This window comes from Lycium ferocissimum, chromosome 10, assembly GCF_029784015.1.
Source record: "Lycium ferocissimum isolate CSIRO_LF1 chromosome 10, AGI_CSIRO_Lferr_CH_V1, whole genome shotgun sequence".
Lineage (NCBI taxonomy): Eukaryota > Viridiplantae > Streptophyta > Magnoliopsida > Solanales > Solanaceae > Lycium > Lycium ferocissimum.
This window is the reverse complement of record NC_081351.1, coordinates 29,898,757-30,042,935: the sequence shown is the minus strand read 5'-3', so window position 1 is coordinate 30,042,935 and position 144,179 is coordinate 29,898,757. Positions and strand designations below refer to the sequence as shown.

The following is a 144,179-nucleotide window of genomic DNA, read 5'->3' as shown; positions in this document are numbered from 1 at the left end:
AATAGAAGCATCTTATCATTAACTGAACTGTGCATCACCTGAATTTTCTGGCCAATAATGGAAGGTGCTTTAGGCCCTGAATATTATGATCAAGTGCTGCATTTGATGACTGTCTCCATGCTTCGAATTGATTCTATTCAATCGTATGAACTCGACTACCTAATTTGGAGCAAATCACATATACTACCCAATATATTCCTATCTGTGTGATATGATGATATTGTCTCTGAAATGCCTTTGGTTTCACAACAGGAAAAATATAAATTTGTGATAAAATATTTTTGATCGAAGTGTCTCATAAAATTGTGACGAATTAATTTGTGATGACAAATTTATGATGAACCTGATACGATGGAGACTAAGTCACTTCTTTGACAATTACAAGTAAATGTCTTATTGGTGATATGCTAAATATTGTAACTAACCTGGCATGACATGTTAAAATTTAATTAATAGTGGGTAAAACTCTCTACATTAATTGTCCGTGTATATATGTAAATTAATAGTTGAATTAACTTCTAAACAAATCCCATTTTATTTAGTTAGAGGCTTATCTGTCCTACAAGATAATTCCTCCCAGGCCTAGCTACTCAACATGAATAACACCTTTTAAGAGGTTAGTAATTTGAGTTATGATCTTGGTAGAATACTTGTGTGCTAACTTCACAGTGTATAACCACAAACTAATAAAATATGAAAAGGACAAATTAATTTGTCCTTTAAGCAGTGCTTTTAATGTACAAGGTATATGCCAAAAGGGAATAAATAAATGATGGATATAAATCTATAAACCTTCTAAATATATAAAATGAAAGGACGAAATTAGATCCAAATACATTGATGGTTTTTATTGGCCGGCTGCTAAAATACAAACTGGAAAGTTCCACAAATTTTACATTTGCAAGTGGTTGATGGGAGGAGTTTGCTTGATATGTACCTTACATTTTGAAACTCATAGCTTCTTCCCCCATGCATAGGGAAAGAGCTCACACCTTACAGTTATATATCTTAAGAAATATCCAAGTATATCCTATGATGAGATATGCCTGAATACAACAAAAATGAAATTGTGTCATCTCTAAAACGTAATCTCATTTGATATCACTGAATCGTGTTATCTTAAAACGTAATCTCATTTGATATCTCTAAATCGTGTTATCTCTGAATGAAACATATATTATCCCAGTGCTTATCCCCCTTAAAATCAAAAGTTGATGGTTTTGCCACCTATTCTCTCATTTGATATCACACTTCTCCATATACGTCCAAATTCAGAAACCGTAATCACTTTTCTGAAAGCTAAATTTAGTACTATGTTTTTAGTTCCTAACATTAATTCTCATTTAACCCATGATAACATTCATTTACAAGAATGACATGACATGTTCACAAAATTAAAATAGTATTTTTGGTATTTTATGGTAAGGGTTTATCTAAAACAACCTTTCTATCCTATAAAGGTAGAGGTATGATTATCACAGACATCTTACCCTCTCCGCATCTTCACTCGCGATCATCTTGATGTTGTTGTTGTTGAATTTAGATCTCTTCTTGACATTTTTAAATTTCATGTCTAATCAAATTGGGGTAATTTACACAATTAAGATCTTTCAGTGCCATTATTTAATTTTTGACCTCATTCGAAAAAGTTTTGCAAAAATAGATGCACGATCAAATTAGGTAGCAAAATCTTGACGAATGACTAGGATTTCAAATTGATGAACAAACTTGCGGATCGTCTAAATTTGGCCTTAAATCTTGATGATTTCAAATTCATTGCGAGAACTTGCCTTATCAATTTTCTATCACAAGAGAGGGAGGAGAAATTCTGGGGAATATCTATATTTTACACAACTTCTAACACTATCAAAAATTGAACACATTACTTAAGAATGTCATTCCGTGAAGTTTTCTTGATCAAACTAAGTAGCATAATATGAAACGACGACACTAATAGGAGCTCCATCCCAATTTATGTGATATACACCTGACACGTTTTAAGTTAATTAAAGAAAATTTTAATCTTGTGAATGCCTAAAATAAATCAAAGATATTGTGGTTATAGATCATCTCGTTAAGTAAAATGAAAGTTTAAAGTTAAATCATTGTCAAATAGCGAATGATCATTCTTTTTTTATCGACTAAAAAGAAAATGTTTAATCAACGTAAATTTGACAGAGTGAAAGATATAAAATTACACAAATTTATGTAATGGTACACATCGTCATGCTATACATATTGTTTCACTACATAAAGATATCACGACAAATTGACACTAGAATGAATGAAACACGGAAATACACAAAGGACACAAACCGTTTGCCACAATAGGAAAACGAACGGGCTTTACAACCAAAACATGAACTCTCACAAGCTAATCAATGAATTATTTTAGGTTTTTCGTTGTCCTAAAAGTTTGAGCCGTCAATTTCAACGGCCTAGTTAACTGCCTTTGGACAACTGGACACGTACACCAAAAACACATTCTGACACCAAATTCTAGGAATCCGCTAATCATCTGCCACGTTTTAAAGAATCATATTTTTCCTTGTCACTTTCGGTAGAGAGCAATATATAGGTCACTGTAATTTCTCCACATATAGAGTACACTGGGTCCTATTTTGAATATAATACCCATAATATACTGCCACGTAGTGATTTAATGAACCGTACGATAGAAAAAACTACAAAGTTAGTGAAGGTGGTGATAGGTCATAGACCAACATAGGCCTATATGAAGAAATTTTGATAGGAGCAAACATTACTGCTCAGGTAGTTTTGGGTAAAATAATGAATAAAGGGTGCATGTGCAAGGGCCTCTTTTAACTGTTGTCGTCCTTCACAATCTTGGAAAGTAAATAATGGAGGGGTCATTTCATCATTCAACACTTCCTGCAAAATAAACCTAATGGAGTAGTACATTTCCAATCTTTTTACCTATGATGTTTATATCTACCTAATACCTATGAAAGCACATGAGTTCCATGCACTTTTCTTCTTCCTTTTTTTTTTTTTTTTTTTTTTTTTTTTTTAAGGAAAAGAAAAAAGCTCTGATTTATTGGGGCGAGATGTGCGGTGAATGTAGTGCGATGGCAGGCAGGTTCGATTGTGCAGTTCGGGGTACACAAATTCGATATTACCCCATAGCTTTGATTCATACCAGGTATTTGTTCTAAGAATTTATTTAATACGTAAAGATTATTATTTTATATTCTATTAATTAACTTAAAAAGATTAAAATTTTAAACTCATAAACTTATTATCCTGAATCCCACCTTTTACGACAAGAGGACGCCTAACATTAAAATCAAGCGATATAAGGTATTGCTTTTTCGGTACAAACTCTCCATACCACATGTGAGTACATTGTTTTTACCTTTCACTTGAATATGAGACCAATGATATATAGTGTTGTCAGAAATTAAACACAGCTTCCTTCTACTATTTGGTGGTGGAAGTAGAAAAAAGAACCATGGAAAATAAGAAATACAATCTCGATCAACAATGTGTAGTAATATATATTTAGATCTTTAAGTAATTATAATACCTAAAATTACTACACTGAATAACAATAAGAAGATATGAACGCGCACAATGGTTGAGTCACCTTTGTCGATAGCTGAAATTTTATATTGTGTAGGTAGGTAAGAAAAATTTAATGTGTATGTACTACACGTTGAATTCGCTTGATTTATTTGCATGTTCACTTTTTTTATGTTGACTCCTACGTGAAATTGTCGTTCCACCACTAACGAGCATATATAGAAATATAATGCAAGACAAAGACTAGTGTTATTCTTAATTTTATTCTTTTGTGATGCTTTAATTCCTTAGTAAGTTAGTATGCTAAACATTATCACTCAAACCCCAACTTTGAACACAAACGAATTGCTAATATAGTTAAGTTCTTAGTAGCACAGGGTCTTCAAATGAACTTCAATTAAAAGAAAAATCACGAGAAAAATATTGCTTAAATAATAAAAGTTGTATAATTTGGGTATGCCTAGTGCCCTAGTATAATATCTTGGCAGTTAAGATTTTATAAAATAATTGTTTTGCGTGATTGACTCAGTAGAAATCTTCTTTAAGATTGGGTTGTTTTTTACTATAAAAAGAACAGTATGGAGCTAGCACGAGTTTCTAGATGTAGAATTCAAGAGAACAAAGACAAAACCCTTAAATTGTTCTAAAACAATCCAAACAATTCAAGTAGAGACTCAATGTTTTTCGTTTGTGATATTCCAAAGATATCTCTCAAGACCATGCTCATTTTTTGTTGTTCGTCGAAATTTTATCTACCTTTTTTATTTGCTTACCTAAAGGCGTTATCATTTTGGAATATGTACGAAAAAAATATCTAACCATGACATAAGGGACATCATGTTCAAAGTGGTAACTAAAAAAAAAAAAAGGTATGCAACCAAAGTTTTTCTCTTCATAGAAAAGTTGATGAAAAATAAAAATTATACACATAAAGTGTAATGATACTCCTAAATTGTGTATAATGTCTTTTAAGTAACAACGAACATAATCTGCCCAAAGCTGAGAGTATTAATTATGTTAACAATTATCATTTAGGTTAGTTTAACTTAGCACGCAGTACGTAATCAACAAAATAACGTAAATTTTTTTTGGATTTTTCTTAAATCCAGGTGTGTAACAATTTTTATTTGTTTCTATACTATGAGAAGTTTATTAATAACTTTCAATTTTCTATGGACTTATAGTGGAAGGTAACAAAGAGGCCTAAAATGAATTTTCTAGACGTAATCTTCCTTTCCTGTCGTAATAAGATTGTTTTGCTCTCTATTATTGGTTTGGTAGTTTGGTTCATTAATTTCTCCAGGTCACCTAATCAGTTGATTGCTAATCAAGAAAATTACCGTTATCATTGACATAAAGGTGTTCAGATTTTCACATCAAGGCGAGCAATTAACATCTTTGTTTTAGGCACACTGCCCAGTGACATATTATCTTTAAGAACATATTTTTCTTGGGTAAAGGACATAAATGACTATCCGGCCCAAACTAATTCTACCGGATGGCCCAAGTTACTCCGAACCCAATTTGTAGCCACTAAACTAATTCTAGGGGCGCTAAAGAGAACGTTCAGACATTCTCTTCCTTTTAATTTTAGAATGTTCAGACATTTCTCCTTTTTATTATGTTAAAAAAAGTACTGCATGATACATTTCTAACTTTTTGAAGATAATCTTTCCTTAAACTTTTCAGTCTTCTTGTTGATCAAACACTGAGACTGTGTATAGAAAATGTATCGAAAATGTATCATAAGTATAGAAAATGTATCATACGCATAGAAAATGTATCAAAAATGTATCATACGTAAAACAAATGTATTATTGTTGTATAGAATATGTATCCCTACCATACATGTATAGAAAATGTATCATAGGTTTGTATTATTGTTGTTTAATTTGTGTATAATAAATGTATCATCAACGTATACTCACTAATCATATATATATTATACATTAGTATGTACATTATACATTGATTATACACTAATGATTCACGTATTATACATATTCCATATATAAGTATAGGAAATGTATCATTGTTGTATAGTTTATGTATAAACTGTATCAGTACTCTTGTATAAAAAGTGTATCATACGTCTAGACAATGTATCATATACAGTATATAAACTGTATCATTATTGCATAGAAAGTGTACATAAATTGTATCATTCTTGTATAGAAAGTGTATCATACGTATAGAAAATATATTCTTTTTTTTTTTATTTGCAGCGAACGTTTAGTGACTACTTTTAGAAAAAGTAGCGACTAAGTCACCACAAAAGGTCAATTTTTCTTTTCTTTTTTTTTTTTTTGGTAGTTCGTATTAATTTTTAGGCCCAAAATAGGGCCTTTTTCAGCGATTTGTTTTGGCTGGGGGCCTCTCAATGTCCTTTCTCATTTTTCTTTGCATTGTAATATGTGAAGCTTATTATGAACAACTTTAGATTCTATATGGACCCATCCTTGTAAGTTAGAGGATTACCAGGTTTGAACCCCAACTTCAGTTCTCACAAGGCCAAAGCCCAACGCATTCTATGCTTCTGCAAACATGATATAAATCCATTTTTTTGCGCGGAGTGCCCTTCGTCTTTAAATTTTGTATTTGAAATCTTTAAAATTTGGGGTTCGAACCCAAAAAATTTTAAAAAAAATTCGCAAGGCAAGTTTAAATTTCGCTATGCGGGACCCTTTCTCATTTTTCTTTGCATTGTAATAAAATAAAAGTATGCCCCCTTATTATTAGCGGACCAACTTTAGATTCTATATGGATCCATCCTTGATAAGTTACGGTCCGGCAGATAAAGACCAGGTTTGCATAACTTTGTGAAGGAATTATCAAAGTTCACCGATCTCACAAGGCCATAAATCTTGCCGGGGTCCCCAACCCATTCTAAATTCTAAACATGATAATTTTTTTTTAAAATTTTTCATTCTGCGAATTGCCCATATAAATCTGTGCACAAATTAACAATAATATTTGGACCTGCAGAAGGCCCAAAATCAACATTTGGACTTACACGACAGCAAGTCCATGAACCGTGAAAGTTCATAGGCAGGTCTCCAAAATAAACTTTCAAAGAATTACTCAACATCTGCATCGAAATCACCACCATAAAAGGAATCTAACAACCGACTTACACAGTCTTCAAATAAATATAATAACACTAATCTGTATTTAGTCACTACTACTGTTCTAAATCCTTTCCCTATAAAACCCATACATGGTCCATTCTAATAATCTCTAAACCAAACATCATCAAATCTATAGCACTCAGTCACTCATTCACAGGTTTAACATCTTTCCTTCTACTACTACAAGTTCTTTTCTTGCATCCCACATTTATAATGGCTAGTAACTCCATGGTCCCAAAAAGCCATCTTTCACAAACAGACAAGCAGGTTTCTACTATTTCTAGTAATGGACATGATGAAGATGATTTTCAAGTAGATATCCAAGAGGAAGAGGAAGAAGATAATCAAATTTCAAGAGGTGTAACCAGCCATATTTACTTGAAGCCACCTCATTCTACAGGGCCAATGAACAAAGATGTAGTCTTGAGGCGAATACGTCATAGGAAGCAAGTGAACAAATTCAAAGCTGCTACTCAATCATTGCTTGGATTTCCTTTTAAATTTTCCAAGAATGATAATACTAATAAGGTCACTGATCCTCAGATGATTAGATGGGTTGACGATGCTTTTGCAGCACCTTAGATTAGATTAGGTGATGTATTTACTAATTATGCTCTTCAAGCCAATCCCTTGTTCACTCTTTTTTCCCTTTTTAGCGATTTTATATCTGAAGCTTACTAGTTCGATTAATACCAAATATCGTTGTAAATATGCTTTGTAGTGCCTCTGATCAGTTGCATAATTTGTACTATTATTTTTCTTTTTCTTGATCTATGAACAGTTCTTTCTTCTTCTCTGTTGTATCTCCTTTAGTTAAATGATAATTAGTCTTGGCTTCTTGTTACTCATGAAACTTTATCAAACACCAATAATGAGCTGGATAGTAGGTGTGACTGGCAGAAACTTGGCTATACTAATTTGGCTTTTCGCCATCTCGAGGTAGTAACAAGTATTTGTCCTTAAGGAAAAAAGGGAGAAAAAAAAAACAGATTACTATATTTGGTTCACGAATCAATAACGACCCAACATCATTTTTTTTTTTTTATAACAGGACCCCAACTCAATTAATGAAGTAATTGAGCTCCAATAACATTTATTTACATAAGGTTGACGACTGCTTCTAATTTAGGTCTAAGCGCAATATCAAACACTTTTTTCCTAACTTCAACTTTCGATACTCATTGTTTTCTAATTACAACTAAATATTGTCCATCAGGCACTAGCTAGGTATGTTCGATATTGTAGTAACTGGAAGACAAAAATAAAGAATCTCATACCACCATACTGACTATGGTCAAAAACTGATCTAGCGTAAGTAGAATATCGTACATATGGAAGACCAAGTTTCACTTGTGGCTAAATATTGATGTCATAGAGAAAGAATCTAATAAGAAGCTTCGAGTTGTTAGTTACTTGCAGCTATAATTTTATAAGTTATAAATTGATAACTTGAATTTTGCACAATTGGCCATAAGCATTAGATTAAAGTCGTTTCCAAAAATAATGCATATATTCATCTGGACGAAAAAAGTCAAAAAGATTCTTGCTTCTGTGGAATATCTTTCAAGGTTACTTTAGCAAGACTTATCCGTTTAAAGAGGCAAGAAATTCAAAATATTCAGGTTTATTTGCAACGTTTTCTTCTTTTATTAGGTCATTTCTAAACAACTTATCATCTTTGATACTCCATAATTGTGCAGGAATCTATGAGCTCTATTAGGAAATAGATTAAAATAAAGTATTAGCTCCACTAGCATCTTTTCTGTTATTCGTTTTTAACTTTGATTAATTTCTAAACTATCTTTTACTTATATTCTGGATGAGGGAATCTAGATCTCAGCTCGTATATTTCAATATTTGTACTGTGCATGTGTTCTAATGTTCTAATAAAGAAATTGAGTTATCATGAAATGTGCATGAGAAACCAATTTTGAAAAATAAATGGAAAGATAATATGATGTATCTCATAGAGGAACCAATCCTCTGTTTACAGAAAAGTAAAAATATCTGAAAAATTATATAACGGGCCGGCCTAACATACATGGGCCCTATAAAACTAACGGTGGATTTGGGCTTTGGTATTTTGGAGTTGCTAATATGGGCTGCTAATCTAGTTAATTGTTGGGCAAAAATACATAGCAAGAGGGTATATATTTACAGAATATAACGATACTCTTTAGTTTACAAAATATATCAATAGATTTCTTACAAAATCCATACTAATCAGGTAAATTAAAAAGAACAATAAAACACAGTAAATAACGTAAGGAAAATTCCCTTATTTTATCCACTTTTTTCTCCCATTCAAAATTAAGAGATATTGTTCCTGATTTTCTCCAACTTTTGCTTTCTTGTTTTATCCACTTTTCTCTCCCCATTCAAAATAAAGAGAAATTATTCCCCAATTTTCTCCAACTTTTGCTAGAAAAGTCCATTCTAACCGGTTATTCTCTCATTCAAAATTCATACACAATCAATTTCTCGGTATGAATCAGATTCCATACAAAGTATGTTATAATTTTTGTAATTGATACAAATCATATTTCATACAAAGTTCATACACCAGAAAACACATATGTATAAATTTTCTATGCAATATGTATTACCGTATAAATTCGTTATAATTTTTATGTATGAAATATGTATAAAAGTTGTATGTATATCTTGATTATGATAAAGTACATATAAATTGTATAAAATCTGATCAAAGTGTGTATAAATTATGAGAAAATATGTATAATAAATCTGTAATTGACACAGACCAAATTCCATACAAAGTTCATACACCAGAAAATAAATATGTACAAAAATTTTTAACGATGGAAGATCGAGTGAAATAAAACTGTGACATGCCTCCATCTTCATCAATCGGGACCATTAGAATATTAGAATAATCTCTCTTGTATGACCTGCCCCATTTTTTATTGGATAATTCCAAAAAGAAGGGATATTTAAGTTTCTGAGAGGAGATCCTTGCAATCTAAACTTAATGTTCGCCACCGATTGATGAAGTCTTCTACTGGTTGCGATATTAGTGAACTGATCTCTAGACTTTCCAAGCCTGACCTTAGGATCAAGTGCATGTATTTACTGGGGCTAATCAGCCTTTTTTGGCTAGTTCCCCATATTATATAACTGCAAAGGGGATATATGAGTATTAATAAGGGTAAAAAACGCATATGTAAATGTTAAAATTGGTGGAGAATTGTTCATTGATGAAGCTGAAATCGTATCATACTAGGAGAGAAGATGAATTTTGAAAATGGTGTCTATCAACAGTTGTAGAGGGGGAGAGAGAGAGAGAGAGAGAGAGAAATCTTTTTGAAAAGAAGAAGAAGCTGATTGGTAACTATCCTAAAATTAAGCTCACATTTAAAAATCAGATTCTCTTCCTTAAAAAGGAACCACATGGTATCCCATTAAGTCCAAATCTGGTATACTTTGTAATTTTGTTGGTATGTTTTGTAAATAAGGAAAAATATCCTTATGTTTTGTAATATAGAGTTTTAAGTTGTATTATTAGGTTATTTTCCCTCAATGGTTCCCTTTATTTTGTATGTTCCCCTCAATCTCTCTCTAAATTTTGGAGAAAAATAAAGAAGTTAAACCAATTTATTTTTCTCACATATACCCAAAGTTGGGAGGTATGTAATAATATGTTAAATAATTTACAAAAAAAAAAAAAAGAAAAAAAAGAAGGAGATTTAGTGTATAACAATGTGTTGGAATGAAAAACAAGGTGGTTGATAGCAGATTAAGGCCCAGTGGACTCCAAAAAGTAATTACCATAATTGTGAGGGTCAAGTTCGTAGGCTGGGGAAGACTGTCAAAATCCAGAATTTGTGGAATTTCTACCAAATCTATAGACTGATTAGTGGTACTTTGTCTTTGCTAAAAGGTCAGTTCTTTTTTTTTTTTTTGTGTGGAAGTTGTATCTGATAGTTTTTGTACATCAAAGGGGTATAAAAACTCTTAACTTATAAAGTAGGTCATATTTGGTACAAGAAATTAACTTTTCATCCTTCATGTAACACAAGGAGGCTCAGACAAAATTTTCCTCTACTTGGCGTTGTTTATGATACTTTTAGTTAAATTTAGAGAAAAGACATAAAATCACCCCTAAACTTGCATCGAAAACTCACTTTAGCAATTTAATTTTAATGGTGTTAATATACTCTCCTATTCTTGTTTGAAGTGAAACAAATACCACCCCAAATGCTGATGTGGCCAAAAAAAAAGAAGGGAAATTCAGGCGTGTCATAAAAATAAGGCGGGTCCACTGATGTGTATATTATTGTACAATCTATATATATATATATAAAGCCGGCATATAGGTCCGGTGATGTGGCGCTCTCTAGGATCAAGAAATGTATTTATCTAATTTCTCAATTTTTGCCTTTTTCTTTCCATTTAATTTAAATACAATACTACTTAACTATTAAATGCAAGCAATTATGGTTGAATTGAATCTATAAGACCAAAAGCACCGTTTCACATTTCTTTTAAACCAACTGCTTCAAATCTTAACCATTTCGCAAACTGGCATCCAAACTTCGTGGAAAACCAACTGTTTCAAAGCAAAGTTTTAAGGTTTTCAAGTCATCCAAAAAATTACTAAAGATACTTTAGTAAATATAGAAAGAGAGAAAAATACTATTTCAACATAATTCTCCATAAACACGTCGCTTCGAACAAAATCTTCCAATTCTCAATTACAGTGGCAGAGAAAAAAAATATTGTATCAACATATTTCTCCAAAAACTCGCCCCTTAATTCAAACAAATATCTTTGAGCTCTTGATTCACTCGACACAAAGGCAGTGAAGAAACTAATAGATGAGAGGAAATCTTCATTGTCACTGGTAAATCTTAACTTGATTTTAGATCTGCCAGATTTTAATTTAAACTATTATAGCGTGCCGTGTTATTCTTTCTTTGTTTTAAATTTTTGGTTCTTTAATTTTATCATTTGTTTTTGTTTTCCTACAGTATGAGAGTTAATCAAGAGTTATGTACTTTATTATGTTAAAGTACTAGCGCGCAATGCCATTGTTTGATAACGTTAAAAAAACTTCAAAGACGGTAATAACACGTACGTGTAATTACTATCACCATCTACGGTATATTATCTTCGAACGTTTAATCTGCATACGCTCTCTGTTGCTATTTTTATAGTTATGCGGCTTTGTTTAGAATACGTGAAAGAAGTAATGCAAAGAGAGAATATATAATTTCAATACAAAGTTCCGCTACTCAAGTGATGAAGAGTAATTAGGATATTGTCTCCCACTTACTATCGGGAGACAAAAAATAAGTAATGCAAAAGAGATTAGTTTCAGAAGCTCCAATACGTGGGTTTTAGTTGCATTTAATTGATTTTTTTACATCTTTTTTTAATTCCCTTTTTTACATATTTAAATTATTATTTGAAAGAAATGAGAAAATGTTTGATTTAATGGAACATATGTCATAGGTGCCAACAATTTATATTCATAAACAAAATACAAATGAAAAGGTATTAGCAGGAGAAGAAAAAAATGGGGAACATTGTTAATTTCTTATTTTCTATTTTTTTCTTTTCCTTCTTCAATTAACTTCATTTTATAATGATTTAAATGAGATTTTTTCATAATTAATGAGGAATAGTTAGAAGTTTCTTCCGGCAGAGAATTTTATATAGGATGTTACAAAGTCATGAAAAATCTTTTATTAGCATGAATATATATTTCACAAGTGTGGTCTATAGTATAATGATGTGACATAGTTCTTTGGCCAAGAATTCTGCATTTTGGCTTAATTTTTCTCTCATTTCTTCTTTTCATCATTCAACTCAATTGAATTTTCAGTTTCTTTACTTTTCCATCCTTCCTTCCATTTCTTTTCATTCAATCCAATTGAAAATGATATTATTTCGACGGATTTACCTTAAGCGATCAAATTAAATGTTGGCTCTTCATTATTTCTGTAACTTCCACGCATAATACTTATTATTTCTTGTAATTAGCTATAAATAATTTCTTCTTTCTTTCTTGAGCTATCACGTTACATATAAAATTTTCCTTCTTTTAAGAGCTATTAAGTTTTACTTCGTTTGAATAGAGAGAATTGTCTGCTTCATCACATAATGTAAATTGATTTGCATTGGATTGTGTATTATTTTTAAGACAAAATAATAATTTTCTTCTTTATTTTGTTGATAGATACAAATAATAATCTCAGTGAGCATTTTTGAGCAAATTAAGTAAAATTCTGTAAGTACCATTATAACTTTTGATTTTTCTTTAACTATTATGATTGTTCTAATTTTTTTTTTTTTTTTTCGTTCTTGTATCATTTATTAGTAAGGAATAGATGTTTCGGCTCTAAACAAATAAATTTCCACTTCTTGATCCAAAAATGTAACAATAATCTTTTCCTTATGATCAATTTCTACAGTGTCAATTTATTGTGAGGTTTCTATTTCTTTTTCTTTTTTAATGTAGCATTTGTTAGTGTGCAATATTAGTCTCGGATCTATGTAAGGAAAATAAAAATACTCTCTCTTTCTTAACTTAATTTACAAAATAATTATTTTTAATTAACTAATATACCGCGCAAATCTAGGATAAATTTTCTAGTAAAAAACCTATCCCTTTCAGCCATTCTCCTTCTTCTAAACCACCCTCCCATGCACCCCTTCACCACCCATCATCTCCCTCTCCTTCTTCCCCATCGTTTCCATTAATAACAGAAATGTGAGCATCAATTCTCATTGTAAGTTAAGAAAGGCCCAATTTTGATTCTCACTTAACTCTCATACATTAATAGTACAAATAGCAAGATTAGAAAAATGACGACAGGGACATTGCCGGTGACAACATCGGAAAATTAGCAATATGGGCATCAAATTTCGATTTTCCGTGAAGGGTAGTTTCCAAATGGGTGACAAATTTTTGCGGCGAGTATCATCAATAAACTCACCAAAATCAATTGAGAGAATTCTAACTTTTCTGATGCCGAAATTGTTGTTTCCGGCGGAGATGATAAATTGATCTATTTTCCATTAGCAAAAATTTTCAGGTCATCATAGCCGAAGAGGATTTGTTTTCAAGACTTGAGAAAATTATTTCTTTAGTATATAAAACAATGAAAACCTGCGGTATATAAAAATGGGAAAGAAAGGGAAGCGTGGGGATGAAGAAGAAAGGGATGCAGGTGGAAATATGATTGATTGGTGTATAAAAAATATTTGTAAGAAAATGGAAAAATAAAAGTTTAGATAATTTTTGACATGACTTTGATGTGGCAATGACGTAACTTGTGTGTAATACGCCTTACATTGTGAGATTGGTATTATAATCTCAGGGTGGTATTCATTTCACTTCATACAAGAATAAGGGGGTATATAAACACCCGTAAAATTAAATTGCTAAAGTGAGTTTCAGTGCAAGTTTAGGGGTGATTTTATGTCTTTTCTCTTAAATTTATTTGAAATGAGCAGTATGTTTGAAATGATGATATATAAAGAATGAGTTGAGCTACTGTATACTTTATTAGTTCGGCCGAACTCAGTAACCTTGGTTCAGATTATGTACTTATTTTAAGAAATTCATTGATTGTGTACAAATTATCAATTTAGAACCCAGTAAGTTAACTTATTGCACCAAATGTGGACGTAGCAACCTCTCAACTCTCATGTTCAATAGTAGAATTTAAGTTCAGCATTCGATTTTAGGCTAATTTTCAATAATAAGGACAAAAACATGAATTATTCCATTAAGCACTGTTTTTCTTGTGGTCAAAATTTCCAAATTAATAACGTCTTAATCACAAAATGTCACGGTGGTGGAGTGCAATATTACGACAAATTTTATTGAAATTTAATATGTTTTTGCTGATTATTTGATATAATTTTCAAGTAATTAGTTTCTATAATATGGGTAATAACTAGTACTTCCTCTATTCCAAATTATCTTGTCGTTTTTCGCTTCTTGAAATTCAATCCATGTGAACTTAATTTGACCAATATTTTAAAGTGTGTTTTTCCATTATATTGATGAGGAAAATTGCAACATAAAGTACTTCTCGTGTAATTTTTGAATATCCAAATTTTAATTTGAAAATATTAATTTGATCTAATCTAATTTCTTAGCTTCAAAAATTAGTCAAATTAACTTTAGAAAAGAGAAACAATACTTATTTTGGAATGAAAGGAGTAGTTTTTAATGAAACATAGATAGTGTCCATGTAAATACTTAGTGGACCTAAGTGTCAACTTCTATGATATGTGAGGACTAGTTAGATAGTTAATAATTAGGAATCAGTTAGTCGGTTATACGTAATGTTAGTGTACACATTTGGTGTGACCGTTACTTTGACTACTCAGTCAACAGTGAACCAATCTCTTTCTTCTTCTAATGAAAGGATGATTAGTGTACAGTGATTCCACATTATTCTGGTATGAATTTCAATATGGTATCAGAGCATTAACCACAATTGTGAGTTATTTGCGTATCGATTCAGCTGGGAATCATCTCCATTTGAGAGACCAGTTTTTGTGTTAACAAAAGTGGTGGATTTTCTTCAATTGAACGACAATGGCGGCAATGAAAATCGATCCTAACCACGTGCTATTTCTACACCCATCGGATACTGCCGGAGGTCCGTTAATTCCCACCGTGTTGACCAGATCGGAAAATTACTCCGTTTGGAGCAGAGCTATGAGGATTCAATTGCTTGGTAAAAACAAGCTGGGTTTCGTCGATGGCAGCATGAAGAAGGAGGATTATAATAGAGATCTGGCACATCAATAGGAACGGTGCAATGCAATTGTTTTAGGATGGATAATGGGGACCGTAACACCAGAATTGCGTACAGGAGTTGTGTATGCAGAAGATGCAAGGGAAATTTGGGATGACCTAAAGGAACGGTTCAATAAGGTGAATCTATCACGAGTCTTTCAATTGCATAGGTCAATCGCAACACAGGTTCAAGGTATTGATACAATCTCAGTATCTTTTTCAAAACTTAAGCATTTTTAGGTTGAATTTGATAACATGATTCCAGCTCCATGTAATTGCCCTAGATCGAAGGAATTTACACAGTTTATGCATAAGTAAAAGATGTTGCAGTTCTTAATGGGACTAAATGAGAATTATGATCAGGCTAGGAGTCAAATTTTGATGACTAATCCTACACCTAGCCTTAACAAAGCCTACTCCATGTTAGTAGAAAGAGAGAGTTAGAGATCTCTAACTACTACTCCCACACTAGGAGATGGAGTAGAGTTGACAGCTTTACTAGCTGGAAGAGGCACTAGTTTTCAAAAGAATAGGAAAAATTGGCATCTGCTGTGTGAGATTTGCAAAATGAGGGGGCATGAAACTAAAAAATGCTATCGTTTGGTTGGTTATCCACCTGACTACAGAGGAAAGAAGAAGGAACTTGTTAATTCTGCAAATTATATTCGAGCAGAAAATGTGAATCCAAACACATGTGAGGGAAACAATGCTTACCATCATGGCACAGGACTAGGAAATTTACCTAGAGCACCTCAGCTTACAGATGAGCAGCATGGAAGGATCATGATGATCTTTGGATAAGGAAGAAGCTGCAGGAAGCATGGCTAACATGGCAGGTATTGATGCTCATCTCATATCTGATACAGAACAGGCACAATGGATAGTAGATAGTGGGGCAACCAATCACATGACTGCTAGATTAAATATGTTATCTGAGATTGAACAAGTTATTAGAGACAAGGATAAAAGAGTTCATCTTCCAAATGGTGTGTGTTACACAAGTCACACATACAGGGAAATGTAAGATAGCAGACACAGGAGTAATAGAAAATGTCTTATATGTACCAGACTTTAAATACAACCTACTGTCAATATCCAAGATAACTAAGGAACTGCATTGTGTAGTATCCTTTTATCCAGGTTTCTTCTTATTCCAGGACCTTACAACTGGGAAGTTGAAGGGGATTGGTAAAGAAGCAAAGGGTTTGTATCTGTTGACATCACCTGTACATAGCACCACCACTTCAGCAAATAAAACAACTTCACAAGAGGGAATTAAAGCTTGTGCTGCACACAGACAAAAGGATGACATTCTATTATGGCATAGAAGATTGGCTCATGCTTCCAGTAGTCCTATAAAGGTCCTTTTTGGTTATTCAATAGATGCTTATAAGAATGTGTTGTCTAACTGTGAAGTGTGTCCTTTAGCCAAGCATTGCAGACTTCCCTTCCTTACAAATGATAGTAAGTCTAGCAAAATATTTCAACTGTTGCATTTGGATGTGTGGGGTCCTTACTCTACAACTACTTTTGATGGGAATAGATTTTTCCTAACCATTGTAGAAGATTTTTCTCATGTTACTTGGATTTTTCTACTTAAACACAAAAATGATGTGTTGCTTGTTTTGAAACCTTTCATGAGAATGGCTCAGACTCAATACAATGCAACTGTTCAAACAATAAGAACAGACAATGGTGGTGAGTTTATGAATAAGGCTATGCAAGTCTTCTTAGATGAGTTAGGAATTGTGCACCAAAAGACATGTCCTCATACACCCCAGCAGAATGGCACTGTTGAGAGAAAACACAGACATTTGTTAGAAGTGGCCAGAGCCCTTAGGTTCCAAAGTCATGTTCCTTTACATTTCTGGGGTCATTGTGTCCTTACTGCAGCTTACATTATTAATCGATTACCCTCTGTCATACTGGGTGGTAAATCCCCATACACTGTCTTTTTTAGAAAACAGCCTTCTCTATCTCAACTTAGAACTTTTGGATGCCTTTGCTATGCCAGTGCATTACCTAGACTGGATAAATTTGCTCCTAGAGCAATCCCATCTGTCTTTATGGGTTATTCTAGTGTTACCAAAGGCTACATCCTATTTGATCTTCACAAACACAAATTTTTTGTCAATAGGGATGTCACTTTTAGGGAATCCATTTTTCCTTTCAAGGCAGCTTTTCCTACTATGTCTTCAACTGCAGATCATTCTCATCATCCATTCAATGATATTTCCATTTCCTCATTAGTTGATGAGCCTATTGAGATTCCTCCTGGTCATCTTGATGCTTCCACATCCTCTCCAGTAACTAGTTCTTCTCAGGCTCCTTCTCATACACCAGTTCAGTCTCCTTCATCAGAGGCTGTAGATGTTACTCTTGGCTCAGACACTCCCACACCTGCCCCATCTTCCTTGGCACATCCACCCTCTTCTACTACATTGCCTTCAGCTCAGCCAATCATACCTCTGAGAAGATCCCAGAGACATATCAAAGAACCCCTTTGGTATTCAGACTACATCACCACTAAGTCAAGTAATGTATTACATCCTTTGGGGAACTCTCTATTGTATATAGGTGTATATATCCCACATATGGCTTATCTAAGTGTGTTGTCATCTGTTACTGAGCCACAATCTTATAATGAAAGATGGATGAGAGGTGGGTTGCGGTATGGATTACGAACTCGAAGCTTTGCGATAGAGAATAAAACACGGGAATTAGTCCATTTACCCACAGTAAAAACCTATAGGTTCTAAATGGGTATACGAGGTGAAATTAAAGGCTAATGGTGACATTGAGAGGTATAAGGCCGACTAGTTGCTAAAGTGGTACAACTTGACGAAAGGGTTGGACTACATGACACCTTTTCCCCGGTGGTGAAGATTCTTCTTAATCGGATACGTCAGATTCTTTCTTTAGCTTCTCGGCATGCCAGTACGTTCATCAACTTGATGTGCATAATGCATTCTTGCAAGGGGATCTTCATGATGAAGTCTACATGCACATTCCTCAGGGATTTCCAAGCCAGGGGGAGCCTAATCTTATTTGCAGACTTGTCAAATCCCTTTATGGGCTCAAACAAGCAAGTAGACAATGGAATTTAAAGTTATCTAAAGCACTAGTGCAATCTGGATTCATACAAAGTGGTCTGGATCACTCATTATTTACTAGAAGGAGTGGCACTGATATTGTGATCATACTCATCTATGTGGATGACATGCTTGTGACTGGAAGTAATGAGCAGCTCATAGAGGACACTAAAGCTGCTTTGCACAAAGCTTTCAGAATGAAGGACCTTGGGCATCTAAAGTTCTTTCTAGGTATGGAGTTTAGCAGAACAGCCAGAGGGATTGTGGTGAACCAAAGGAAGTATGCTTTGGAAATACTTTTAGACCTTGGGCTTGGTGCTGTGAAACCAGCATGGACTCCATTGGATCCAAATATCAGGTTAACAACAACAGAGTTGGATGAATTAATAGAAGAAACTGAAGATGATGTTGCATTAGAGGATAAGGCACAGTATCAAAGGTTGATAGGAAGAATGTTATATCTGACCCTTACAAGACCAGACATAGCATATTCAGTACAAACCTTGAGTCAATTCCTACAACAGCTAAAGAAATCCCATTAGGATGCAGCAATAAGGGTAATAGGATATGTGAAAAGGGAACCAGCATTGGGGATTGTCACGACCCAGCTCCGTGGGCGTGGCGGGGTGCCTACTCGGAGCACCGTAAACGGTACTTACAAATCAAATCATCAAAATACCACACGATCGGATTTAACGAGACATTATTCGGACCGATAATCGAAAACCGACATCATACAAATCTTTGTCTGGCGGTCGCCGTGTCAAACATCACGTCGGAATCAAAGTTGGCGGAATGTGCCATCGCCTGACACGCTCATGCAAACGAGATGGGCCATATCGGCCATAGTAGCATACGGGCCGCTTTAAGGACGAATCGAAATCATATACGTACAAATCGAAACCACACGCATCCGGACCGGACCCACGACCCACAAACATGACTACGTGCCTCTACGAACAAGATGTACTGCATACGAACATATGACGGGACGGTGGCCCCGCCGTATCCAACGAGCAAATATACGTAATATCAGAGCATATATATACCAAATGTGGGCTCGGATCGGGGAGCACTCCAAAGTAAAGAATAGGTAGCCTAAACCGGAATCACCCAACCGAGCGTTCGTACCGCGCGCATGAAACGACGGCCCGCAGAAAGGGGGGTCGGTGCGGAAAAAATCGAGTATGTAAGCGTAAGGTACGAGAATCCAAATCATAAATGGAGTCGTAAGATACTGTAACAATACAAGTAACGGACCCAAATGTGCGAATGCAAATGTGCGTAATGCAAATAAAAATCGTGCATAAGGCTCGCCAGAACGTGGTCACCTCCGACGCCGGTGCCACAACACATCATACTCCGAAGGCTTTCAAATCTCCGTATGACTCGAACAAATCATAATATCACACACATCACATCATCAAACATAACGAGCCATATCACATCATAACACCATAGACGGTAATCGGCCCTATGGCGAGGCCTCGGAAACCGTAGCACATCATGCGCCGAATATGTCATAGAGCGCGCGATCACAAAACCGGCAGAGCCGGGTGCGCGAACGAAATCATAATAATCGGCACGAACAGTAGTGCAGAAATCATGTGCATATTAAAAGTAAATCTCAAGACCCAACACATAATGTCATATACTTATACATTGGCCTCAGGAGGCTCAAAATAGGTATCGAGTTAATCAGAACCAATATATCAAAATTACGGATTTTTAGTTATCAATTTTTTTTTTCAAAAACGTATCGTAAGTTATTTTCGAAAAATATAGTAGCGCTCATAAGGATGGGCGCTCAAATAACATAATAAGACATTTCAAACGGACCTTAGAGTCATAAGCAGACGCTTCCTTTTCATATCGTACGAAAGTGAGTCAGACAAACCAAATAAGGAAGTCTCGGGACTTGCGGGCCCACCTCGGGTCAAGCCGAGGCGGCGAACATAATTTACAAACATTTGGCTCCATAAAGTTGTCTATAGAAGTTTCGGAGCGATTCGGATTCGTTTGCAAAAAGTTACGAAGATTAGGCATTCTTTTAATCAAACATGAGGTTTATAGTTCAATCCTTGTTGAATGAGTAGTGACCAAAATCAACCTCGGATTTCTAGGAGCAGAATTAGTCCCGAGGTTCCGTTTTCGGCCTAGTAGGTCTAGGACATGCCATATGAAGAATAGGTAAGCTTTACATACCTTGCGGACGTCTTATGCTCGCCCAATCTCAATTCCCGTTTCGTCAAAAATGCTAAATGGTCATCTTTACCAATTACTATTCATGCAAGTTGACATTTCAATCTTTGGTTTCTATTTGGCTACGAAATTTCGGCAAGACTTCCCCTATAAATACGACACCCCCGAGATTCAACTCGGCTCAAAACAACCAACAACAACCCAACAACAACATCAATAGCATTAACAATTGTCATGAAACGCTTTATAATATAAGTAGTCCTTCTTTTCACATACGATGACACTTTTCATTCCAACTTCACAATATCAAATTAATATCATTATTCTCACATTCATTTACCAACTCAAGGTTATTCAAACACAATTCGGACACACTTCTCATGATTTCACAAAATATACAAAATTTCCATCAAACCATAATTCATTTCAAAACCTCTAATCTTCAACATACATATTCCTAACATATTTTCATTTTCCAATTCCATCATCCATAATCATAATTCACATCTAAAATCTTACTTCCATAATTATATAAACTATATAAAAATCACATGAATTTCTCATCACAACATACAACCAACTTCAACACCAACTTGGTTCATTAAACCTTTCTTTTCATCACAAACATCACAACAACACAACTAACAACTAAATGAAAATTAATTCATTTCCAATTCACTTTCTTGCACCACACGGCCATATTCCACATTTCCAACTTTCCTCAATTTCATTCAACTTTCATTTCTAATATGAATTCCATCATAACCACAACTAAAACACAATACAAAATTCAACTCATCATAGCCACGCAACATATACACACTTGGCGGCTACAACACAAACACACACCACACGACTTGCACACTACAAATCACAATTCCACAATTCTCATCCAATTCTAATCATCATAACACATATACTTATTCCATAACATAAAATATAGAATTCATACCTTTGCTTCAAATTCCAACTTCCGCAAACGTGGTTCTTTCGCCAAACTAATTATACCACGTTGAAGAGCGTCTTGAGCTTGTCACTAATTCAAGAAAATTATAATTTTTGAATCAAGATTGGAGGCTTGGAATTTTTTTTTCTTTCTCTTCTTTCTCTCTTGTTCTTGGCCGTGCACTCTCCTCTCATTTTTTTCTTGTTCTTTCTTTGTTTTTCTTGAAGATTCTTGAAGACTTATCCCTTTTTATAATTAATCACATGATCAATTCATGAATTGGTTCATGACTTGGGCTTGGCCCTCTTTTCATTTAACTTGGCCGGTTGGGCCAAGTTTGTTTTTTTTTTTTTTTTCTAGCCCAACACTTTTCATTTTCCTAGCCCAACACTTGGCTAACATATGAAATTCATGGAACAAATTTTCAAAATCTCAATTTTGTCCTTAGCCTTCCTCAACATCTCCGCATCCATACTTCCATAACCGGCATACATATATTAAGAAAAATCCAAACATGACCTTATCCTTACAACCCAAGTTTATTTCCAAATTTTCCCAAATACGCAAAAATGCCGGATATAACAGGGATTTTATTGAGCAATGAAGAATCAAATGAATTAATTGTTTTTTGTGATGCAGACTAGGCTTCTTGCCCAAACACAAGAAGATCAGTGTCAGGCTTCATAGTTAAACATGGGAATACACTTGTTTCATGGAAGTCAAAGAAGCAGAATGTAGTGTCAAGATCATCGGCCTCGAATACGAAGCTGGCCAATGCGATGTCGGGAAGTGGTATGGATCGCGACGCGTTCGGGAATTGGGTCGTAAAGTATGTGAACCGATGAGTGGTATACGATGACGGTAAAAGAAAGCTGCACTCCAAATAGCAGCAAATCCTGTTTTTCACGAGAGGACCAAGCATATCGAAATCGACTGTCATTTCATACGAGAAAAGATACAAACAGGATTAATCAAAACAATACATGTGAACTCAAGGAATCAACTGGCTGATATCCTGACCAAGGGACTGCCTAGAGTGCAACATGAACACTTGGTTGGCAAGCTTGGGGTGCTAAATATGTTTGGATCCACAAGCTTGAGGGGGAGTAATGAAACATAGATAGTGTCCATGTAAATACTTAGTGGACCTAAGTGTCAACTTCTATGATATGTGAGAACTAGTTAGATAGTTAATAATTAGGAATCGGTTAGTCGGTTATATGTAATGTTAGTGTACACATTTGGTGTGACCATTACTTTGACTACTCAGTCAACAGTGAACCAATCTCTTTCTTCTTCTAATGAAAGGATGATTAGTGTACAGTGATTCCACATTATTCTGGTATGAATTTCAATAGTTTTTAGATAAGTTAATATAAAAACTCTTTTACGTTGTCAGAACAAGAGTTTAACAAATATATTGGTCATTTTTTTCTTTTCCTTTTTTTTTTTTTTTTTTTTTTTAATCAGTGGTTGACATTATTTACTAAAGTAAAGGTTAGAAATCTATAAAAAGTATGCTCAACCACATCATTGTTTCCATGATTACCCCGAAGAAAAGTCCAACATAAAGCAAACGCCAATGAAAGAACAAAAAGAAATCAATGAGATTACATTTGTTATTAATTTGTTGAGATATTTGTCTCCTTAGTTTGTGGGATCTTTTGTATTAATTGGTCGATGGCTCTCAAGACGTGCCTCCCACGCAATTGTTATGAAAATGTAAGGGTTTGTTAAGATTAATTAGATTTAAAGTACACTATTTAGTAATTATGGGAGTAATTATTAATTATAGAACATTGTTAATTTGTTATAGTCAACGTCATAATTTCTCCTTAATCTTAATGTTGTTAGTAATTTGTATGAAGAAGTGTATGTCGCATAAACAAGGCTTCTATCATTTAACTTGTTAATCCAACTCTTCCATTTAATTAACCATAATGATTAAAACATAGTCAGAGGCGATCGAATAGATAATCATGCACTGGGGATTTAATGCTAACAACAGTTAATTAATTAAACCCCTTGGAGGTACAACTTAATATTCTTTGAATAGATTCTTTTAAATTTTCTTGTTTGTTGTTTGGGAGAAATATTCTATAGGTAGGTATAAATTTTCTATTGTTTTGGGGGTGTTCAAAAAGATTGGAGTAAGTTGGCGTTTCTAAGATTGTTTTATCAAGTATTTAATTTTCAACATCTCTTTATATATATATATATATATATTTTTTTTTTTTGTGATTTTCACTTTAACCAACGATTAAGGAAAACTTCTATTCCTACTTTCTATGTTGCAATTAATCAAAAACAGATCTAAAATTTTAATTTACTAAGTTTTGAATATTTCTCTAAAAGTACCTACTACTTTTTTGTAGTGCGCGCTTGCATGAACATTATTTTTTCAGCATTCAATGATGTGACTTAATGGTATAAAAAGAAGTGAATATTGATCCACAAGAAGTTCAGCAAACTCTTGAAATAACGTAAGCTAATGTGAAAAGGAGACAAAAGCTTGAGGCAAATCTAGCTTTCTTATGAACTAGAATACGGGAGGCTCCAATTGAAACTTGCATCCAAAGTGCTTCGGTTACCGTTTAATTTGGCTAAAATTCTTAGACTGATCATTCATACATTACTAACGCTTTTAGTAAATAATTATAGTATCATTGGAAAGAATGGCACATGAGAGAACATCTCTACTAACTAACAATTTTAATAGTACGGGTGTTGTCATGCCACTAGGCACGTACGAACATGCAAGTAACGAAAAAACAAAGTTGTGTAGTTAATTGGATGAAAACTATGAAAGACCCGTATTCAAATTTCAGTAGAGAAAAAAAAATTATATAGTTTTCTCTCATTTTGATGTGCAAAATAAGTAATATATATGTTAGTGGAGAGTAACATGTACTCAATATCTCGATAGAATGATCAATGTGCAAGCGAACTGATTCGAAGACCAAAAGATAGATTTTTCATTTGATTGTGGACACTATGATGGACGAAATAGGATGGATTGCCGTGTGTGGCATTGCAAGTTTGTCAGCATTCAATCGAAAAATGAAAAAAGTTTCCGTTTCCTACGTATGTTTTTGATGTGTTTGATATATGGTCCAAGTTCTAACCTTTACTAGAAAATTTGGTACACAAAAGGAAGATAAGGACCCACACTTTACACCCACCTTAAAGACTTCCATTTGTTGAACTCAAAATCAGGATCTGCAGCTTGACTTAAATGGTCTCCTTTTAATTTTCTTAATTAAAAAATTACTAGGACATAGTTAGAAGCTATAGCTGGGGTTATCCTTACGTGTAATTAAGACTTAAAGCGTAAATAGTAGAGAAATTAAACTCTCTCTGGATCATTTTTCAACCTTTCACATGGCTACCTAAAGCTATGTCAGAAATCTACCATTGAAAATCATCCTTCTAGTTAAATTTCAAAGGCTACTTTATTTCTGAGATAAAATATTAAAAATTAACTATGCATTTTCTATAGATATTCCATAGTAGTAACAATTTTCTGATGGCTAGACGGTAATTTTCATATGCATTTCATACTTCTGAAGTCAACATTATATATATCCGGTCATTAATTAAAGGGAGGAAAACCGGGAAAATTGGTCATAATAAGATGCTACTATTTTCACATTATTAACTAAGTAGTTATATTTAGAGTTTATTTTATATACACTAACATTGTAAAAAAAAAAAATACATCATCACTGTATATTTACTTATTGTAGCATGCAATTTTTCTTATGTTTCAGGTTACTATAACCCAGTAATTATGAACAGTTATATGTAATCATCTCTTAGATTATGTGATAGCAAATTAGTATAAGACTTCTTTTACAATATTCAGTGTAAAGGAAACTCATATTTAAAGATGTCCAAGGGACCCGATGTCCAAATAGTGAAATCAAAGAGACTTGAAATTTTAATTAATGCATGGTAAACTTCGGTGGTGGGTCAATGACAAATAAATCCTTGATACGTACATATTCTTGTAACGTTATTAAAAAAATTAGAACATTTATAATGACTAATAAATTGTCGTGCTGTTAGGTTTCCAACTTGCAGAAAAGTCAGGTCAATGACTAAATAAGTGTTCGTTAGACATATCAATTATGCTACCCTACATGTCTTGTCTTTCACAAAGAAAAAATAGTAATCAAGAAATATTTCCCATCAAAAAATTAAAGCTAAAAAGTAGTCCCTCCTTAATAAGTAAACTCATCATGTGTGTTCTCATTACTGTTTTTTTGATTTTCTATGTCCGGTAGCTACATTGAAACTCGATTAAATTAAAATTCAGTAGAGAAATTTCATATTGAGAGGTAAATTATTCTCTAATAAAGACGATTTCATGTTTGGAGTTCGCATAGGAGACATTTGATTAAAAATTGAGTACTTACTACTTCACGACAATTTTTATTCGTGTACTCTCGTTATTTTATTTCTTCGCCTTCTCCTTTCATTCACTTCTTATCAATTTTCAAACTATTCTTTCATCTTCTTATTTCTCCTCCTCCGTTGTTCACATGTGCCCAAAAAATGAATTTACCTCTCCATTTTAGAACAATTCTGTGTTTATCCATTTTCTTTCTTTCATCAAACATAGTTCTTGGATCAAATTGTACCCATTCATGTGACAAAAAAATTCTTCCATTTCCTTTTGGTTTCTCCCATGGCTGCCCAATCAAACTAAACTGTACCTCAAATGGAAAAATTGTCCTTAACAAATTCCCAGTTCAATCAGTAACTTCAGATACCATTTTAATCAATCTTGTAGCACAATGTAGACGTCCAGTTTCAGCAATTCACAATCTTTTTACCCATAATTACGCACCTACTTCACGTAACGGAATACTCTTTCAGAACTGCAGTTTTTCTCAATCAAGCTGTTTGATTCCTTCTACAATGATCCAAACACATTTTGAGCTTCTTGATTGTGGGAAAGAAAACATGAGTTGTTATTCTGAACCAAACAGTGACAACAATTTTATTGATTTCAAGAATTTGTCTAGAACAGGGTGTAGTTCTTTTTTTTCTGCAATATCTGTTGAGTCAGCGTTGAATAGTTCGGCAGTTTCTTTGGATGTTCAAATGGTTCAATTGGGATGGTGGGTTCGTGGAAATTGTCGGTGTTCTTCAAATGCAAATTGTACTAAAATAAAGTCGCCTGTTGATGGGAAAAAGGGATATCGATGCCAGTGTTTTGAAGGGTTCATTGGAGATGGTTTCTTAGATGGCTCAGGTTGCCGAAAAGGTACGTTAGAGAGAACACAATTTTAATTACTTAATTATATGCTAAGCATGTGAAAATCTTATTGGTATGAGTAGCCATGAAATTTGAACTCAATATATATGTTTTTTGATAACATGTTAAGCATGTGATAATTTCATCTAAAAACTTAAACTTTCAACGGTGAAGGGCATTGAACATGAGTATTGGGTTCATCTGAAATCGGTATTTCTGGCATTGAAGATGAATATATATAAATACTAATTTTTTTAATAAATAATATATTCTGAATCCATAACTCTTTAGAATAACTCTTACCAACAAAATAAAAATTCAGGTATTCAATCAACTGCACTCTAAAGATTTCCTCTATAAGTTTACTTTTAATTAGTTAGGTATTTCTTCAGCAACTTTCAAAGTAAACTAACATGTTTTACCTTTAACAAAGAAATAATATAAAGTACATAAATTTGACTTTTCAAAATTAGATATTTAGGTTGCATATGCAAAAATGTGATGTTTTATATATTCAACTTTCTCCAAGTTACTTAATTTGGTTATTAATTGGGAGTTTTAACTAATGAAATTAAAGTTGATGAGGGAGTTTTGACCAAATTTGGAGAGAGAATTGAAGAACATCATAATAGACGAGAAAATATGGGTCCAAGTACAAAGATTAAAAGATGACATGTTGGGGCGGCTAAAAAGAAAAGTTCCCCACAGTTGACTGTATAACTCTTGTTGGAATTGAGCTTTAATTAAATCTTTAATTCTTTTTACAAAGATCAGTTTTCTCCAATCCGGGTCATGGAGTGCATGTTAAGGAACTGGTAAAGTCAATAGTTTTTGCTATTAAGAAATAAATATAACAGATGATGATTTTTTTTTTCTCATGTTCATACTGAGTACGGGGACAAGTTTTATATGATCTGAAATCAAGAAGCAAAAAAGAAACAAATTATGACTCTTAGGGCCCGTTTGGCCATGAGAATTTTTTACTTTTTTCCGGCAAATTATTTCATTTTATTTGAAAATCAGCGTTTACTGAAAATTCTAAATACAACTTCAAACAACTAAAACCTTGTTTTCACTTTTTTTTCTTTACTTTTTCACTTTCAATACATTCAAACAACCAAATATTCTTTGCAAAAACTGTAACCAAACACAACTCCATCTTTAATTCCAACTCCAAAATTCCAAATAAAATAAAAAATATTTGGTTTTCATGGCCAAACGCCTACTAAAGTAATAATGGCAACATTAAGAAGACAATCACGTATTTGTTTGCTTCATCAGTGGAGCAACTCGTGACTATCTAGGTAGGACCCAGGAATGGTGATGGTTGTTGCCTTTCATTGTCACTAATCAATGCCAAAATTGAAGGCAAATATAAAATCCAGAGTCCATCTTTTAGAATCATTTATAATCGTTTAGCTTTAGGAATGTATTTTAATTTGTTTTTGCATACGTGTCTGCAGTTAGAGTTGAAAGGGACGTAGAGAGTTAAATCCAGTGGCAAAAATGGTTCAACTTTAGTAGGGAGTTCACGTAAAAATAACTTAACTCAATTATATGAAACTTCAATACTTTGTCTGAAGTTATGCGTTGTCAATTCTAATGTCAGACACTACATCTCTAAGTTATTCTAAAGTGGTTAGACTTGAAAATTTTTATGCACCGCAAGTATGACTCAAATGGTGATCCTGTAGTCGGGTAATATGTGCACTTCGGCCATCTAGAGCACAATCAATATGTTCGTGGGACCCAATAGCTTTGCCCAGACCTGTAAATATATAAAAAAATTCACTAAATAATTGAGTGTGAACAAATTATCATTGTATATTAACTTGAGGTGGTTGTAGAAATCCACAAATTTCAAATCCTAGATTCTTTGGTTGGTATAGTGTCCATTCATGTTATTCCATCAAGATGTCTTGCCAAAATTTGTTTTATCATTTGGTCAAGGAAGAGGCTTTTCTCCTTGGGTTTCTTCATATTCTATCCAACTCCATTTGGTTTTGGGTGAGCAATGGAAACTAAGTCACTATCATATTACGTGAAGATAGTGGTAGTTCAACAATATAATTGGACACCTCCACGTAATAATTCTTCCATTTAAATAATGCTCAAGAAGAAACCAGAAGTCTTTTTCAACTAATTTGAAAAGGGAAACAATGAATTTCCTTTTCTCAGTTGAAGTGAAGAGCACAAGGAAGTTTAGTACCATGATTGTTTCCCATTCTGGATGTGAAATATCAGGCCGTCTATAAAAAATAAAAGGAATTTTTACTTGGCGTAACTTCTTCTAAGAGGTAATTATTGATAATAACTATCTTTTAATTTATTTATATTTAGTAGCTACAATAATTTTGTAAATTACCATTCATAGCTATATCAAAATATATCAAGTTAGAGTGGTGTAACGTGTTCGAACCCAACCAACAACATTACTTTTACTATATATTTTTCCTAGCTTCTTCTCCTTATATTTTGAGTGTACTTAAGTGTATTTCGTCATATGAATCATCAAGTTGGAGTGGATGAAGTGGCTATTGAGCGTGGCTCTGCCCCTTCCCACCTAGGATCGAATCCAGCTGACAACATTATTTTTCTTACATATTTTTCCTAGCTTCTTCTCTCTGTATTTGAGTGTATTTTTCGTCATATGTATTTGGCTCAGATGAGTGTATTTGGCTTGCTCAAATACATATGAGCCAAATACCTTAGCTACGAATTGTAATTTGGCAAATGGTAGCTACGTATAGTAAGAGCCTCATATAAGGTAGTTATATCTGTAAGTTTGCCATCAAAAAATTTATTACACTAAATAAGGTGAAAAGGAATATACGAGTTTGTCGTTTCTTTGTTTTTTGGTTCCCACTGATATTAGGTATCTGTATTAGAGCCTCGACTAGTTTGCATTCACTCCATGTAGGGGTGGCAAAACTTGCCCAAACCCATGTGACCCGCCCAAGCTTTAATGAGTTTAGGCTAGAGTGATTGTGAAGATGGGCTGATTTGGGCTAGTCCAAGTTGACCAATCACAAATTATCAACTCAAACTAGCCCATTAAATGAGCCCAAACTGACCCATCAATTGTCATCCATTCATAAGTATAAAAGATACAATACATGGTTAACTTATTTTTTAATTATTATTTAAATTTATTTTTGTATTTATTTTTATTTTTTAAAATGTTTATTTTTAATTATTTTAGAAAAAAATGTTTTTATTTTATTTTTTATTTATTTTCTTATTTTAAATTTTTTCTTTTGGTAATTTTTTTATTTTTAATTTTTTTCTTGAGGGTCTATGCTTTCCTTTTTTCTTTAACGTATTTTCGACCCACCTATATTCGACACACGTTTGTCACTCCTAGTTATGTACAAGACAACCATAAAAATATATACATAAGGCAAAGGGGTAAAAGAGAGGATTCTGACAAAATCACTATTCATTACATTAATTAACATTTAATTTTCTTTTGATTTACTTTTTGAAATTATTTCGAATATAATTTATGTATTGAAATAACTTATGAGGAAATATTTACAGTGAATATCTTTATTATTTTGAGCAAAAGCATACGTTTGAGTTTTTATATCCAAAAAGTATTTAAAATTAATTTTCAAAACACCGTTTATTTAGAAAAGCATGAGCAAGAGAATATTTGCAATCAAAGAATATCGATATTTTTAGTTTCTCAAAATGTTGAAAAGGTGGGTTAAGTTGGGCGGGTTGGGTTATAGTCCTTTGACCATTTCCATCTTGACTGGAAATTTATTTTAAATAAGCTTTGGGCAGGGTTGGGCTTTGGCTCATCTATAGGTTCAGTCCATCTTGACCCGCCCAACTTTAGCCCAAATAGCCCATTTGTCACCCCTAACTCCATGTGCGCCCATTAAAAAGGGAAGCACTCTCCACGAGGACCCGAGACCTCTGGTCCACCATAACACTTGACAAGGATGTGTCCATAACTAATTCCAGGGTTCTTGTGAATGCAGATTATACAAAATGCAACCCTTCAAAGTACCTTTCAGGCAAATGTGGAGGAACCACAAGAGTTGGCGTACTTGTTGGAGGTAATTCTCAGTTGGATTTAAATTATATACACTAACAGCGCAGTGTAGAGTCTCAGCTTCTAGTACTAGTCAAAGTGAAATTGTTTCCTTTTTTTCTTCTTATTTTAATTTTGCGATACAACCCAGTATAAAGTGAAAAATACAATTTCTGCAGGTATTGTAGCAGGTGCTTCATTAATGGTTACTGTAGGCTTAATGTGCTGCTTTATTCGACGAAGATTGAGTTTCCAAAACAGAACCAGAAGAAACCGCGAGTTATATGAGACTACAGGGATCACAATCCCGGTCTATCTATACAAAGAAATGGAAAAAGCAACCGATTTCTTCTCTGAGAAACAGAGACTGGGAATTGGCGCTTATGGAACGGTTTATTCCGGAAAGCTTCAAAATGACAATTGGGTAGCAATTAAAAGAATCAGGCATAGAGATACTGACAGCATTGAACAATTCATCAATGAGATCAATCTCCTTTCCTCTGTCAATCATCCGAATCTAGTTCGCCTCTTGGGCTGCTCGATCGAAAATGGTGAACAGATTCTTGTTTATGAGTTCATGCCTAATGGAACTTTGTCACAACATTTACAAGGAGAAAAGGGGAACGGGCTTCCCTGGCCCGTTCGCCTCACGATTGCTGCAGAAACTGCACAAGCTATAGCTTATCTGCATAATGCAATGCACCCTCCAATATATCACAGAGATGTCAAGTCTAGTAACATACTCTTGGATTACAATTACAAGTCAAAAGTCGCGGATTTTGGACTTTCAAGGCTCGGTATGGTTGAATCATCCCACATTTCTACTGCACCACAAGGAACTCCCGGATATCTTGATCCTCAGTATCATCAGAACTTCCAATTGTCTGATAAGAGCGACGTTTACAGCTTTGGCGTGGTTCTTGCTGAGATCATAACGGGGCTAAAAGCAGTGGACTTTGCTCGTCCCCAAGACGAAATAAACTTGGCTGCACTTGCAATTGACAGAATAGGAAAGGGTAACTTAGATGAAATTATCGATCCATCTATCGAGCCACATATGGATGCTTGGACGATTTCGTCTGTGCACAAAGTAGCTGAGTTGGCATTCAGGTGTTTAGCGTTTCATCGCGATATGAGGCCATCGATGATGGAAGTGGCGATTGAATTGGAACAACTTAGACTAAGTAAATGGGCAAATTCGGAAGATAACATCACGGGTTCATCAGAGGGATCTTCTATTTCATCAACTTCAGGTGTGAGTGAAAAACCATTGAATCTTTCCATTAAGAAGCAAGAAATGGATATAAAATCCATTTTTTCGATGGAAAAAATGAAGGATTTTTCCCCTGTTTCAGTACAAGATCCATGGAATAGTGAGCAAAGCTCTCCATCTTGTAGTAGTTTGCTTAATCATATAGTCAAGTAATTTTGTAAAGGACTAATTTCTTCTTTGTAATTTACTTACAGGAACATGTAGCGTGTCGAAAATGTCGTATACTAGCAAAAATTTAGTAGCCAGAATACTACATATGCCAAACTTGGTTGGTAGTTCTACAGTTTTTTTTTTTTTTTTTTTTTTTTCTGTATTTTTCTTCTGTTGATACTTATATATTGAATAGTCATGTTCTTTAATTTATTACTAGTATCTGTTCTTGGATGATACTTTTAGGAAATTTAACGTGCGCCTATACTTTGCTTTGACAAATGAATCTTTAGAAGTATTGAAATAACATTCACTGGCCATTGTTTGGTCATATTTTTCGGAAAATAGTCATTCTCATAGGGTGTGTTCGTATGGAGGAAAACATTTTTCAGAAAATGTTTTCCAATTTTCTCATGTTCGTTTGTTCAAAAATTTTGGAAAATATTTTCTTTTAGAAAACATTTTCCTCAAAATTGAGAAAAATGACTTCCCTAATAAAAGTAGGGAAAACAAGTTCACAAGTTCATTCCACCAGGCACCAACCATCCTACCACCACTCAACCCAATCCCAACCACCAAACCCCACCCCCCACCCCCCCTCACCTACCAAACCCCCCCCCCCCCCGCCTAAAAATAATTTTTTTTGAAAAAAAAGTTTTGACATTATTTTTGGTTTTTTACACCCCTCCACCCAAACCCCGCACCCTAGCCCCCCGCCCCCCGCAAAAAAATAATTTTTTTTTTGAAAAAAAAAAGTTTTGACTTTTTTTTTTTTGGCACCCCACCCCACCCCGCACCCTACCCCCTCACCCCTACGCCCCCCCCCCCCCCCCCAAAAAAAAAATATTTTTGAAAAAAAAGTTTTGACGTTTTTTTTTTTTGGTTTTTTACACCACCCCCCCCAAACCCCGCACCCTACCCCTCCACCCTGGGCAAAAAAAATATTTTTTTTGAAAAAAAATTTTTGACTTTTTTTTTTTTGCACCCACACGCCTCGCACCCTACCCCTCCCCCCACGCACCCGACCCCTCACCCCTACCCCCCCCGGCAAAAAAAAAATTAATATTTTTGAAAAAAAAAAAGTTTTGACATTGTTTTTGTTTTTTGCGATAATTCCAACCCCCAAAAAAAAATATTTTTTTTTGAAAAAAAAAAAGTTTTGACATTTGTTTTGGTTTTTTGCAACCCCCCCCCCCGCCCCCAACTCCAAAAAAAATTGAAAAAAAGTTGACAATTATAAAAATTGAATGTTTGCGTGGTTAAAAATTAAAACTTTGGAAGGGGTGATGGGGTATTTTGGGGGAGTGGGGGTGAGGGTATGTGGTGAAAAGATTTTTTTTGGGGTAGGGGATGTCTGGGGGTGTAGAAACCCGCAAAAGACAATAAAAACTTCAAAAAAAAAATGCTGTGGTTGGGGGGGGGGGGGGGAAAAGTGTGTGTATAGGTTCGCGCAAGGGGGGGAGGAGGGTGATGGGGATGTGGTCGTGTAGAAAATTTTGAAAAAAAATTAAAAACTTCAAAAAAAATGTTATGGGGGAGGGTGCGTAGGTAGCGGGGTAGGGTGCGGGGGGAGGAGGTGGTGTATGGGTTACGGGAGTGGTTGGGGGTGGGGTGCAGAAAACAAAAAAAAAAAATGGAGGGGGGTGGGGGCATAGGGGTGGGTGAGTGGGAGTGGGGTAGGGGTGGGGGTGAGGGTATGGGGTTGGGTTGGAGTTGGTGACGGTTGGGGTGGGGGTTCAAAAAACAAAAACAAAAATTAAAAGAATTTTTTTTTGGAGGGGGGTGAGGTGGGAGTGGGGTGTGCGTGGGGTTGGGGGTTGGGGGTATGGGGTTGGGTTGGAGTTGGTGAGGCTTGGATGAGTATTTTCCGAAGAACGTTTTCTATCAACTAAACGAACATGAGAAAATAAGTAAGAAATTCACTTATTTTTCACTACTCAAACGAACATGAGAAAATAAGTGGAAATTCACTTATTTTCTAGAAAAATATTTTCCAGGAAAACATTTTCCTTCATACCGAACACACCCATAATCTCAGGAATTTTAAAGTTCCACGGATGGTTAAATTTGCAACAAATTAGAGGATGTCCATAAATGTAAAACATTTAAACTTTGAATGTTTGCCTATATAGTGTATCAGCGTTTCTTATTCTTTTCTCGTACGTGCATATATGGGATTAACGAACTCTATTTTATTTGGGGAACAAATCTTACTTCTATTCTGGAAGAATTTTATGTGTCTTAATTGTTAGAGTTACACTAATTTGCAAGTTTTCTCAAACAATATCGAACGCCGAAAATATATTTTTAATTTATAAGGTAAGGAAAGCGACTTATCAAAATTTTCAAAATTATAGCAATGGCCAAAACTTTGTGGTTGAAACAACTTTCGATTTTACACAGTACTAACACTTTTATTCTCGTAAAATTCGTGAAAGAAAATATAGTTGGGCTTGCACTTGTGATATTCCTGGGGCCATTGAAGCATTGAGATGTACGAGCCCACATATACATCTTCATTTCATGCTTGTTTGGTGTTGCATTCTGCTGGGAAGAAAGTGCGAAATTATGTTTGACAATCCAAGTCCATGGCACATATTGGTCGCTTTGAGCTTAGGGCACATATAGATTTGTCTTCAAAGTTACGCCTCGAAGAGCCCCAAAAGTAAGATATCACGTGAATTTGAGACATGTCTTATGAAAAAATTTCATTTTCCTCTCTCATTCCGATGTGGGATTCGCTTAAGGTATCATGTGACCTCATTTTCGAAAACTTGCCAGCTTAGAAGCATGTCAATCCTACCTGATTAACTCTCCGTGAGGAGCGTCACGTTTCGTATAATGTCTAAAGGGATCAGTGAACGAAAAAAAGTTTAGTACTAGTAATAAGCAAGGATTTTAATTGTATGGTTTGAGGGAAACTTTTTGGTTATTAAAAAAGGGGACCTCTTATATTAAATTCAGAATTCTGGTGTTTGGAAAAGGTCAACTTCATATTGGATCCGCCGCGATCTACCAAAAGCAACACTTTTTCCGGTGAACCATCAAACGCCATTCACTTTTTATGTGGGCCAATCTCTAGATTTTTTTGGCAAATACGACATGCGAGATGATTCCATTAATGCAGTTTCAAATATACATGTTAAACTAGGCTCCACTTAAGAGATAGCTTTTTTGTCTTAATCAAAATAAGTGAAAAGGCGCGTCGACATTCAGCCGATTGTGAGATGCGAATCTAGTCTTCTTATATCATCTTGGACAAATTTCATTTCATAAGTTAATTTTTGAGATTGAGTTGAATTGAACGTCCATTTTTATCATGACGTCTAAGTTAGAACATTTCAATTCATGGTTACTCGACGTTGAGGCCATTTTATGTTGTTCAGTTCTAAGTGTGCAAAATTTTGATGGACATTTGGTCTTCTTGTATGGTGTTCGACAAATCTCACCGACTCAAAGTTTATTCCTTTATCATATGAGATGCAAATAAAAACTTACTCGTATTTAGTGGTTATACCAAATTAACGAACACAAGCTAAGTATTTTCATGCAAATTTTTTCATTTTTACCATAATCAAGTGTTATGTATTTATCAGTTTAAGTTATAGGTGATAAAATTAAAATAACTAATTTAATATCAACACCTTGAGACATGTGAACATAAATTTCCTTTCTCGCTTCTGATAATCCAATTACGCTCGACATGATAGTGGAAGAACAAGTTACACTGCATATCCCTTCTTTATAGTTGGTTCAAACCAGGTGATGGGTATTGTGGTTGAAATAGAAATCTTAAACCCATAAAAATAAAATTTGGATCCGCCTATACTTACATGTAAATATAAGTTGTTCGATATTATATTCCCTCCTGTTCGAAATAAATATCTATTTAGCATCTTGCACACCTCTTAGGAAAATGCTAACGCTCTAGACAAAAATAGATATTTTGATTAAACTAATTCTTAATAAATACAACCTAATTAGTATAGTTTCTTAATTACATACGAACTCACTTAAATAGAGGTAAATTTGAAAGAGAATAATCAATTCCTTCTTAATTATATAAGTGAACACTTATTTTGAATCAAAATAAAAATGCTGAGTTAACACGTATTATGAATTGGAGGGAGTACATAAGAATAACATGTGAGGTCACGAAATAAATAATGTATTTATTGAGAACAGCATAGAGATTGATCATAGAAAAGAGTAAAATGATTATATAATCTCCAACAAAAAATATTATACTACTAAACTATACACATCTGTAGTAGATGACATTAAATGTAAAAAGCCTCCCCCAACTACCACTCAACTCAAATTGTATTATTGCTAACAACATTATATTTCTTCCATCACCGGCTCCATCCCCAGTTACCAGCATTGTTCTTTTAAACTCTTAATAACAATGAAATATAATACACTTACACAAATATACTAATTAGTTGATCAAAAGCTTGCTCTTTTCAAAGATGTTAAGGTAATTGCAGCACCTAAAGGAGATGCACCAACTTCAATCTCAAAGGAATCATATCGAATGAACAATTCAACCAACAACAATCTTGAAACCAACACCACAAAATCTTTTCCAGCACACTGCTTGTTATTTACCGATGGATTCTCTGTTTCAGATCCATTTGACCATAACACATGTTTCAGTAGCTTTTCCCCTTCCTCACCAACAAACCTATCGGCAACAAACTCTTCCGATCGGTCAAATATTTTGGGGTCTTTAGTTGCAAATGGTTGAAACCCATAAAGAAGCTCACCTTCTTTGATCTCAAATGATGCATCATGGGACTCAATTACCATGTCACGTTTTGCTCTGCCGTATTGTGATGCTACTGGCGGTTCAATGCGTAGGGACTCATAGACTACAGATTTCATTAGCGGCATTTTTTCCATGGCAGCCATTGTGATTTTTCCATTGTTTGATTTAATAACTGAACGTATCTCCTGAGCCAGTTCGCAGTGCAGTTTGGCCCCAGCTCTGCCTATCCACTTCAACATATTGGGAAAAAAGATTTTGATTCCTCCAAATGAATTAAAACATGTCGCGAATAGCAAATTGTGACAAGCCTCCTCTCGTGAAATACCAATTTTTTCCGCTTCATCAAGAACGGAAGTTGAGTTATCATAGAAGAAGTTGTACAATCTCTGGTAGTCTTTTTTCACTAAAGCAGGGGGCAGCCTAAAAGTATGCATGACAAGGTCTTCAAGAACCTTTGGTAGGCCAAGAATTAGCAAAGGATGAAGTTGGAAAAACACCCATTTGCCAATCAACTTGGGTCCATCAGACCCGAGTTCGGTGTCTAGCGGATTAACTCCGTATAAAGATCGAGCCAGGAAGTTAAATGCGGCTTGGTCATTTGCTGCATTAAGCCCAGCCTTCCCTTTCGTGGCGAGTTCATTCTCTAGTGTTTCAAATAGCTCGGAATAGCTATTGTGGAACTCGGGGATGACTTCGTTACGTCGTGATGAAAGGAGATAAAACATGAGTTTCTTCAGTTTAGCGTGGTTTGGTTCGGAAGGATCAAGATAGGAGAGAACACGATAACCGCCTGTGAGCTCAGTTGAAGGCATAAAAGTACCGGTGAAGAGATCTTTTTTGTCAACCTTAGAGACATCAAAAAGGGTGGGGAAACTTTTACCATCGAGCAAAACAACAACGTTTGGATTGAAGGAAATGAAAGGACCCGGTGGCATGTTGGTTCGAAAAACAGTAGATTGATTTTTCTGAATTCGAGATTTGAAAAACTCATTTTTGCCCTGATTGTAAAAGTAATCAAGTCTGTCTTTCCATGGACCAACCAATGGTAGTCCATAATCTCCAGGGACTTTTCTGGTCGGGAGTTTTGTTGGTTTAACGGGTGGCGATGAAATGAAAGGTGGCCTCTCAGACACTGAATCTTTAATGGATCGAACAATGACCCGATGAGACGATGAGCTCGTATAAGAAGATGATGGTTTATGTGAGGGGAATTGTACTTTTAGAGAAGGAAGAGCAAAAGAAGTTGATGCCATTACTAATCACTTCTGCTAGAAATCAAGAATTGAACTTTGACTATTCTTCTTCAACAAATATATGTCTATGAGGAATTTTGAACAAGAGAAGGAGACTTCAAAGGAGTTGAATGAGAATGAGAAATCTCTGTGGGTATTCTTCCCTATAAGTGGCTTTTGAGGTTACAATCATGTGATAGTAGGTAATGTAGTATATTATGGCTGTGGGGTGGGCTTATAGGCACAAAATATAATGCGCATAACAAAGGCGCGGTATAATTTTTGTGAATTTATTCGGAGTACAAGTGTACAACTGTATTGAAAATAAACGCACTTTCCTATTGGTTTCTCTGTTTGCTTTTAGTCTTCCTAGTGTTTCATTCAGTTTTTTTGGGGGATCTAAGTGTACTACTGATTTTTTATTTTATTTCACACCAGCGTCGTAGATTCTTCTTGTTTCCTCGCAAGTAGTAAATTACTAATATTCTGCTGCTTGCATTTATGATGGTTGGCTTGTTTTTCATTTTCCATCCACTTTGAATTGACAGTAAGTTTTGTCTCCCTTTGCATTTTTATTTGGGGCAATTTTGCTAGCTTCTAGTCAAGCATCCCTGTGCGATATTAATTCAAAGAAATCCCAACCCTTCCTCGTTGTGTCTATTTTCTAAATAAATAACTTCGGTATTGAGAAGAAGCTAGTTCGTTTAAAAATTGATTTCACCAGGGGCCAACATTGTAAAAAATATTATAAAATCATTGTAGTTTAATTGGAGTAACATACCGTTTCTTTTTTCAAATTATCAATCTATACTTGTTTCAGCTTTTGTGCCGTTAGGTGTATTTAATTTTGATCTTGATAGTCTAAAATAAAACACGGTGTACTTCCAATTGAAGTAGTTCTCGTTAAACACAAAGATTGTGGTCAAGGGAATAGTCTTTGGAAGAACATTTTATATTAGGTTTTCAAAACTTAGACCAGTTGATGACATTGTTCTTTTATACTAGTCATTATGTTTATTCAACGAAAGAAAAAACCCTCTACTGTTTTGAAGAACATTTTACCCTTTTTTCATTTATTTTCATATTCTGTTTGCTAGTAACTTTACTATATTTACATTTATCCGAGAAACCGTAGTTACCTAATTGGACGCTGGCAACAATCATTCTTGCATAAACATTAAGAAAATTAAATTAAATTAAATAATCAACGAATGGTCTTAGTTCAAGTGTTTTGGATTAATTACCAACTAATAAGAGTCATTAAATTAGATTATTTTGATTTCCCCGAATCAATGTCACTCTCTTCAACACGAAATGGATGAACTCTACGTATCAATGCATTTTTAGAACGAGAAAAAAGTTCAAACTTAACTCACTACTTTTGACTCTAATTCAAAAGAATCCTCAGATTGAATTTTGGTTATGAGTGTCAAGGAACAAAGGTAAAATAGACCCAAAGTGTAACACATTTTTTCCCCAATTTTGGCCCTGATTTTTAGTTTTCCATCAGGACGGCATTGAAATGACCAGTCAACATGTTGTTGGACGGAAGTCAAAGACTGTGCTGGTCAACCATTTCCTTCCCACTACCGTCGTTACTATACTACCATGTATTACGTGTCCTCCTTTCATCTAATCCCTGCAAAAAAATTGTAATTTTTAGTTTTCCTTTTCAGGAGCAATTCCCTACTAATCTATATAAATATATAAAGCAGGGACATGGTGCCAGTGGCGTGGCGGTCTCCTCAACCAGAATTGTTATTTTTATTTTTTATTTTATCACTTTTTGGGCATTTTCCACTTATTTTCGTGTTAGTATTCTTTATTTAAAAGACCCGAACAGATTCTTTCAGTTACAACTTAATCCATGCATTTTCAAAGTCACTCCTCGCTTAATTACACACCCTTTCAGAAAAGACTTCTTGACTACTCGTATTCATGCTGTCATTAAGTGTAAACCCCAAAAGCCAATTCATTCAGATTCCTAATTATTCTTTGTTTCAATTCAAGCACACTAGAGAATCAAGAGAATTGATTTCCTTGCTTCTATCAAAGGAAGCCCTTCTGTGAAACTTTTATACTTCAAGGTTCTCTACTCGTTTTTAAATATCTTCTGCTATTTAATACTAGCAATTCTATTGTTTGAGAACAGTAAAAGTTGACTATTCTGATTCGTTTTTTTTTTTTTTTTTAAATACAGAAGAAGTACAAAATTAATAGACGCTAAGCAATGAGAATGATTGACAATTTTGACGCAAGCCATGAAAAGAGAGAGAATTAACACAAGACTCCTTAACCACTATGAGTACTCATGGAGTGCTTGCTGTTGCGTTTTCTGCCACTTTGAATATAAACGGCCTTACTTAATTTAGCAATCGCTTCTCTCAGAAAAATATTTTAGAAGATCCTTCACTGCCTCTTGGAAAGAGTGGCCATGGACCCTGACATGTTATCTCTTTATCTTTTCTCTTTTTTCTAATTTCCTTCCTTTTGTGATACTTAATTTATGATTTTTCAAGCATTGCGTATGAAAGTTTTTGTGGATCTCCTCTTTCCATGGCCTCAAAGTTGTTTTTCTTAAATTGTGTATTACGAGCCCGTTTGGCTTAGCTTATAAGCTATTTTTAGCTTTTTTGAGTGTTTGTACTAAATTTATAAGTCATTTTGTCTTAAAATAGCGCAAAAAATAAATTGGCCCATTTGACTAAATTTTAAAAAAAAAAAGCGAAATTTATAAACTAAAAAAAAGCTTTAGCTAAAAAAATAAGTTAGGTAGCCCAACCGTTTTTTTTTTTTTTGGGTTATAAGCTATTTCAGCTTATAAACTCCTTTTTTTAAACCCATCCAAACAGGCTCTACAACAGAAAGGCAAGGACACTATAGAAAAGGTTATAATATATCAGTCATGTCCGAAGGGTCAGCCCTCTTGAGGTATTTTTCCGTTTTTCATTTTTTGTGATTGGCTCATTCTATGTGGGTTCAAAGTTTGCTGCTGTCTTTTTTTTTTTTTGTGTTCTAATGAAAAAGAAATATTATTTTCCGAGTTTGATGTTTAGTGCATATTGACACTATAATAAAGCCATTTTGTAATGTTTCTTGGATTTTAGCAAACTATGCAAAGGGGTTAAAACCGACAGAAACCAAACCGATAAATATGTATTATATTTGATTGATTTGATTTTGATAATTTAGAACCGCCATAAATTTTGGTTTTGATTTTAACAAAAAAATCGACCAAACAGACTCACCATCTCTAATGGTGGATATAGAAACTTCTATGGTGATTTAAATATTAATTAGTTTACTGAAGGAATAAGACTTTAATACTTTTCTAACTATAATGGACAACAAAGTTTTATCATATATATATATATATATATATATATATATATTTTCTACTTTCACCAAGAATATATTTGTTAACAAATGGTTGTATATGTAAAGTTATTAAATATATACATATCGATTTAGTTTGAACGACACTGTTTGTTTCATTCAAAGTATATTTCCTGGAATTGGTTATATGAAAATGTGATGGAACTAACGGGAAAATGTTACTATATATTGTAACTCATTTTATTTTTAGAATTAAATTTATAAAGGATTTTCTTTTTTACTACATTATTAATTACTTTTACGCGGCAAATTACCTAGTTTTCATATAAAGGTGCTGGGGCAATGTGGTAACCCATTATTATACTTTAAAATTTGTTTTTACATTACTATGTTCATTAAAATCAATAAGTGCATTATGTGCATTTCCATTTCAATTTTATCATGATTAATTTTTGTATGTCCTCATCTAATTTTTTTCACTTAATTATAATAAGTGAATATAATTTGAGTGAACGATGTAAATGAGTTTTTACCGTATACATTTAAGGCCTTTTGGAAAAATCGGACTGACCCGTTGGACATAGATTCAATTTTTCACCTTTTTGGATTCATTGGAATTTCTTTTTCTTGTTCCTGATGGTATCAAAACTCCGGTTTGTCTGGATATCTTATCTATCTCGCCAGGAAAATGGATATTGCAAATACCATATTAAGATATCTTTGGGTTGGCATTGCCCAACAATTGATATCACAATAACAGTTTAATGAAATGAGTATGGAGATGTCATGGGCTCGGTAGACTGCCTTTACCATGTCAAAGGTAGCTTGGAACGCACACGTACAAGAAGAAGTTAGCTCTAGAGTTCAGTGTCCATAAATTATTGGTCATGTGGGTGACGGGCAGTGAATCTTGAAATTTGACCCGTGAATTTTGGTAATGGGCTATGGAAAACTCAATTAGTTTAAGGGAGAAATTCGCGGATCGTGGTGATGGGCCGCATAAATTTAGTTCGAAGGGAAAATTGTTGTGTGTGTAAAAATAGTCCCACGTTTGTGGTTGAAAATATTTGGAAGCTACATAAAAGGTATAGCAATACTAAGGTCTTTTGAGTAAAATCATGCAGAAACAGATATTATCACACAATGTTAAAAGTAACTCTTGGATGGCTTTTAACCCTACATATATTTGAGAAAAAATTAATCATATCAACGGATTTGAAGTTCTAAGCTGACATGACAGTATCTACTTATGTATACAACATAGTTCCAAATTATAAGGACCTTAGTTCCAAATTATAAAGACCTTAATTTCACCTTATTTTAAAAAATTGCAAAAGTTGTTCTCATTTCAAGATTTGTTTAGTAGAAGTTCAACGTCAAGCCCCCACGCAATTTATAATATGCAATTGAAAGGGGACCAAATTTTGCTGTCTTCTCACGGATGATTGATAGCGACAAAAATATAGCCCATAGTTTGATAGCAAGGGAAACAGATTGATATAAACTAATTCATCAAATTTTCTATATTCGTAAGTAGGACAAACAGACAAAGAGCTTTAAGTTTTCGAGTCTCTTCAATCAGCAATTAGTTAAGAGTATATATCAGTTTGAAACATAACTTAAAAAAGCAAGCTTAATGGTATAATCCATCCGTTACAAGTAGATAGTCACCTTCGCTCAAAAATATTGTTTCAAAATAATTGTCACTTTAGGAAATCAAGATTATAGTTGACTATTGTTTTCAACTATACCTTAATGGTAAAGAAGTAATTCTTAACACTGCTAAAAAAAAAAAAAAAAAAAAACAAAAAAAAAAAACTAATTGGAGTAACTTAGTAAATTATTTCATGTATTTAGTATTTTCTTAATGTGTGTGAAAAAAACAAGAGCGATAGTTAAAAATAGGACGGAGGGAGTGTTTATTAGTAACTATTAAGCATTTGGAGACCACAAACAAAATAAAGCCTCATTAACATAGATAGACAGTCGTGATCATCCATATCATATTGTTAGTTGGTCTGATCTTGCTAAAAACAGGAATAAAATTGGTTATTACAGTACATTTAGCACATTAGAATCCAACTAAATTAAAGGAGACTGCTCCACTTTCAGAGGATATATAATGTAAATATGTAATATTGCACTTGTATATGCTGATAGCCTGATTGTACAAGTAATTTTTATACTACTAATTATTAGTATAATTTAACTTGTTATGACAGAGCTGGAATTACTATATCTTTCAGATTACCAAATCTAACTATAAACCAATAAACCAAATAAACAATATTATGTTTTATGAGCCACTAATTCATAAGAAGAATTGGCCATGTGAAGAAGCCATATTAACTCACAACTGCCCCTCTACTAACATTATTTTGAGAATTTGATATGCCCAAACTTCCAAGTAGAGTTCTTGCAAAACGTTACTTTGAATCTATCTCGTCTTAAAATTTTACATCTAACTTGTAGAAGGGTTTTATTTTGCTATTCAAAATTTGTATACGACTATTTCAGATGAATTTTCTTGGGTCCTTAGCTCTACTCATGCTAGTAATAGTTGGAAAAGTTTTTTTTTCTTTCATAACGAGTATATATAGACTATAGTCTATATATATATATATATTGATAAAAGAAATACAATGTTTCTCGAAGCACATTCATTTACCAGTCTTCTACACCGAAACTATTCAATTGACGCATCGAGTCGAACAAAACATAGGCAATACTCGTGATTTTGGCAAACAGTCAAGTAACAGAAAAACGAATAGTATGAGGTGTCCGTAATATTGCAAACTGCATGAGACCATCTGTCATTAGAATAAACATGCGGGGTGGTTTTGTACATTAACACTTGAAAATTTTCAAAAGAAAAAGAGAACAAAGTTGAACCTGCAATCTGCCTGTTCTTTAATCTCCAAAATTTCTCCCATTTCTCTCTCTCTCCCTATATATATACTAGTTTCGTGAGGCCCGGGCTTTACTCTTAACATTTTAACTTTCATTGTTAATAAAATTATTTCAATTCAGATGCAGAGCCGGGATTTGTAATTTATGAGTTCTGAATTCTAACTTTTTAGATTATTCGATATTAAATTAATAATCTATAGACAAATATAAAGTTTGTGAACCTAAATTACCGGATTCAATTGAAACTGTCGTCGACACCCTAGCTCCGCCCTGCTTCTAACTCATTGTGCACTAAACTTAAACTCATTTAAGAAATTAATAATATATTTTATTTTCACATCTATTAACAAATTAAAACTCGTGTTTTCTTCTTCTAGAATCATCTAACACAACAAAAAAAATTCCAATAACTTCAAATCTATCTTTGCAATAATATGGCCTTAATTTAGAATCTTTACACAAATTAACCTAGTGATCCTACAAGAATATTAGTAAATAATAATTAAAGTACATTAATAAAGTAAAATATTTTAAAACCGCATTGAAAATAATATTAGGATAATAAGTGAGCTCACTAAAGAAGCAAAATATTGGACGTTTTAAGGATAAAAGATATTGTAATACTTAATAAACACCTCAGTTGTAAAATAAAATTTGGCTCCAAATTTGCCCTAATTTTACCACAACGTATAAGGACAAATAATATATTCTCTCCGTCCCAAAATATTAAGGCAATTTGACTAATTTCAAAGGTAAATTGAGTTAGATTAATAAAATATTTTAAAATTAAAATTTAGATATTCGAAAAATATACGAAAAATACTATAAATTGCAATTCTCCTATCAATAGAGTGAAAAGAGTCTTAAAATATTTGTTAAAGTTTATGTAATTTGACTCTTGAAAAGCGAAATGTAACAAATATTTTGAGATAAAGGAGTAAAAAATAATTTAATAAGGTACAAAAAAATTTCACAAAAAGTCATTATAATATTGACCAATTACAAAGGCCCAAGTGGGGTATCAGTAGAAAAAAATGATAATAAAAATGAGAATATGTGGAAAAGCAATAGCAACACCAATTATAAAAGGCTCAGTGGATTGTCTTACAAAATAACTGAGGGCAAAAATGAGAACAAGGAAAAAACCAAAGCCACATGTAAGCTTCATAGGATGAAAGTTATACAAAACTCATTGATTCTTCTTATATATATAGTTATAATATTAAGCATGTTTCCCTATCTGTATATACACTCGTAATTATAATACACTAGACAAGTTTACTAGGAGTACTGCTAATTAGGTGATCAAAAGCTGGCTCTTTTCAAAGATGTTAAGGTAATTGCAGCACCTAAAGGGGATGCACCAACTTCAATCTCAAACGAATCATATCGAAGGAACAATTCCACCAACAACAATCTTGAAACCAACACCACGAAATCTTTTCCTGCACACTGCTTGTTATTAACCGATGGGTTCTCTGTTTCAGATCCATTTGACCATAACACATGTTTCAATAGCTTCTCCCCTTCCTCACCGATAAACCTATCTGCAACAAACTCTTCCGATCGTTCAAATATTTTCGGGTCTTTAGTTGCAAATGGTTGAAACCCATAAAGTAGCTCACCTTCTTTAATCTCAAACGACGCATCGTGGGACTCTATTATCATGTCACGTTTTGCTCTGCCGTACTGTGATGCTACTGGTGGTTCAATACGTAGGGATTCATAGACTACTGATTTCATTAGTGGCATTTTTTCCATGGCAGCCATTGTGACTTTTCCATTGTTTGATTTAATGACTTCGCGTATCTCCTGAGCTAGTTCGCTGTGCAGTTTGGCCCCAGCTCTGCCTATCCATTTCAACATATTAGGGAAAAAGATTTTAATTCCTCCGAATGAATTAAAACATGTCGCGAATAGCAAATTATGACAAGCCTCCTCACGTGAAATACCGAATTTTTCTGCTTCATCAAGAACGGAAGTTGAGTTATCATAGAAGAAGTTGTACAATCTCTGGTAGTCTTTTTTAACTAAAGCAGGGGGCAGCCTAAAAGTATGCATGACAAGGTCTTCAAGAACCTTTGGTAGGCCAAGAATTAGCAAAGGATGAAGCTGAAACAACACCCATTTGCCAATCAACTTGGGTCCATCAGACCCGAGTTTGGTGTCTAGGGGATTAACTCCGTATAAAGATCGAGCCAGGAAGTTAAATGCGGCTTGGTCATTTGCTGCATTAAGCCCAGCCTTCCCTTTCGTGGCGAGTTCATTCTCTAGTGTTTCAAATAGCTCGGAATAGCTATTGTGGAACTCGGGGATGACTTCGTTACGTCGTGATGAAAGGAGGTAAAACATGATTTCTTCAATTTAGCGTGATTTGGTTCGGAAGGATCAAGATAGGAGAGAACACGGTAACCGCCTGTGAGCTCAGTGGAAGGCATGAAAGTACCGGTGAAGAGATCTTTTTTGTCAACCTTAGAGACATCAAAAAGGGTGGGGAAACTTTTACCATCGAGCAAAACAACAACGTTTGGGTTGAAGGAAATGAAAGGACCAGGTGGCATGTTTGTTCGAAAAACAGTAGATTGATGTTTCTGAATTCGAGATTTGAAAAACTCATTTTTGCCCTGATTGTAAAAGTAATCAAATCTGTCTTTCCATGGACCAACCAATGGTAGTCCATAATCTCCAGGGACTTTTCTGGTCGGGAGTTTTGTTGGTTTAACGGGTGGCGATGAAATGAAAGGTGGCCTCTCAGACACTGAATCTTTAATGGATCGAACAATGACCCGATGAGACGATGAGCTCCTATAAGAAGATGATGGTTTATGTGAGGGGAATTGTAGTTTTAGAGAAGGAAGAGCAAAAGAAGTTGATGCCATTACTAATCACTTCTGCTAGAAATCAGGAATTGAACTTTGACTATTCTTCTTCAACAAATATATGTCTATGAGGAATTTTGAACAAGAGAATGAGAATGAGAAATCTCTGTGGGTATTCTTCCCTATAAATAAATGGTGATGGCTTTTGAGGTCACAATCATGTGATAGTAAGTAATAATATAATATGGCTGTGGGGTGGGCTTGAAGGCACACAATATAATACGCATAACAAAGGCGTGCCACAATTTTTGTGAATTTATTTGGAGTACTACTGAATTAAAAAAACCGCACTTTCCCATTGGTTTCTCTGTTTGCTTTTAGTTTTGCTAGTGTTTCATTCAGTTTTTTTGGGGGATCTAAGTAGCACTACTATATTTTTTTTTTCACACTATCGTCTTAGATTCTTCCTGTTTCCTCGCTAGCAGTAAATTACTAATAGTTCTGCTGCTTGCATTTGTGATGGTTGGCTTGTTTTCATTTTCCGTCCACTTTGACACGTGAGTTTTGTCTATCTTTGCATTTTTATTTGGAGCAATTTTGCTAGTTTCTAGTCAAGTATCCATGTGAGATATCAATTCATTGAAATCCCAACCCTTCCTCGTTGGGTCTATTTTCTAAATAAATAACTTCGTTGTTGAGAAGAAGTTCGTTTAAATTATTACAGCAAGGACCAACATGGTAAGGGAAAAAAGTTCATTGTAGTCTAATTGGAATTACATACCATTTCTTTTTTCAAATCAATCCATACTTGTTTTAGCTTTTGGGCCATTAGGTGTAATTACTTTTATATATCTTGATAGACTAAAATAAATCAGGAAGTGTACTTCCAACTGAAACAGTTCTCGTTAAACACAAGGATTATGGTCAAGGGAATAGTCTTTGGAAGAACATATTATTTTAGGTTTTCAAAACTTAGACCAATTGATGACATTGTTCTTTTATAATAGTCATATCTTTATTCAACGAAAGAAAAAGACCTTTACTGATTTGAAGAATATTTTGCCCTCTTTTCATTTATTTTCATATTCAGTTTGCTAGTAACTTTGCTATAGTTACATTGATCCGAGAAACGTAGTTACCTAATTGGAGGCTAGCGACAATCATTCTTGCATAAACATTAAGAAAATTAAATTAAATAATCAACAAATAGTCTTAGTTCAAATGTTTTGGATTAATTACCGACTAATAAGTGCCATTAACTTAGATTATTTTTTATTTCCCCGAGTCAAAGTCACTGAAATTGAAGAACTCTACATATTAATACATTTTTTGAAACAAAAAAAAAAAAGGTTCAAACTTGACTCACTACGTTTGACTTTAATTTAAAATAATCCTCATATTAAATTTTGGTTACGGGTCAAATCAAGGATAATACTATAGTAAAACCTTTTTGTAACATAGATAAAATAGACCCAAAGTGTTGACACATTTTTTTGCCAATTTTGGGACGGCATGGAATTGACCTGTCAACGTGTTGGAGGACGGAAGGCAAAAACTGCGCTGGTTAAACATTTCCTTCCCACTACCGTCCTTACTATAGTACTATACTACGTGTGCTCCTTTCATCAAAAAAATTGTACTGTAATTTTTTGGTGTTTAGTTTTTCTTTTCAGGAGCAATTACCTACTAACTTTCATACAAAGGTGTTGGGGGCAGTGTGGTAACCGATTAATTCTTATACTGTAATATATTTTTCATACTATGTTTATACATCAATAAATCCATGATATACATTTCCTTATAAATTTTATCATGATTAATTTTTATATGTCCTCATCTTATTTTTTTCACTTTCTTTCTATATTTTAGAAGCCAACAAGCAGTGTACCAAGTTATCCTAAAAGTAGTATAGATTTTACTATAGAAAGGTTCCTATAATTGTGAATTCAGATAGGGGTAAAACAGTAACTTGGTCCTCATTAGTGCACACAGAAGACCTAACTAGTAACGTGTACTGTCTGTTTCTTCACACGTGTATTGCCTGCTATAGAATAACTTCAACCTTATTCTCTCTCACGTTGTTTGTTCCATATCCTCCTCCTCAATTTCTTCCCCTGCTCTCTCCAGTTCTGGTCCGTGCTTATAGAGTGCATAACAGTATGATCAATGAACTTAGGAGGAATTTAATGATAGGGAGATTATGGATGTCACATGTTTCTTTCCCGAGATGGTTAGCTCAAACTTCAGGAAATTTTTTACATTTGAATCAAATTCGATATCTGTTACTTTTTCTGCTCTTTTGGGTTGTTCTTTGTTGAAATTTCTACATGCATGACAATAATTTTTTTGACTTACTCATACATGTTTTGCAACAAGTACTCAGTCACAAGCTTGTGAGAAGCAGGGGTGGCTCGGCTATAAGGTCAATAAAACAGTCTTTGTCGCGCCCAATTTTTAGGCGCTCATTTTTTTCTTAAAAATGTATTTTATAAATATAAAATTAAAATTGATAAGATCTTATCTAAGATCAACAATGTCTCAACAAAGATTGAATGAATTAGCTATATTATCAATTGAAAAGGAATGGTTAGAACAAATTGATTATGGGATAGCAGTGTTTTAAAAGGCGAGGGCGTAAGGCGGGGCGTTTTACGGCTATCGTATTGAGCGTAAGCCCGAGGCACGGGGGCATAAGCCCCATGGGGTTTTAATTTTTAGTATTTTATAAAATGATATAATTATAATACATACTTTAAAATATGTGAAATAGCGTAAAAAATTGAAGAAAACTATAAATAAGTGTATATATATATATCCCCACAAAAAAACTAATTAGAACAATCTATTATACGCTACTTACTTACATATCTCGATCGTCATACTTTTTTGGAGATAGTAGAAGACAAGATAAATAATTGGAAAAGAATATATATTAGGCATTCTAGCAATAAAAAAAGGTCTTGACTTTTAAATTTAATGTTTAATTCTCCTTTTTAAAACATTTGAGTAATTACATGTTGACTTTTGAGAATTTGGGCATTATATTAAGGACTTATTTAATAAATTTTGTTTTAGTTTGAAGAAGTTTTCTGGGCTTACGCCTCGACACGCCCCAACAAAAAAAACTCGCCCCAAACGCCCGGGCGTACGCCTGCACTGTCGGGCGTACGACTTTGGAGACTTTCACCCCGACCCATCGCCCGGGGCATTTTTGGTACGTCCCCCCCCCCCCCCCCCCCCTCCCGGGCCCCCCCCAGACTCGCCCCGAAAACGTCTTTTAAAACACTATGGGATAGCAATTAATGACTTCACATCTAAAAAAGCTAGAAAAGTGGACTTTAAATGAAAATATACATGATGATCTTTCCTTTTAAAAAAAATTTAGGCCTCTCTCTAAAGTTTGGCTTTAGGCCCCTAACGTTGTTGAGACGGCCCTGGTGAAAAGTAGTGAAAATTTTGTGTCTTTTCGGGATATATAAATAAATGCTCTTATATTTTTAAGATAAATCTTTCTTTATATTCCGTGCGCATTATATGTATCTTTACTTAGTTGTTATTAGTTTCTTAATTCTTACATGTCTACCAGCTTGAGTAAAGATTTGAAATATGATGCCAAGAAAATATTAATTGATTAGGGTAGCAGCCATATTTTTTTAATTACGGACAAGAAAAGGGGATCAAATAGGAAGTAACGGTCTACATGGTGATGCTTAAGGGTGTGGTATATCCTGATTTGCATTGAGTTTCTTTGCTTATTAATTTCTATTCGAAATGGGGGATTTCGTTTTGGCACAATGTGTTCGATTAAATTACTAAGAGAGATATTGATATGCATTACTTAACGGTTATGTGCAGGTATCAAAATATCATGAAACAGCGAAGCAAGATCAACCACTTTTTCTGATATGGAAAAAGATCAAATTTCAATTTCATTTTGCCAGCACGATCAGGTACTTCAACATCGAAAAGCGAGTTAGAAAATACTTAGTACTCTTATTCTTTACAAAGATATACATATAACATACTAGATATTTTACTCCATTGTGTAGATATGGTTTGTTCCTCACCGGCGCTCGCTGGAGTTCCCAAGATAAGGAGTATTCTTGTGTGTTATAATTTTTAGAGGAATGAATAGCATATGTTGATTGAGAATTGCTCGGGAATTTATTGATAATGACTCTGGCAGATTCTAGGGAGGCTACTCTTTCTTTTTTCTTCTTTCGATTGAGTTGCTTTCCAGTTTATTTCATTACTACAACGGAAATTCAGCACGATTGGAGTAGATCAGTCTTCACGAGTATAAGGATGACTTAGCTGCTTCCCTGTGTACAATACGATTAATTACTGTTATGGAATTATTTTTTCACAAAGTTAATAGGGAATGAAAATGAACTCAGCTTTGAAACTTCACTCTGAAGTTTGATGATGACTTATTGACAATTGCACTATATCTGGGGAAACTATTCGAAACTGGAAGAGCAATGCATTTGGCATCCGCTTGCTAAAGAGTAACTACATTCAGATATATTCAACATTAATTACAACCAATGGGTTCTCCGATCTCTCGTGAGAATTTTTTTGATAAACTTAAAGCTATGGTGTGTAAGACAAATGTCACGCCCCAAATCTGGAGAGGCGTGGCCGACACCCGGTACCACACTCGGCCCGAGCGAACCGCTCTGAATCTATAACTCTGGAGGGATAACCCTCAACTTAGGTCGATAGGAACTACCTGCATACAGGAAATACCAACAAGCCGGCAAGGCCATAATATGAGCCCGTTTGGATTGGCTTATAAGTTGCTTATAAGCTATTTTCAGCTTTTTTGAGTGTTTGGCTGGCCAGCTTAAAGTCATTTTGTGCATAAAATAAGCCCACAAAAATAATTGGACCCGTTTGGCTTAGCTTATCTAAAGCAGCTTATAAGCTGAAAACAACTTACAAGCCAAAAAAAAAAAGTTAGCCTACCCAACTTATTTTTTTTTTTGACAACAGCTTATAAGCTGCTTATTTTAAGCCCATCCAAACAGGCTCATAAACATGTACTAACTATCTCATCTGAACTGGGCTACTAACTATCTCATCTGAACTGGGCACACACACCCAAACATATATACATAACTGAACAAGCCGATGCGGCTGCTATGATCGTACAAAACCAACAGTACCAAAGTAGGTATATACAAACCGGCAAGTCTATCACACTGGCACACCATGTACAGGACTCATCTACAAGCCTCTAGAGAAAGGATAACTGTATCATGGACGGGACAGTGCCCCAGCCTACCCATCAAGTCTGTAAGCTCAAAAGACAGACTCCAAAAGACTTGGCAACTCCAAACAAAAGGAGCTCACCAAACAGCTGAAATTGGGTCCTGTCTACTGAGGAGGTTTGTCAATCTGTGTATTTGTACCTGCAGGCATGAATGCAGCGCCTTCGGCAAAAAGAACGTTAGTACGAAACAATGTACCGAGTATGTAAGTCAATAGATAACTGAAATTGAAATACAACTAAATCTGAAATACATAAACCTACTAAAATAAACAAGGATTAGAGAAACCTGAGAAGTACATCTATCTGCCTCTACTCAACTCACAAGAAAACTGTACTATCGAGTCTACTTGCCCATATCTGAGGTTCGGTGCTAACTACCCGGCCATGCGTGGCTCGGTGCTAACTACCCGGCCATGCGTGGCTCGGTGCTAACTACCCGGCCATGCGTGGTTCGATGCATCTCTACCCGGCCATAGATGGCTCGGTGCAATCTCTACCCGACCGTCGAAGGCTCGGTGCTCTGTCTACCCGGCCGTACAGGCTCGGTGCCATTCTCTTATAACACCTAACAGGCTATCAACAACATCTATACCAAACTATCATAATTTTATTACACAACCACAATATCTAACACTGAAAGTACTCTCGACAAGGGACAAATCAGATGATAGGAATATAATTCTAAAAAAATAGAAGTGGAATTCTTTTGGAAAACAAGTTCTTTTGCTAGTCCTTTCTGATTCGAAAAATGTCAAGTATGAACTGAGATATGTGAAGACGACAACATGTCTCTTTATACCGTTCTCTAGGATCATGAACACAAGAAGCTGATAAGAGTCTCTCGGAAATACAACACAACACTAGGGAGGCTATATGCCTCTAAGACAAGCTCTAGTCGATAATCTCGCTTTAAGAAGTTTGTTAAGCCCTTACTTTTATAAAATCTCGCTGACCCTAAGGCAAGGCAAATCTGTCTCACTGACCCGTAGGCCAGGCATTTCTGTCTCTCTGACCAAGTGGCCAGGCTAAAGAAAATATATGTATATCATGTTGTATATCAAGTGTAAGCTGAAATATATGAAGACGTCAACATGTTTCTCTCTAACTCTTCTACTAGCAATGAACTAAGGAGCAGATAGAAATCTCTCGGAAGATGCAATACACGTCTAGAAACGTTACACCTCTATGACCGCTCTAAATAATAGCTCTCTTTCGTTAAGATTCGATAAACGCTACGGATCATCGAGAAAAGAAAGGATAGTCGGTCTCGAATGACAACAACTAGTCAATTTTTCAAATAAACACGCAACCTATTTAAAACGGCTGATATTAGCACAACAATAGCCCAACGTATGTCACAACTATACCAAAACTATTCTCAAGCAATCAAGGAGCGACGAGCTCCCGAAGCTATATACAATGGTGTACTCCACACCCAACCTCCATACCAAAAGAGAACAACCCTCAATTGACTCGTATAACTATTACAACTTGAACTCACGGCTTCCGATCACTGTCCCGTGAGTTCCATCCATAAAATATATGTAGAATACTCATAGGTATTGTAGAGAATGATAGGGAAAAGCTTTACATACCTCAAACTATTTCCGAGTAATCGATAGTACCGCGAGCGCCAAGCCCACAATGAAAAACAGAACAGTGAGATGAAAATAGTGAGCAAAACTCATATGTTGCTTTCACGAAGAAATATACTTTGTTCTCCTAAATGGAACTAACGTTGTTGCCTACCATGAAGGTCACGATGCTGGTTTGCCTTCACCAAACAAGAACGTCCCTGTATGACACTTAAAGGTGTGCGTTGAGCTTGTAGCAGCTCACTAATTCAACATAAATCTTATTTTTTTACCCTTTAAATAGGCGATTCTATGATGCTATATATATCTTCCTAGACTTGGGAAGCATACCCAATTAAAGGATTAAAAACAAATAGATGCCTCTTCATTGATCATCCCCTTTATAAGAACTTTAATGATTTGGTCCAAATACTCCACGTGCAAAGCTCCCATTTCCATGACTCATCCAAGTTTAGTGACTCACTATTAAAGTGTTGGCATCTCTATCCTCCAAACATTTATATATCTAAACATAAATGGGAGTACTAAGTTGGCCCATCTAACATGGCCAAACTTAGGCATTAACTAATTAATGCACTATCAAATCATAAAATATATTTCATAAAATTATACAAACATAAAAATAACATTGAGGCGTTTAGATACTATATTTCCTCAAAATCTAGTTTTTCACATGTAATATCAAGAGTACAAATTTTTGTACTATTAATTCTCAAAACGGAAAAAGATAACTTTCTTATCTTATGAGAAAATAATTTCTTTCTTATCTTATGAGAAAATAATTTCTACTCTTGTAATAGATAAAAACTTATTTATAAACTTCCTCGTGTCATGGATATAATTTAAAACACATCCGAAAGTAGTAATAACAGTAATTACCCGAAATCTTTACTTAAAAGAAAGTATATATGCCATATCAAATTAATATCTAATGGTGTCAAGATTGTCAAGCTTACGGGGTCTTACAATAATACTGTCATAAACCCTCTTTAACCTCGTGACTTACCTTAATCGCTTCTAGCTCATATAAATTTACTATGACACATCCCAACGTATGAAAATACGAGATGTAACAACAAATTTAGCTCAACTACTAATACAAATCCTACAAGGAATATGAAGTTTCTTGGAGCAATTGTGTTTCATTGTGTTCTTATGCTTATGACTAACAAATTGTCGCGCCATTAAGAGTGATTCTTTATTTTACAAATATGTACTTCTCACTACATGGGAGAACTAACAGGAAATATGGTTGGACAGAGTTAGTGGAAGGACTTGCATGTCAATCTCTTCAAAAGCAATGTCGATGACTGGTAGTGAAGACTAGAGACACAGTGAAAATGGTTTACAACGGATGAATCAAGGTTAGATTAATTTGTTATTTGTTCAAATCATAACTAATATCATCATTAAGCTTAGTTCTTCTCTGTGGAGATTATATTAGATTCTTGAACTGGTTAGATATTCTCTGTAATGCTGCTATTGATAGGTAATATTTTTCCTCAATGACCTGGTACTTGAAACTGAGTTTCGTTGTACATCATGGGATAAAATTTACTGTCAATGATAAATGTAAATAATAAGGTTTCTTTACTGACCTTGAGACGAAATTAGATAGGATGTTCAGCCCTTGGCTCTCAGTTAAGCCTTTTCTTCTCATTAACCCCATCACATGCAGGCAGAGGCGGATCCAGGATTTAAAGTTTATGGGTTCCCAGCTAGGGTTGCTTACCGGTAGGTTTGGTTCGATTTTGTATGTCATCGTTTTGATTTATCGGCTATCGGTTTATGATATTCGTTATCGGTTCAATTTATCGACTATCGATTTATGATATTCCTTATCGGTAGTCAGTTAATCTGTTAGCCGGTCTTAACATTTCGCTTGTTGATTTAACCAATCAAAAATGTCTTTAGGGGGCTAACAATTCGGTTTAACTGATAATCCAATAGCGACAAACCAATAGCATATTTTACAGTTCAATTCATTGATTAAATCGAAATTTGCCAACTATCTCAAATTAATACACAATATGACCGATAAAGGATGAGTACTGATATTCAATATATATTTAAGAAGTAACAAACCACCGAAACACAACATATATATGTCATGACAATGATTGAAAAAAGTTTTAAAAAAAATTATATACCATATATGAGGAAATCAAGACAAAGAATGAGGAAGAAGAATGGAACGATCTAGCAGTGGCTAGCGGTAACTACAAAGTAAAAGAACCGAAAACATTCTGTAAAACCCTAAGCTATTTTTTTACTTTTTATTTATTTTTGGTTTTAAAATTGATTTGGACAATTGAGATATGGGAAAAGTAATACTTTCAGCAAGTTTAAATTGGTGTAGTGTCATTTTAGTTTGACTTTTGGGGTTTTTAAAAAAGCAAAAGAAATAGATAAGGCCTTCGTGCCTGGTTGTTTGTTTAAAACAAAAAATGGGGCGAAGTTTAAAAATTTGACCACGGGAATCGATCATTGGCCCCAAATCAGCTGAGACTTAGCGATGTTGTATCACCGCGGAACCAACGGTGGCTTTTGGTAGTGGGTTCCTAAATCAAAGATACTTATATTTTAATGGATTTCATATTATAAATTTAACGTCCGGGTGAAAGGTATTTCTGTAATGCACATTGATAGGTAATATAGATCCGCCCTGGCATGTAGGACCAGATTATTTGAGTGGAAACTTTATGACTTCATTGCTAAATGCTACTACATATATAGCTTATGGCATGAACAATTTTCCATTGAAGAAATCTGGTGGAGTTCGATAAGATCTGCTCATGCCACGTAGATCACACGTGTTTGCTATTTATGGTTGGAGGGTTGGAATGGAATTGTTGAAGGCAAAATACATCAAATTAACCCTAAACTATACTCAAAATGTCGATGTCACACTTAAACTATATCGGCGACCTAATACACACACTCGAACATCTTAAAAGTGAATTATTTTACTGCATGTGGCACAAAATATCAAAATAAAAATAAAAAAGCGCGTTTTTGAGTAGAATTTTTTTCATTTTTTTTTAATTTAAAGATTTAATTTTTTTAAACCCCACCCTCACCCGCCCCTTTCTTCTTCATTTCCTCCCACCCCACACTTCTTCTTCTTCATCATAGCGACCCCCCCCCCCCCCCGGTCCCTTTGTTCTTCCCTCCCCAAGGCCTTTTTCATTCTTAACGCCCATTTTCCAACTACTTCATTTTTTCTCATCAATTTCTACAACTTAATTTCTTCATCAATTCATTTTTTCTCATCAAACCCATCAATAATTTTCTAGTATCCATTTTTTCCGATCTTCTTCATTTTCGGTCCACCAAATATTTGCATCTAATCTACCTAAAAAATAAATTTTATTATTTTTTATTATGTGTGATATTAAACTCATCAAAGCTATTTTCAAAGAAACAACAACAACAACAAAAAAAAAAAAAAAAAAAAAAAAAGAATGGCAACATTCGTCCTCCCCGCCAAAGCTATTATTTACTTTTTCATTTTAATTTTCGTCATTTTAAAGAGAATGGCAAGGAGGATTGAGGGACAACGGATTAGAAATAAATGGCACCAAATTGGTGTAGTGTATCAACGTGACTTTTGGGGTAGATTAGAGATTTGGTGCCATTTTGAAATGGAGTAATAAATTACTGGTTGTTTGTTTATCAACGTTAGATGGCAACAAGTTGCTATCAACGTTACATCAATGGAAATTTCACAAGTATACCAATGAAGGATTGTTGCTTTGGTGGTGGAGTTTGACCGGGGAGGGTGGTGTTGAGTGGTTGCATTTTTTATGAATGTGAAGGAGAAGCAATTAAATGACATGGATTTTTAAAAAAAAAAAACAAATTTGGCGAGTTTATTAATGTGGCATTGACGTGGCGATTACGGGTGGAAGTGTTTTATTGCTAAATGTACAATTGGTTATAAATATATGAGGGGTAAAATAATTTACTTTTAAGATGTTCGAGTGTGTATTCGATATAGTTTAATGGATCACATTTGGGTATTATGGTTGAATGCCAAGTTGAAAAGAGAGCAAGTCCTTTGTCATATACATTGTACACATACATAGTACAGAAAGTACAAATTGAAACATCCATGTTCGCTTTAAAAGTCGTTGTATTTACCTGGATAAAAAATCAACGTTCCAGATTCAAGTCACTCTGTTAGTAAAAGGTTGATATATGAAGTGGATACATGAACATCTGTTTAAAAGTTCAACATATCATCAAAACCATAATGAAAGCAACAATAGGAGAGACTACATCCATATAACCCAATTAGCAAACCACTAGAACCCACGAGAATTTAGATTATTGCAGATTAAAAAAAGTTTTATTAAAAAAAAAAATTGGTGTTGGTTGAACTACGTTCCTTGTGGACAAAATTCGTTTGGGGATGATTGTGATAAAAATTTGCTTAATGTTCTAGGCAAAAATGAATTACACTATGGATGTCTTTGATTGTGGAATGACTGCCCCCAATGTCAAGGACCCAGATCGAACTTTCATGTTTGATGCTGGAAGATGTCATCTTTATCAACTATACTACTTCTCTCTTTTCTTTAAAGATTAATCATTTTCATTAATTATTCCATCTACTTGATTTCATTTTCCTTCCATCTTTTTGAGAAGGTATTTTTTCTTTAATTTTTTTTTTTTTTTTTTTTTTGGTAATTGTATTATTGTAGGCATACAGCTTTGTACAATTGGCAGAGTCGTAGTATGCTGAAAGCCAAGGACTGGATATTAAGGGCCATCCAAAGGTTCTAAATACAAGAAAGTGAGTTAACCTGTCTTTCTACATTCATAAAATCTTCAATTATAGTTCTTACGAAGATGGTTATTGATTTGAAAACGCTACCATTATTTTTGCAGCTCGGGATGATGTTATTGCCCTTAGTTCACTTTTCAAACTCTTACAAGTTGATTTTTCAAAAAATGTAAGAAAATCAGGGATGATAATGGGGTAGAGCAAACTACAAATGGTGTAAGGTAGGGGAATTTATAAATGGGGCGGACCGAGGCAGAAGTTAATCTTTGAAATACTTTAATGGGGCAAAGACATAAGGCTTTAAGATTTGATTTTTTGTTGACAGATAGTTTCGCTTCTAATAAGACCTGGAGGAACTGTAGACACTTAGATATGGAGAAGGTAGTACAATGTAACAAGCTTTACATGATCTTCGTGCAACATCAATTCATGCCTCTAAGACAATTCTTGAAGGATAAAACCTCTGTTATCACTAGCCAGGCAATATATTCTAGGCAAATTCTCTAAATACTTAAGGTGAGGTATGTTCAAATTTGTGAAAGTACTGGCTGTTCTTGGTGCTTCCTTACTAAGTGAATTTTTTATAGGAACCTACATATAAATTTTTGAGAGTGTCAACCTATTTTTAATTAGAAAACTAGATTATTACAGTGGTTAATATGAAAAACCTTCGGATGAGTGCTATGTTTTTTATTTATTCAAGCTAAAGCACTAATGAGGACCAAGTTACTGTTTTACCCCTATTTGAATTCACAATTACAGGAACGTTTCTATAGTACAATCTATACTACTTTTAGTACAATAGTTCATTGCAGTGTTGGTACACTGCTTGTTGGCTTCTAAAATATAGAATGTGTTCTGATACGTAGGGAATTTGCTCTGGTACTGTTTGTGCACATTCCAGCGCGCAGATGTCTGGACTTTTGAAGTCCCTGAAGACAGTAATGGTGATTCCTGGCCAAATGTATGCAACTGCCTTCTTTTGTCTAAAAATTCAAATACAAAGTGATGTGGTATAATTGACAGTTCCCATTGTTAATAGCATATGCCCAACCATTATTTTCATAAGCTTTTTGATAATGTAATTTCAAATGTTTGGTGGTTTGACGTTGCCGACAGTTCTAATAGGTAGTAATGTGACGCTTCTAAATTGTACTTTGATTACATCATTGTGTAGCAATCAGAAAATTCATATTGTGAGGTGGCTTGGTGTAGTGCAGTTCTTACTGGTTAATAATTGTGTCCAAGAGTTATTTTGTGAGATTATTGTTGATGTTTTGATATTCCCTAAAGTGATTGTCACTGAATGTGATTGCCGGACGATTCATATGAGAAAAATATTTTAGTTTGCACTTTTTATGGATGAGTTGCATCAAAATATTCTAGATGTTCGGCCCGTGCTCTGCAGGGGCCATGACCCTCTAGTAATTATAATAAGTGAACATAATTTGATGTAAATGATTTTCTCTTGTATACATTTAAGATCTTTTGAGAAAAATCGTACAGGCTGCGTTTCAATCGGACAATATCATACTATATTGAAACATCTTTGGGTTGGCATTGCCCAACAATGTGTATCAGAATAATATAGCTTGACGAGATGAGTATCGAGATGTCATGGCCATGGTATACTACCTTTACTATGTCAAAGGTAGCTTGGAACGCACGCGCACAAGAAGAAGTCAGCTCTAGGATTCGGTGCCTGTAAATGCTCGGTCGTGTGGGTGGCATGGTGAATCTTGAAAATTGACCGGTGAATCTCGGTGATAGGCCATGGGAAACTTAATTAGTTCAAGTGGGAAATCCGGGGATCGTGGTGATAGGCCGCATAAATTTAGTTCAAAGGGGAAATTGCTAAATGTGTTAAAAAAGTCCCACGTTCGTGGTTGAAAATATTTGGAAGTCACATAAAAGGTATAGCAATAGTAAGGTCTTTCGAGTAAAATAGTGCGGATATTGTCACACGATGTAAAAGTAACTCTAGGATGGTTTTAACCCAATAAATATAGTTTAAATAAAGGTGGATCTAATACTTGAGAAAAATTTAATTATATCAACGGATTTGAAGTTCACGGTGACATGATAGTATCTAATTGTATATACAACATATTTCCAAATTATAAAGACTTTAACTTCATCTTATTTTTAAGAATTACAAAAGTTGTTCTCATTTCAAGATTTGTTTAGTGGAAGTAGTTCAACGTCAAGCCCCCACGCAATTTATAATATGCAATTCAAGGGGACCTGAAATTTTTATTTTTTTTGCTAGAAAAATTAAATTTTGCTGTCTTGTCACGTATGATGAATTGCGACAAAAATATAGCCCATAGAGGGGAAACAGATTGATATAAACTAATTCATCAAGGTTTCTATATTCGTAAGTAGGACAAACCAACAAAGAGCTTTAAGTTTTGGAGTCTCCTTAACCAGTAGTTAGTTAAAGAGTATATATCAGTTTGAAACATAACTCAAAAAAGCAAGCTTAATTGTATAATCCATCCGTTCCAAGTTGATATTCACCTTCGCTCAAAAAAATTGTCCATAAATAATTGTCACTTCATCAAATCAAGACTATAGTTAGACAATTATTTTCAAATTTACCTTAATGTTAAAGAAGTAACTGTATTTAATATTGGTCAATTTTTTTTTAAAAAAAAAGCCTAATAAATAGGAATAACTTAGTAAACTATTTCTTTTATTCAATATTTTATTAATGTGTATGAAAAAAGCTAGAGAGGCAGTTAAAAATAGGACGGAGGGAATATTTATTAACTATTAAGCATTTGGAGACCACAAACAAAACAAATGCCTCATTAACATAGATAGCTAGTCGTGATCAACCATATTATATTGTTAGTTGGCCTGATCTTGCTAAAAACAGGAATAAAATTAGTTATTACAGTATATATAGCACATCAGAATCCAACCAAATTAAAGGAGACTGCTCTACTTTCAGAGGATACAGATTGTATAAAGTAATAGTGCACTTTTATATGCTGATAGCCAGCCTGTTAGTATAAGTAATTTTTATATATATATAATTCAACTTGTTATGATAGAGCTGGAATGACTATATATCTTTCAGATTACCAAATCTAACTTACTATAAACCAATATTATGAGCCACCAATTCATAGGAAGAATTGGCTATGTGAAGAAGCCAACTCACAACTGCCCTTGTAAGTACTAACATTATTTTGAGAATTTGATATGCCCAGACTTCCTAGTAGAGTTCATGAAAAACGTTACTTTGCATCTATCTCGTGTTACATTTCATATTTTACATCTAACTTGTAGAAGAGTTTTATTTTGTTATTTAAACTTGTAAACGTCTATTCAGATGAATTATCTTGCGTCCTTAGCTCTATTCATGCTAGTAATAGTCAGAAAAGTTTATTTTCTTTCATAACGAGTATATACAGACTATAGTTTATAGTGATAAAAGAAATACAATGTTACTTGAGGCACATTCAGTTACCAGTCTTCTATACCGAAACTATTCAATTGACGCGTCGAATCCAACAAAACATAGGCACTACTTGTGATTTTGGCAAACAGTCAAGAATATTAGAATAAACATTAGATGTCTATAATATTGCAAACTGCATGAGGCCATTTGACATTAGAATAAACATGCGGGGTGGTATTGTACATTAACACTTGAAATATGTCATCCAGAACAAAATGTGAACCTGCAATTTGCTTCTTCTTTGCTTCAGCATGAAACTTCAATCTCCAAATTTTCTCAAATCCAGCTTCACAATCTATGTCATTTTTTTTCTCTCTCTCTCTCTATATATATATATATACTTAGCATGTTTCTCTATCTGTATATACACTCGTAAATATGATACACTAGCAAGTTTACTAATTAGTTGATCAAAAGCTGGCTCTTTTCAAAGATGTTAAGGTAATTGCAGCACCTAAAGGAGATGCCCCAACTTCAATCTCAAACGAATCATATCGAAGGAACAATTCCACCAACAACAATCTTGAAACCAACACCACGAAATCTTTTCCTACACACTGCTTGTTATTTACCGATGGGTTCTCTGTTTCAGATCCATTTGACCATAACACATGTTTCAATAGCTTCTCCCCTTCCTCACCGATAAACCTATCAGCAACAAACTCTTCCGATCGTTCAAATATTTTCGGGTCTTTAGTTGCAAATGGTTGAAACCCATAAAGTAGCTCACCTTCTTTAATCTCAAATGATGCATCGTGGGACTCTATTACCATGTCACGTTTTGCTCTGCCGTATTGTGATGCTACTGGAGGCTCAATACGTAAGGATTCATAGACTACCGATTTCATTAGTGACATTTTTTCCACGGCAGCCATTGTGACTTTTCCATTGTTTAATTTAATGACTTCACGTATCTCCTGAGCTAGTTCGCTGTGCAGTTTGGCCCCAGCTCTGCCTATCCATTTCAACATATTAGGGAAAAAGATTTTAATTCCTCCGAATGAATTAAAACATGTCGCGAATAGCAAATTATGACAAGCCTCCTCACGTGAAATACCGAATTTTTCTGCTTCATCAAGAACGGAAGTTGAGTTATCATAGAAGAAGTTGTACAATCTCTGGTAGTCTTTTTTCACTAAAGCAGGGGGCAGCCTAAAAGTATGCATGACAAGGTCTTCAAGAACCTTTGGTAGGCCAAGAATTAGCAAAGGATGAAGCTGAAACAACACCCATTTGCCAATCAACTTGGGTCCATCAGATCCGAGTTCGGTGTCAAGGGGATTAACTCCGTATAAAGATCGAGCCAGGAAGTTAAATGCAGCTTGGTCATTTGCTGCATTAAGCTCTGCCTTCCCTTTCGTGGCGAGTTCATTCTCTAGTGTTTCAAATAGCTCGGAATAGCTATTGTGGAACTCGGGGATGACTTCGTTACGTCGTGATGAAAGGAGGTAAAACATGAGTTTCTTCAATTTAGCGTGATTTGGTTCGGAAGGATCAAGATAGGAGAGAACACGGTAACCGCCTGTGAGCTCAGTGGAAGGCATGAAAGTACCGGTGAAGAGATCTTTTTTGTCAACCTTAGAGACATCAAAAAGGGTGGGAAACTTTTACCATCGAGCAAAACAACAACGTTTGGGTTGAAGGAAATGAAAGGACCAGGTGGCATGTTTGTTCGAAAAACAGTAGATTGATGTTTCTGAATTCGAGATTTGAAAAACTCATTTTTGCCCTGATTGTAAAAGTAATCAAGTCTGTCTTTCCATGGACCAACCAATGGTAGTCCATAATCTCCAGGGACTTTTCTGGTCGGGAGTTTTGTTGGTTTAGCGGGTGGCGATGAAATGAAAGGTGGCCTCTCAGACACTGAATCTTTAATGGATCGAACAATGACCCGATTAGATGATGATGATTTATGTGAGGGGAATTGTAGCTGAAGAGAAGGAAGAGCAAAAGAAGTTGATGCCATCACTAATAACTTCTGTTAGAAATCAAGAATGGAACTTTGACTATTCTTCTTCAACAAATGTATGTTCTATGAGGAATTTTGAACAGGAGAAGAGGACTTCAATGGAGATGAATGAGAATGAGAAATATCTGTGGGTATTCTTCCCTATAAATAAATGGTGATGTCAAAAGGTAGGTGATGGCTTGTGAGATCTTAATCATGTGATAGTAATAGGTATATTATGGCTGTGGGGTGGGCTTATTGGCACAAAATATAATACGCATAACAAAGGCGTGCCACAATTTGTGAATTTATTTGGAGCACTGAACAAAAAAGCCGCACTTTCGTATTGGTTTCCCTGGTGCTTTTAGTATTGTGTTTTTTCATTCAGTTTTTTTTGGGGGAGATCTAAGTAGCAATAATATATTAGTGGTAATTTTTTTTTTCCCACACCACCGTGTTTGATTCCTCTTGTTCCTCACTATTTTTTTCAATTACTAAATTTTTAATAGTACACTGCTAGCTTTTCGGATTGTTGGCTTGTTTTTCGTTTTCCGTCCACTTAACGTGATTTCGTCTACTTTTGCAATTACTAAATTTTAATGTTTCCACGATCGTTTATGAATTATTTGTATTATGTTCATACACTATTCCCTCTTATACAGTGTTTGGAACGTTGTTACCCATTGTATTGTATTGTATCGTTACTACAAGTACAATGTTTGTTTTGATTGTTATTTAAAATGTATCGTATTGTATTGTTAAATTTTGTTACGTAACAACGAAAAGCGCTATTAATTTGGTGTTATCGCATATTATTTACCTAATTTTCTTTTTTTCCAATTATATCCTTACTTAATATTTCATAATCCTATTTTACCTTTACCCTATATTATCTAACTCCATCCAAATGCTCGCCCTACGTCTCTCTTCTTTTCCCATCTCGTCAACTGCTTTTTCCTTCTTCGTCTTTGTGTCCTTTTTGGTGAAAAACTTTTGTGATTTTATAGTGTACTATTTTTAATCGCTAGGTTTCTTCTCTTGTTTAACATGTATTTCTTTTTGTCCATCATTCGTTTTCATTAATTTTGTTAAAATTTGCATTAATTTAACAATTTAATATATTTACAATGCATTATTTGGCACAACTTAATAAATTCAATATCCAATAGTTTAGGGCATTTTAGTAAACTTAATGTTTATGATAACGATCGTTTATGAATTATTTGACAATACAATCATGACATTATCGATGGATAACAACTATCCAAACTCTTAGGATTCGCTAAATATTAAATAATATGCATTCTTTCTTATCAAAGGAATTAAAAAAAAAAAAAAAAAGAATAAAAAATAACGAAGACACGGCTTTTCGTTTGATTAGAACATAGACGTACTTCCAACTGGAACAGTTGAATTTCCAGTTTTCCACGGTCTGAGTGGGTGATGTTTTCACGTCAAACACAAAAATTATGGTCAAAATCGAATAGTCTTTGGGAGAATATTATATATGAAGTTTTTAAAACTAGACCAGTTGATGACATTGTTCTTTTATCTAATTAGTCAATTATATGTTTATTCGAAGGAAATTTTCCTCTCTTTTCATTTATAGTAACTTGACTAGTTACATTTATCCTAAAAACAGTAACCTAATTGGATGCTGGTGACAATCATTCTTAAATTTACAATCAGTGGCGGATTTAGGATTTTCACCGAGGGAGTTCGAAAAATAAAAATGTAGTGACTGAGATTTAAGTTGAATTTTGAACACCCTAAACCACTAAACCAAGCTCTTCTTTTATTTTTTTAAGGTGTTCAAAATCCATATATGTACATAAAAAATGAAAAATACCTTATATATACGGTATTATTTTTTGCCGAGGGTGTTCCGAACACCCTCGACAGGCCCTAGATCCACCCTTATTAAAAACAACAACAATAACATATTTGGTGTAATCTTATAAGTGGGATCTGTAATTCTTTCATTACTATTAAGAAAAATAAATTAAATAATCAACTAATGGTCTTATTTCCAGTATTGTGGATTAATTACCAACTAATAAAACTCATCAATTTAGACTATTTTAATTTCCCGAATCAAAGTTATCCTCTTCAACGTGAAATAGATAAACTTCACGTCTCAATACGCTTTTCAGAAATTAAAAAAAAAAGTTCAAAGTTAACTCACAACTTTTCCCCAACTTTTGCTGCTACCAATTTTTAGTTTTCCATCAGGACGGCATTGATTTGACTTGTCAACGTGTTGAAAAAGTCAAAGACTATGCTGGTCAACTATTTCCTTCCCATTGCCGTCCTTATACTATACTTACTACGTCTGCTCTTTTCATCTAATCCCACCAAAATTTTATTTCTGTTTTTTTCTTTTTCTTTTTCTTTTCTAGAGTAATTCCTTACTAATTTCAAATAAAGGTACTGGGGCAGTGTGGTACACGATTTATTCTTATACTGTAAAATTTATTTTTACATATAATGTTTATGCAAATCAATAAATGCATAATATATACGTTTACACATAAAATTCATATGATTAATTTTTATATGTCCTTGTCTTAATTATTTTTTTCGCTTAAATTATAATAAGTTAATATAATTTGATGTAAATAAGATTTTACTGTATACATTGAGGCATTTCGAGAAAAATTGTGAGGATTTGGCCCAAAGCGGACTGTATTATACCATATTAAGATTATTTTTGTGTGTGCTTAGCCCAATAACTGGCATCATAATAATGGTTCGACGAGACGATGGGGCGCAGTTTGCTACGCCAAAGATAGCTTGGAGACACGCACACACAAAAAAAAAAATAGCTTTGGGGTTTAGTGGCCATAAAATGTCTGATCGTGTGGTAGCACACATGAAATCTCGAAAATTAATTGACCCATGGATCTTGGTTTTAAGCCAAGCGAAACTTAGTACAAGAAAAAAACTAGTGGATTGTGGTGATGGAGCTCTTGAACTTAGTTCTACGGGGAACTTGTTGGGTAGTCCCACATTCGCAATTGAGAAAATTGGAAAGCTACATAAAAGTTATAGGAAAACTAAGGTCGTTTGAGGAAAATTGTGCGGAATGAATATTATCACATCATGCTAAGAGTAAATTTGGATTGATTTAACCCAACAAATAATATAGATAAAGGTGGATCTAATATTAGAGAAAAAAGTTAATCAGATCAACAGATTTGAAGTTCAAGGTAATTTGATGATATGGTAGCATCTAATTGTACATCTTACCTAAATTACAAAAGACTTTCACCTTAAAGTTTAAAATGATAAAACTTGTCCTCATCATATCTAGAAATGTATGGTACTATAATGCATATAATTGCATGGGGACCAATTTTGTTTTCTCCTCATATACGATGGAACGTGACAAGATATTTCAGCAATTTTTCTATGTTAGTAAGCAAGCAGGACAAAGGGCTTTAACTTTTGGAGTCTCTTTAATCAGTAATTGGTTAAGAGCATATGTCAGTTTGAATCATACTCCTTAGAAGCAAGCTTAATTGTGTATTTATTAACTAGTGTTGTATTAAGCATTTGGAGCCCATAAACAGATTAAATGCCTCATTCACATAGAGAGAAAGTCATGATCAAGTTTCAACCATATTGTTAGTTGACCTAATCTTGCTAAAAAGAGGAATAAGATTAGATATTAAGTATACCGTAGACGTCATTAGAATCCAATCAAAGAGATTCAAATTTAAGAGGAAACGAATAGTATATAACAGTGAATTTGTATACGTTGAAGTATTAATAAATTGTATGTCATTAATGTAATTTGACTTGTTATGATAGACAGAGTCACTATATCTTTCTGATTATCAAAAGCCAATATGAGCCACTAGTTCATGACAAGAATTGGCTATGTGAAGAAGCCAACTCTTAACTGCCCTTGTAAGATAACATTATTATAAAATAATTTGATATGTCCAGACTTCTAAGTAGAGTTCCTGCAAAACTTTATTTTGAATCTATCTATCTTGTGTTATATTCTATATGTGACGTCTAACTTGTGGAAGAGTTTTATTTTGTTATTTAAACTTATATACGTCTATTTCGGATGAATTTTCTCGTGTCTTTAGCTCTACTCATGCTAGTGATAGTCACGTATTTCCTTTTCTTTTTCCCCAAAAGTGATGGGTTTTTCGTTTTCATAATGAGTACTAAATGATTAAACAGACTAGGAAAAAATAATTTATAAAGTAAAAAATGTACATGGAAAAATAGTATTTACAAAGTCAATAAAGCATTGAAGAATAGCAATTCTTAAAAAATATATCAAAAAAGTTAAAAAAAAAAATTACATGCTGCAAAGTGGAAATTGAGAAAGGGAAGATAACATAAATCATTCATTCACCAGGCTTCTACAATTTTTTTGAAAACCTATTCAATTGACGGGGCGTCGAGTTGACCCGCCCTAACCTACCCTATTGCCATCCTATATCTTTCTGACTATCAAAAGCCAATATGAGCCACTAGTTCATGACAGGAATTGGCTATGTGAAGAAGCCAACTCTTAGCTGCCCTTGTAAGATAACATTATTATAAAATAATTTGATATGTCCAGACTTCTAAGTAGAATTCTTCCAAAACTTTATTTTGAATTTATCTATCTTGTGTTACATTCTATATGTTACGTCTAACTTGTGGAAGAGTTTCATTTTGTTATTTAAACTTACATACGTCTATTTCGGATGACTTTTCTCGTGTCTTTAGCTCTACTCATGCTAGCGATAGTCAAAAAAGTCTTTTTCTTTCATAATGAGTGTATATAGACTATATAATCTATAGTAAGGACATTGCCATCTAAAAGATTTGTCTTAAACAAAAAAGTAAACTCTATAACTTGCAGCTCATTCATTCACCAGTCTTCTACACTGTACCTATTCAATTGACACGTCTAGTTGAACAGAAAGATAGGCAATACTCGGTATTCTGGCAAACAGTCAAGTAAGAAATAGACGACTAGCATGGTCACACATACAGATGTTAAAATAGTACTCTCTCCGTCTCAATGTAGATGACACCTTCGAATTTTGAGAGTCAAATGAATTTTTCATTAACCATAATTTTTTCTTATCCCTTTTAAATATTTTGAATTGACAATTATTGTAATTTATAGTATTCCTTAGGCAGTTTCCAAATATGTAAATTTCATTTTTAAAAAAATCTAAAAGTTCTATGTCAAAATTTAAAAGTTTGCTTAAATGGGTATATACAAACGGGAGTAAGAAATAAGGTGTCCGTAATACTGCAAACTACAGGAGGCCATATGTCAATAAAATAAACATAGGGGGAGGTTTTGTACATTTAACACTTGAAATTTAAATGAAAAAATGGAGAGGAGCTGAAATGGGGTTTAGGGTTTACTAGTGTAATCCAGAACAAAATATGAAGCTGCAATCTGCTTGTTCTTTGCTTCATCATGAAGTTTCAATCCCCAAATTTTCTCAAATTCATCATCACAATGTACGTATCTTTCATTTCTCTCTGTATATGTATATTTTAGCATGTATTTGCTATCTGTATATAGACTCGTAATTTGTATTAATTTTGTGTAGGTTTCTGTGTCGTCTCTGGTGAGAAAGAACCATGACAGAAGCTATGTTCTATTGGATAAAAGAACCCCTTTTGTTCAAAACGGACTGAAATGTAAATTTCCTCTTTTTTTTTTTTTTTTTTTTTTTTTAATCAGTTTCCTCTGTTGGTTTTTTTTATAGATATTGCTTTAAAGATAATATTTTGGTTTGGAATTCATTCAGGTAATCCATGTTTCCATTCCAGTTTTTTCTGTTGGGTTTTGTATATATTGCCTTAAAGATAGTATTTTGGATTGAAATTTAGACATCCATGATTTCATTCTAAATCCATAATTCAGAGTAACAATTGAATTTGCAATGTGGCCTAGGACAAGCAGGTTAAGGTCGACCAAATAATAAAGTAAATGATGCTAACTTGCTATATGTAAAGCAATATTAACTAACACATAAGTAATAATGAACAAAGTAATTGAATTGAGCAGAATAAATAATGCCAATTGAAGTGACTCCAGGGTTGAAACTCAGATATCCATGCTTTAATTCCAATTTCCTTTTTTGGGTTTTGTATATATTGCTTTAAAGATAGTATTTTGGGTTGAAATTCAGACATCCATGCTTTCTTACCAATTTCCTCTTTTGAGTACCTCTACATTGCTTCAAAAGACAGCCTTTTTGATTTGTTTCCAATTTTCCCTTTTTGAGGATGTATATATTTCTTAAAATATGGTCTTGTTTCCTTATTTTGCAGCTATTCCATCACTGAAGAGGGGATTGATAGTGAATGCCTCTAATTCCAGTCCTTTGGGAAAGTTGAACTATGATGGCAGGGAAAGTAAGGTTGTGAGCGTAATAGTCAGTAATGGGTCTGAACCGTTTCGGGGTAAATCAGGTTCTGTTTCATTCCGCGGGATTACTCACCAAATGGTTGAAGAAAGTAAGTTGGTGTCAGCTCCCTTTGAGGAAAAAAGAGGCTCCTTTCTTTGGGTTCTTGCTCCTATAGCATTGATCTCTTCTTTGGTGCTTCCTCGGTTCTTCATTGCGGTTGCCGTTGATGACTTAATCAAGAACGCGACTTTTGCAGGTATATCATAAGTAGACTAGAAGTTGGTTGTTAACTTTCTTGATGCTGATTTCTGTAACCATTGACTGGGTATGCAAATATGTGGAGTTGACTAATCTACCAACTGGGTGTGTATATTTTATAGACATGATGTTAACTAATCATTAGCTGTCAATGTTTGATGACATAGCAAGGACTGATTTATTCAACATTCCCTAACATATTTTAGGATAACTCACTTTTGGATTAACGAACAAATTTTAGTCAGATTAACATAGAAGTTGGACAAGGTTATTTTCTTGAGCTGGAGTGTTGTGGTTATCCAGCTGATACATATTGATTCTTCATATCTGTCTTGGTATAATGCATTTAAGTTCCTATGTCTTGTTAGAATTAATCTAGTCTATCCAATCATGGAGAGCAGAAGCGAAGGGGCCAGGCAATTATAATGGGTAATTAGATAGACTCACACTAAACACATTGCCTTATAAAAAAAGAAGAAGATAAACTCACACTAGATGAAACTAGCAGTATGTTAAAGCAGATGATAAACAAGATCCAATGTCTCAGAAGATGCCTCTGCTCTTATGTTTTGATATTTGTTTCAACTGAATGTTAGTAGACTTTGAAGTGTATGTTATAGTGTTACTTTGGGCTACCTGGATAGATTTTATGATAGTTTCCACTAGGCAAGCTAGGTTAATTTGTAGTTACCTTGTTTAAGCTGTTAAGCAACAATGTTACGAATCTTGAATAACGGTTTTACAGTCAATATTCTCCCCCAAAATTATAGCTAGATGAACACAATTCAGCAGCACTTGCAGTTATAAACGTGAAAAATTACTGAAATCTACAGCTGTCTCTGCAGAAATTGTGTCTTCATTTTTCTCGGAGGTCATGTTCTATATTGGCCTTGCGACATACCTTCGGGTCACTGACCATGTTCAGAAGCCATATCTACAGTTCAGTGCAAAGAGATGGAGCCTAATAACTGGGCTAAAGGGATACATAACATCTGCTTTCTTTATAACGGGGTTTAAGATTTTCGCCCCCCTCTTTGCTCTTTATGTTGTCTGGCCTTCACTTGGGTTGCCAGGCTTGGTTGCAGTGGCACCTTTTCTGGTCGGGTGTTTGGTACAATATTTATTCGAGAGATTTCTTGACAAACATGGATCATCTTCTTGGCCTTTGGTGCCAATTATTTTTGAGGTATGCAAACTGCTAACTTTTTCCTTTTCTCTTCGGGGTAAAGGCAAGTAAACATGGGATTGAGAATTTCAAATCTTTGCAGGTTTATAGGATATATCAGTTGACGAGATCCGTGCATTTTGTGGAGAAGTTGATGTTTGCCATGAGCGGAGCTCCTGTCACCCCCGAGTTGTTCGACAGAAATGGTGCATTGATTGCTTTGATAGTGACTTTCCAAGTTTTAGGAATAACTTGCTTATGGTCCTTGTTTACATTTCTTCAAAGGCTCTTTCCTTCCAGACCTGTTTCTGAAAACTACTAATCTTTGTAGATGAAGATGTTGATCTTTTTTTCTTTTTTGTTTTTTTAGAAACGTTGATTTGCATTATAGTTTAAATTATCTGGTGCGGTATCTAGTCCTAATATCGCTACTTTTCTGAGCTAACAGAGAAATGCATTGGCTTCAGTTAATCAATCAAGGTTCTCTTCCACTGAAATCTTATTTATACTGGTAAATTTATATCAGATTTGGCCGTTTGATAATACAATCTCTGAATTGACACTCATTCATCGAGCAGCTAAAATGGAACAAACGTCCAAATACAACAAAAGAAACTTCAATCACATTACACCTAGTTAACAAGCTTGTTACCTATGTAGAAAGAATAAAAGTTTGTTTTAGCAAACAATGAGTGTTTGATTGCAGAATTGTTAACTTATGATGTGTTATTTCAGGTTCTTGGGAAGATTAGTTTTTACTTAGTAGGTGTTTGGACATGCGATTTCATGTCATAATTTCAAGTCATGAGATGAATTAGTGTTTGGACATGCGATTTCATCTCATGAGATGAAATTTCAAATCATTCAAGAAGGCATGATTTGAAATTTCAATTCATCATTTCAAAAATTTTAAATTTAAAACTTGACCCAACCCATAAGTTTATGTTTTGTAAAAAATCCATAAGTTGGTAGATATTTTTAGCAATTACTCCTACCAACCTCATAAACTTCTACCAACCGTTATTTATGTTCGTACCATGTGGGAGGATTATATTAAAGAGTAGTTATATTACTACTCATGTTAAATTTTCTTTTTTTATTGAACTAAAGTTTGATCAATTGATGTTGTATTTCTTAGAAAGGTCTTCTAGTAGTGTTTAAATTTTGTTATGAACTATGACTTGCTCATTTAGTAAGATTGTATAAGAATTGAAAAAGTTTTAATAGTTTTCACAACTGGTGGGTTTTTTATGTCTATAAGAAAAATACAACTTAAGAAATCCAAATTGCATATTCAAACATGATTTCAAATCATGTCCAAACGGCTCCTTAACGATCCCGCATTCTCAGCTAAAGCTTTAATTCTCATGTTATTACATTATAAAAAATGTCTTGAACTTCCTAGTCAGAGGTGGATCGGGATGTTAAGTCCATGGATGCATAGGATTACTGCGTCAATCACTCCTTAGTGACAATGTATGAACTAGAATGTGTGCCTACAAACACACACACACGTAAAATGATTTTCCAACTAAATGTATATTGCAAGTAAAATTCCATATTTGCCGGTAAAATACTAGCTTTGCTACTGCTCTTTTCTAAACTAGGATGAATAAGATAAGTAATAGAGGGAAGTGTTAAGTAAACTAAAAGAAATTGGAAACATCTCAATTTGTGATTGAATTAATATAAATAGGTATAGACAAAATGAAGTAAGAAAATCAACTAGCCATCCTTTTATATTGGAGAGAAATAGAAGAGGGACTTGAACCTGGAAGTAGATAATAGTAGTAGTGCAAAGACAAATGACACCGGTCCCAAAAGTAAAGCTTGCAAGTCTTAAAAAAACATGAGACTAATCCCAGCATTTCTAATACATACATAGCATTACTAATACCTACATAACTTTAACCATCAACCAAAGGACCCCTAAATTGTCAATGGAAAAGATGTAAGGTTATAATTTTGGACCCATGAGACATGTATTTTAAAAGAAAACTGCTACAAATCCAATCATTCTCTGTAATAATCTGTTGAATTCACCTTCCAAGAATAAGTCTTTTCCCTAATCAAGCCAAGAGAAGGCTTTTCTCAGGAAATTAAAAGGGGTGTCGGTTTACATTTGAGATCAACTTGAAAAACTTCACAAAACTCCTTAAGTAAAGATCTCTGAGTAATATCAATAAGTTGGGCATCATCAATGTCCTGATGGTTTTCTGTACCACAGTCATTAGAGTGCGAGTGCTCCCTCAGCAATCCTTTTATGCTTCCAACTTGACGATCACGGATCCCACATGGAACTATCTGTTGAAAGGGTGACAGATCTGTGGTGACATTCAGCGCTAAGCCATGATACGTGACCCATTGAGATACTCTAATACCAATTGCAGCTAATTTCTGCCCCCCTGAAATAAGCCAGTGTAAGATCATTATTACATGCCTCCTTTTGGAACTAAGAGACTAATAATAATATGCCATACTTAAGGTTGACGGATAAGAAAAAAGAAGAAAGAAAAGGTTGTTGGGTGAGGTAGGTGGAAGGGGAAGAACAACAATGTAATCAAAGTTGGACTGTCCGTATGAGACGATTTTCTACCTCTCGAACTGTGAAAAGTAAAACAATCTACCAGATAAGTCAAGTAAAGCAGTTTCAGATATAGATGAAACAGTTCTTATTCAGCCTCCCTCGAATCTTGCTCTGTTTGTTTGTTGGCACAGGAAATATCTTTTCTTAAGTTCTTATTTCTCTAGATATCAACTAACCGATTTTTTGCTTTTAGAAAAGGAGATATATAAAATGTATGCAGTCAAGTTACTTTCTCAAATTATTATTTTTTTTAAAAAAGTGAGTGACTTGTAAGGCTATCTCCAGAAATCATCCTGGCTGGAAGATGCAATTGGTACAGATAAAATACTAGAGATAACTTCTGACAGTTTCAGTCTGTATCGCTCTAGATGAATCATAGTAGACATTAACAAATCGGAAAGCTTTTATCTGAATGAAACCCCACAAAGGGTATACTCCAAGTAAGAATAATAATTGCCTTCAATCCACAAATCCAGGGACAACTAAACTGTAATAGTTTAAAATCGTAACCAGATTTCAAATATGGCAGGAAACACAATATGTGTGACCTCTCTTTCCAGCCATATATCTGCTCGGTGAAGTCACCAATGCCATTCACATACCCCAAGGCAAATGAGAAATCTTCCACAAGAAATATTATATAAACTATCACCTAAGCAAAAGGTTCTCTAAAACCACATCTTAAAACTTATTTAGAAATATCCGATGATACCATTGCAGACTGATTGGCCAAACAAATGATATCCAGAATCAGTACTTACCAACCCAAACACCAGTTAAGCCATCAATCCTTGAAGCCTCCAGAGAAAATGATGAAGAAAGAACTCGTATTATCACCTCCTCAAGGCTCCTGAGGTACCAATGAAGGTCCATCTTATGGTATCGGAGATTGATGATAGGGTACATAACTAGCTACAATTTCAGACACAAGCATGATATGTAAGAAATGTAAATGCTCAAATGAAGACATGATCCTTCAAATTTCAAAGTTTCTAGGATCACATATGGTATTTTTATGTAATAACTTTCAAAGAGGCAAACCTAACCCCACCTACAAACAGATATCACATGGAGTATAACACAATAGTCATGTCAAATCCCTAATTTGATACAGGAGTTTGCGGAATCTCTAGTTAATTATAGCCCATCAAAATTCATGTTTACTGATGTTTCCTGTTACCAACATCTACCAACAGAACTTAGATTAAAAACTTCCCTTGAATCAATGACATCAAGCATTGAGAACAATCGGTACACTTGACTTAGTAGTAAATAAGATAGTTGGGGAAGTAGGCAACAACAACAGGTGAAATGTACCTGACCAGGGCCATGGTAAGTTACTTCGCCACCACGTTCTGTTCGGTATAATTCGAAAGGAGCATTGTTTATGTCAAAGTGTAGATTCTCTTCAGAGCTACCAGTACCCAACGTATAAACCGGCTGATGCTGCAATATAATGAGTGTGTCAGCAAGATCCTCATCCCTTTCAATTTGTGCTTTCCTCTTGTCGACAATGGCCTTTTGCCAGGACCACGCCTTGGCATATGGCACTAGTTCTTTGTCCATATCATAACAATCACAGCTAGCTTCAAAAACAGAGTTTACCTAGTGAAAAGCCTAACAATTGCACAATTATTGTTCGTCAAAATGTCTACAAGAAAATCTTACCATCTTTTGGCTTGGCATCTTGTTAAAGTCGGTCTCCTGAGGATGGGTGTAACAGAATGTTGCTTAATCTTTGATGGGTTGCACATTGACCATGTCGGGGCTGAGCAAAAGATCGAACTTGTAAAAACAATCATTTCTGCAAGATATAAAGTTAGTGGATTCTGAATCCTACTAAAATTTGAGTTACCTAGGCAACAAAAACTAGATCAAAATATGAAAAGACACATCAAAACATGTATAAATATAAACAAGGCGAGTTCCATGAACGCAAGATCAATGCTTGCAAACATTTTTATGACAAAGCTTCCAAGGACAAGAAGGAGAATTAAAACCTCAACACTTATTTGCTGACCTAACCCAGAGGATTGATTCAATTTACATAATGGAAAGGTTCAGCTCACTCATATAAAATTTAATTCTTCAACTAATTCCACCATTTAATGATTTGAGTAAATTACAGATAAATTCACTTGTTGCACATCATTAATCATGCAAGATTAGCATTTTACAATCTCGAAAACCTGATAGGTATTTATAAAACAATTCTACTAATGTAACAAAGCGATACAAAAACGGCCCAACAATGCAGTGCCAGGCTCCAAACCCAACACTTCTAAAATATCTATTCGCTTAACACGCCTGTTGATTGATATTCCAACAACATGCCACATTGCAGTCTCAAGTATCATTCTAACTATTTTCACTATCATATGTAATGACTTTCAAACTTAAGTAGCGGACAACCACCATGTTTTTAATTTAGATTCCACAAGGGTTGTCCCAAGGCAATTATAGAGAAGCACATGAGTTCCGTCGAGTATAAGAAATAAGATAAGATATACTAACCGGATATTAACAAGCCATCAAACTATAAAAACTCAGCCTAACAACACCCTTAACTTTAAAGTAATAAAAATAAGATTGCATAAATAAAAGCCTGCATAACTTTTTGAGAAATTTCATATTAGCAAATTAAGATACATGATCAATTTCTCAAATGTAATATTCAAATCTGGAAACACAGAGAGAACATTAAAACAAAAGGAAGATGATGAGTTATGGTAACAAGCTAACTGGACTACAGAAAATTTTAAAAATAAATACATACACCCAACATTTATTGGCAATCTTGAGATCAAGGAAATTGATAATTGGGATTAAGCAAAATCTAATTCAACTAAACCATACATACCCAATACTTGTACCATATCCATAAAGGCTAAAATTTCCATTTGAGCAAATTGTCGAGCACATAAAGGACGTGGCAAACAAAACCAAAAACTTCATCCCCACAAAAGAAAAAGAGAAAATCCAGACAAACAACAAAGTGTTGAATAGATTGTATTATAGGAATATGCAAATGTTACCTTTTTGAAAAGTTTCTAAAAATAGAATATGGATCGGCCAAACATCTAAAGAAAAGCAGAGGAGAACAACTTTTCCTACTTGTTCTTGTTCCGTCCGCCTGGATTTGTGTTAAAAGGCCCAAAAGCATCCTTTACTTTTGGGATTAGTTACAAAATGATCCCTATCGTTTTACATAGAGAATTAATAGTCCTCCTTGGTTGTCAAATTTGTAAACTTTCAATCCATCTTCGAGAAATAATTTAATTAATTTTGGAAGCTAAATTTAATTAGATAAATTTAATATAAAATATTTAAAAATTATTATACGTTGCAATTTTTCTCGTATTAATATAGTGAAATATAGATAAGTTAATCAAGAATAATCTTTCATTTTCTCGTTCTTGTTCTGTCCGCTAGGATTTGTGTACACTCTTTTGAGAAAAGGGCCAAAGTCATCCTTTACTTTTGGGATTAGACACAAAATGATCCCTGTCCTTTTAAATAGAGCATTGATAGTCCTTCTTGTTTGTCAAATTTGTGCACTTTTAATCCTTTTTCGGGAAATAATTTGAATTAATTTTGGAAACTAAATTTAATTAGATTAATTTACAATTTTAAAATTAAAATTTAAATATTTGAAAATTATACAAAAGTTACTATAAGTTGCGATTCTTCTCATATCAATATGGTGAAACTTAAAATGTAGATCAAAATTTACGTAATTTGAATTTGGAGAAATAAAAAAGACAAAAATTTTGAGCCGGAGGGCATAATATTTTGAACTTTATGTTCAGGCAAACATAGTTAATTATCCTTATGGAAAAAGTTATATATAAATTAACACATTAAAACAGTTATACATGAATTGAATGCAGTGCAGCGGCGGAGCAACCAAAGTTGCGGAGTAGTGAAAACTGAAAAAGTATGAGGAGATTTAAAAAAAAAAAAACTTTATCACCCTAATGCAGAAAGTTAATTCTTCATTGGTGCATTTTGTTTCCTTTTATTTATGGAAAATAGAGGGTTTATGTGTACCACCACAATAGTAGTTGATTCGCTTCTTTATTTGTTCATTTCTGGATACATAAAAACAAGCCCAAAACCACCACATACAGTTTTCAAAGTTCAAAAACCATAACAAATCCATCTATTTGTCAGCAATTTCGTTTGGTTAGACAAATTTTACAGTTCCATGGCTTTTATGTTGCCCCAAGACAAAAGAATGGAAATTTATGCGACAAAAGAAGACGCGCTTCTAGCAAAGCTAACAATCGTCACAATTCAAACGTGGTACTCACAGGTCGCAAGTTCATATCTCCTGATATTTGCAATCTTGTGGGGAAAAAAACGGTAGGAACGAGTAGGCCACACAATGTATTTTTTTTCTTTTTATCATTCTCTTTCTAATAAATTCTTGGACATGGGGTTAACAAATGAATAGTAGGTGAGACAGAAATAGAAGTTGAAACAACTGAAAGAACACCTGTTACCAGGAATGAAGTGTTACTGGCCCTGAAAGATATTGATGATCTGAAGGCACCGGGGAGTGATGGGCTGAATGCTTACTTCTTCAAAAAAACATGGAACATAATAGGTGGAAATGTAACTGATGATGTCTTTCTTTGAAACAACTGAAATGTTCCCACCAGTTAACATTACATCAGTTACCTTGATCCCTAAAGTTAAAAACCTTTCCTCAATCAAAGAATATAGACCCACTTCTTGTTGCAATACCCTCTATAAAATCATATCTAAAATTCTTACCAAGAGGCTTCAAGTAGTTATGGATAGTCTGGTGGATAATAGGCAATCTGCATTTGTATCAGGTAGAGTTATAACAGATAACATCATATTGAGCCCTGAGCTGGTTAAGGGTTATGAAAGGTCTGGAATTTCTCCAAGATGTATGCTGAAATTAGACATGCAAAAAGCATATGATTCATTGGAGTGGGCGCTCCTTGAGTAAATACTGTATGGGCTTGCTTTTCCTGGACAATTTGTTAGATGGATAATGAAATGCATTCAGAGTGTCTCTTATTCCATACTCATCAATGGTCTCCCAACAGAACCATTTGCTGCAAAAAAAAGGGACTTAGGCAAGGAGACCCGCTGTCTCCTTTCCTCTTTGTATTAGCTATGGAGTACCTTACTAGGAATTTGAAGATCCTGCAACAAATCCTGGATTTCAATTACCATCCCAGGTGTGAAAAACTGCATATAGTGCAACTGGGGTTTGCTAATGACCTATTGCTCTTCTGCAGGGGAGATTTCAATTCTATTCAGCTACTGTATGATTGCTTTAAACAGTTTTCTTCAGCATCTGGATTGATGGTGAACAAGAACAAAAGTTCAGTGTTTTTTGGAGGGGTGGAGGACTTGTTTCAACAGCAGATACTAGATTACTTGGAGTTTGAAAAGGATGAACTACTAGTTAGATATTTGGGTGTCCTTCTCAGTACCAAGAAGATTACCATAAACCAATGCAAATCTCTGTTGGATAAAATTGTGGGCAGGATAACCTCATGGACTACTAAAAACTTGTCCTATGCAGGGAGATTGCAATTTCTAAAGAGTGTCCTATTTTCCATCCAGACATTGTGGGCACAAATCTTTATTATCCCCCAAAAAATCATTCAGGTGATAGAGACTATTTGCAGGAAATTCTTGTGGACATGCCAGACAGAGAACTCAAAGAAGTCACCACTGGCATGGCATAAACCATCTTTGGCCTCAGATTGTTGGGGGTCTAAACTCAATTGACATTAGGATCTGGAATAAGGCTGCTATTACTAAACATTTTTGGAACCTATGTCACACAAAAACAGGTTATATGCATATTATATTGAGAAGTGTACAGAGTAGGAGATGCATAGACCCACTGCTTCTTGGATAATTAGAAAGATTTTGAAGGCCCACAAGTACTTTAAAGAAGCTGGATATAATCAACAGGAAGTGTTGGATATGACTACTTTCTCTATTAAGCAGATATATCAAAAACTTCGAGGGGATTAACATAAAGTACCTTGGAGGAGACTTGAGTGCAACAACTTAGGATTCCCAAAATGGATATTCACTCTTAGGATTTCTGCTCATGGGAAATTATTTACTAGGACAAGACTGGCTAAGTGGGGTATCGTGGATGACAAAGATTGTGTCTTATGCAATGCTGCTGATGAGGAAGTGGACTGTCTCTTCTTCAAATGCCCTTATTCTAAGAATTTGTGGACTAAGCTGTTGGGCTGGCAAGGAGTGCATCGACAGGCCCTAGGTTGGAATGCAGAACTAGAATGGGCTGGTAAGTTTGTGACTGGGAAAAATGCTAGAACTATGGTGTACAGGATGCTGTTGGTAAGCTGTGTCTACTTCATATGGCAGGAAAGGAATAATAGAATATTCCAGAAGAATGCTAGGCCTCATGAAGTATTATGCAAGATTAGTGCAAGAAATACATTCTCTGAGTGCTAGGTTTCCAAAACTAGCTAGTGTGCTGAAGAACATGAATTACTGCTCTTAGAAGTAATAGGTGTAATGTTGAATACATGTAGACAGAAGTATGATGGGTAACTGGGATGGATTTCTGTTTGTTTGAAGGTTGGGGTATGTCCAACTTTCTTGGGTTTTGCTTTGCTTACATAATACTATTACACAGAGAAGATGAAAGAATTGAATCTTGGCGCCTGCACAATAATCCTTCTGTTTCTTTTTACTGGTCTCTTATATTAAATATAGATTTCTCATTTTACTTGTTCATTTTGGCAAGTCAAAATAAATTTATTATTTTCTTTTAATATTACATTTATCATTAATTAAATAACAATATAAAGTACTACTAATAATCAAATTTAGATTTTCGAAGTGTAATTAATATGAGTAATTGGTAAAATAAACTCATAATTAATGATTTCTTAAGAGAAGTGCCAAGTCAATAGATGACAAGTAAAAATGAACAAAGGGAATATTAGGTAAATTACAAACATTACATGAAAACTTCAATTTTATTGGCATTATTGCCGTGAGATTTCAAAAAGTTGAGCTTCATTTTCGATCGTTAACTCAAAAGTACCTTTATTTTGACCAAGCAAGTATAGGAGAATTGAATTTTTGGTCTTTTACAAACTTTATTTAGTTTTATAACCTTTTTATAAGAGATCTTCATTTTTTACACATAAGAGATCTGAAAAAAACACATAAGAGATTTGAAAAAGCCATTTTCTTTTATTCAAATTGTAAGAGGGCAAGAGATCTTATTTTCACCCAAATATAGAACAAATTATGGCTCAATTCGTTAAAACCCGTTCAAATGTGTAACACAAACAATCTGAACCTGTCCATTTGAGGCTCCTAATTGATCGCTAAATGATGGCCGCTAAATCTACCCCCTTCACTAGGGGTTTTACATAACATTTGGGCACGTGGGGCGACTGCCCAAATACAGCCCAAAACAGTGTTATAAAATTCAACGACGTAAAGCAAAATGGAATCCCACTTTCCAAATTCTAAAAAAGATACTACTTCTGTTGTCTGCACCAATAGAACGCCGCGGAAGTGCCACGTGTTCGGAAGAGAATGCTTCAGGCCCTACACGCTAAATGTAAAATATCATTGAGAAGTTCAAAACATGCACCTTTCTTTGTACCAACCTCTCCAAGAAAAGTGGACAACCTTGCCAAAACAGAGGTCACCTTACTTCACTTCACGACAATAGTAGCTAATATGCCACGAATCTTCTGCACTTTTTCATGTACTGTTGTATAAATACCTGGTCGAATGGAGAAAGAAAGTAAGAGAGAAAAAATAAAAAAAAAGAGAAATTACAATTAAACAAGCTGAAAAATGGCAATCGGTGGTAGATTGTTACGTACCTCTAAACAATTAGGGTTAGGTGAGGATGGTCCGAAGCAACAACCATGTTATTCTTTGAGGAATAATTATTCGTTAAGGTTTAAATGTGTAAACAAAGGTGGTCTTGTCGGAGAAAGCAGGATTAATGTTGGTGGTGGAGATGGGCAGAAGAAACCAGTGGCCGTCAAGGCTGTTAGTGCGGTGGTTGTGTCTGAACCAGTGACAGAGAATTGGAATATTTCAGATGTAAGTTTAGTGGCAGATAATGTATCAGATCTGGTACTACAAAACTTGAAAAAGTTCCTCAAACAAATGCCGCAGAAGTTGCATCATTTACAGTTGTTCATCGAGAAGGTATGGATTTTCTTTTTTCTCATATATGAAATCATTGAATTTAAAATGAGTGTGCTTTTATGAAACGGACTATACATACCCAAGTACCACAAAACCTGTTCTATATATGTCTCAATGTCCGAGTGAGTATAAGGTTTAGAGGCCTTGAAGTTGAAATTCTACTAATATATGGAAGTTGTAAACAACAAAATCGTGTGTAGGACTACATTGTACACTCTTTCTTTAGATTATTTAAGTAGTTTTAAGCTCCTATAATAAGAACAAATTAAAAGGTACGACTCAATGGCCAAAAAATCGTATAATGTGGTGCACAATTCCAAATCCGAGATGGACATTTCCTACTTCCTGTTAACTATATGAATAAAAAAACAAGAAAGTATATATTGGTATGGTAAAGTTTTTTTTTTTTCTTTTCTGATTGGATATGTGGAATTCTGTTTTGCAGGGTATCTTAGATTGCCGGTTCTTTACTCTCTTTGCAGTCGCAGGGACATTGATTGGTTCATTATTATGCTTTGTCGAGGTAATATATTACTCTAGTATTATTTATTATGATTAATTTAGCAGGACGAATTGGTCATTGATTTTATGCAATTGTAAGACTGTAACTAATTATATAAATGTCTTCGTTGTTGCAGGGCTGTTACTTAATCGTAAAGTCATACGTCCACTATTTTATCGCACTCTCACATAAGTCAGACCTGGGACATGTCGTGCAGCTATTGATCGAAGCACTTGGTATATTTTCTTCTCAAACTTTTGATAGTTTCAAAACATTTCCTTCTGGAATTGATGATAAATCAAATAATTTACCTCTGATATTTTGATCGTCTTTCCAGTACTATCGGTGTATTTTACCGATTATAGCAGGTTCTTGACAGCATTTTTATGTTACAAAACTAGAGTTACGTACTATAGAAAGTTACATGTTGTTAGGTTTTCTTAATTTGAGGAGTAGAAACAATAACTCTAACCGAATAATGTCTTTTTTTTTCCAGATATGTTTCTTTTGGGGACTGCTATGCTTACTTTTGGAATGGGTTTGTATGTCATGTTCGTGGGATCAAGAAATAAAGGGTCAGGCCAAAACATGTTTAATTTTCAGACACTTCCATCATTAATGGGAATGAAGTCAGTGATGCAAGCCAAATCAAGAATAGGACATGCACTTATAATGCTACTTCAAGTGGGAGTATTAGAGAAGTTCAAGAATGTACCTGTGGTTAATGGATTGGATCTTGCTTGTTTTGCTGGTGCTGTTTTTGTTTCCTCCATTTGTGTGTTCCTTCTTTCGAGGCTTGCTGTCCCTACCATGCCCAAAGGCTGGCAACTAAGAAAATGGACCTTTTGATACCTTTTTGTTGAAGTATATATATGTATAGATCAAGAAAAATGGTAAGCAAAATAGGACTGTATACTAGTCAACAATTAGATAGGACTTCTCATAGTTGACCTTTTTGTTAAATATTCTTTCAATTTGTAACAATTAAAATACATTAGTTCATATTTTTTTCGAATCAATAAAATGAATGTCATTGTTTATTATAATTACTTAGAATGGTAAATACTTACTCCTGCATAAAACAACTGTGGGACCACCAACGGATGTAGTGTGGTGGATGGGGCTGCTCCTCCTTTAATCCGGAGAGGTCTCGGGTTCGAGCCTGAGTTTGGCAAAATCTTGGTAGGGAGCGCTCCTCCCCCCCCCCCCCCCCACGCGGAATGGGGCCCTACACGCCACGAATCCGGATATAGTCAGGCTCCAATGCGGATACCGGACACCGGGTGAAAAAAAAAATGTGGGAGATATATATATATATATATATATATATACATACACACACATACACACACTTTATGGTCAATTCTGAAAGGGGGAGATGACTTTCTAATTGAAGTCTCGTAAATAAACAAGAGAATATAGAGTTAACTTCTTGATACTACACAAGAGAAGTGCAGAGGCGGAGCAGCTAAAGTTGCGAGTGCTGAAAAAGTATGAGGAGATTTAAAAAAAAAAAAAAAAACACTATATCACCCTAATGCAGAAAGCTAATTCTTCATAGGTGCATTTTGTCTCCTTTTATTTATGGAAAATAGAATGTTTATGTGTACCACAATAGTTAAACAAGTTCTTTATATATTGATTTCTGGATAAACAAAAAGCAGCCCAAACCACCACATAAGAGATCTAAAAGTTAAAAAACCATAACAAATCCATCTATGCTTGAGCAATTTTGTTTGGTTCGACAAAATTTACAGTTCCGTTGATTTTATGCTAGCCCCAAGACAAAAGTAAGCAAATGTATGTGACAGAAGACGCGTTTCCACCTTGCTCAGCAAATATATCACAATTCAAACGTGAAAGGTTGGAATGAGTAGGCCACACACTGAATAGGTTTTCGTTTAATCTTTTCTTTTTTTCTAGCAATAACTTTTTGAAAATATCAAGCGTAAAATAGACATTGCATAGGATAAGAGGGGGAGAATTTCCATTGTTCCTACTTGAGGGAAATATAATTTTTAAAATAAAGTTGAGAAGGGTAAATAATTTTAACCCTTAACCAATAATAGTAGATGGGACAGAAATGGAAGAAATAATTGAAACTTTGCGCCTAAACTAAATAACATTTGTCATAGCAGATGAAAGAGTTGATATTTTGCGCCTAAATAACATTAGGTGAAATTACAATCACCAAACTACAACTTCAATTAATTTCTTGAAAATATCAAGCGTAAAATAAACATTGCATAGGATAAGAGAAGGAGAATGTCCATTGTTCATAGTTGAGGGAGAGTTTAATTTTTAAAGCAAAGTTGGGAAGCGTAAATAATTTTCACCCTTGACCAATTATAGTAGTGGGACAGAAATAGAAGAAATAATTGAAACTCTGCGCCTAAATAATTTCTCATAGAAGATGAAAGAATTGATATTTGCGCATTAGGTGAAATTACAATCACCAAACTACAACTTCAATTGGGTTTCCAAAAAAAAAAAAGAGCTTCATTTTCTAAAGCTTTGGATTACTTGCAGGAATTCTGCTACCATTAGCACTTTTTTCCCCCCCAGTACTCTTAGGCCCGTTTGGACCAGTGTTTTAAAAGGCGGGGGCGTAAGGCGAGGCGTTTTATGTCTACCTCAGCGAGGCGTAAGCCCCGAGGCACAGGGCGTAAGCCTCATGGGACTTTAATTTTTAGTATTTCATAAAAGGATATAATTATAATAAATATTTTTAAATAGGTAAAATAGCGTAAAAATTTGAAGAAAACTATAAATATATCCTCCATCCCCACAAAAAAACTAATCAGAACAATCTATTATACGCTACTTACAAGCACAAGTGACTGCTCGTTACTTTTTTGAGATAGTAGAAGACAAGATAAATAATTGGAAAAGAACATATATTAGGCATTCTAGAAATAAAAAAAGGTCGTGACTTTTAAATTTAATGTTTCGGTTCCTTTTTAAAATATTTGAGTAATTACTAGTTGACTTTTGAGAATTTGGGCATTATATTGAGGACTTACTTAACAAATTTTGTTTTAATTTGAAGAAGTTTTTTGGGCTTACGCTCCAACAAAAAAAACTCGCCCCAAACGCCCAGACGTACGCCCCGAATTGCTGGGCGTACGCCTTTTGAGACTTTCGCCTCGAACCTTCGCCCCGGGGCATTTTTGATACACCCCGCCCCGCGGCACGCCCCGCGGCTCGACCCAAAAACGCCTTTTAAAACACTTTGGACATGATTGAAATCATGATATAAAATCAGTGATTTAAAAGCAAAATGATTTGAAGTTGAAGTTTGTTTGGACATGCAATTTAGATTTCTTAAGTTATATTTTTTCTCATAAACATAAAAACTACATAAGTTGTGAAAACTATCAAAACTTCTGTAATTCTTATACAATTTTACCAAATGAGCAAATCAAAGATCTTAACAAAGTTGATACGCTACTAGAAGAACTTTCTAAAAAATACAACATCTATTGATCGAACTTTAATTCAATAAAAAAAAAGATTGAACATGAGTTGTAGTATAACTACTCTTTAAAAGAGTTGCTAATAGTAAATCTGTTATAAATATACTACCAACTTGCAGATCTTTTTTTTTATATTTGATATAAATGGTTGCTAAATATATCTACCAACTTATGGGTCAAGTTTTACATTTTTAAAAATAAAATCATGATTTGGAATCCCAAATCATGATTTTTTGAAGAATTTGAGATTTGAAATCATGATATGAAATTGAAATTGAAATTTTGTGCAAATATCATAGACAAACGCTGATTTGAAATCAAAATATGAAATCATGATTTCATATCACATGTCCAAACGCCTACTTAGTATTTCTTATTTTCCTCCATCAGCAAATTCAAAAGTACTTTATTAAGGAGTATCATTCCCCAACCTGTTGACTTGGATAGGTTGGAATGCAGAAATTTTGATCAGCTATTTCGTTTTGGGATAACTATTTAGACTCTTTTTTTTTTCTTGTATATAATTTAATAAAAGTTTATAAGTTATTTCAAACGTTTGACGATAGTCTAATGTTTTATCTGTAAGGTTGAAAAAATATATGAACAAACATTACAGCTGAATCTACTATTGTCAAGAAGGGTAATTTTCTAAGGAATGTATACATCCAACTTTTAAAAATAGGAACAATATAAATGATGAAACGAAGACCTAAAAAGGAGACATTTGCGTAATTAGCTGTAGTGATGGGCATGGGGAATTTGCCGAATTGCCCTTCGCTGGGGGTGGTCTTTAATTTTTGCCCCTCAAATTGGTGGTCTTTAACTTTTGTCCTTCGCTAAAAATCCCTTGGTTTCGGGTTCGAACCCCCGCTCAGTCAAAAAATTTTAAAAAATTCGCAAGGCAAAGTTTAAAACTCTGCCATAAGACAAAATTTGCATAGGTAGAATTTTGAAGCAAAATTCTGCTTAGGGATTTTTTTTTTACTGAGCTGGGGTTCGAACCCACGATCTCGGGGTATTAGGCGAAGGGCAAAACTTAAAAACCACCAATTTGAAGGGCAAAAATTAAAGACCACCCCAAATGAAGGCCAATCCGCGCAAAAAAATGGATGGGCATGTCTTCATGAGTCGGGTCATTTTGGACATAATTCAAGTTAGCCCACTTAAAATTTGGGCCAATTTAGCTTGCATGTAACCCATTTTTTAGCACGGATTGGCCTTCATTTGGGGTGGTCTTTAATTTTTGCCCTTCAAATTGGTGGTGTTTAAGTTTTTCTCTTCGCCTAATACTCGAGAGGTTGTGGGTTCAAACCCCGGCTCAATTAAAAAAATCATAAGGCAGATGTTTGGATCCGCAAGGCAGAATTTTGCAAAATTCTGTCCATGCAAGAATTTTGCAAATTCTGCCTTGCGAATTCAAACTCTACCTTATGATTTTTTAAAAAAATTTTGACTGAGCGGGGGTTCGAACACGCAATCAAGGGATTTTTAGCGAATGGCAAAAGTTAAAGACCACCAATTTGAGGGACAAAAATCAAAGACCAACCCAGCGAAGGACAATCCTGCAAATTGCCCCATGTAACCTAGATTGGCCCATAATTTTTTATTTTTTTTTATCAAAATATACAAAAATAAGTTTTTTTGAGTTTTGTTTGTTGAAATAGTCATGATAAATAAAGCAACTTTTATTAATTTGATTCGACAATTAAATAAATTATAAAAGAACAAAAGAATTAAAAAAATTGACTCGGCTAATTCAATTATGATCCATTATTGAGCCCAAATTGATTTGTCGATTTTGACAAAGCAAAGGTTCGGCAAATTATAGTAACTCAATTCGTTAATAACCTGTTCAAATATAACACAGACAATCTGCACCTATCTATTTGACACTCAATAATTGATTTGCTCACATAACGGCCGCTCAATCTACCCCGTTCACTAGGGTTTTTTTACATAACATTATGGCACGTGGGGTGACTAACCAAATACAGCCCAAAACAGAGTTTTAAAATTCAACCACGTATAGCAAAAAGGAATTCATCTTTCCAAATACTGAAAAAGATATTCCCTCCGTCCCAATTAACAATAAAAACAACAACAACAACCACCTAGTGAAATCGCGACGTAAATGCAGGAATATATAGACCTTGGGAAGTATCTGAGACCTCTTTCTCTCTACCAAAGGTAGGGACGGTTATTTTCAAAAGACCCCGTCTCATAGAAAGCATAAAAAGAGGTCAGATAAAATCAAAAAATTCAAAGCGATATGGAAATGAAAATAACGAAAGCAACTAAGCCATAATGAAGCAGTTTGCAAAGGAATAGTAGCTACCACAAATAAAATAAGATAATCAAAGTACAGGAAATAACATATAGTAACAGAAATCAAAGCACAAGAAACTATAGCGCGATAAAGCGACTACTAATATGAAAGGATAAACGAGACTATCTACTGCGCTTTCTACCCTAATCGAGTCCTCCATACCTTCCTATCTAAGGTCATGCCCCTTGCAAGTCAGAATCGCGTCATGTCATATCTAATCATCTCTCCCCAATACTTCTTCGGCCTACTCTTACCTCCTCTGAAACAATCCATGGCCAACCTCTCACACCTCCGCACTGGAGCATATGTGTCTCTCCTCTTCACATGCCCAAACCATCTCAGTCTCGCTTCCCACATCCGTCCCAATTAAGTACCTTTTTTTTTCTAGTTTGTCCCAGTATCTCTTTCTATATTTAGTAAGTTCACAATTCAAACATCTTACCTGACAAGTTTAAAACCACAAGATTCAAAAGGACATTTTAGTAAATTACACACATCTTTAATTTAGAATCACAAGATTCAAAAATCTCTTTTTATTCCTTAAATTTTGTGGCTAGTCAAACTAAACACTTAAATTGGATGGAGGGAATACTTCTGCAGTGTGCACCAATAAAACGCCGCGGAATGGTACGAAATGCCACGTGTTCGGAAGAGAATGCTTTAGACCTTACACGCTAAATGTAAAATATCATTGAAAAGTTGAGAGCATGCACCTTTACACCAACCTCTCCAAGAAAAGTGGACAACATGGCCAAAACAAAGGTCACATAATACTTCCCTTCACGACAAGACTAACTAATATGCGACGAATCTTCTGCACTTTGTGGTATCGTATATAAATACTTGGTCGAATGGAGAAAGAAAATAAGAGAGAAAAAAAAGTACTACTTCAATAAAGAGAAATTAAAAGAAGCTGAAAAATGGCAATCAGTGGTAGATTGTTACGTACCTCTAAACAATTGGGGTTAGGTGACGATGGTCCGAAGCAGCAACCATGTTATTCTTTCAGAAATAATTATTCGTTAAGGTTTAAATGTGTAAACAAAGGTGGTCTTGTTGGTGGAGGAGATGTGCAAAAGAAACCAGGGGCAGCCAAGGCTGTTGGTACTGCGACAGGCATGCTTGTGTCTGAACCAATGACACAAAATTGGAATATTTCAGATGTAAGTTTAGTGGCAGATAATGTATCAGATCTGGTACTTCATAACTTGAAAAAGTTCCTCAAACGAATGCCTCAGAAGTTGCATCACTTACAGTTATTCATCGAGAAGGTATGGATTTTCTTTAACTTACTCCCACAGCTAGGATATTATTAGTATAAGACCGAAGTCATTTTTCAAAATTCTCTATGGAAAATAACTAAGTCGTGGTAAATTAGAATAGCTTGGTGTAAATATAGGTGTGGTTCGCATCCATAGAATAATTACATGACACATGTAATTGCATACACTCTTCTCACTAAATCATAGTTAATTAATTCACTCTTCCTGTTTTGCAGGGTATTTTGGATTGCAGGTTCTTCACTCTCTTTGCAGTCGCAGGGACATTGATTGGTTCATTGTTATGCTTTGTCGAGGTAATATATCACTCGTATTATTTATCATTATTTTATCAGGAAGAAAGCATTGATTTTATGCAATTGTAAGACTCTAATAAATTAAACAAATATCCGCGTTGTTGCAGGGATGTTACTTAATCGTAGAGTCATACGTCCACTATTTTATCGCACTCTCACATAAATCAGACCTTGGACATGTCGTGCAGCTATTGATCGAAGCTCTTGGTATGTTTTCCCCTCCCTTTTAAACTTTTGATAGTTTCAAAACATTTTCTTCTGGAATTGATGATAAATAAAAAATTATACCTTCAATATGTTGGTCGTCTTTCCAGTACAGTAAGTGTATTTTAATCGGTTATAACATGTTATTGACTGCATTTTTATGTTACAAAATTAGAATTACTATAGACAGTTAGAAGTTTTCTTAATTTGATGGTATAAAAAAAGTGTATACTCTGTCAACGTACATAAATTTAACTCTAACCGAATAACGTTCTTTTAATTTTTTCAGATATGTTTCTTTTGGGGACTGCTATGCTTACTTTTGGAATGGGTTTGTATGTCATGTTCGTGGGATCAAGAAATAAAGGGCCAGGCCAAAACATGTTTAATTTTCAGACACTTCCATCATTGATGGGAATGAAGTCAGTGATGCAAGCAAAATCAAGAATAGGACATGCACTCATAATGCTACTTCAAGTGGGAGTATTAGAGAAGTTCAAGAATATACCTGTGGTTAATGGATTGGATCTTGCTTGTTTTGCTGGTGCTGTGTTTGTTTCCTCCATTTGTGTGTTCATTCTTTCGAGGCTTGCTGTCACTACCACAAAGGCTGGCAACTAAGTAAATGGACTTTTAGACACTTTTTGATGACGTATATGTATAGAACAGGAAAATTGGTAAGCAAAAATAGGACTGTATACTAGTAAACAATTAGGCCTTCTCATAGTTGACCTTTTTGTAATTTATTCTTTCAATTTGTAACAAATAAATAAAACTGTCCATTTATTTTTGTATTTTTCCGAAAGTTAAATGAATTTCATTCTATATTTTACTTCCTTTGAATGATGAATTCATTTTCCAACATAAAAAAAAATAGTGGGGATATTGGAGGAAATGAAAGTATACGGTCAATTCTGAAAGGGGAATATGACTCTCAATGATAGAATCGTCCTAAACAAGAGGACAGAATAGACAGTTTAGCTGTTGACACTACATAAGAGGGGTTGTTTTTACAGAAAGGGAAAAGGGTCAAAAATACCCCCTCTACCTTGAAAAAAGGGTTAAAAATATCCTCCGAATTTATTTTGGATCAAAAATATCCTCCCATCCTTAAAGTTTTCAAATAAATCCCTGTCTTGACAGAAATTATCCCCCGAAATTACTTTTAGATCCGCTCCATCAGTTAAACCCAACCCAACTAAATAATAACCCATAAGATCCCCTTATTCCCCCAATACGTAGGTTTGAAGTTTGAGAAAATTGGGGGAATAAGGGGATCTTATGAATAATTATTGTTGGGTCGGATTTAAATGATGAAGCAGATTTAAAAAATGATTTAGGGTTATTTTGGGGGATAATTTCCGTCAAGACGGGAGTACATTTGAAAACTTTAAGGATGAGGGGGTATTTTTTTACCCAAAATAAGTTCGGAAAATAATTTTAGCTCTTTTTCCAAAATAGAGGGACATTTTTGACCCTCTTCCCTTGCAGAAATGTTATTCTGTACTATAGGCACAACATATACAGAGGGTGTTTTAGCTAAGCTTAGGTAATTGGCTTACAAGCTAAAATCAATCAAAAGCCACAAGTTGGCCATTCCCAATTTTTACTAATTCTCAAAATGCCTTTTCCAAAACAAAACTCTTAACGTCCTCTTCATTCTGGAACCATCATTCATACTTTTCTTTACAAGAATACTTCTAAATTTATAATTTCTTAAAAAATTGAGGTTTTTTAGGTCCTTTTGACAATCAACAGCTAAAGCAATTTCAGCACTTTTAACCAAACACATAGCTGCTTAAATATAAAATCAATTTCAACACTAAAAACTTATCAGCTATTTACAATCAGCTAATCCAAACAGAATTAAGCAATTTTTCACCTACAATTAAGTAACCGAATATCCAATGATATATTTTACAGCAAATCCTGCAGGAATTCAAGAGAGCTAAAGTTGGTGCTTCAAATTTGATAAATCCGCCACAATATTAACACGGTAGAACGCGAACTCTGGCCGGATACCCAACAAATTTAGCATTTTCAGCAAAGAAGGGATGACCAAAGAATTAAAAATAGATTTTGAAAAAAAAAGACCTTCCAAAAGTAGGCCAGTTTGTTCAAATACACAACATGCATCACTGCTTCTTTCTTCTTCCTGTTGATGATACCCTCTCGGCCTCTTCCTATCCCACCAGGGCTGCAAAAAACAGTGCCCTTTGGATTCTGAAGAATAAATAGGACTACTAATCCTATCTCTCTCTTCAACGTCATCAGCACACATAATAGAGGAAGCAAATATGCCCGAAACTTGGAGAAAAGACCTCGCATTCTTGTTTCATCTTTCTTGTGCAAACAACGAATAATACATCAACTTGTTAGAGGCTTCGCTTTTCTTATGTGACCCATGCTATTGACAAGATCCTTGCGTGTACAAACAGGAAACATATTAATGTTCCTAAAGTCTTTGAACCGCCAAAGGACATACGGAAAACTCAGTTGATCACGAGATGTAAAGCGAACCACCTCATTGAACCACAGGCACATGAACATATTAGTCGATGGAGTGTGCTCTCTCACAATGATTGAAGCCTCAGCTAGAGCTGTACAGATATGTGAGTGTGAGAGAATGATTATCTAGTGGGAGGAAATAAGCCGTCTCATTTAAGGAATTTAGGTAAAGCAGTACAACAATTATGCAGTGGATAACAATCATGGGTAAGCTCAACTCAGCTGACAAGGAAATGAGAAATCTACCTTTCTTCCCATTGAATCGCTTATCCTCAGGGAGGCCATCTTGACGGTACTGAGCTAATTGCACCGCCACTTCCTCCGGGGTGGCTTTGTTTTTCTTGACAACAGCCTTTGCCTCATCATACACGCTACTCCGAGCCCCATGTTCTGAAATTGCTAGTACAGAGCTTGAATGCCAGAGCAGAGCTTCCAACACACCCAACGGATCCCTCCTAAGTTGGGATTTTGAGTCTACCCAAATGGAATATCTAGAATTCGGAAAGAGACGATGGGCCAGCATCTGATTAATTTAGACATGAATTAAATCCTTATATATCATTTCGCAAGTAAAATGTTCAAGCTCATACTAATTCATCCTACCATTTTAACAATTTTAGAGGGATAAATATAGGAAACTTGAAACTGTATTGGAAAGAGTATTCGGGACTGAACATTGGACCAAAAGCATCAAAACCACTTTTTTTGGTCAACATCCTGAAACCCACAATTGGAGACCATGAATCTTTTTTTTTTTTTTTCTTTTTTTTTTATGAAGTTGGAGACCATGACTCTTTACTTCCACATTACACAGTTGTAAGTTGTAAAAATTGGATCTGCTAGATCCAATGACAACAAAGGCACGGAATCTCCAGATGCTATCATCAATCAAAAAATGCAATTGGTAACAAGGAACCCAGGTAGGAGACAAAAAACAAAATGGAAAATCAAGCAGTTCTAGCCACATAGAGGGTATGCAGGTGACATGATGGAAATTCTCCTCCAAAATGATACATGGTCCAATTATTAAATCTTAAGAGGATGCATCAAAAGCCAACAAGTTTGTTTTTCGACATTTTTAATCTTCAACACTGTTCATCATCCCAATTTGCTTCATCACACTTCAACTTTGTAAGACGCCTTTATTGCTCGACACCTCATGGAGAAGAATATTGTCATTGGGGATTGGACAAGATACCAGAAGTTCCACTTCAGGTATTAGGATATTTCAGTGTAACAAGGAAAAGAATACAAGAAATTGAGGAATCAGGCATACCTTTGGGATTTTACCATTCAACCTTTGGTCTGTGAATGGTAGATTCTTAACAAGGATGATGCGCCATTTTCCAATATAACGGTCATTACCAACTTTATGGCCATCTGCCTCTTGTGATGCAAGTGTAATTTCATCCCAAAAAGCCACAAAGCAAACCTGCATCATTTAATTCCAACAACATTGAGTAAACTAATGTGTCCTACATCATTTAAATCTCATTGCCCAACTACTTTACAATTGAAGTGTAATTGTACATAGTGTAAACTAAAGATTGGAAACCATTCATGAGCATTAACAATCCCAAAAATAACCTTCTTGAGAGATGACTCTGACATTCCTATGGGTTGATAGAGGTCATCTCCACCACCAAAAGCACAAGTCGACACCACTGCTTTACAAGATTCCATATAACTTCTATCTTCAATGGAAATCCTAAAGCCTCCTTTATCACTGTAAAAACCACAGTGAATGGACGCCGCTTCTTTCACCTGAGATAATGCTTAGGCAAATTGTCAAAAGAAGAAGAAAGAAAGGGATACGTAAATTAATTTTATAGGTAAATAGGTGATCACCAAAAAGGAAGATGCAGGTCGACAACCTTAAAACTTTCATCCCTTTGCTTCAGAGTTTGGTTTCCTGTGAATAGATTAAATCTTGAGGCCTCCAAGTGTTGCTCAAATGGCCTACCCTCATCTACAGAAGCAGGACTGTCCTCTGTGATGTATACCACCCGTTTAATAGGATCGGCAGGTGCTTTATCCACGGGGAAATCCAGATGCTCAAGTTCTTCTGCCGCTAGTAGCTTCAAGCAAGCTGCGAGATCCATGATTTGTTATACAGTATTGAAGACAACGGTCAAACAACATAGCCACTTTGACAAGAATTTCAAATATCTTAGTACATAACAAAATCATCATGTAATAAACCACAAAAGAATGCTGAATACAGTAGTAAACCGAAGAAAAGCCAAGTGATATCTCCCATATGTCAACTAGATCACTTTAGCACCAAGGTTTATGATTCCTCCTATATCTTTGATTCTCATGTAATAACTCCCAAGTATCATTCGGATTTGATTTTCTTGTGATTGATTAACAACACAGTTATTTGGTTTTACTGAAGGGTGATGGTGTATCCTGAGATTGGTTCATTTGGAGGGACATCTACCTATGATCCCCCTTCTTCGGGGTTGCTATAACAAGGGCATTTCATCCACCTCCACCGAAAAGGGGCATCTTAATACAAATACCCCGTACCACTCTTCCCCTTTCCGCATCCTCTAAAGATTCTATTTTTCCTTCAAGATAGTGGATGGGGATTGGGGGAGTGAGGCTAAATTCAGCATTTTTATTGAATTTATTTCTTACTCCTTTTTGCTTAACAGGTCCCTTATTTCATCGACAATTTTCCTCATTCACTTGTATTCCAGTAAAATCGTCTGATAGTTATGTATTTCACTATAACATTTTTTAGGTGAAGAACATTTGAATGGAAATGGCATAGGCCTCTTTCTTACGTGATTATTCATCCTTTGAAATTAAGCGTGCAGTTGCTAATCAGGATGGTTGAGGTCATGTGCACCTCAATTTAGGAGATTCTTTTTTCTGTTCATTTTGGCAAACTCAACACCCAAACCCCTCTACCGGGCAGAAGCAAATGATGCCTTTCCCACTCCCCGTTGGATTTTTTTCTTTGTTTTCTTTTTAATAGTTCAATTTTGCTCGGACCATCCATACTCAAAAGAAAAGCTAGTTTGCGGACAAATTGAAAACCTTACCTTGGCAAGTTTTGTATGGAAAATCTCTATGACAACATAGTCTAAACTTTAGTCGGCTTGCTTGAGGTTTGGGATCCTAATCTATATATTTATATAATTGCAGGACATAGCCCGGTGATGTGGCGCTTTCTAAGGCCTAGAATGCTATTTATCTTCTTTTTTTTTTTGGCATTTTTTTTGCCTTTTAACCTAATTTTTACATACAAACTTAATGTATTAATTAAATTGCAACAGTCACGACTCCCGACTCACGACTAATTACAAACTAGTAACAGTCACTGCCCTATGTTGGAAACCCCCAAAAGGCGCATTAACAAGTAAGTTTTGTTATTTTTCGAAATGAGATCTCTTTCCCTCTTACAATTTTGAATAGAAGAAAAGGTCCTTTCAGATCTCTCGTGTATTTTTTTTTTAGATCTCTTATGTATAAAAAATGAATATCTCTTGTAAAAAGTTCATAAAATTAAACAAATAAATTGTGAAGGACTAAAAAACCATTTCTCGCTGCAGTATAGAGGGAGGACCACAAATGGGACTGGGACGATGAATGCAGGGTATTACTTCACATATGTTTTCATTTGCTGAAACTTTTCCGTGAATTTTCAGTACATATTCTTCGTTAATTGATATAATGTAGGCTATATTATTATTCGATATAAAAAGCTAACACATTCGATTTAGCTGATGCTCCATCTGATGTTTTATTCTTTGAACAGGGACGTATATTCGTCTTCTCGAGTTATTTTTCACTTCTAGCATATTATTATTTTTCGTGTGAAAATTGCAGCCATTTGAAATTATTAGAAGTACAGTTTTCAAGAAAGTATCATATTAGAATCTTTTGCCATGATATTGTTGCCTATGAAGTTTTTCTATAAGACAAATAAAGGGAACTACGTTATTCACAATTTCTTCAGGTGTGTATGAAATTTAATTAAGATATGTGAATATGTTCACATTTTCTATTTGGTCCTTCAATTGATTTATGAATGATGATGAATTCTTTCCATAATGTTCTATATATTTTGCTTGATATCAGCTTATGATTTGAGAATCTTAAAAGTTAACCATTGTTGTAGATTTTTTTGGATGCAGAAGAAAGTATAAAATAAGAAGCTGTGAAGCAACGGGACTGATGTTAGTTAAGGGGCAAGTCATGAAGGGATCAAACAGTTGATATCCGAAAACCATATGAGTACACTTGGAGTTCTGATTTTTGCTTTTTTCTTTTCATTTTGAATGTAAATGGACATGTAATTTAGCGGCCATTGTTTATTGGGAAAAAAAGTTTAAGAGATCTCGGGAAAGTCCTTTTTTTTCTTGGATAAGAAATCTATACAATAGACAAAAAACTTATGAAAGTTGTCGACCTTATCTATTTTACTTAGGTGGTGATTTCTTTCAATAAACCTCTTACTTTTAGTATATGGACTTCTATGGACTACAATTTAACTGAAACGCTTTGATGTTATCTTTTGATGACTGCATATTTTGCTTGATATCAACTTATGATTTTAGAACCGTGAAAGCTAACCATTATAGTAGATTTTTGGATGCAGAAGGAAGTAATGAATAAGGATATGCAAAGCAGCTGGACTGATTGCTATGTGAGGCAAGTCATGAAGGGATCAAGACTGTTTACATCCCGAAACCACGTGAGTAATCATAGAGTTCTGGTCTTTGCGTTTTTCTTACCCTTGGAATGTGAAATTGCATGTAATTTAGTGGCCACTATTCGGGAAAACAAGTTTAAGAGATCTTGCCCAACCTATCGGTAAACTTTGTCGGTTTCCAGCAAGTCCCTTTTTTTGGGGGAGATAAGGAGTCTATACGTGCCAAACTTTAGGATAAACCCAAAGAAACAAGGCATAGGTGATGGGAATGAACAAATGAGGAGTTTAACGGGAAGTTTGAACTCCTCATTTGTTCAAATCTATTTTTGAAAGCTTAATGGTGGATTCATATAGTTCTTTGGGCTTGGGTATATCCAGGTCCGGTCTTCTACATCTACAGATGTTAATAATAATTCACCCTCAATTTTAGAGGCAATTCAAAAAAAAAAAAAAAAAAAGTCTATGCATACAGGTACAAAAAATCTTATGAAATTTGTCTGCCTTTCTTTGTTTACTGATTGAGGTGATAATTTTTTTCAATAAACCTTTCTTACTTTTAGTAGATGAACTTCTATTACAATTAAACTGAAAATTCACACTACAATTACTGGTCAAATCCATTGGAAACAAAGTAAGACCTCTCATTTTTTGCTTTAGTGCCCTATAATGAAGTTGTTACTTGAATCCTTTCAGATAGGATGAAAAGGGCGTCTATAACTGTCTAGGTTGAAGTTCAAGAATCAAAACCAAATTTTCCTGTACAGTTACAGTCTTCACTATCTTACTTTAAAAAAAATATATATACATATATTGTAACAGTTTCCGATTTGAAGAAAGAACCGACACTTTAAGGCAGTAATGCTCTATCATTGTGTGGTCAGGAAAATCAATAGCTTTCACTTGGATAAGAATTTTCATTATTGCTAGACCATTATCTATTTCTCTTTCTCCTCCCTAGATTAGAGTGTGGTTGGAGGTAGGAATAGTCTCCTTGAGACCTTTCTAACGGAGGAAGTTTAAAAGTTTACTGTGGTATTTCTAATGTTTCTTATGTTTTTAAATAAGCTAATGTTATCCAAAGACATTATTGAGGTTGGTTATTTTGCTCATCTCTGCTTTCCTCCAATTTTATAATTGATAACGTGTTTGCATATCAAGATTTTTTTTTTTTTTTTTTTTTTTGAAACTGGTAAATTGAAAGAGGATTCTAAAGCCAGCAAATCAAGATGTACTAGGTTAGTAACTTAAAAATAAAAGAAAAAAAATTATTTTTTGTCCCTCTACAGATAAGGGAGTCTTTTACTATTGCGCATATCTTCTGTAATCTGTACTATCTCAGTGGTATTTGATAAAATACTTTACCTTCCTCTGAAAAGCACATCTCATGTCTCTTATGTTCTCTAAAATTCTATGAATGTTACATTTGAGAAAACTAACAAGCTAAATAAGTCACATATTTTACTGACAGTAGGTCTCTATCTCTTAAAGATTGAGGGGGAAGGTTAACTGTACTTGTATGCCACCTCTCTGTGTTCTTCAGCTACTACATAACTTTTTTTTTTTTTGATGAAGTAAGTGGTTGTATTGAAGTAAGTGGTTGTGTTCTTCAGCTACTACATAACTTAAGATCACAAGCCCTTTTAGATACTTTTGTTTATTGCGTCTCATGGGAATTGTATGAACTGTCATTTAGATTCTCTTCTCTCGGGTTCTCTTTTGTTTTCCCCCGTTTCTGAGTTCTCAGAAAGTTTAATCAAATTTGGAAGTCCATGAGGAGCATTTGTTCTTAGTTGCATTTTCTTTTGATTTGATATGTTCTGTAGGTTACCAAATGCTCCTGACATGGAGATCTATTCGTTGTATGGAGTCGGCATTCAAACTGAAATAGCATATGTTTACATACGGATACCAACAGCAGAATGCAATACTCCATTCCGATTTTCATGATTTTTAGTTACCATGATTGAACTCATCGGGATAGCGAGGATTTGAAAATTGTTTCTGCTGCTCTTGCATTTGATGCAAATGCATTACCATTTGAGGTACTGATATTTCTTTTATGGCTACACACGATGCTTTAGCGTGTAGTTCTTCAATTGATCCATGGTACCACAGTAACTTTATTGTCAATGTCAAAATTTCTTTTTTATCTTTGTGCTTAAAACATTATCTCTTCTATCTCGATTATGCTCACTAAAATTATATATTTCATAAATTTAAAGATGTCTTTCATGACTGCGCGAAGTGCGGGCAAATTTAGTTACAGTATATTCAGGGTAAGCAGGGAATAGAGGTTGAATCCAATAGACATATCCTTAAGGAAATTTCAGTTGCTAGCTAAATGATAAAAGTAATCCTTTAGCTTGCTCAGACTAAACCAAATAAAGGGTCGGTAATGGAAGGTGAAAGAGTCGGCATTTATGAAGAGTCAAGGGATTCTTACTGCTATCTGTGTTTCAAGAAATGCAGCCCTTAACATGTTCTGGCTGACATAGATCACAGACTTTTGATAGATGCAGTACCACCAGTTCTATCCGGCTACTTGACGAGCATATTCTTTTTTGTATAAGTACGAGTATAGTCTCTTTCTTGTAAGAACAAAGCAAGGTTTTCTAAACCACAAGGAAGAGTATATTTATCAGTACCTTCACATTGAAACATGCTTTCACGTGGAGAATTTAATTATCTCTATCTCGAGTACAGGGCATTTTAAGTCTCTCCAAAGCAATTATACAAATCTTCACATACATAATCAAAAAAATTCTTTAGTGTTCTATTAATCAGAAACATACTTTTATTATCAGAAAGATAGTCGTAAACAAAACAACGTTTTAGTGTTTTATATGAACTAATATCCCAACTCCCAACCACAACCTTCTTTTTTCTCGAGGTCTATCCTAGGAAGGGATATCAATGAGGGCTCGATGATTCTTAATAAAGCATCTGAGATAGTAAAGATCAGATTTTTATCATTTTACTTATGCCTAGCAACAATCAGAAACATTTAGAGCTTCAAATCGGATACTTGACCAAAGACTACAGAAGCAGCCTATCAAATCCTAAATTCACACTTTAAATCATTATATGAGGAGCATTTCATACACAATGCATGTAAAATTTCATTTCAAATTTTCAAGTTTCAACTTCAAAAACAACGGCCAAACAGGAGCAAATTAGATCAATTCATATCATAAATTTTAAAACTGAAACTTTACAGTAAAACAAAAAAGGAAACTCACGTTCTCTAACTCCATGAACAACATGAGTAACCGGATCAACACGATTCAAATTCGCAGGCACTTTCTTCTCAACAACCTTATCAACTTTATTTCCTTTCACCTGATTCGATTTCTGACTAGGTTTTCCTCCAATTCGAGATGCCTCAAATACAAGAAGACTTGCGGCAAGTAAGAAGAGCAAAACAGGCCACCACTTAAGGAGTTTTTTCAGGACAATGTGAGAAAACCCGGGTTTGTTACGGTGGCTAAGTTTCTTTCTCTTTCTTCGAGCACGTGCCCTAAGTTTATTGGCGAATTCGTCGGGTTCGTCGTCGGAGACGTTAATTGCGACGCTGTTGTTGTTTAACATCGACGCCGACGACGACATTTAACGGCCGTGAGTTGACGGAGATTCCAAAACGACGTTGTACGGAGCTTTCTGTATGATGTGTTGATCTGATATAAGTATTTCTTTTCTTATCAGAGTAGAGGCAGAAGTGAATCCTTTTTTTTTTTTTTTTTAGTTACATTTACTAAAAGGACAGAGCAATTATTCCTTTAATTTTAAAATTCGTTCTTAGTTAATGAAAACATTCTTAGCAAATTATAGAACCGAAAGCCTATGATGTTATCTCATGCTAATGTATACAGAGCATAGGCTTACTTTGAGCACTCTAATTTCTTCAAAGTAATAGCGCCGGAGGCACGACCCGACCAATTAAGGCCAGGAGCGCATCGTCGGCAGAAGGGAAGAGACAGGTGCACACTAGAAGCGGACCGGCCGGCCCATTCCAAAGTCCAACTACAAGCTTTTTAATTGCAACAACTAAAATATATGCTATTGGGAATTATTCTTTAGGCTGCACCAGACTTGCCCTCCAATGGATCTTCCTTTATTAGAAGTGACTTAGGGTCGTTTGGTTCGCGGACTAATTATTTCGGATTATAATTTTGGTATTTCACTTTGAAATAATATAATTCAAGTTTAATGAGATAAGATGGAATTATAATTCTAGGATTAAGGTTGAGATTAAATTTATCGCGTATTTAATTCCAACCTTAATCCTGTGATATCTCATCTTATCTTGCGTACCAAATGATGCCTTATTATATACACCATCTATCCCAATTTATGACATAAGTTGAATCAATACAAGATTTAGGAGGAAAATGGATCTTTAAAACTAGTGGTCTTATAGTCATTTTATTTGTGTAGCTGTAGAATTTTGAAACTTAACTTAATGGTATTTATATGATTATAAAATTAGTATTTTTCTCTTTTTTTTTTTTTTGTCCTTTAGAACAGATTAATAAGATAATAATGTCACATAATATAAACGTAAGGATTACAAATTTTCATGTAGCCACTTACGTCTTTAACAATCTTTTGCCGTAAATTCTATCTGAGAGTAAAGATGATTTTAGGTATAAGCATAGTTCTATAAATTTCATGACTCGAGGAGTTGGAAGATCTTATTCTGTGAACTTAAAGTGGCTTAATAATTAAGGGCCCTCTTCATTAGACGGCTCTTGCCTTTTCAAGTGCATCTTAGAAAGAGTTACCCCTAGAGTAAAAAGTGTTACTGCCTTAGCCAAGCTTGATAAGATTTTTTTAGAAAACATAGAAGATAAAATGTTACTCCCTGCTCCCTAGAGCCCTTTGAACATTTTCTTTTTTGCTTTTTTCAATTTTTTTCTTTTCAAAAAGCTTATTTGGTTATATATTGTGTCAATTTTTCACCCTAAACTTGGAATAGAAATTTTCTAAGTTTGAAAAATGGAGCGGGAAAGATATATAACTTAATGGCAGAGTGTCACCTCGACGTGGTAAGTCATCACTTCGAGTTTGATTATCCCTAAGCTTGTTGTGAGTTTTTCTAGTTGGATTTGCTCCCGCCATTGTTCAATGAGAAAGGATCTCGTAAGATTGACCTGACTTTAGGAATGACTATATTCTTGGGAGTGAATTGCAGACGACTATGACGCCGTATAGATACAAGTAATATATTGAAACAAAAGATAATTACCAATCCATATTAGTTCATTCAACGTTACTTCAAAATATTCTTTTTCAACTCAACTTCATTTTTTTTTTTTGGCAATTATCATTCAACTCATGTCCAAACGCCTGCTTCATGTTTGAAATTTCATTGAGAATCAGATTTTCATTGTTTGGATGGTCTTTGTTCTTAAGAACTAGATATTTGAGCATGACCGTTAACTTAAGGATTATTAGATGTTATTCTAAAAAGTAAGAAGACTTGCATCAACTAAAGATGAGTTTTAATACTTGCGTTGTTAAAAAATATTCATTGAAATTAATTAGGGAGTAGAGATGAAGAAGACTTCTTTTCCTAATTTAAGCTTTCGTGTTTATACGTTCAATTCATTTCCTAATTTCGTGTTTATAGGAAAAGTGCAGATGCATAATATCAGCTACACTTTCTATAGTTGATCAGACGCGTTTCAAGCTACTCTGCCTTTGCTATCTTAGTATTCTCATTGTCCCACACCGAAAGAAGCAAATAAGTAGACAGCTGAGAGGAGCTATAAAGTGCAAAACCCTTCTGCAAAGAAAAGCATACCTTTCTCGGCCTTTTGGCTAAGATCAAGTGTAGTATCTGTTCTTATCAGTTTAATATTTGATATGTGGGTCATTCACCACACGATATTAACTCAATTTTTGAAGGGGGAAGGTTCATCAAGGTAGCTTGCTATCTGGGCTTTCCCCACCAACACAAGTTTAATCTTTTGAAAGTGCTGCCAAGTGATCGGGCTCAGTTGATGTACTCTAGACTAAATTTGACTACGTTCTTAAAAGTATGTTAGTAATTAGTCATAAAAAAATAGAATTGGTTGATAATCAAATCATTTGTCCAGTAAAACATACACAGAATTGTTCTCTTATTTGAGCTATCACATTGTTCTGATAATTCTACATGATACATTGGCAAAACTTATATCTGGTCCTCTTCCTAAAACTATAGGATTTATGTTCATGTGACTATAACCCTCTATTAAACCTTTTTCTCCGAAAAATACAATCTAGCTATACTAACAATAAGAATACAATTGCTTGCCAATGTTCATTAAACTAGTTAGGGAACCATCTTTCACAAAAATGACACCATCCAAATGCTCAAAACTTGCAAATTTCACTCAGCACTGCATGGCAATTTCAAGTTATGAAAATTCTTTAGTCAGATAAACTATATATGGATAAAAGGAGTGCAACCTGCATTGTTTTCCATGCCTTGCGTTGAGACTTGAGATCGCTCTCTATAGTAAAGATACATTACGAGTATATCTGAATCTATAGTTCTGATGCTTTCTCCACACCCTTGGATCTATAACGAGCTATCGTATGAGTAGTTTGTTGTAGAGGAACCAGCAAATCGTTGTCAATGCACTCGTACCTGAAAAATTAAAATTGAGGAATGAGGTTCACATAAAAAACGATATACTTGCTGCAGCAAAATATATGTAATTTACACTCACAAGTTTTTGCAGAGGTCATCGGTTACTGTGGAGAGAGTAATAATTTTCATTCTTGTCTCCACAAGCTTATCTTCAGGATAGTTAGCAAATGGCTCTTCCAAGAACATTGAAAGTCTTTCAATATTTGTTTCAAGTTGCTGCTGCTGGTCCTCAAAAAGGTTCTGCTTTATCCCTCTTTCCTCTTTCGTTATTTCATTCGCAAACAGATCACCGAAATAGTAGTATGCAAATGGATAAGAATTGGCGACAACTCGCCTTGATCGGCCCAGTCTATAAAATCCACTCATTGCCCAGCTGAAATCTTTTAATTGGAGGAATTCCTTTGCTTCAAGGCTACAAACTTTATCAAGTATTTTTTGCTTCGTTTCAGATGCTTCGATCTTCAATGAATCAATATGAGCCTTATAGCGACCAAAATAGTGAGTAAGGCGCCAATAGCCCTCTACGTTATCCTCACTTTTCAAATGGCTTGCTTTGTATCTGCCACAAGTATGACCTGCTATACTATTCCAAGTATGCTCAAGTCCAGTAGCTCCACCACAGAGCCAACTACGAAGAACAAAACAAATTTTACAGAAATGTTAATATGATAAGCAACAGTAAGAGAAAATTAGTGATCTACTCCCTCTGTTTCAATTGGTTTGTCTTACTTTCTTTTGCATATTTCCAAATTTGGCAACTCTTTAATTTCAATATCCCACATGCATGATTAAGATCACAAGATTAAAGGGCATTTTGCTCCATTATACATATATTTAATTTAAGACCACAAGATTCAAAAGTCTTCTTTACTTTCTTAAACTCCGTGCCTAGTCAAACTAAGACAAAAAAATTGAACCGGAGAGAGTCATATATGGAAATGAAAATTTTACGGCTAGAGCTGCATATTACAAGTACAGAAAAATCTAATTCATAAGTCTTACCAAAATGGCTGTCCACACATGCAGGTTACCAGGTTACATCCTCCATCCTTTTCCACAATCTTATGACATTTTGGACAATGCTTGGTTTTCTCTGACAACCAAGTGACAGTTGGAGCTTCATCGTCACACTTCTTCAGCCAAAGGTCCCACATAGCACATGAACACGGTGAGTGCAGTTCACACAAGCAATTAAAACAGAATTGTTGACCACATGCACACTCAACTTCACAGTACTCGTCATCCTCAACACGAATTGCATTGCCACAATGAGGAACACTAGGGCACCATTTAACCCTCTTATTGTCCTCAATATATGATTCTAGGATAAAACGATCGAACTTTTCTGCCAAATTAGGATCCTTTGTTGTGACCAAATCCCTAATCTTTCCTTCATCACAGATTGTTTTGCACTTTTGAGCCATGCATGTTATACGTCTACTCTTACCATCATTTATCTTTACTATGAAATACTCCGTCCAACCTGTAAGAAGACAATGAACAAAAAACCAAAACCAACTTTTAGGCTACATCTAAAAATAGGGGTGACAAGACCCTATAAAACTGAGAACACGAAGAAATTCAATCAAAATGGATCTAGCTATCTAGATTTTAAAACGAGAAACGATCACTGTCACACAAGATAGAATTGCAGAAACCTTCAACATGACCAAGTAAAGAAGTTCTACATATGATTGATTCCATTAATTAATGATGAGTACGAAAAAGAAAACTAGAATTAGCAACAAACTTCGTCGTTAAATTGCTCGTACTAACTAAATTTTCTGATAATCCGTCGCTAAACAGGATTAGCGACGGATTTTTCTGTTTAGCTACAAAATTTGTCCATCACTAATTCCTATTTTTTTCATACAGGTAACACATGATAACATAAATATAAAATGACTGGAAAATAACCTGCAAAGGAAGTTATCAGCGTTGTGTATGCTGAATAACGGGTAGACATATGAGTCACAAAAAAGCAAATTCAAAGAGAGATGAGGCGGTGGAAGATGCTCACAATCATTGCAAAACCTATGATCACATTCCATAAGCGTTGTTTGCTCAGCAGGGAAATCTTCAAAGCAGATTTCACATGTAAATTCAGTTGAGGGGTCGGTGGCAGGATTCTCATCTTTCTCTTCTAGTGTTACACCAGCTTCTGCATACAATTTTTCTTTCCCTCTTTCAACAAAAATTGCAAAGACCTTATCAACATCCCATTGATAATGAATAAGCAAGGTTCGTGCATGATGTTCTTTCAGAGAAAGCAAGTCTACTACACGCTGTAAATCTTCTTTCTGCAAATTTTATGGAATGCTTCACATCTCTGAAACAAATAGCGACAAAATATGAAAAACAAGAAACAGCGACAAAATATGTACTAACCTGCGCTGCTAAAAGGGACTCTTTCCGGATTACCTGCAACCAAAAAAGAAGAACTAAATTTTCATATTCAAAAAGACAGAAAACAGCACACAACTCTCAACATATTAAATACCAAATATCGCATAATTGAAGGGCCATTTCGCATTGTCCTTTTCTCTCAATTAGTAGTTGCATCCAAGACTCCATGCCATCATATAACTGGTTTTTGTGAAGTGTTAAAGATTGCCTTATAGGTTCTGAAAGTTCAATAGATATTTCTATGACTAAATTAGAGGGAGTTGATGTCATTTTACCAGAAGTTCACAATATACACACAAACAACAAGTCGGATAACCCCCTTACCTTAATAACATCAAAGATGCTACGCAGTAGTTGTTAATCATTCAACAGAGCAAACAATAGGAACAACCCAAACTATTTGGCATTACCTATATGGCGGACCTAGGAATTTGGTGAAGAGTGTGCAAATTTTCTTCTCACTTGTGTTAAGGGTGTGCAAAATTAAATATATACTCATAATAGCTAACATTTAACCTATGTACACCGCATAATTTTCCGCGAAGGGTGTGCACCGGACCACCCTTCGCCTAAGGTGGCTCCGCCCATGCCTATATGAATCTTCAATATGTCTCCCTCTCCATTTGGACGCATGTAAGACATATTATGAGTTCTTTAACACTAGAGGTTCTCTGAATTTTCTAGTGATACACATTTCTACACAAACTAAAAAGGCTCACTCAATAGTGCAAACCTATCTTACTAATTATAGCCTGTTTGGTGCCTGTTTGGTCAAGCTATGGGAACCTAAAAGTGCTTATTTTTTTTCAAGAAGTGGTCATTTCAGAAAGATGAAGTTTTTGACCAAGCTCTTAGGAAAAAGATAAGTGCTTTTAAGTAGTAGTTGCAGAAATTGTCTTTCATAAGCTTAAAAAAAGCAGCTTTTTCCCGATAGCACTTTTGGAACCTTATCAAGTACAAATTGATTAGCCGAGCACAAATTGGTACTCCCAAAAAGTACTTTTTCAAAAAACACTTTTCAGGCTAATAACCAAGAAAAGAAAAGAAAAAAAACCCATCCTTTACCAGCCATGTAAGGAGAATTCAAGAACTTGACTTGATTAACAAATTTAACAAAAAATATTAACCCTTAGGGGCTTTACTCCTTATCATAAATTAAAAGGGAACAATAATCAAATGGAGAGAAATCAAAAAGAAATGATTTTGGGATAAAAAAAATTAAGTTATACCCTGCATGATGGAGCTTTGCCACAGGCCAAATCATCATCAGATTCAGGTTCAGGGTCACGATCATAATCAGACTCGTACTCATCATCGTACCCTCCATTATAATATTCTTCATCACTGCTCCCATACATGTCATCTATTGCCATATTTATGCAGAACCCAAAAATGAAAGTATGACAAAGTGTGTGAAAATTGCAGAAAAAATGAAAGTGGAATTTGCTTTTTTTTTTTTTTTTTTTTAATTCGTCACCAATGCAAGAATTGGTGACGAATTTATGGAGGGGACAGCAAATAACCCCTCCAAGAAGAGAGAATCTTTGTCTGTGTGTTGTTTTTTTTGCTGTTATTAAGGTTGTTGATTTGTGGTTTCCTGTGAAGTTGAAAAGAAAAGTGGAGTGATTTTGATTGTTGCAATGGTCTTGGCCTTATATAGGTACTTTGTTTAGTGGAAATCCTTGGTCAATGGTTAACCATATAATACTTTAAAATAGAGTGAAGGTGGACCGTAAATAGTGTGGAGGTGAAGAAAGTAGAAGAAAAGGCGCTTAACCATATAACTGGACAACTAATTCTTGCCTTCATCTTTTATCTATTTATGGATTTAATTTTATTGTGATTGAGAATTCTTTTATCATTTTTATTAGTATATTAATGTTGTTGTTATTGTGGTGACTTGAAAGTCTGGGAAGTAAAAACTACTGAGGTGGAACCTTGTCTTCTCAACTTCTTTTGGTAATTTTCTCAAATTTGTAGAGAGTAGCACTCACTACATTTTTCCCTAAATTGCGGCCAAAATGTAATTGGATTTTGGACTAAAAGCATTCACCTTTGTTATGTGGGTTAGATATTACTCAATTAACAAACATTGCTATTTAAGATTGTTGTTAACGAGTGGGACGAAGGATTCCCCTTTTTGACACAAATTATCACCAAATGGAAGGTAAGTAACACGGTTTGTGATACTGGAGAAAGAAACACGGTTTATACTTTATAAGCAGCTGAAGGTTTTAAAGAAACTTACCGAAAACACACACACACACAAAAAAAAAAAAAAAAAAAAAAAAAGATTCAAGGGTCAAAATAAAAGGAAAAAGTACTAATGTTGTAGATACTACAAAGATGGAAATTTTTATCTAATGGGGGAGTATCTACTAGTGTTTAAGCATTTGAAATGATAGTAACACTTTTTACTATTTCCACCAATTGTTCAAATGGAAATGGCAATTAACTTTAATGCGCATCAACCTAAAATCAACTTTAAAGTTTAAACAAAAAAGTGTACATAGTGATAAATATTGTTTTATCGCCCGCCACTATGAATTGATCGCAAGCACTACATAATTTTCTATTTCAACGTTACACTGTTTTAACGAATATTTACCTTATGAAAAGTGAAAACACACTCCAATCAAAATCAACATCATTTTCTAAACTCAGACATTTAGGGGAAAAGTTTGGCGTATTTCCCGTTTGAATTACAAGATAGTATGATAGATAGTCAAAGTGTGTATATTTCATTATCATTACACTCAACTTTTGTCTCCACCATTTAGATTTTGTATAACTAAGACAGAAATAGGCTAGTTCGTTTCTTTCCCCACCCCCCTCCAACCTTTGGATTTTGTATAACTAAGACAAGAGAGGCTAATTAACTACTACATCTCAATCCGTAGCTATTTATAATCGACTATTTGAATGCTCAATATTCATTCTAATTCCAGGTCGACCATTGAACAAAAATCTCCAGAATTATATTAAACCGTCCCAGTGTATGTTTACCATGTGAATCGTGACATAGACCAGTTACAAGAAACTAAACCCAACAATACCTTCAACAGAACAAATTGTAATTCTGAGTCAGGACTGATACAAAATTTACAAAAAGCATTTGAGTGATAAATCTGAAACAGTTCCTGATCTTCAACAGTCAAATCAGATCACTGATACGTTCTTTCCACAATCTGGGTCAATAAACCAGCAAATCTGCAAACCAAAAGTAGAAAAAGGATTACAGACACAAATCATGGTTTACATCGTTCATTTATTTGCAAAGGAATAACAGAAGTGCGTTGAGGAATCCATAATGTCCAGGATTTTCATGGTGATCAATCAATTACGAATAAATAACAAGAAATAAGAAACAATCACATCTGCAAAAATTTAACATCATCTCTGGCTGACACCTATGTTAATGCTCATCGTCAATCTTTTTTTTAATCTATCTCTAACTCACTACAGCAATGAAGTAGGATCATTTTACATACCTTTCTACCAAATGCAGCCACAATGCGTAAGTACCAACCTAGAAAGGGAAAGCAAAGAAAACGTGGGTAAAATGCATTAGAAGCTCTTGCACATGTGTTCTTCAGTGGAATAGCACACAAAGAAAAAGGAAAAAAAAGAATATATTTGGAATGTAACCTCAACGCTTGGAAAATTGTGGACGCTTGCGAGCCTTCTTGAGACCAACTTTCTTCCGCTCCACAACTCTGGCATCTCTAGTTAGCAGACCCTCCCCTCTCAATGGTTTTCTATAGCTCTCACTAACCTTTAGGAGTGCACGAGCAATACCAAGGGAGATTGCTTGAGCCTGCCCAGAAAGACCACCGCCTTCCACCTTGACAAAAATATCATAGCTAGCCTCATATCCTAAAGTGGCCAATGGAGTTTTAACATATTGAATCCACAATGGATTTCCTTGAAGATACTCCTGCAAATTATGACAAATGTTAAGCCTCATATAACAAAGCAACAAAGCAGTACATTGCATACAAAAAGAAGCAGGCAGTGCTAATCAAAATGTTGATGATTTGCCTCAAAGGACCTCGAGTATACAAATTAGAGAACTCAATAATTTTAAAAAAGCACTTTTTTATTCACATAGCAGCATCATAAAAGCGCAACTTTCATACACCCGTTGATCCCAAGGGTTTTCAAGTCTGCTAAACACAACTTAATTCCTCATGTTAGCTTAGCACGTCCTACTTATCTAATTTGATTATTCAACTTCGGCCATGCTTTTATTGATGTAATTTGAAACGGAGAAGTTGTGTTCTTCTCATGCTTCTGTTATATGCACGAATGGTCCGGAAAACTAGTTTATGCACGCATTTCCCAGGAAACTCAAAGAGAGTTGTCCCTCAATATATCCATTTCTTCTCATAGAACATTACGAAGTACCATGTGCGTTCCAAAATCCTTCTATCTGCATTGATTTAAAGTGACCACTTCAGCAACTTCTAAATAAGACACCTGAGAATCATGATCAATCCATGTAAACCAATGGCTGCCTGCTTCATGTATGAAACTGAACATAATGCAGATGTTTGAGACCACTAGAAAACTTCTCCAAATTATCATCTGCAATAATTTTTTCTTTCTAATGACAGATAATTCCCCCATAAAAACAGAATAGCTTCAATGGCAAACTAGTTGGGATCGGCTAATCTTCAGCAAGCATTCTGCTCTAATTCGTACATTTCATCGAATGTTAAACACTTTGTCGATTAAGGTTTTTTTTTTTTTTGGTGATAAGGTAATATTTTATTAAAACAAAAAAAGTACCAAGATGGTACAGGATACAAAAGTCTGACTACCACCGATGCCATGCCAAAACTACAAATCTCCTATCTCTTCTAGAAAGTTCATATATTGCTCCATATTTTCCATGACACTGCATTTACAACAGATACAATCCCAAAGACAACTATTTTTTATCCCGGATATATGTTGCCTTTTTCCATTCAATTAAGGTACATTACGTTCTTCAGATCTCACACTTCTTCTTTTTATAAGCGTGGTGTCCGAGCCAGCTCGTGTGCACCTCGACTAATTACGCCAAGTACCTGCTACCTCCCACCAGCACAGGCACCGGATAAACTCAACCCACTTCATTTAAAACAAAGCCACAACCTTGGGTGCCCAAATGTCACACTTATTCAACACAAAATTCTAGCAAACAATGTTATAACTAGACCTAATTCTATATTTCCCTTATCAATTCTCCTATCCTATTTAGGTCCTATGAATTTCTCTATCAAGTCCATTACCTTATGAGGTTTGTTTTAGACCACAAATTTCGAAAGTCTTACTACTTTATTTCTTAAAACTTTTCGGCAAGTCAAACGGTGCCACATTAATTGGGACGGAAGGAGTACTTGTTTAACCCGTATTTTGAATCAATTTATATTAAGCAAAGCATAGAGTAAGTGGAACTAAGAAGGTGAGAGTGAAGTAGGTTACCTTGGCATCACGATAGTTGATGATGATTTTACCAGAACCTTCCTGAAGGACAACACGAGCACTTGCACTTTTACGTCTCCCAGTTCCATGAATTGGCTGTGCAGCAAAACCCCCTGGAAGTCTACTTTTCACCAGCTTCAGTAAATCCTCTCGAGTTTCCAATTCTTCTGGTGCTTCAGCTACGGAAGCTGATACTACGAGTGAAGGTATTTTGGAAGATAATGACAATTGCTGCTTTGAATGTGTGAGGGATAAGGTAAAGGGTTTTTGAGATATTTGAGAAGAGAATGAGAGAGATGCAAAGGATGAGGTGAGAGAAGCGATGGAAATCGCCATTTTTGAAACTCTATGTATCTCTCAAGTGGAGAGTAGTGGATAATGTAGAGGAGAGGATGGGTAAAGGCCTGTTTGGTTGAAAGGAATAACGTATCCAAGGTTAATCCCAAATCTCTTATCCCCTATAGCCAAGGCAATTTTTATTTTATTTTTGAAAAAGAGTCCAGAAGGAATCTATGAGAAAGATTGGTTTTATTTGATTTTGAAGAAAAAAAAAAAAAGCAGTACAATGTATCAAACTGTGTATGTGTTTAATACTGAAACTCAAATGATGAAATTACTAGCTACAATTTGTATGTTATTTTATAAGTAATAAAATGTGAATAAGATTACATATATTCGTGATACATAATAAATTATATATGATTTGTAAAATAACTAACATAGGATGCTATTACTCTATGCTTACAACAACTTTATGCCTATGTAGACAAACTTTGTAGACTTAGGGCTCGTTTGGTTAGAAAATAAGTTATCCCGGGATTAGTTATCCCGGGATTGTTATGTCACCCTCAATGTGGGATAAAAAAACACTATAATCCCCGAATAACTAATCCCGAGTATCCCGAGTTTTTAATACAACCAAACGTGGAATAAGGCGGCACTATATTTTTATCCCAGGATTATTTTCTTTATCCATTATACCAAACGAGCCCTTAATGACATGATAAAAAGTAATGCGCTACTAATGTTTTAGTCCTAACTAAAGTTAATATATCGTCAAATTTTAAGTTATGTATTAAATTCATATGTCTTTTAGTATGTTGCCGATGGTTAACATTGGTTATGGTCAATTTGTTATACTAGACTTTAATTTGGTAAACCTTTATTCAATAAATGCTGGTTCCATTATTCAAGAAATGCTCGTTCCAACTACTACTAGGAGTAATATTCAGTGGTAACGCTCAAGCCATTCAACCTTTTCCACTACCAGGAGAGAAATATGCTTTCACCGGGCAAAATTCACAAAGTAGCGGCTTTTCAGTTCTTGTAATTGAAAAATAGTCACTATCCTCAAGTTTTAAATTGCACAAGTATAATGCCGTGGAGCTCCAATTTTGAAACTTTGGGTCGGTGACTATTTTTCAATTCAGGGCTGAAACAGTGGCCAGTAAGCATTATTTCTACCCTGTTCACGTCTTTATAAAGGCCCCAGGGCCATTAGAATTCATTCTGAGGGCACATGTTCAGAAAGAGAAGGTTCTCACTTCGTATCACCATCAAAGATACCGAAAATTACTGACACGAGAATGTAAGAGATCAATAATAAGAGGGGTTAATTCTACTACCTTCTTCAAGACAATAATAACACGTTTGACAACACTTCCAACATGAGCACAACACACGCATTGGGGTTTAACATCAGAGAAGAACAAGAGGGATCTGTTGCTCTCTGAACTCATCTCCCAATCTACGGAAGTAGTACAAATATACAACTAGTTGTATTGTTCAGAAACTTCATGACTTCTACGAGGACGTTTTCAGAGATCAAACACTGACCAACAGAAGAAAAAAAATTCAGTATTTTGATCATCTTTCTGTTTCCAATCCCTCCGCCGATCACGTTGGTGCTTTCATTTAACATCAGTTTCATCAGACAGTCTAGCTCAGTTTCTACACGAGATGCTGAACTAATATAGTCAAATTCCATAGTAGACACCCTTATATCTTACTAGGCCTTAGGCTCCCCAGCCAAGACATGCTATCAATTAAGGGTCAAGGTAAATAATTTCAGCTTGTACCGAAGCTCTCTTGAAGCGAAGCAACTCTTTTAGCATCTCCCATGCACCATCAACTGAAGCTGGCTTTACTGTCATCCTTTCAAGAATAGGTGAATTTGCAAGCAGAAAATTGATGAAATTCAGCTCTTGTTTAAGGCCAGATATACCGGCAATCTTAACATGCCGCAATTGATTAAACAGACAATTCTGATAATTCTCTTCCACAACATCGGAAACTGTTCTCAAAGCACTTTGTTCTTCTGTGCGTGCCTACAAAAAGACAACCGCAACAGAACTTAGTTCAACAGATGCTGTAAGAAGTATACATGCTGCAACTATCCATGCAGTAAAGGATGTTGAAGCCAGTTTATGATTGGTCCTATTTAAGTACAAGTGATATCAGAAACTCACCAACATCTCAAGCTCTTGTAGGTTGGGAGAACTTCTGAGAAGGCAAAGTGCTGCAAGACACTCATCCAAATGGTTGAAATTTATGCGTATCGAAAGAAAACTAAGCTCGTCACAAGGCGTAGGTAGTCTTCCTGGTACCTTACCATCAGCCAGATACTGTGGGCATAACAATGTAATGCATTTGTAATGAGCATAATATGCAACGTAAAACATTTATTCCGAAGATTGACTGAGTTTCTCTATTTCAAGCATCCAATAAATAAAGCAGGGAGATGAACTTGGAAAAGGCAACCATTAGCTTAATTTTACGTTGTAGTTAAAAAAATAAAAATAAAAGCAAGGCTCTGTTAGGTTGGGCACAAGATATATTATACAGCAGCAGGGAATCTTTTCAAGAGAAAACCCATTCTTAACGATTTTCCAGCGAACTTAAAATGAAGCCATTGGCAGTGGTAGAAAGTAGTGCAAAGATTGATGACGGTGTATTTAAAATGTAGTAGATAACAAAGGGCGATTACAATTGTTTCAAATAAGGAGTAATGACTACTAATGGGCAGTGACAGTTGGAGATTCATAATAAAATACGATTTGTACTGTAGGACACAAGTCATTTTCACGTGGCAGTATTATATGATTCGGTTGGCCCTAATGATATTGCATTACGTCAGACAACCAAACACCAGAAAATAAAAGATCCAGCTCCATACTTTTGATTGTGAAACATCTTTTTATGCTAAAGTTTTACTGGAAGAATACCTTCAAGAAGAAGCTCTGTACTTCGAGCCTTTGAAGACAAGGCAAATGAGCAAAAAACTTGACCAAATTTCCAGCACTGCCTAGAGAAAGATTTCTGTCAAATCCAGGATTTACATATAACCCAATAGAAACGATGGCAAGATTGAATGTGTTCATGAAATTGATGTCTTCAAAGATGCCTCCAACGTCAAAGAAGAGGAGATTTGGTGCATGGATTTTAAGATCAGAGAACCCCTCAAAATTCATCAGTGTAAGCCGCTCAAGTAAATGGCAGCTTGATACGAGATGCTCAAATGCATCCTGTTCCATGGTGATGTGCTGAAGATCGAGGCTTTTCAGGCTTTTAAAACCACTGAACGTGAGAGGAGGTTTTAGAAGACAATTAAAAAGCTCCAAGTGGATCAACTTTTGACAAAGATATATAGAAGAATGGAGTTTGTAGCGATGTCCTTTCCATATTTCAAGAATAAATTCCTTCATGGAACCCCTTGAGAGAAAGAGAATCCATCTATCAATATCACACACCCCTTGAAGATCCCGATGAGAAAGCTTGAACTTGTGTATGGGACCAGAATGAAGTAAGAGAACATGATCAACAATGTTTACTATCTTATTTTTTATGAAGGTTTGGTCTTGGGAAGAGATCAAAAGAGATTGATTGTCAAATACAAGGTTTGGAAGAGTAACCCATTTATATCTCCATTTACTGGACAAGACACTTGTCCTCACAGCATCCCTAAGTGACAAATGAGACAAAATCTTGTCGACAATCGGTGCTGGTAAGTTGCTGATCTTGTCCACCTCAAGTTCTGCATTGCAAGGGAAGTTGGATGGTATACGTTGCTTCTGCATAGAAACAAAGAAGCGGGCATTCATTCAAATGATAAACATGTATTTTCAGTTTATAACACACGTACTTGCATCCAGGAGTGCTTACACGAAGCAAATATGTTAATATGACAACCAAAAAAATAGAGATCATCACTCGGAGTTTTCTAACCAAGAACAACATAATTCAGATAAGAGCACTCAGAGCAACAATTTTTTCAAAAAAAAAAAAAAAAGGAAATAATTGATGCTACTATAATTTGTGTTAAGAGACCAGTTATAGATATGCTGGCCAATATTTATGCAATTATGAGCTATGTCCCTGATTCAAATACTCATATATTGTTAATGCAAGGGGTGGGAACGGCCATTCGAACTCTTCCGAAGGGAATTTCATCCACAAACACAGAGTTTAAGGCTGGCTGGTATTGCCTATCTCCATTTAGCTATTGCATTTATTTTTCCCATTGCACAACATCATCATGCAATCAGAGCTGAGTGATTGATATCGACCACTAAAATTGCGGTAGAAAGTACAGTAATTTCATTCAAAAAGTAAACACAGTAATTTACTCAGTCAAGAACTATAACACATAAATTTAAAACTAGAGGGACATTATCATCAGAAAATGTAGAAAAGAAGCAGATGTAGGTGAAAACAATGAAAGGAAGTAAATGAAGTGGCGCATGTAAAAACATTGTGCAGTTCACAGTGAAAGGAATCACACAACTTACCATAACACTCATTTTTGGTAATGAGATCAGAAAAGACGGCACGCCTCAGAGAGGTCCGAATAAAGCTCTTTTTGAGGATTTTAGCCGGTCCACCTGATTCATAAAAAAGGGACAAATCACAAATGTAACAATAAGTCACCAAGTAGCAGAATTTTTTAGCATCAACAGAGTAACAGGAGGCGCACATCTGCTTTGCATAAACATCATCTGCTTTGCATAAACATTCAAACCATAGCTGTTTAGTGTTTACCAAAAGAACTGCTCATTCCTTCACCACCAAAGTTGTACCTTCTGAAAATGCTGAGTTAAAATTCATTAGCATATTAAACTCATCCATCACCAGATGCAAACATTTCAAATGTTGTTTTGAAAAGAGATGCTCTTATTACTAACTTCATCAATTTGCTAATGTTTTCATTGCAGAATTTTATAAGAGTTGTTCAGATAACTTTTGAAAGAAGTTTTCTGACAAAACTTTTCTTTTAACCATGAAAAACGAAAATGTGTTTGGATAGTTAGTTTTGGAAGATTTGTGAGTGGAGAACACCATAGAATCACATCCTCAAAAAATAGCTTTGGAAAATTCCAGAGAAACACATTTTTGGAAAATTTCTTCACAAAGATTCCAGAGAAACCATTCACAAAAAAACACCTAAAAATTTCCTTAATTTGGTTGTAAAATGTGCTACGCTTGTTCTTCTACTAATTGAGGCACAACCTTCAGGTGAATCATTTAAAATTGACACTTAAAATACTTCCAGTCCACCGTGTAACATAAATTAGAATCAAAAGCTTCCGAGCAGCACTAAATCAGTGGCAATTAGCCAATGAACAAAAAAATTTGCTTATCCAAAAAAAAGAAAAGGAGCACCTAGACATCTATTTATGAATTGGATAATAAAGTGGCACACCTAAATCAGAGAAATGTGGGTGGATCACAAACAAGTTACACTTCAGAAGGGCAGTAAATCCTTAAATAACCATCATTCACTTTGAAGAAATCATCTGATTCATATCAACAACAATGAAAGTGGATTAATATTATACAATGTCTTAAAAATAGGCTTCAATAACAAACAAAAAGACATACTTTTATAGGGTTAACGACCTAGAGGAGCTCAAGAGCACGAAATTAACTCAAAAGAGCATCACCCACAAAAACCCTTTGTTCCCTAGGCTCCCTCTACACAAAATTAACCTAAAATGGAACTATTCAACATAATGCGGCAAGAAAAAGATTACTCTAAGACGAATACCATTTAGGTTGATGAATTTGATGATTCAGTTAAGCCGAAAAACATGGAAGCAAATGGTGTGTTAAGAGGGACAAAACGTGTACATACAACTGAACAACTCCGTTAATACTACTACAACATAGTACTCACCGTCTAAAAATCATAACCAAACCAATTTTTAGCAACATACTAAATAAAATAATAAAGTTGGTTAACTTTACGTTTTTCTTGATATATTCAAATATTTGATGGTGTATAACTGGGCACGAAATAGATAAAGATTTTTACTTTTTACTTCTAATTTATTTTTTAGAATGTGCCTTAAAAAATAAGTAGACAAAAAATTAAATTAATAATTAAAAGGTATAAAATATCTTTAATTATTTATGAAAAGTTAATATTATACATATAAATAATTATAAATTTTATGTATATAATTATCTATTGGTTCTATTATTTATTCGGTTATTTTTTACTATAACCATCAAATATTACTTCGCTTTTAAAATTTAAAACCAAACCAAACCAAACCAAACCAAATGTCAATTTTTTTAATTATTTTGGTTTTGACTAAAATGAACAAACTTAACTACAACATAGTACTCACCGTCCTGTTTTAGCAACTACTTAAGTTGAACTTTACTTTCTTGATTTATTTATTTGATGGTGTATAACTGGGCACAAATTATACTTCTAATTTATTTTTTAAATTTATGACCTAAGGCTCAGTTTGGATTTTAAAATAATACTCCCTCCATCTTGTGCGACATTAGATATTTTAATTTGAAACAAGTGAATATTTTTAAAATTTGTGATTTGAAACAAGTCTTAAAAATTTGTATGATTGTAAATAATCTCATTAAAGGTGAAAAGAGAATTTTAAAGTTAAATTGTTTCTAAATATAAAAAGGTGATCTTCTTTTTTAGGTAGATTAAAAAAGAAAGTGTGTCATACTAATTGGGACAGAAAGAATATTTAATTTCACTTTAGGATGATCTTTTAGTTAATATTTTTAAATATCATTTTTCAAGTTTAACTTTAAATACTATAAAAAAAATCTGGAACACTTAATTCGTATTCAACCGCCTACTAAATGGTCATTAATATTTATATAGTTATAAATATTTTCGTTAAGGGAATTTTAAAATCAACATTAAATTATTTTAAAATATAACATTTTGGGATAAATTTAAAAAGGTAACACGTAAATTAAAATAAAGAAAATAATTGTTAGAGACGTATTGGTGCTATAAGCTATTGACTAAGAAAATCGTATGGGACTACACTATGTGCCAGAAAACAATAAATATAGGCCAAACCCATCGACAAACACCATGTCAGTCCACTTCTTTCACTTCGAAAGACCTAAAAGTAGCCCTTGTTCCATTTAGACATTTCAGGTGAGCCATTCCTATTCCACTTAGACACTTTTTGCATCGTTATCGAGCAAAACCAACACCGCCGCTCTCCACGTGGATTAAGTGGCCAATTAAATTGTGCTCATTTAAATTGTGCCAACTCAATTAAATTGTGTCAACTCATTTTAATTGTAAATTCACTAATTTGTAAATTCGTGAGTTTTGACCATTAAAAATTGGGGCTTTTAGGAAAGTTAGATGTGCAACGAGGTGGCGCCCCCTTTGGTGTTGGTTTTGCTCCTATAACGGTGCAAAAAGTGTCTAAGTGGAATAGGAATAACCCACCCGGTTGTCTAAATGGAACAAGGTCACTTTAGGTGCTCAAGTAAAAAGAAGTGAACGTGCGGGTTCTGTCGATGGGTTTGGCCTAAATAATTGTAGTGTAAGGTACAAAATTCTATAAAGGAGGAAGGGAAAAGAGTCAAATATACCCTTCTACTTTAGTTTAATAGCAAACTTTGCCCTTCATTAGCCAAAGTGATCAAATATATCCCTCTGTTAGTCAAAGTGTTCACTTATATCCTTCCGTCGATGGAAATCCCCAATTCAGTTAAAATTACCCATTTAATTAAAAATACCCATGCTTCATGTTATAACTCGGTCCGACCCATAAAAAATAATTTCACCCTATTCAAATATATCCATTTTACATTCTAAAACACTTTTGAGTTTGACTGAATCACACATAGATGGTTCTTTATTAGGCATTAGCCCAAAAATTTGGGCAAAGTGCTGTCAATTAATAATTCACAGCAGATTAAACCTGTTATCCGGGCCGGTTAAAACCGGTTAACCGGTAACCGAAATCGGTAATCGAGAACAGGCCCTGGTATACCGATTTAGCGATTGCGAAAATCGTCGTATACCGGGCCGGTTACGGGCTTAATTTTAATGAATCGAAAACCGGTAAAAAAAAAAAAAAAAAAAAAAAAAAAAAAACTGGGCGGATCTGACCGTTATTGGGTCGTTGCCCAATGGTCCAAATTTATTTTTGGCCAGTGGCAACAGCCTAAAAACTCATTTTTGGCCGCCCTAACCCCCCAAACTTTTATTTTTAACACTTTAACCCCTTTCCCACTCCTATATAAATCGTTCTCCATTTTATTTTCATCCACGCCAATTTTCTCTTCTCAAATCTAAAATTTTCTCAATTATTAGCTACTTTAAAATTACAAATTCACTCAACTTTTCAATTATTAGCTATTTTATATTTTGCAACTATACAAAAACAAAGTGTTGGTGGATTTGCAAGTCTAGCTCCTTCAATTCAACATTTGTTTTGGCGGAATTTATTTCGGCAATTTGGTACCTTCGTTCCAACTCTATTTTTAATTTTCGCAATTTATTTTCTTGTGATTTATTTGCTTGCGATTTAATTATGTCTAAGAGAGTTAGAAGAGGCGGTAGTAGTGGGGGAGGAGAAATATGGAGGAAACATTTGTGCCGGAAACGGAAGCGTATATGATAGGTCAAGTTGACATTACTCAAAATAATCCAATTTTAGATCATGAAGCATTAGAACACCGATTTGGCCCAACCTATAATGAAATTGTTGATGATGATGATGATGACGATGACGAAACACAATCACCAGAAAATCCGATAGGAGATAGTGATACACAACAAGCACACCAACCACAAGAATCACAAACACAACAAAAGGCGACAAAATTCGTACGCCAACCTCTAAAGTTTGGAATTTTCTGATTAGAGATAGGGAGAAAGAAATAGTCACATGTAATTTATGTAAAAAAAAAACATTTCAAGTGTAGGAACAGTAAGTCTGGGGGAACGGGTTCACTAAGGACTCATTTATTAACTATACATCTGGGCGTCTGGGTAGAGGGAACGGGTTCTGTAGGGGGTACTCAACGAACAATATACCCACATACCGGAAAATCTTTTAGTTACAACTAAAAGAAAGATCGTATAGAGATAGCTATAATGGTAGCTTATGATTGTTTACCATTTTCCTTTCCTTCGGGACCAGGTTTTGTTACTTATATTCAACGTAATTATAATCCGATGTTTGAGGGTATTCCTAGAAGTACTTGTAGAGTGGATATTATTGATTTATATAAAAAAAATATAGATTTTATTTGCGTCATGCATTTAATTCTTTAAATTAGAATGTTTCCCTTACCGCCGATATTGGTCTTAGTCTTAATAAGTTAGAATTTTTTGCTATTACATGTCATTGGATAGATGATAATTGGGTCATGCAAAAAAGAATTATAGCTTATTTATATGATGAAGGGAAGGGTCGTCATGACGGTAAATTTTTAGCGGAGGGAATGACAACTATTATGAATTTTTTTCAAATTTACAAAAAAACACTCTGTATTACTTTAGATAATGCTACTAACAACACAAGAGCGGTTGGCCTTATAAAAAGGGAATTAAAACCTCCACTAACAGATATTTTTCATGTAAGATATAGTTGTCACATTTTAAACTTGATTGTTAAAAATGGTCTTTCCTTATTTGATGATCCTATTCAAAAGGTTAGAGATGCGGTTGCTTTTATTTTTTGTAATTCAAGTAAGGCTAAAATGAGAGATTTTAAAAATCAATGTGAGAGTCTTGGTCTTAGACCTAGGAAAATTCAAGTTGAAGTTGATACTAGGTGGAACTACACTTATATTATGTTGCAACAAGTATATGAATATAGGATTGTCATACAAAATACTCACAACAATCACAATAAAGAGGTTTCAGAGTGGTTATATGATAGCGATTGGGAAGATATTTTGGAATGTAAAGAACTTTTAGAACATTTTTATAATGCTACTCTTGTTTTTTCTAGACAATTTTATCCCACGGTTACCGAAATTTTAGCATACTTGACCGAAAATAGCTAGAGTTTTATTTGAGTATGAGGAAAAATCGGGTTACCAAGCGGCTATTCATTCTATGAGGGAAAATTTAAGCAGTATTATTTTCCCATACCAACTTTATTCATATTGGGTTCTATTTTAAATCTTTGTCTTAAAATTTCTTATGCCACTCAATTGGTTAAATAAATTTATGAATATTTAGAAATTACCACCGAGGAACCAGCATCATTTGAGGCCGAAAGAGCCATAGATATTGAGCTTAAAAAAGTTTTTGAATATTATTCTAAATTGGAAGAAAGTGTTAATCCCAAACCTCCACCACCTAGTACTTCTACTTCTCAAAGTAAAGGAAAAGGCATATCGAGTTTAGGTTTTTTTCAGAGAATGTCTTCCTCTACTACTGCAAACTTTGATGAACTTAACTTTTATTTGACATAGCTATTGGTGCAAATGACCATGCCCGAAGTGGACGTCTTAGGATTGTGGAAGAAATACAAGGCGAATTATCCGATACTTGCAAGAATGACTCGGATATACTTAATGTTCAAATATCAACCGTGGCCTCGGAAAATGCATTTAGCCAAGGAAGAAAACAAATTGGAGACCATAGATACTCCTTATCCGGATTTAGCTTCGTAAGTACTAGTTTGCATTCGCGATTGGATTCGATCGTAGCGGCGCAACCAAAGGCTAGAGGCGAGGCAAGGCAAAGAGGAAGAGATTGAATTTTTAATAGCAAGTGAAGCGGACCAATTTGAAGACATGGAAGATATCCCAATGGATGAATATAATATAGAAGAACTTAGCGAAATGGTGCTTACAATGTAATTTTATTCTTGTACAACTCATGTATTATTTGCAAGTTAAAAAAAATTACAACTTGCAAATAAATGTTATCCATTAATGAATAAAAATTATGGCTTATTGAGCTTTCTTCTATTTATTTGTGTTCATATTCTTACTTATATTAAGTTAAGAAAATACCTACAATATACTTATAATATACATCTACTTAAATTAAAAAATAGAAAGTTATAACTATATATATTTATAAATATACAATCTTGAATTCTATAATACTCATGAGTTATTAGTAAATATAAAATTTAAGTAATACATATAACTTAAACATTTATACCTACAATATACTTAGAACATACTTATAATATACATATATTTAAGTTATAAAATAGAAAGTTATATACTTAGAAAAAAAACAATCATGAATTTTATAATACTCAGTCATACAAACATAACTTAACAATGTAACATATATATATATATATATATATATATATATATATATATATATATATATATATATAAACTAATAAACTATAGTGTTGATTTATGTGTAAAATACGTAATTCAGCAAAAAAAAAAAAAAAAATACGTTTTTGGGCTAACCGGTTACCGATTTTTACAAAGGCTACTGGTTTCGGTCCGGTTAGAGCCAAACCGACCGGTTAACCGGAATCGGTTAACTGGTAACCGTCATCGAAGTTTACCGGTTCGAAACCCGATAACAAGTCGCTTTGCTAACCGGGTCCCATTCCGGTTCCGGATAAACCGAATAATAGGCTTACAGCAGATATGGCAAAATGCTAGCTCTGTTGTCAAGTTGTGCGATTAGTCATGTGTTATCCCTTTTGCCATATGATCAACCTGAAAGTTGGAGTTAAATAGTTACAATTTCTCATCTTAGTCAAGAGTTGCTTAGTAGCTACATTGCTTTACTGACAATATAACTTGAAATGTTTTAGAACGTAAAAGAGATATATTTGGGTGGGGGAAATTATTTTTTGTCGGTCGGGGCGAGTTATAATATAAGGCATGGGTATTTTTAATTAAATGGGTAATTTTGGCTGAATTGGAATTTTCATCCACTTAAGGATATAAGTGAACATTTTGGCTAAAAGAAGGGTATATTTGATTAACGGAGTACAAAGTTAGCTAATAAACTAAAGTAGAGGGGTAGATTTGACCCTTTTTCCCAAGGAGGAATTGTAAACCATAAAGCTACATTTCTAACTTCGGTTGGACTATAAGGTTGACACGTTTTTCTTCTGATTTTGCTTTTTAACATTTCTAGAAAAACGTCTGTTTGCAGCACTAAAATGTAGAATTCAACTTTTTTGTAGTTTTTATTTGAAGCTTGAATTCATAAGAGATGTGCCTCATTAGAACTTCTGACCAATTCTCCTCTTAAATAGGATTCTCTTTTATCATAATTTATAGGCATAAAAGATAAAAGTTGTTTTTATGGTTATTTTGTTTCCTGATGGCAACTTAGCTTATTTTGGTCTGTGGTATATCTCAAATATGTTTATCTATGCATAGCATTTTGTCAATTAGTAGTTCTAAGAATGGGGAAGAAAAGGCAAGTTTACTAGTTTTAGTTGTAACCAAAAGAAGAAATGATAAGTTTACGAGTTACGCTCTGAGTTATAGAAAAATTATGATGATCTAGTACGGTTGAGGAGTAATCAAATAGGACATATATGTTGAATATATAGTGAAGTCCTACCAATTTGCTAATGAAGTCCTACCAATTTGCTATGATTTGTATGTCACCGTTTTAATATGTATTTTTTTTTCTTTTGTAGCTTGAAATTGTAAAATGGAGGTATTATGATTCAAAAAGAAAAAATAAAGGAGAGAGGTATCATAAGCGAAATTGAATAAATAAAGGAGAGGTACATAAAATACAAAAAGTAAATAAGGTTATACAAGATATCATGAGTAAAAACTAGAAATGATAACAATTTAGTAGAGTTTGTGAGATAAGTCAGGTGGAATAAGTCTAATTGAATAAAACATAAAGTCTTACTGATTTGTCATAACTTGCATACCACAGATCATTAGTAACATTGATCCCTATGGTACCTCTTAAGAATATCTTAGTCCAAATTTTTTTCATAAATCTTAAAAAGCCAAGTTGGCTACAATGCTTATAAAACGGGGGATAATATTTAGGGTCGACATATATATCATCTTAAGGAGAAATATTTACGAAACGTGACGATAGCTTTATATTTACAAAACATAACATTACAAATCCTATACAAAACATGCTTTATATTTAAAAAAAAAAATTATTTTTAAATTATTTTTTATTTTTTAAAAATCATTTTTTAAAAAAATATTTTTTATTTTAAAAAAAAAAAAATATTTTTTTAATTTTTTTTAATTTTTTAAAAAAATTAATATTTTTTTTTTGCTCAAAAAATTATGTATGAAAGTTGTATGAAATGTGTATCTACAAAACTTAAAAGTTTGCTCAAAATTTAGTGTATGAAAAATGTATGAAATGTGTATATTTTTTCAAGGCTTAAAAAATCAAAATTGTGTGTATGAAAAACAAATTGAAAAAGCACATTTTCATGTATAAAGTTCATGTTAGATTTACGCTACAATGTAACAATTTTATAAATATTCAAGGCTTAAAGTTTTCGGTCAAATTTTGTATGAAAATTATATTAAAAATTTTGCTCACACATACACATTTCATAATATTTATAAGCCATTGAGCAAAAAAAAAAATTAATATTTAAAAAAATATATAAAAATTATTTTTTTAAAAATAAAAATATTTTTTAAAAAAATATTTTTTTTATAAAAAATATATATATTTTACGGAAAAAAATAAAAAAACGAAAATATATGAAAATCCGTCATGTTTTGTAATATATCGTTATGTTTTGTAAATATGAAAGTATCGTTACGTTTCGTAAATATTTATCCAATACGTATATATACGTAGTTTTCCCTAATATTTATATAGCAGCGCCAAAATATCCCTAGTGTGCAAATCCAATAAGTTACACTCAATAAACTTGGAAATGGATGGTCTTAAACTTTTGACCCCTACTTGTCCCTGCTTATGAGTAATCCTTCAAGCTCAAACCTTAAAATTTATTAAACTTGAAGTTTTGTCCATAACACAAGCTTGGATCATAATTTAAGACCACTCACTTTTTAAGGCTATTCTTGTAAACAACCATGCAAATCCCCGAATGGACAGTGTCTGAAAGGCCCAAATCTACCAAGTGAACTACAGTTCGACATTTGGGTCATCTAAGGTTATGGCTAACCCATAGGGCAAGACTGGCTGCAAAAGTTCCAAGGAGTTGTAAGGTCATTCAAATTCATTAACAGTAAGTCAAATTGTGAACCTCTTACGATTGAGTTGTTCCAGTTCTATTAGTTTACGTTGGAATTTTAGTAGTTAAACCATTGATGGGAATTCTACATGGCGTACATATTTATATTTAATAGCTATAGTTTAAATTAATTACATCTAGTATGTTAAATATAATTAATAGCCACATATATATTTAAAGTAGCTTATTATTATTTATAACCCATAGGGTCAAGTGTCTCACCGCGGCATGCTTCTCTCTCTTCCCCTCACGTGACGATGATGGCAAAAAGACCAAGGCAGAAAATACTCAACAAAGGGTAAGTCCAAGGCTTAACTAGACTTGAAGATAAGTTGGTTCATGTGAACCTTCTTAAGCTGCGGTCCCGCCAAAATAAGTAAGAGCTGTAGAGCAAAAATTGGGAGGCAACAAAGAAGTAAGTCAAATCGTCGTAGATCGGAAAATAGTGTTTCTTTTATGAGTGTATTCATTAATTTTTTTTGGCATACAATCCAGTGTATTCATTATTTTTGAGTTTTTTGGTTAATTTTTTAGATTGTATTCATTTTATTGTTTTGTATTCGGAGTGTTTTTGTTAATTTTTCGTATATCTATGTTTTTTTGTATTCTATTAGCCTTCACTAAAAAAAATTTGTTGCAACAAGTTGAGTGAATTTTTTGTATTTATGTTGTTGAATAGATTTTTAAAATTGAATTGATGGGCTGAATTTGACATAAATACATACCGAGTTGAATACATATAACTTGAATATAGTGAAATTTTTTTTTGAAATTTTATTATTGCCGTATTAAATACATTCCATTTTATGAATGGCAGGCCATTTTTTGAATCACGAAACCCCTACGCAATGTAAATATTGAAAAGCGTAGCTATGACAAATTTTGAACCCCGATTTATGTAAAATTCCCTAAATTGATTGATAAATTTTTATCTTATTAGCGAGCGTTCGACCGAATCGATTTACCTAAAAAAAAAACTCTACTGATTTATTGTTACCTTTTTAGTTCGAATTTGTCTCTCGAGTCATAGGCACAATTGTATACAATAACTTGGATTAAAAATTTATATAAGTATTGTTTTATTATTTTTTAAACTATGAAATCATTTAAAAACTAATTACAAATAGTTATCTAGTTTAAACGTGGATTAGCAACTCAATCTAGTTTCCCGAAAACATTATAAAAACAAACTTTATACTATCAACGAAGATGACAAAATTTCTTATTTGTCATTGTGTGTGCTTCGACCCGAAGAAATAGCTTCTAATTAATTCAAGGAGGCTGCGCTCCTAATAATATCGCAAAACAGAAAACTTAGATACAAACACAATACAATCGTGCCACTGGAGTTGCTGTACGTACATTTTTGCTCGACGGAATCGTTTTTTTCATCATTATATACAGCTTTCATGAATTTGACTCTTGACTAAATTTTCCAAATTCAAGAAGCTGGCTAATCAACTAACTTATAAAAGCTTCTCACGTTACTCCACCCAAAAGCGTACAGCTGTCCTCTTAATTTTGGTACCCAAATGACCTACCTACATTAATTAGTTTTCGGAGGGATTCGAAGCAACAGTATTATACTTAGACTGAAAAGGCCTTAATCTGAAGTGTGAACATAAGCCAACCATATACTATTAGATGATAACTAGTCAGAAGAGTATTTCAAGTGGTACTCCCTCCTTTATTGTGTATAATTTGACTGATCAACGGAGACTTTTGAAAATTGTAATCTTAAATATAATACGTAAAACTTATGTAGAATCGGATTCAGAATTTGAAATATAATGCGTTCTAGTTCGAGATTCTACCACAAATCATTTGATTTGTTGGATTCGAAATAGATATATGTAACTATTTATGTTACACATATCTACATATTTATATTTACAGTATTTGAGCCAAAGTTATAACTAAATTCATTCAAGAACTCATAAATCATACTCCACATTCGCTTTTGCACTTGTGTGTGACTATACAACTTTTGAAATTTGTAATTTTAAACATATTATAATAATATTTTTATGAAACTCCTCCTTTAAGGAAAAAAAATGAGAAGTTCAAATTAAATTATTATGAAATTTAGAAATATATCTTTCTTTTTATACTGACTAATTAGGAGATAATGCCATTTTATTTGGAAAGGAGGGAGTATTCTTTAAGATTCAATAATTTGCATGGTCATATATAGCAATGGCTAGCTACTAGAGTTTTCTTGATCATAAAGATGTCATTTTCGAGTTTATCATAATGTCTTTAAACATGTCGACGGCAACTAACCTAACTCAAGGACATTTCAAATAGTAAGTACTGTCCATGATTCATAAAAGTGAGAAAACTCCCTATATTATCTAATCATCGCCAAACCTTTGACTTATTCTCCTTCCAATGCATTCTCTATTATATTTTCTCGCCGCCCACTAGTCCATTGTGTATATATACAGAGAAGAAACGAACTCTGAATATCAAAAGTCAATCAACTCTCATAGCTTACAATTTAAAAATTTGTGTTTCCCGTTCAAGCACAGTACACAAGATTCAAGAAAACAGCATTTTTTTTTAATTTCTTTTCTCAATGGAGGGGCTTTGTGTTAAGCTTTTTGATGCATCAAGGTTAATAATTTACTATTTTCCCCTTTGCTATATTATATAGTATTCTGTTTGTGAAAGTTAAATATTGTTGTTGTATTTTTCTTCTTCTGAAGGAAGTATAAGATGAAGAGACGCAAAGCAGCAGCAATGGGAATGGTAGACAGTTTTGAGGCGAGTCATGAAGGGATCAAAACTGTTGATCTCCAGAAACGTTGTGAGTTCTCTGGGAGTTCTGATCTTTGCATCTATTTTGTCACTTGGAATATGAATGGACAGGTACTTAACTCACTACTCACTGTTTGTTAGTAACTTTTTTAATCTTTGTGTCTTAATTAGTTATGAAATTCATCGTATAGGATTAGCGATAAAATTTCGTTGTGTAGAAATAGAAATTGTCTGTCGCTAAACCAGGGGATTTCCCTTTGAATTTTTGACTAGTTTTTGCATACATTATTTTTGCATGAAGGTCCCTTGCGAGGATATAGCAAAGTTAGTTGGTGAAGAGAGAAAATATGATCTATTGGTGATGGGTTTGCAAGAGGCACCTCGAAACAACATTTGCATGTTGTTGAAGAACACTTTGGCTGGTACTCATATGTATGTATCTATAAACCCCTACCTTGTAGCAGTCTTATATTTTTTGGCATACGAAATAGTACTATTAGCAAATAATTTCTTTAGTTTACTGTGCATATCAGACATACTAGAAAGAGTTGCTACTTGTTACCATAAGTTAACTTATCATCAGTGCACAGATCTAGTTTAAACTCTTAATTTTCTCTTGTTCCATCTCTTTCAAAGGTTATCTTTTTAGCAAGTCATTATTGGATCCAATCCAGTTTTCATAGGGTAGGTGTATGTTTTTTTCAGAAAATGAAAGGAAATAAATTCAAAGACGATAAGTTGAAACATACATATATAGCCAGACAAGAAGAAGCACCCTAAGGTTTGACAATGACGAGTTACTAATATTCACGTGTTCTCCCTCCATTATTAAGTTCCAATTTTGAATTTTTCATCATATTCTACAAAAGTCACGTTCTCCCTCCCTTATTAAGTTTCAATTTTGTATTTTTTATATTCTAGAAAAGTCATGTTCTCTGATATTCCGCGTCTGAACCTTCATAATTTTCGTGGTCACGTTTAAATTTCTAGGAAAAAGAGTAGCAGTAATACATTGCAACATGACATATATTTGTTTGATACATATAGTGATCATATGGATTTTGTTTTATTCTGGATTCAATCCAAGCACAAGAACACTACAAGAAAGTCTCTTTTATTGTCTCTAATTATAATTAGTAATTCAAATATTAGAGTTTAAGTTATATACACCAAATGTTACATCATCATATCCTATTTACTTATTATAGTAGGTAACATGTCTTATTTCCAAGGTTACAAATTAAACATTGTAAGAAGCGCACTGCATGCATATTCTTTAAGTAATTTATTTAGCTAGTGTAAATAAAGAAAATTTACACTATTGATGTATATAGCTTAATTCATGATATCTGAATTATAGGTTAATTTCTTTTGACATTCTTTCATTCATTTTGGTGTGGAAGGCTTTTAGGAAAATCAGTAATGCAATCTGTACAGCTGTATGTGTTTGGCCCCAAGAATTCAGAGCAATTTACAAGAGGTATCGTTTTTTTATTTTTATTTTTTTATTTTTTATAAATCTATTGTTTATCCCAATATACAGTACTAAACTTTATTTCAATTGATTAAATTCTCGATGCTGGGGTTATTAATTAATATCGTGCATGTGATGTTTGGCTTTGTACAGAAGTAAAGGTGGATAAGCATGAAGTTGGAGGATTAGGATGGTTAATCAGAAGAAAGAAAGGAGCAGTGGCTATTAAAATTAGCTACAAAGGCATACAAATGGTATTTATTTCTTGCCACCTATCTGGTAAGTTCTCTAATCTATTCTTGCTCAATTCTAGCATATTGACCCTTTCAAAATATATTAATATAAAAAATATAAATACGTTAAAGGTATACTTTATCTAACAACTTAAATTTACGAGATGATCCTACGTTTTAACATGATAATTAGAATACGCATTAGTCCTGATTCAAGTCTCACTGCCATAAAAATCAAGGGAGTTGAAGTTGAAAAACTGGTGTTTTAAGTTGCGTCATCTGTAGCAAGTCTTTTTCCAAAATTACCATAAGTTCTACCCGCTTATAATTTAGACTTGGAACTTGTGGAGGCTTATACTTTTTGTAAGGTAGAGTGGTAGCTTGGTAGGTAGAAAAATTGACCGATCTTGGACTAATTGTTTAGAGTACGTTGGCAAATATACTTTATTAAAATTTTCCCAGGGAAAGACCTGGAAGTCCAGCTGTCATTTTTTTTTTTTTTGTGTGTGTGGAGATTGGTAAAGGAAATTCATTACGCCAAGTTGGCGGCATAAAATTCAAAGTTTCATCGTGTTTGGGCCCTAGGAAGAAAGTTAGGATCTTAAAATTTTTATTTTGGTCATAATTAAATTAATCCGTTTAGCCATAATAGTTTACAGCTATTGTCGATATATATTAAGTATATAACAAGTATATAATCAGCTTATATACTTATTATGTTTTATATACTGCATATTGACTAAAGTTTATTACAAAAAAAACTATAAATAGAAATATAGAATTATGTTTGGTTACCGGCTTTGTTAGAATGTTTATGTAGTGTGAAAGTCGAAAGTTTGCATATAACAGCTCCAAACCATTTTTTTGCACGGATTGTCCTTCAAAAGCGCTGGTCTTTAATTTTTGGCCCTCCAATTGCTGTTCTTTAAATTTTTTTCTCTTCGCTTAAAAAAGTTGCCGAAAATACCCCAAGGTTCAAACCCGGCTCAGTATAAAAAACGATAATTTCGCAAGGCAAGGCAAGCGAAAGTTCTGCCTTATAAGACAGAATTTGCCTTAAAAGTCTGCCTCCAAGCAGAATTTAGTTATGAATTATAAGACAGAATTTTAAGGCAAATTTTGCCTTAAGGCGAAGGTTTGCCTTGCAAAATTTTGCTTTTTTTTTTATTTTTTATTTTGTTGGAATTCTACAAAAGTTAGGCCTTGTAGCTTTTGCCCGAATAGACCTAATTTTGCTAAGAAATCTGCCTTACGATTTTTGTTTTTACTAAGCCGGGATTCGAATTTAGAATCTCGCGATATTTTAGGTGAAGGACAAAAATTAAAGACCAGCAATTTGAGGGATAAAAATTAAAGACTAACCCCTAAATAAGGACAATCGTGCAAATTGCCCGCTCTAAACTTAGATGAAGCCCACTAGGCGTCTAGGCCCAATGTCAACATGTGAATTGGTCTCTCTTTTTTTATTTTGTCTTTACTTTTTTTTTTTTTTTTGGTAATACTTGTCTCTACTATTCCTCTTCTTTTGGTTTCTTTCTTAGCATAGTAAAAAGGGAAAAAGAAATAACAGTGGGACAAATATATTTTCACTTTAAATCATCGAACATAGACCGACGAATTAAGGGAATCAGGTTCAAACTCTCATCAAAATAATGTAAAGTAGAATTACAATTATTCGACTGCAACTCCAATCTCTTTTTAATCATAGGCGGTCATCACAAAATTATTATTATTTAAATAAAACTGATGAACTTAATAGAGGAATTTGAAACCAATACCCTGTTTAAGTGTCTTTTCTCTCTGCTTTTATATAATGTTGATAAATTATTGGCCTTATTTTCTGAATGATGTTCTTATTTTTTTTTTCTTTTTCTCCTATTATGCAGCTCATGCTCGTAATGTGGAAGAAAGAAACTTTCAGTTCAAGCATATAACAAATGCACTCTTCTCCAAGAATAAAAATCCTTTTGCTAAACCAGAACAACTTACTGTATGGTTAGGAGACCTCAACTACAGACTCCAAGGCATCAATTCCTATCCTGCTAGAGATCTCATCCATGGAAATCTTCACGAAGTACGTATTTTGTCTACATATTTAAGTTATACATATATACATTGACAGTGTTATTTTTCATAACATCCTATCGGTATTGTGGGATGTTCTTTTAACCGGTAATAGCAGATCAAGTTATTATAGGATATTCTTTTTTACTTTCTTTAGATCGAAGAATAGGAAATTTTGACAATTGCTAACGTCAAGCTTTCTGTATATTTGTTTCAACTAATGCAGATGCTAACTAGCAAAGATCAACTTTTACAAGAAGCTGAAAGAGGAGAGATTTTTAATGGTTACTGTGAGGGTGCATTAGCTTTCAAACCAACTTATAAGTATGATATTGGAAGCAGCAGTTATGATACCAGTCACAAGGTAATTTATAAGTCTAATATAATTGCTCCTTCTATCCAATTTTATTTGATATCATATGGTCATTTGAGGTGTCAAATTTAAGATGTACTACTTAATTTGACTTGTGCTGTAGTGAAAGAATATGTTAAGGTAATAGTTGAAAAGTTAATTGAATAGAGATAACATCAAATCAAAGACCATATTGATTAATCAAATACTTGGAAGCAATCCAGCCCACTAGCGAAATTATCCGTTTTAGGCCTAGGCCCAAAATACGACTTTAAAACGCGCTCTCCAATGTTTTGTTGATGTGGAATTTTCCTATAGTGTGATCACATAACAACCCCTCTCCTCTTAAGGACTCAACGAGGACGTTGAAGTTTCCACCACCATCATCTCAAAGATGTGAGATTCACTTTAATTCAGTTGATTGCATGCAGAGTGATTATGATACCATCAATAGCAGCCCAACAAAATAGTGTTATTTTCATCTTTGGGTCTAGGTCCGCACAACTTTAAAATGCGTCACTAGAATTTTCCCTTGTTTCCTTCCGTGTTTTACCATGTGAGATTTGTTTAGGATGTCACAAAAATAAAGAATATTTATAGTATCGGATATTTTGAACATCAAAAAATGAAAAAAAGAGCGTCATATAATTTTTGATAGAGGAGTATTTCTCTGCATTTATGAACACTTCTTAAGGATTTGAACATATATATATATATATATATATATATATATATATATGTATATATTGATTTGACATTTTTTGTTTTTAAATTATTGAACAGGTTAGAGTACCATCGTGGACAGACAGAATATTATTCAAGATTGACAGTAACAAGATCAATGCAAGTTTGCATTCTTATGAAGCCATTGAAAGCATACGCAGCTCTGATCATAAGCCAGTCAAAGCTCATCTCTGCTTAAAATTAAACAAATCTTCATCCTCTGAAAACAATGGAGCCATAAATCTTATTTCAGAATTATCACAATGATTGATGTTTTATTAAGTGCAATGGTTAATTAACCATGTCCAAATATTCCTTTATTGTTGTCCAGTATTCGTGGGTTACGCATTCTTTTTTGTTGCTTCCTCGCACGTGGTCAATTGTAATTTAAACCTTTAATTTGTAACTGATCAATTGTACATTGTAAAGATCTTTTTACACCATGAGATGAACTTTTACATTTGATTGCAAGTTACTTAATTATCATATTTACCAGATTACCAATTATTGTTTATCAAGATATTTATTCTGTAATTATCTAATAAGTGACATGATTATGTAAATATTTTTTTATATCGTCGGTGCATAGATTTAAAGTACTCTTTTATATTTATAGTAATTCTAGTTTTTCGTATTCCAAGTATACTTAGAATATTTAGACAATTTCTTATTACTAATAAAATACCGATACAGAATTTATAGAAATTTTACTAATTAATCGATATCAACTTAATCTTATTGTTGATTTAAGCTTCTGATATGGTCAAATATCTTCCATGTACTTCAAAAATGCAACTTCCTTAAAAGAAAGACTTTTAATATATACCTTTCGTTAGCGCGTATACCTGTTAATTTGAAACTTTTACAACGAGATCGTTAAATTTACAATACGATGTAAATTTCTTATTTTGTCAGTTTTTTTCTTCTCGTGTGTGCGTGTGTGTGTGTGTTGGTTTGGGGGGGGGGGGGGACCATATGAATGATTCAGTGATACAATTTAATTTTCGCAGTTGTTGATGGGGTTCTGGATATATAAAATTTGTACTCATCTCTGTTTCATTTGCATTGAATCATCCATCTACAGACTGTACTCTCAAAGACAACACTATTAATTGCATGCATCTATCAGAAATATTGCACCACATTATTGGGAATTGAAGTATATACAACCGAAAGTTAAATATCTTGAGTATGACTTATGAGAAGCGAGAATTTACATTGTTTAGAAAAATATTCCAACATTTATGAGCAACATTACTGTAAAATCCATGACAAATGGTGGATTCAGAATTAACGCTTTAGGTTTTGTATTAAAACAGTGAATTCTGAAATATATACTTTTTTCTTGCACGTACATACATATACTTCGGCATAAGCGCTACCTGTTCTGAGTTAAAATAGTGAATCTTGAGATGTATACTTGTTTGTTACACGTGTGTGTGTGTGTGTGTATATATATAATTGAAGTTTAAAGCATTGGATTCTATCTACTCGTAGAACTCATAGTTGGATCTTCCACTGCCAGTGGAATTCCCAAATATCTAGTTTAAATGGTGCAATGTGACGCAGTAATATGCCTCAGAGATGATGCCATTTTGGTGTAAAGCCATTGTTCCATATATGCAGCATGAAAGCAACTTCCCACTGGATAACGTTAGTTTAATGCTAAGTTGAGGAAAGCCGCAATTATTGTGTTAAAATAATGCCCTAACCAATCAATCCAAGAACAATTAGATTCATGAATCACGACAACGACATATATACCGATTTTGTGATAAATAATAATTCATGAATCACGACAACGACAAGTGTACTGATTTGTGATAATACACCCATTGCCATGCTTTTTATAAGAAATTTAAAATATCGTCCTAAGTTTCACAACTGGCCTTCTAGAAACTGAATTAATAAAGCAATTTGGGTAAGTAGTAGCGTACCTAAACTTCAAAACAATTTTTTATATGGAGATGATAGTACTACAATCAATTCCGTTATCCTAATGATCCACATGAGAAAAAAGGAGAGAATTTTATGGTAGGATAAGTTTATTTAATCAAATCGAAAGGCCAGATGTGACAAATTTCAAATACTATGAATTAAATGCTAGTACTACTATTATTAAGTTGTGGTGAAGAAAAAAAGAAGTGTTACTTGAGTTAATATTGCAGTCAATAGAGGACACCGACTCTTATGTACGAACAAAATACATTGGATAGTTAACTGCTCAATGCTTGATGTGGAGTTGATAAACTAATTGGACTTGGATTAATTATTAGCAACTAGCAGGAACCATTCTAGGAGTTGATTGGTCCCTTGGAGTCACGAGATTAAAAGGGTATAAAAATCGCGATTTTTCCAAAAGGGAACGTCCAAAAATTATTATACAAAACGGGTATATCGTGGGCCGATCCACGATATACCCCAAAATCTTTGTCGTACAATTGAAAAAAAAAAAAAAAAAAAATTTTACTTGTATAACGTGGGTCGATCCACGTTATACAATATAAATTGTATAACGTGGATCGGTCCACGATATACAATTATAACTTGTATAACGTGGGCTGATCCACGTTATACAATTTATATTGTATAACGTGGATCAACCCACGTTATACAAGTTATATTTGTTGCCCTAAAATATTTCTTCCGCCGCTTCATTCCATTCTCTTTCGTTCTCTTCCATTCTCCTCCATTGCAAATATTTTGCAGAACCTCCATCTCCTTCTCCTTTTTCTTCTCCTCTATTTTTTTTTTAAACCCGCAATACAATCTAATTTTTGGAGCAACTTCTTCATCTTTATCTATTATTGTTATTTAAATTAAGGTATTTTTTCTAACTCATATAATATTATATATTTATAGTAGATGTAGATACGTTTGTCTTATATATCTTAATTGTTATTTTTTATTTGTGTTATTTTAATACGTTTGTGTTATTTGTGTTATTTTAATTTAAACTTAAAATATGATTGTTAGAAGCATTATTATAAAAGGTCCGATTTGTTTAGTAGTACTTTTGAAGAAATTTATTGTTATGTTCTCGTTATTTTTGTGAATTGTTATATAAAATATACGAATAAAATTTGTTGTTATGTTGTTGTTATTTTTGTGGATTCTTTTATAAAAGATCTATGGATTGTTATGTTCTTTGTTATTTTTGTTAGTTTTGTGGATATTTGTAAAACGTGATCGCATCCACGTTATACAATATATTTTGTATAACGTGGATCCACGTTATACAAAATATATTGTATAACGTGGATCAGTCCACGTTTTACAAGTATAGATCACTATCTTAAAACATTGTGGAACTGTGGATATTGCCAATAATGGACCGATGATGACATTTTCGGTACAGGAGAAAAGAATTGTGAAATGTGTCATAAAGGATCGAATTTTTTTCCTCCCATTTTGTGAATGTTGCTTTGTTTGATGTATTTATGCATTACCATAGTAATTTATAGCTGTAGAACACCGTAATTTCTTCCCCATGCTCGGAAGTTTGGTATAATTGTGAAACGTGGACAGTTCCACGTTATTCAATATATTTTGTTATGGATTGTTATACAATATATTTTGTTATGGATTGTTATACAATATATTTCATTGTACCTTTAATGTGATATTTATATAGCCAGAAAAGTGAAACTTAATTGATGCCTCAGTAGGCCAAAAAAAAAAACTTAAAATGTCATGATAATGCTTTATTATATGGGACCTAAGTCTAAGTGGGTAGATAATTATTTTGTCTATACCTTATAGGTATTAATGTGGTCCACTATCAGTGGTTTCTAAATAAGGCGTATGGAAGTTGGCTTTATCTAGCCAGTGCATATTTGTTCTGCTAAAATTGGAATAATATATTTTTTTAATAGTGAGTTACTCTAAATAGCTTGATCTGGACTTCATTTTTTTTTTTTTTTATATAAGGTATGGAGTTTCCACGGGTATGCGTACATCCGGGGCCAGAAGTGTACGATGTGTTAACACTCCAGGAGAAGCATCGATCAGAGGCTGTGTGGGATGGTTCCTTGACAGGACCGACCGCGTGCTGTCTCCCTCGCGCGCGGATGCGAATTTTGGAAGCATGTGAGGCGTCATCCTTTTCATCCTCGCATCCTTGACTACTTTGGCTGTGTGGATTTGGGGAGTAATAGAGGTAGGATGTGTATCATATGATTGGGCAGTCATCACTGCACTTATAGAAAGATGGCGTCCTGAGACGCACACCTTTCATCTGCGTACAGGTGAGGCGACCATCACATTACAAGATATCGAGGTCATGTTTGGCTTGGTTGTTGATGGTTATCCCTTGAATAATCTTAATGCTAGATATATAGATATTGGTGGGTGGCAACAATTGATCCATGAGCTTCTTGGTTGGGCACCGGTCCGGATTGTTTTAATGGTGTTAGTAGGTTAGAAGTACATAAATTAATTGAATATATTAGAGGCTTAGATGACATTACGGATCGGACCCCGAAATTGATGTGCAACAATGGTTAGGTTATACTTGCTATGGCTTTGTGGCGGCACGATATTTCCGGATAAGTCCGGTGATTTACTTAATTTAGATTATTTGCTTGACATGCGTGACCTTAGAGCAATGAGTGGACAAGCTTGGGGAGCGGAAATTTACCGTCATATTTATATACTTGTTTATCGCGCTTCGTTGAGGAAAGCCAAAGATGTGTGTGGATTCATTTCCTTATTGCAGGTACATGACCTTTAAAATTATATAATTTTATTTGGTTGTCCTATTTGATAGTTATAAGGTTTTTATGTATTTATTTTAATTTTTTAATATAGGTTTGGGCTTGGGAGCGCATTATACCGATGCGACCACCGTCCGGGGCCCTTCCGCCACACACGGCTCTTGCGAAGGTGGACTCGTCGTAAATCCCACGAAAATGAGGCACGTGATGTTTTACCCATATGTAGGGATGTATTGGACAACCTAATAGATGGCCGGGTATTTTATCATAATTATGGTTGTTAATGGCGTTTTGATATAATAGCTACGCTTATGTGTAATTTATTTATTTTATTATCATGTAATTTTATGTTCTTTCTATCGTGGTTTGTGTGGCCTTATTCGGGAGGCCATCATCAATAGACTCCCCAGTGGTGTACGCGTGGCCGAGATATTTGGATGGCGAGTTCCCCTGTTGTGGTATCTATCGAGAGTGGCACATGGTAGACCGCGTTCTCGGACGGTTTGGTAGGAAGCAACATATTCGGGTCCGTGTCTTTGAGATTGATCTGTTCATTACAAACGTGACAAGCGGTATGCTATAAAAGCGGCGGATCAACAATATTTTACGAAAACGGACTTTTTGTGGGGAAATCGTCGAGAAAAGTTTAATTACGGCCGAGTATGAAACTCAGACCCCAGTCACTATCGGCGTATTTTAGTTGGTATCGACGTCACTCGCGCACTTTCATAGGAAATCGCTATAATGTGGATATAGGATACCAACACGTAGCGACCGAGCATGAGGCACTGGTACGTACATTACATTCCATTAGATGTTTGATGTCTTTATATGTGTCTTAGACCACTATCAAATGTTGCAAATTTTTTTTTTTAGGCTTTAGGACATCAACAATCGTACAGGTTGGCTCAGCAGACTATCCAAGATCCAACCAAGTCTGATGAAGTGAAGGAAATAGTAGAGATGTTTATTAATAGAGGCCATAGGCTTGCCTCTGCGGGACGATGTTGAGTTTCGCTCCACATTATACACCACCGAGTATGATGAGCCGCCTACGTAGTGCAACGTTCTGTACCAAGACAGACTGCGGCGCTACGGACGGGGTCGAGTTCCGTGGATCACCGGTTGGTTGATGAGGAAGGTTCGTTTGATCCGGCTCGACGCTGAGATGATGATGCATATCACCCGATAATAGATTTTATGTCCCACTCGTTGTGTCGCTCCCAGGGTTCAATCACCGGTGTATGTCCAGTGAGGGCCTTTTCGGGCATTCGCATGGCCTATTAGCCTCGCAGTTATGGCCCAAGGTTGGTGGTCGGACAAAGCGCTCTTATGGGATGGCGGGGGTGTTTACTGCGTTATTTGGACGAGCTCTTCAATTGGGAGGGGCGAGTTTTACAGGCGTGAGTATTCTAACCACTCAAATAGCTTGTATCTTGTTTAAAGTAATGGCTACCTTATGTGTCTATATTATTTATTTTGCATAGTCTCATGGCATTTGATGTTGGATCCTCGCACATTCTGTGCTTGGGATGTACACACACTTTTGAGCCACGAGTTAGCTTTTAATTCAAAGTTTTTGGAGACTTGTGGTTGTTATGTGGTGTTTTGTCTTGATTGCTTTGGTTGTTTGTGTTGGTATATGGTATTGGAGGAAGTCCTTGTTACGGGGGGGGGAGATCTTTGCCCGATTTTACGTAGACAATCAAATAATTGGTACGAAAATTTATCAAACAAAAATAACTTCTTTTTTTTTATGGTATTTACGGGATGAAGGTGTGATACAAGAGGAGGTTCCCCAACGTAGATCAAAACGAGAGCGTCGGCAAACTCGGTGTGGCACGGGGGGGGAAAAAGGGACCTTGTAAAAATTAAATTTTTATTGTATAGTGGGTAACTTCATCTTTGAAGTATTAGTATGTAAACTTTATTGAATTCGGAAAAGGATGGACAAGTTCTGTTTTTATTTGCCAATGCTCTGTCTTTTTATTCAATTAAGTTCACCTCGTTTCTGCATATTTAATGTGTGTAAAACTCTCATCAAAATTGAATTGGAAAACGTTGGCTGGCAATTCATATTCTTGCAAAACGTTGGCTTGGAAAACGTTGGCTGGCAATTCATATTGTTGCAAACGTTGGCGATACGTTTTGCAATTATATTGTTGCAAAACGTTGCGCGACGTTTTGCAATTCGTATTGTTGCAAAGCGTTGGGCGAACGTTTTGCAACAATTCATATTGTTGCCAACGTTTTGCAATTCATATTCTTGCAAACGTTGCGATAACGTTTTGCAACAATTCATATTTTGTTGCAACGTTAGGCATGCCAAGCGTTTTCCTCGATAATTGATTCGCGCAATAATTGATTCGCGAAATTTTTTACGCCGAGAGAATCGTTACGATCGTCAAATCACGCATCTTCTTTGTAAAAGTAAAAACGATCAATAATTTGTAAAAATTTTTGTGTAAAATGTGAGAATGCATGAAGTCGTCGAATCTGCCATCCAATCGTCAAATCAAGCGTGTTTTGCGTAAAATGAAATAGTAAAATCCGTGAATCATTAGTTTTATATAAAATCGCAGATTTGTATGTCTCACTGAATTCTACACTTCTCTATTGTAGACTTCATTTTTTACGAACTCTCAACTTTTGTCTCGCACTCTCCATTAATTTTTACTTTTGCATTCTGTTGAAAATAATATGGCGGAAAATTATGTAAGAGTTAATTTATATTGGGGTGGGGAAGTTGTGTACGAAGAAGGTTCAATTAGATATAACCGTCATCGGAAGCCGTACAAAAGGTTTCCAATTTCCCTCAAATACGATCATCTACAACATGTTTTCGAAGCAAAATGGCCATATCGATCCTAACCTTTCGGTGGTTATCAACGGACGATATCCAACATCAATTACGGCTGGGGATTTCCCGTTTCGGGGGAAACTCTTATTTCGGATAGCGACTCCTTATCGTTATTTCTTCGAAGTCGATATATTTAGCAATCATATCGGTATAGCCACACTTGACATGTATGTTGTTGAACGCTCTACTAATGTTGAAGCACCTTTGACGATGAGTTTGATATTCGGGGTACTACGTATCTTCCTTTATGAATATTGGGCTTCAAAGAGGTACACGACAAGAAATAATGGTAGGAGTTGGTAGCCGATCACATAACTTTGGTTGGACTATGCGAGCCGTGATATTCCTGGACCGAGTAGTGCTCCGGATTATTAGGTGGCGGGAGTATAGTTCGATATCACCTACTCAAGTAGAGTCATTTACTGAAAGGTAAATATAACGATGTTTTATGAAAACTTTCTCATTTTCGTTCTATTCTTGTCTTTGTGCGTTTAACCATCACAAGAATATAACATGTTATTTAGTTCTCATGTACCATTTTTATAATATAACTTTCGGGATAACTAACCTCTTTAAATATCTTGGAAATTCTAACTAACCTCTTTCATTGTTCATCCATGGAAAATAAAAAGAATACAACATGTTATTTAGTTCACATGTACTAATTTTATAATATAACTTTATTTTTAATTTTTCATTTTGTAATCGGCATGTTATTTTGATTATTTTTAATTTTTTAATTTGTCCATGGGGTTAATTTAGGTGTGACGATTTTGAAGAAAACCGATTGACTCGGCTCACACAAATTGTGAGCAATAACGACGTAGCTAATGATCGCTCCGATAAGTCGGATAGTGATATCCCATTAGATCACACGAAACGGACGATGATCACTCATCGATGGTGATGGTCATTCTTATGAAGACATTACTACTCCGAGTGATGGTAACGTTAGCTACCATTCTAATGCGATTCCATATTTGGACAACACGAGAAGAAGGCCGGATGATTTTGCCTTCCGTGAGAGATGACGGTCCCAATTCGATCTGCACTTTGGGATTATAAAAACACAATTTATCGGATCGAGTTAGTATGGTGACAATGAATATTCTTTTTATTTGTTGGCCCATTTTTACGGGGTTGATAATTTTCCTTGTATTGTGCAATTAGGTATGTTATTTCGAACAAGAAAGGAAATGAAAGGCGCGGTGAGACAATATTGTACGAAAGAAAAGAAAGAGTTCATTTGTGATCGGTCCAAAGGTAAATTTTGGAGGGTTATTTGCAAGCGTCATATGTTGGGATGTGAGTGGATGATCCGTTTTAGAGAAATTTCAAGTGGTATGTGGAAGGCGGGCAAAGCGGATCTCACCACGGTTGTCTCACGGATGATTACGAAAGGATCATTTCAATTTGAACAAATCACCTAATTGCTACTACGTTGATACCATATATTATGGTCGATTCATACATCGGTATTAAGTCGGTTCAAAAAATAAAAGGCTTGCATTTGTTTACTCCTAGTTATAGAAAAGCACAAAAGGGCGTAAGAAAGCTATTGAAATGGTATTTGGTGATTTTGAAACCTCTTTCAAGACATTGCCCCGATACATGGTACATA

General features: G+C 34.4%; 12 protein-coding genes, 1 long non-coding RNA gene and 2 pseudogenes across 24 annotated transcripts; 7 read left to right on the top strand and 8 right to left on the bottom strand.

Annotated features, from left to right (window-relative positions):
• The first annotated feature begins 26,037 nt into the window (after window positions 1-26,037).
• Window positions 26,038-32,637, top strand: LOC132033301 (wall-associated receptor kinase-like 14). The gene is made up of 3 exons (XM_059423244.1): window positions 26,038-26,962; window positions 30,943-31,020; window positions 31,175-32,637. The coding sequence occupies exons 1-3, from the start codon at window positions 26,248-26,250 to the stop codon at window positions 32,419-32,421; spliced, it is 2,040 nt and encodes a 679-aa protein (XP_059279227.1). The 5' UTR covers window positions 26,038-26,247; the 3' UTR covers window positions 32,422-32,637.
• A 3,981-nt stretch (window positions 32,638-36,618) lies between these two features.
• On the bottom strand, window positions 36,619-38,696 carry LOC132033300 (allene oxide synthase 1, chloroplastic-like). The gene has a single exon (XM_059423243.1). The coding sequence runs from the start codon at window positions 38,440-38,442 to the stop codon at window positions 36,868-36,870; it is 1,575 nt and encodes a 524-aa protein (XP_059279226.1). The 5' UTR covers window positions 38,443-38,696; the 3' UTR covers window positions 36,619-36,867.
• A 7,255-nt stretch (window positions 38,697-45,951) lies between these two features.
• On the bottom strand, window positions 45,952-47,655 carry LOC132033299 (allene oxide synthase 1, chloroplastic-like). The gene is given in 2 exon segments (XM_059423242.1): window positions 45,952-47,024; window positions 47,027-47,655. Coding segments are annotated over 2 exon segments (1,572 nt in total). The 5' UTR covers window positions 47,547-47,655; the 3' UTR covers window positions 45,952-45,972.
• A 1,929-nt stretch (window positions 47,656-49,584) lies between these two features.
• On the top strand, window positions 49,585-60,343 carry LOC132035304 (uncharacterized). Its single transcript, XR_009409213.1, has 7 exons — window positions 49,585-49,716; window positions 51,342-51,436; window positions 55,617-55,720; window positions 56,035-56,090; window positions 59,063-59,366; window positions 59,471-59,526; window positions 60,015-60,343. It is a non-coding gene; the product is annotated as an uncharacterized LOC132035304 (long non-coding RNA).
• Window positions 60,344-62,932: 2,589 nt separating this feature from the next.
• Window positions 62,933-64,758, bottom strand: LOC132033298 (allene oxide synthase 1, chloroplastic-like; annotated as a pseudogene).
• A 5,133-nt stretch (window positions 64,759-69,891) lies between these two features.
• LOC132033297 (uncharacterized) lies at window positions 69,892-72,859 on the top strand. The gene is made up of 5 exons (XM_059423240.1): window positions 69,892-70,049; window positions 70,142-70,232; window positions 70,869-71,201; window positions 72,049-72,389; window positions 72,472-72,859. Exons 1-5 carry the CDS (start codon window positions 69,972-69,974, stop codon window positions 72,688-72,690), a joined length of 1,062 nt encoding a protein of 353 aa, XP_059279223.1. The 5' UTR covers window positions 69,892-69,971; the 3' UTR covers window positions 72,691-72,859.
• Window positions 72,860-74,081: 1,222 nt separating this feature from the next.
• On the bottom strand, window positions 74,082-78,162 carry LOC132033296 (octanoyltransferase LIP2p, chloroplastic). The gene is made up of 5 exons (XM_059423239.1): window positions 77,816-78,162; window positions 76,624-76,759; window positions 76,273-76,537; window positions 75,717-75,867; window positions 74,082-74,773 (listed from the first exon to the last, which is right to left on the bottom strand). Exons 1-5 carry the CDS (start codon window positions 77,853-77,855, stop codon window positions 74,460-74,462), a joined length of 906 nt encoding a protein of 301 aa, XP_059279222.1. The 5' UTR covers window positions 77,856-78,162; the 3' UTR covers window positions 74,082-74,459.
• A 4,569-nt stretch (window positions 78,163-82,731) lies between these two features.
• Window positions 82,732-84,707, top strand: LOC132035303 (uncharacterized). The gene is made up of 4 exons (XM_059425575.1): window positions 82,732-83,166; window positions 83,612-83,689; window positions 83,805-83,904; window positions 84,165-84,707. The coding sequence occupies exons 1-4, from the start codon at window positions 82,804-82,806 to the stop codon at window positions 84,515-84,517; spliced, it is 894 nt and encodes a 297-aa protein (XP_059281558.1). The 5' UTR covers window positions 82,732-82,803; the 3' UTR covers window positions 84,518-84,707.
• A 5,530-nt stretch (window positions 84,708-90,237) lies between these two features.
• LOC132035301 (uncharacterized) lies at window positions 90,238-92,058 on the top strand. Its single transcript, XM_059425574.1, has 4 exons — window positions 90,238-90,741; window positions 90,969-91,046; window positions 91,154-91,253; window positions 91,540-92,058. Exons 1-4 carry the CDS (start codon window positions 90,391-90,393, stop codon window positions 91,869-91,871), a joined length of 861 nt encoding a protein of 286 aa, XP_059281557.1. The 5' UTR covers window positions 90,238-90,390; the 3' UTR covers window positions 91,872-92,058.
• A 987-nt stretch (window positions 92,059-93,045) lies between these two features.
• Window positions 93,046-102,151, bottom strand: LOC132033295 (probable hexosyltransferase MUCI70). Its single transcript, XM_059423238.1, has 6 exons — window positions 101,664-102,151; window positions 95,633-95,847; window positions 95,346-95,522; window positions 95,035-95,190; window positions 94,005-94,281; window positions 93,046-93,850 (listed from the first exon to the last, which is right to left on the bottom strand). Exons 1-6 carry the CDS (start codon window positions 102,028-102,030, stop codon window positions 93,618-93,620), a joined length of 1,425 nt encoding a protein of 474 aa, XP_059279221.1. The 5' UTR covers window positions 102,031-102,151; the 3' UTR covers window positions 93,046-93,617.
• Window positions 102,152-104,223: 2,072 nt separating this feature from the next.
• Window positions 104,224-104,394, top strand: LOC132035604 (U2 spliceosomal RNA; annotated as a pseudogene).
• A 73-nt stretch (window positions 104,395-104,467) lies between these two features.
• LOC132033293 (probable E3 ubiquitin-protein ligase ARI2) lies at window positions 104,468-109,152 on the bottom strand. Of its 2 annotated transcripts, XR_009408696.1 has the most exons (7): window positions 108,697-109,152; window positions 107,450-107,482; window positions 107,082-107,361; window positions 106,064-106,544; window positions 105,141-105,689; window positions 104,878-105,058; window positions 104,468-104,807 (listed from the first exon to the last, which is right to left on the bottom strand). XR_009408696.1 is itself a non-coding variant. In XM_059423237.1 (6 exons), the coding sequence occupies exons 1-6, from the start codon at window positions 108,838-108,840 to the stop codon at window positions 104,956-104,958; spliced, it is 1,590 nt and encodes a 529-aa protein (XP_059279220.1). In that variant the 5' UTR covers window positions 108,841-109,151; the 3' UTR covers window positions 104,468-104,955. The 2 variants fall into 2 exon arrangements, 1 of the variants encoding a protein (XP_059279220.1); XM_059423237.1 differs by having other exon boundaries at window positions 104,468-105,058; window positions 108,697-109,151.
• A 1,271-nt stretch (window positions 109,153-110,423) lies between these two features.
• LOC132033292 (small ribosomal subunit protein uS9c) lies at window positions 110,424-113,368 on the bottom strand. Its single transcript, XM_059423236.1, has 4 exons — window positions 112,937-113,368; window positions 111,116-111,404; window positions 110,959-110,996; window positions 110,424-110,677 (listed from the first exon to the last, which is right to left on the bottom strand). The coding sequence occupies exons 1-2, from the start codon at window positions 113,270-113,272 to the stop codon at window positions 111,117-111,119; spliced, it is 624 nt and encodes a 207-aa protein (XP_059279219.1). The 5' UTR covers window positions 113,273-113,368; the 3' UTR covers window positions 110,424-110,677; window positions 110,959-110,996; window position 111,116.
• A 1,171-nt stretch (window positions 113,369-114,539) lies between these two features.
• LOC132033291 (F-box/FBD/LRR-repeat protein At1g13570-like) lies at window positions 114,540-119,112 on the bottom strand. Of its 11 annotated transcripts, none has more exons than XM_059423225.1 (7): window positions 118,980-119,094; window positions 118,635-118,728; window positions 117,909-118,023; window positions 117,724-117,816; window positions 116,161-117,006; window positions 115,405-115,560; window positions 114,540-115,263 (listed from the first exon to the last, which is right to left on the bottom strand). In XM_059423225.1, the coding sequence occupies exons 4-7, from the start codon at window positions 117,733-117,735 to the stop codon at window positions 114,982-114,984; spliced, it is 1,296 nt and encodes a 431-aa protein (XP_059279208.1). In that variant the 5' UTR covers window positions 117,736-117,816; window positions 117,909-118,023; window positions 118,635-118,728; window positions 118,980-119,094; the 3' UTR covers window positions 114,540-114,981. The 11 variants fall into 11 exon arrangements, with proteins under 11 accessions (XP_059279208.1, XP_059279211.1, XP_059279207.1 ...); XM_059423228.1 differs by having other exon boundaries at window positions 117,909-118,014; XM_059423224.1 differs by lacking the exon at window positions 118,980-119,094 and adding an exon at window positions 118,814-118,966.
• A 10,523-nt stretch (window positions 119,113-129,635) lies between these two features.
• LOC132033289 (type IV inositol polyphosphate 5-phosphatase 11) lies at window positions 129,636-135,471 on the top strand. Its single transcript, XM_059423222.1, has 8 exons — window positions 129,636-129,993; window positions 130,086-130,248; window positions 130,439-130,569; window positions 131,541-131,617; window positions 131,765-131,890; window positions 133,731-133,918; window positions 134,135-134,272; window positions 135,044-135,471. The coding sequence occupies exons 1-8, from the start codon at window positions 129,956-129,958 to the stop codon at window positions 135,248-135,250; spliced, it is 1,068 nt and encodes a 355-aa protein (XP_059279205.1). The 5' UTR covers window positions 129,636-129,955; the 3' UTR covers window positions 135,251-135,471.
• The last annotated feature ends 8,708 nt before the right edge of the window (window positions 135,472-144,179 follow it).

Coding starts and splice junctions, on each gene's coding strand:
- LOC132033292 (XM_059423236.1), bottom strand. CDS start 113,272: ATGGCGATTTCCATCGCTTCTCTCACCTCATCCTTTGCATCTCTCTCA. Junction 111,405..112,936: donor TCAACTATCGTGATGCCAAG/GTAACCTACTTC, acceptor CATAATTTGCAG/GAGTATCTTCAAGGAAATCC.
- LOC132033289 (XM_059423222.1), top strand. CDS start 129,956: ATGGAGGGGCTTTGTGTTAAGCTTTTTGATGCATCAAG. Junction 130,249..130,438: donor CTTGGAATATGAATGGACAG/GTACTTAACTCA, acceptor TTTTGCATGAAG/GTCCCTTGCGAGGATATAGC. Junction 131,891..133,730: donor TATTTCTTGCCACCTATCTG/GTAAGTTCTCTA, acceptor CCTATTATGCAG/CTCATGCTCGTAATGTGGAA.
- LOC132033301 (XM_059423244.1), top strand. CDS start 26,248: ATGAATTTACCTCTCCATTTTAGAACAATTCTGTGTTTATCCATTTTC. Junction 26,963..30,942: donor TGGCTCAGGTTGCCGAAAAG/GTACGTTAGAGA, acceptor TTGTGAATGCAG/ATTATACAAAATGCAACCCT. Junction 31,021..31,174: donor AGTTGGCGTACTTGTTGGAG/GTAATTCTCAGT, acceptor CAATTTCTGCAG/GTATTGTAGCAGGTGCTTCA.
- LOC132035301 (XM_059425574.1), top strand. CDS start 90,391: ATGGCAATCAGTGGTAGATTGTTACGTACCTCTAAACAATTGGGGTTA. Junction 91,047..91,153: donor CATTGTTATGCTTTGTCGAG/GTAATATATCAC, acceptor GCGTTGTTGCAG/GGATGTTACTTAATCGTAGA. Junction 91,254..91,539: donor GCTATTGATCGAAGCTCTTG/GTATGTTTTCCC, acceptor TAATTTTTTCAG/ATATGTTTCTTTTGGGGACT.
- LOC132033293 (XM_059423237.1), bottom strand. CDS start 108,840: ATGGCAATAGATGACATGTATGGGAGCAGTGATGAAGAATATTATAAT. Junction 107,362..107,449: donor AGTCCCTTTTAGCAGCGCAG/GTTAGTACATAT, acceptor TAAAATTTGCAG/AAAGAAGATTTACAGCGTGT. Junction 105,690..106,063: donor ATGTGTGGACAGCCATTTTG/GTAAGACTTATG, acceptor TGTTCTTCGTAG/TTGGCTCTGTGGTGGAGCTA.
- LOC132033291 (XM_059423223.1), bottom strand. Junction 115,561..116,160: donor TACAGAGCTTCTTCTTGAAG/GTATTCTTCCAG, acceptor TTATGCCCACAG/TATCTGGCTGATGGTAAGGT. Junction 115,264..115,404: donor TACAAGAGCTTGAGATGTTG/GTGAGTTTCTGA, acceptor GTCTTTTTGTAG/GCACGCACAGAAGAACAAAG.
- LOC132033300 (XM_059423243.1), bottom strand. CDS start 38,442: ATGGCATCAACTTCTTTTGCTCTTCCTTCTCTAAAAGTACAATTCCCC.
- LOC132033296 (XM_059423239.1), bottom strand. CDS start 77,855: ATGGAAATTTTAGCCTTTATGGATATGGTACAAGTATTGG. Junction 75,868..76,272: donor CTTACCATGGCCCTGGTCAG/GTACATTTCACC, acceptor CTGAAATTGTAG/CTAGTTATGTACCCTATCAT. Junction 74,774..75,716: donor CTTAACTGGTGTTTGGGTTG/GTAAGTACTGAT, acceptor GGCTTATTTCAG/GGGGGCAGAAATTAGCTGCA.
- LOC132033295 (XM_059423238.1), bottom strand. CDS start 102,030: ATGTCGTCGTCGGCGTCGATGTTAAACAACAACAGCGTCGCAATTAAC. Junction 95,191..95,345: donor CAGAGTCATCTCTCAAGAAG/GTTATTTTTGGG, acceptor TAAATGATGCAG/GTTTGCTTTGTGGCTTTTTG. Junction 93,851..94,004: donor GCGATTCAATGGGAAGAAAG/GTAGATTTCTCA, acceptor ATATCTGTACAG/CTCTAGCTGAGGCTTCAATC.
- LOC132035303 (XM_059425575.1), top strand. CDS start 82,804: ATGGCAATCGGTGGTAGATTGTTACGTACCTCTAAACAATTAGGGTTA. Junction 83,167..83,611: donor TACAGTTGTTCATCGAGAAG/GTATGGATTTTC, acceptor TCTGTTTTGCAG/GGTATCTTAGATTGCCGGTT. Junction 83,690..83,804: donor CATTATTATGCTTTGTCGAG/GTAATATATTAC, acceptor TCGTTGTTGCAG/GGCTGTTACTTAATCGTAAA.
- LOC132033297 (XM_059423240.1), top strand. CDS start 69,972: ATGAAGCTGCAATCTGCTTGTTCTTTGCTTCATCATGAAGTTTCAATC. Junction 70,233..70,868: donor TGTTCAAAACGGACTGAAAT/GTAAATTTCCTC, acceptor CTTATTTTGCAG/CTATTCCATCACTGAAGAGG. Junction 72,390..72,471: donor TGGTGCCAATTATTTTTGAG/GTATGCAAACTG, acceptor AAATCTTTGCAG/GTTTATAGGATATATCAGTT.